This window comes from Raphanus sativus, chromosome 9 (genome assembly GCF_000801105.2).
Source record: "Raphanus sativus cultivar WK10039 chromosome 9, ASM80110v3, whole genome shotgun sequence".
Taxonomy (NCBI): Eukaryota; Viridiplantae; Streptophyta; class Magnoliopsida; order Brassicales; family Brassicaceae; genus Raphanus; species Raphanus sativus.
The window spans coordinates 21,364,553-21,494,281 of NC_079519.1; the positions used below are offsets into that span (position 1 = coordinate 21,364,553).

The following is a 129,729-nucleotide window of genomic DNA, read 5'->3' on the forward strand; positions in this document are numbered from 1 at the left end:
ATTAATATATTTTCACATCAAAAAACTATTTTTTTACTCAAACTAGAAGTGGTATAGAAATTTACACCAGAATATAACAACTAACAAAATCCAAACTATGATAAAAAATAACTTATACTAACTAAACTACCTGATGTCCGGTTCTGCTCTCTTGGTATGTAAAAAATCTTGAGGTCTGGAAATCTTTGTTGAAACGATGTTACCTCTCCTAGCTCCGTGAAGAAACTCAGCCATGCTTTCGGATCCTCAATCATTGACATAATATATTTGCAGTCTATACCAAAATTCTGGTAAGTCGTGTGTTGAATCATGTTCTCCATAGACCAAGTTAACACTTCCAATTTCTAGTGCAAAAAAAGACATATTATTTTCTTAGTTTCTCAACCCTAAGCGTTTTTCATTCCCAGATCCATCCAGCCATATCCAACCATATTCACTATTTTGTGATTCTGCATTCCACGATCCATCTACCAAACAAATATTCTGTAAACTTAAAACTTTGTATTCCTTGTTTGAGTTTTTTCTAAAAAAAATTTTGCGTCAAACCATGCATGGCATCCAGTTTGTACGGTTCCTAATCAAGTCAAGTGGATCACATGAGATTCATTTAAATAGTTTGTCATTGTTGGAACTATTTTTTAGCAATGTATTCATATGTTAAAAATAGAGTTAGTGTGAATGAGAAATGGAGGTTTAATGTGTGTGATTTGAGAAACTTGTATAGAGTTACAGATATACACATTAGATATTTGGATTTAAGTTTTGATTTGTTAGTTGGACTTCATGTTCATTAAATTAATCTTATAAACCAAATATATGTGATCTTTTATATTGATAAAATATAAAAAAGAAATCCATTTAAAGTATATTATTTTGTTTGAATGAGTCAAATAATAATAATTATACTCTTTATTTTCTTGGTCAAAATGTGAAATGAATTCACATAATAATGACAAGAAATAAAGTCTCCATTAGTGCACCATGGAGGTTTCATTTTTATGTTGAAAATGAAACTTGTGCTTCTCATTATTTTTCTATATAAATGGCTTGTTAGCATGATAGAAAGAAATACACATTAATAGCAAAAGAAAAAACCACATTCTCCCATATTGAAAAGTTATGTTAGTATTTTTTATTTCTTGTGTGTGAGAGTACAACACAAAATTAGTTTCGCCAGGCTTCTGATAGAGTGACGCAAATTCAGAAGATTGTTTGCAGTTGTATCCTGGGACTCATTACGTTATCGAACCGTCGCACTACGGGACATATTTTGAGTTAAGAAAAGAGATAATATCTCGCCTCTGCAGTTGTATCATCCTTTTCTTACTCTTTGGTATAGTTTTATCATTTTTATTCTTTACAATATTTAGTTATCCGTAGTTTATAAAATACGGTTCTATCAGACTTAACTCAAAATATTCGTTTATTGCTTTGTACTAACCGGACTGATTATTGTAAAAAGTATTTTTTTATAAGAACATGTTGACTGATCTTTGGGAAAAGATGCCGGAGTCAGATCTATAGGATTATTTCAAAATAAGCTTTCTAGTAAATTTTTGTTTGTATTATTATACTAACAAAACTGATTATTTTGTGAAGTTTTTTTGTCATGAAAACAGGAATTGGAGATTTCATGGTGATAAAGAATCTGTTCATTCCATCAGATTATTTTGTTGATGGTTTCTATGGGGATTAAAATCATTAATTGATGGATCCAGTGGTTACAATCATTTTTTAATATTAGTCAAAAATGTGACTAGAATAAAACGTTTTTAGTCATAGTTCATGTTAATGCTTTGACTTAGTTAACGATAATTATGTGCTTTAATTATCAAGAATGTGATTAACGTTTTGATTTTGTGATTTCAGATTTTTCTGGAACAGCTTAATTTAATTATTAAGTGCTTGATCATGAGAAAAAAAAATGATTAAGAAGTTTCAAAAATATGGTGAAACCATATTTATAAGCAGCATTTTGATCTCTTGAGATCAAGTTGTATGGATGGAAATGAATTTTGTGAGTCGACGCCTCAAATTAAGTTTGGGAGAGGTCTGCCACATATAAATCATTTGCCATAAGAAATAAAATGTTTGTTGATATTGATCAAAACATTTGTATTTCGTCAATGCTTAAATGCACCTTTTAAAAAAGTTGACCATGCAAAACCAATGAGAATTTTCATATCAATATGACTGAAACTGACATGTGTATTGTAGTTTCTAAAGTCAATATATTTGAGAATAACCATAAAATGGTGGTTTTGATGGTACAAACAATATCATATAATGATATGTATATTTGCTAAATGCAAAATATGTTTTTTTTGGAAAAATTCAAAGAAAGTTGGATTTATAAATCAACTTGAAAGAACTATGAAAATAGTTGTATCTAAAATGTGATTTCTGAGAATGAAATACATTTTAAAGAAAATTATAATAATTTTCGAAATTGTTTTATTATTCATTTAAATCTAAAAGAGTTTGTAGATTAATTTTCTAAACTCTTAAGAGATGTTAAATGTAAATATGCATGGTTTTGAGATATCTCAAGAAATGTGGGGGAAGCTTTGCTTACCATATAAAGTCATTGGAAAGATGTCAAATGAACTTAGTGATAGTTATCAAACTATGATTTTTTAAAAAATAAAAAAAACTAGTGTCATACACTGAGTTTTGTGTATAATGGTTAATTGTATCTTGAGGAAAAAAAAATATGACAAAAATCATTAAACAATTGATCTCGACTAATCTCAATTGATTATGTTCAATGTGATGACAACCTAGGATCCTGTTATTAAAGGTGTGTCATGAGATCAAATTGTAATATCATCAAGAGGAATGGGTTTAGCCTATGAACTAAGATGAAGTTTGGCGGTAACTCTACTTATCAGATTGGAGATCCCAAGAAATAGGTTCAAGGAGACAACTAAGTCAAATTAAATCTGCCCAAAGCACTGTAAGACTTTGGTCTATACCCAGTTCCTATGATGATTAAACAGTGCTACATGTAAAGAATAGAGGATAAGCATTTGCTTTTAATGATTTGTGCCAATTGTTTTGAGATATGAATGGAGTAGTACATGATACTCCTCTAAAAAAAACTAATGGCAAATCACCTTGTGAGTGTGAAATGGGGCCGTTTCTAGGAGAATAAAATGGCTATATTCTCTAAAGTTCACTCATGATTACCAGGAATGTTCACGGCCAAAATGAACACAATAGAGAAATTGGTTTTGTGAGATAATGAAACTGTGTTTTGGCTATTGTCTAGGTTTACACCAAAGCCCGGGAGGTTCAAGACATCATGGTCACCTCCTGGCAGAGTAAATCCGATAGCTATTAACAATGACTGGTTCAAGGCTGAAAAATTGCTACCAACTCATCATGCAGTGAATTTCTCGTTTGTACTCTCAAAAGTCCTTAGTTGAGTCTTGTTGAGTCTTGTCGAGTCTTGTCTAGGAAGTCAAGTCTGTCGAGTCGTCTAGTGTCTAGAAGCATTTCTATTCATGTGGGGGATTGTTGGAACTATTTTTTTAGCAATGTATTCATATGCTAAAAATAGAGTTAGTGTGAATGAGAAATGGAGGTCTAATGTGTGTGATTTGAGAAACTTGTATAAAGTTACAAATATACACATTAGATATTTGGATTTGGGTTTTGATTTGTTAGTTGGACTTCATGTTCATTAACTTAATCTTATAAACCAAATATATGTGATCTTTTATATTGATAAAATATAAAAAAGAAATCCATTTAAAGTATATTATTTTGTTTGAATGAGTCAAATAATAATAATTATACTATTTAATTTTTTGGTCAAAATGTGAAATGAATTCACATAATAATGACAAGAAATAAAGACTCCATTAGTGCACCATGGGAGGTTTCATTTTATGTTGAAAAATGAAACTTGTGCTTCTCATTATTTTTCTATATAAATGGCTTGTTAGCATGATAGAAAAAAATACACATTAATAGCAAAAGAAAAAACCACATTCTCCCATATTGAAAAGTTATGTTAGTATTTTTTATTTCTTGTGTGTGAGAGTACAACACAAAATTAGTTTCGCCAGGCTTCTGATAGAGTGACGCAAATTCAGAAGATTGTTTGCAGTTGTATCCTGGGACTCATTACGTTATCGAACCGTCGCACTACGGGACATATTTTGAGTTAAGGAAAGAGATAATATCTCGCCTCTGCAGTTGTATCATCCTTTTCTTACTTTTTGGTATAGTTTTATCATTTTTATTCTTTACAATATTCAGTAATCCGTAGTTTATAAAATACGGTTCTATCAGTCTCTTTTGGTCTTTGAGTTAAGGAAAGAGATAATATCTCGCCTCTGCAGTTGTATCATCCTTTTCTTAATCTTTGGTATATTTTTATCAATTTTATTCTTTACAATATTCAGTAATCCGTAGTTTATAAAATACGGTTCTATCAGTCATTACAATTTTTCCATAGATAACAAATAATCCATGGATAAGGGTTTTTATCTAGCTTTGGATTTTTCAATGTTGTTCTTCTGCCATAAAAATAGTCCAAATTTTTATACACATTCGTTGTTGTAAAAATACACGTACAAAATGGTGTTGAGGTGAGGGCCCAAGTTTGCAAAGAAGGGGAACATTCGAAAATGGCATTGTTGACTGATTCATCGGATCTTCCACATCTAGAACAATGGTTGTTACAACACATATGGCATCGTATCAAGTTCCATGTAACTACTACATAACCAGATACTATCTGCCATATAAAATGACGTATTTTCGGTGGAACATTGATTTTCCAGATAAAAGCTTTTAACTTAGTGATACTAGGCTCTGAAACCAAAATCTCATGTTCTCGATAAAGAATATTCTTATTCATTGTTATCCAATATCTGAATTTAACCATGTACATCTCATTCTTCGTATAACTCCTAAAACAAGGACACATATATAATTATTTTATAACATAGATATAAAATCAAAATTCAAAAAATAATACTCGATACCACATTTAATGTTTTTACCCAAAAAATCAAATACACGTTTTAAAAGCGCTGGTTAACATCTAATTTCATTTAATTGAAATACTTTTTTTCATTTAGAGCTCAAAAAACATTTGGTTGATACACCTCTATTTCTGAATAAGTGTTATTTTTACATTTTTCACAGAGATTAAAAAAGTGACAAAAATATATGTAAGTTGTTATTAATTACAATTATCTGATCAATATTAATTGAGATAAATAAAATTATTTATAAAATCAATGCAGTTTGCAATTTAATTTTAACTGAAAGTATGTATAGTTTGCATTGAAATTGTAAAGTGATACTTTTTGTATAACAAAAAAACAATTACCTCATATAGGTGAGAAGAGAAAACAAAAAGAAAGGCTCAACCTTAAGAAGACATATGAGCTAATCTAACTTGTTTCCCTTACGATCAGATGATGTAACCAAGCTGGCCCTCCCAAAGCTAGGTAAGATTGAAACCTACCATAACGGAGAACACTCTTTGATATCTCGTGAGCTACCATGTTGGAGTGTGCAGATTCTGTTTCAAAGGCAACAGAGTGGAAAGACCCACACAGAGCGGTGATCTCTTGAAGGAGAATCCGGTAGCGAGGCCAGCCAAGGGGTTTCATTACAGCCTCCATAACTTCATGACAATCAGAACTGCAAACGATTTCCTGATATCCTAGATCCCGCAAGCTTTTCAGTACCCAGATGAAACATCGCAGCTCAGACGTTAGCCTATTCGGTGAGAAAGTGATGGCGTCTCTTGCATGATGTAAAACGTTGCCTTGTTGATCACGCACCAGATAAGCAACTCCACTGTGCAATGAGGCATTCCTCCAATTCGAGTGAAAGTTACATTTGACGAAACCTGCCATAGGAGGTTCCCATTTCTTCGAGACTGCACTGATTCCTTGTATACCAACGACCTCTTCCTCCTTACCGTTCACCTCTTCCCATAAACGCGCTTCTTCCAAAGCCTGTTGAACCTGATTCACCAAAGATTCCTGAGAGTCCGCATAAATCAAACTATTCCGGTTTTTCCATATGGTCCAAAGAATCCAAGGAATAGCCACTCGCGGAGACTTCGGTATTGTAGTGTCTGACATAAGCTGAAGAAGCATAGAGAGACCTTCAGTCACTGATACCGAACTCATTGGTGGCAGCTGCAGAAAATTTGCAAGATTCCAGATCTCTTATGCCATTGCGCAATGAAAGAGAATATGCTCAATAGATTCTGGTGCCACCTTACATATCTTGTATCGTACGTCAACGTTTAAACCTCTTGTATTCAAATTCTCTGCGACCGCCAAGGCACCAGAAGCCGCTCTCCACAGGAAGTTTCGAATCTTAGGAGTTGTTGCAACTTTCCAGATCTTTCTTTTGAGCTCAAAATTTCCAGGCCGTGATACTGCAGAATGTACTTCCTCTGTTTCTTTTGCTAGAGATGCCAACTTATAACCACTCTTAACCGTGTAAGAACCATTATCAGAGAAAGCCCATATATCCTTATCAGCGATGTTGCCAACCTGAAGCTGGCGGATACGAGCCACCTCATTTTCTGGAAATAGAGTTTGTAGTTTCTCCACGTTCCATTGATGATTATCATCCAGAAGTGACTCCACTCGTAGGTTAACATCAATCTCTCTTTGTTTATTGACAGGTCTCCGAGGACAGTCATCCATGATCCAGCTCTGTGACCAAACATATGTCGATCTCCCATTCCCAATGGATCTTATCAGCCCTTTCTTAAGCAACTCACTACCAAAAAGCAAGCTTCTCCAAGCATAAGAGGGACGGTAACCTTTACCACACTCCATGAATTCTGATGAAGCAAAGTACCTTCATTTATAGATACGAGCAAGGAGGCTAGTAGGATCGTTCAAAACCCGCCATGCTTGTTTAGCTAAAAAGCCTGGTTGAAATCCTCAATGTCTCGAAACCCCATACCTCAATTCTCCTTAGAGACACAATTTCTTCCAAGAAATCCAATGTATCTTTCTCTTTTCATCATTCTCATCCCACCAGAAACTGGCCATGGCACTAATGATCTTCTGACACAGATGTTTTGTCAATCTAAAACAGGACATGGCATAAATGGGAAGAGCCATCGCTATAGACTTAAACAAAACCTCTTTCCCGCCAAAAGAAAGCTTCTTTGCGAACCACCCTTTGAGTCGTTTACTCATCTTGTCGCCAATGAAAGCTAGTAGTTGGAGTTTATATCCACTAAAACACTCAGGGAGGCCCAAATATTTGCCATCTCCACCTTCCTTCTCAATATTAAGAAACTCTGCCAAGATACGTCGCATAACAGGATCGATTCCGGCCCCAAAAGTTACTGCTGACTTCTGAAAGTTGATCATCTGTCCAGAAGAATCTCCATACAGTTTCAGACGCCGTAAAAATTCAGAGTATTCTGCGAGGGAAGCCCGGCACAAGAAGAAGCTGTCATCTGCGAATAGTAAGTGTTGAACCGATGGACACTTAGGCGCAAGTTTCATACCCGAAATCAGACCTTCCTGTTCAGCTTGATTCATTGTATGCACTAGAGCTTCAGCACACAAAATAAAGAGAAAAGGGCTAAGAGGATCTCCTTACCTAATCTCTCTTTCAGGTGTGAATTTTCCATAGGATTGGCCATTAAGCAACACTGAATAGGAGACAGATCGTACACACCTCATGATCCACGAGACCCACTGCTGATGAAAGCCTAACTTCAAAAATAGAGCTTCTAGGAAATCCCACTCAACTCTGTCATACGCCTTTGACATGTCTGTTTTAATGGCAATAAAATCAGACTTGCAAACAGGATTAGTGCGCAGACCATGGACAATTTCATGTGCAATAAGCAGGTTATCAGATATCAAACGTCCTGCAACAAAGGCCCCTTGAGTAGGAGAGACAATGTGTGGTAAGACAACCTTCAAGCGATCACAAAGTACCTTCGAGACCACTTTGTAGACGACCGAGCATAGACTGATAGGCCGAAGATCCTTCATCTGGTTAGGGTTCTCAACCTTAGGTAACAAACAAATTTCAGTGTAGTTCCAATCTGCAGGTAGCTCCCCAGTGTCGAAAAATCTCTTGACTTCTTATGTAACCTGAGGCCCGACAATGTTCCAAAAGTTTTGGAAAAACTGACCCGTCATCCCATCAACACCGGGGGTACTATCGCTTTTGATACCCTTAACTGCTCTGCGTATTTCTGCATCAGTGATAGGTCTGATCAAATCCCTATTCATACGCTATGTGACTCTAGGTGCCATCCCATTGAGTAGTTCAGTCAGCGCAGCAGAACCTGAGGAGTGGAACATATTCTTGAAATAGTCTACTGCGATTCCACCCATTTCATCTTCAGAGAAATGTTCCACTCCATTATCATCAAAGAGAGAGTGTATCTTATTCTTCATTCTTCTCGTCTCAACCCAACCATGAAAAACTTTGGTGTTTTTGTCACCAACTTTGAGCCAAGTATTCTTGCTCTTCTGCTTCCAGTAAGACTCTTCTTCATCATAAGCTTTCTCAAGTTCTACTCGGAGAGAAGGAAGAATGGCTAAATCAGGGAACCGCTTGCTCTCTTCTTCTTCGAGCTTTCTTCTCAATCTCTGGATATTTTTACTAGAGTTCACATTTGCATGACGTTTCCATCTACATAGCTCTTGTCTGCAGGAGTTGATTTTTTCTGAGACAGAGCCTGATCCTGTGAAACTCTCCCATCCTCTACGTACCACTTTCGTGATTTCTGGTTTCTTGCACCATCGTTTATCAAACATGAAACGCCCCGTTCTTCTCTGTCCCATGTTAGCAAGACTAGCTAAATCAGGGAACCGCTTGCTCTCTTCTTCTTCGAGCTTTCTTCTCAATCTCTGGATGTTTTTACTAGAGTTCACATTTGCATGACGTTTCCACCTACATAGCTCTTGTCTGCAGGAGTTGATTTTTTCTGAGACAGAGCCTGATCCTGTGAAACTCTCCCATCCTCTACGTACCACTTTCGTGATTTCTGGTTTCTTGCACCATCGTTTATCAAACATGAAACGCCCCGTTCTTCTCTGTCCCATGTTAGCAAGACTGGTAAAAATAGGACGATGATCTGAACCAGTCTTTTCTAGGTAAACTGAGTGTGATTGTGGAAAGATTCTAAACCACTCAGCATTACCAAATGCTCTATCCAAACGGCACTGTATCCAAACCTTCTCTTTCATCCCGTTTTCTATAATTTCTCTCACACCTCCCCATGAAAGACGGTTTCCAGAACTTGGTATTTTCTTCAGTCTGCAGTCCCGAGCCATCGCTCTGAAATCAAAGAAAGAACTCTCCTGCCTTGGCGGTCCTCCCTCCTTTTCAGAGTTATTCATGAGCTCGTTGAAATCACCAACAAGGAACCATCCCCCATTTATGTTTAATGCTATGTATTTGGATATTTCTATCAATTAAGTTAAAAAAAAGTTAGAATGACACTTATTATGAAGCAGATGAAATATTTCTCTTTGAGTTGATTCAAAATTTAACATAGCCAAAAGTTTACAAAATTTGAGTTCCAATAACTTGTTATTTTGCACAAGACATGTGTCATAATTGCATGCTGATGTGATTATCATGAATATTTTATAATTGCACTTTCATATTTAGTACGACGTCTGGAAAAGTTCTTTAGTTTTGACTTAAATAAAAAATACTTTTCATTGTTAAATGCTGATTTTTTAAAGCTTTTAGTCAAAAAAAATCTTTTCTTTTTCATATGGTTTTTATTTTCATCGGTTAAAAAAACACAATAATAAGAAACTCCGGTTTAACCACACGGGTGTGATCGGGTAGTCGAGACTATTCGTAAAGATTTTAAGGATCACATGTTCGAATGTCTCCCAACTCAGGTTACCCATTTTTGTGGCTACGCGACAGGGTATTTAATTTCTTTTTTTGAGCAACTGGATCTGATTAGCGCCGATGGTCAGAATCGCGAAAATTAATCAATTGGATCACGGCCCACTGAATATTTCGGGTTAACAAAAAGAAAAAAGAAACTCTGGCTTTTTTGGTGACATGACGACAAAGGAATGGACTTTTCTCTTTTTTTTCGTCACGAGAATGGACTTTTCTCTATCATGACGTGAATGACTTGTGGAAATTTTCAACGGCTGTGATTGGTTAGTATACTGGTCAACAAAAGCAGAATAAGAGGTTGAGCTAAGCTTGGGTCTTTGGGTGCTCGAGTCGGATCTTGTCGGATTCAGGTCTTTCGGATCTTAGATATCTAGATCTAATTAGGTAATTAAAATTTCTCTGTTTAGATTTAGTTCGGATCATCTCAGATTTGAATCGGTTCGGATCTTACATAGTTAGACTCAATATGTCGGATCCAACCTAAAAAAATACCCTAAAACACAAAAAACCTGAAATAATTAAATATCCATAAATATCCAAAATTTTACTTTAAATGTGTCCCGAAAACATAAAAAAACCACTCAAACTTTTATTAATTATCCGAATTATATTTTTGAAAATCTAAAACATTACCCGAAACCCAAAACCTTACTTGAAAGCTCAAATCTGAATACAAAATATATACAACACTGAGATATATCTTATATATATTAAAACTTTAAGATATTTTGAATATTCCATAGGATTTCGGATTCGGAGCGGAACGGGTCCGAAACCCACTGATTATTTATAATAAGACCCATTACAGTAAAAAATGGTTCAATTCCTACCTATACCAAGATTTTTTGTGTCGATTTCGGATCGGATCTTCGGATCTAGGTAAAATACCTAGACCTACTATATATATGAACCAACCATATTATATAGTAAACTTTTCGTTAGTTTCGTGGAGTGGAAATATTATCGCTAGAAAAAAACAAAACATGTGATAGTTAAAAATGTTTACTCCAAATGTGGTGGGTCCACAGTAAAAAGATCTACTTTAATTTACCACCAATATTTATTACATATTACATGAAACTTCAACTCGGTTTTTACCACCAATCAAAGCTAACGTCTGCTAGAAACTTCAACATGGAAAATCATGATATTTATTAGAGAAATTCTTGGGTTCACCCCTAGAGTGAACCTTTATGTTCACCCAACCAATAGGATTTCGTTATTTCATATTCAGTATCTTTTAGAAAAGGAAACAAAATATTGTCAAGTTTTATTATATTTTTAAAATAAAAATAAAAATAAATAATTAACAATAATAATTGCAAACAAAAACACGTTTAAAATTATATTTTTAATACCGTCAACCAACACTAAACCCTAAATCCTAAATCCTAAACCCTTGGGTAAACCCTAAACCCTTGGTAAATCCAAAACACTTTGATAAATTCTAAATCCTAGAGTTTAGGATTTATCCAAGGGTTTATGGTTTACCCAAGGGTTTAGGGTTTAGTATTTAGGGTTTAGGGTTTAGTATTTACGGTTTAGTGTTTTGCCGATTGTGTTAAAAGTATATTTTTTAAAAAATCAGAAGATTTAGGATTTATCCAACGGTTTACAATGGGTTTAGGGTTTATGATTTAGGGTTTATGGTTTAGTGTTTTGTTGACGGTATTTTAAATATAAAATCTTTTTTGCTACTATTATTATTTTCTATTTATTTTTTATTTTAAAAATATAATAAAACTTGACAATATTTTGTTTCCTTTTTTAAAAGATACTGAATATGAAATAACGAAATCCTATTGGTTGGGTGAACCTAAAGATTCACTCTAGGGGTGAACCCAAGTATTTCTCTATTTATTACATATTTACTCGCTTGTCTTGTTATTCTAATAATGTGAATATGAATAAATGAATAATAGATAATTTAATACAAGTTGTTACTTTAGACCTATTATGCTTATGAAGTATGATGGTTCCTAAATAAAATTGGACAAAATATCCGTAAATTTTGATTCGATTCATTATTCGTTTTAATTCGAACAAAAAATTCAGGATATTAGTAACTCTCTGAAATAAACCAAATACTAATATGTAATATTCATATAAAACAAGTAAATCATAAATACTAATATTTTTAGCAACTAATATCCGATCCAATTCGTAACCACCTAATTGTTTACCTAGCATCATTTTCTGAGTTATTAGTTGTAGAGTGTAAGACATAGAAAAGCAGAAGTGGATCGATTTGCTAATAAAATCGATTCTTGTGAGAATGTCTGAAGGATTCAAAACTGGCCTCCAATTATCTATTTGATTCGCTTGTCTTGAGGCGTATATATTGGATCGGTTTCCTCGGTTAGGTCTAAAAAAGCATGTATGTGTGAGTATAGTTTCCTTTTCTCTTCCCGTCAGCATCTATAAATGAGAAAATAAAAGATTGAGCTGATTTCCTGAGTAATAAAGGGGTAGAAAATTTTCCTATGGCCTCAGTATTTTACTACAATGGAATGATCACACAAAGATGGAAATGAAGGATAGAAAAACTTCATATGATCTCACTATTTACTTACACTTTTCGGAGCATAAAAGAGAAAGAAAAAAGAAAAGAAATGGATTCAATGAAGTGAGATAAGAAAAAAGAAATGAACCAGAGTAAGGTTATCTTTGTGATCAAAAACCTGAATGGGTAAGAGGGTCAATGTGTCTTTTGATTGATACTTCCAAGATGAAACTGCACAAAAGACTCTTAAATGAGGTCAGTGATGGTCAGTTTGGATGTCTCTTGTGAGCTATGGACTAGAATGCTTTGGATTTTAAGTTTAAGTCCATTACATGGAAGTACTTTTAAAGGTAGATACCATTTGATGTGGCTTATAACAGGTAATGGTGAAAGTAATGATTTTAAAGAGTAAGTGAGTTCCTCCGTTTTCAAACCTCTTCCATATATTTAGACTCTGTTTTGCTTGAATACAAGCAAATGATAAGTTTAAGAGAGTTGATATATCATAGTTTTATGGGTTTTGACCATGATATAAGTCACATATTTAGAGTGTTTATTATATATATTTTTATTTCTTTTTAGTGTCAAGTCCAGGTATGTTTTGGAGTACTTTAGAGATTTTAGAACTATTTGAAACTTAAAGAGAAATGATGTTGAAAATACCAAGTTGAACCGATGTATGTTGACCGACACTCTCGCTGATGTCGGCTGACACCATCTTTACATGTTAAACCGACGCGAGTTTAATGACGTTTCAAGAAATTACAGTTTGACTCAAAGTATCTAAATCGTGTTTTAGACCTTTATTATGTTTTTATAGCCATTTTAGGCTAAGTTTTATTTGAGATTTTGAATGATAGATCAGAAATCCTTCTAAGGTTGATTTGAAACTCATGTTTTATTACTTTAACAATATAATTATGCAGACCTCATGATCCTTTAACATACTTAAGAATGAGAAATTATTTGAAATACCATTACTTAGATACCACTTCTTAATACTATTTTCAAAGAAAATATCAAAAAAATTGAGTTAAGAATGTAGTAATAATTGTTTATGGTTTAATATTTAGGGGTGATTTTAGGTTTATAAATGTTTTATAAATCATTGTAAACATTTATGAACTACGTAGGAGGTTAGTTTAGTCTTTTTCATCTCAAACTCAAAGTATTAATGAAAATAGTTATTTTATAAAGGTTAATTTATAAAATTTTATAAAAATTTATAAAATTTATGGTAAAATTATAATTTCCACAAAATTATTTGGAAACTTCAGAGTAGTTTTAAAGTTTTTGGTCGTTCTTTTTTAGAAAAAGAGTTTTTGGTCGTTTTTATACTTTGATTTTTGGATATTCAATTATTTTCAATATCTTGAATACTTTTGACTTATTCTTAGGTTCATCCCCTAGGATGAACCTTTAGGTTCACCAACCAATAGGATTCAAGTATTTTTTATTTAATATATTTTAAAAAAGGAAACAAATCTTGTTAAATTATATTATGTTTTTAAAATAAATAGCTAAAAATAAATAAAAATAGTAGTAATTGAAAAAATATATATTTTTTTAAATTTTTAAAGCTATGATTCATCCAACGGTTTAAAATTTATCCAAGGGTTCCGGGTTTCCCAAAGATTTAGGGTTTAGTATTTGGGGGTTTAGGGTTTAGTATTTGGGGTTTAGGGTTTAGTATTTTGGGTTTAGAGTTTTTATTAAAATTGTTTTTTGCAACTACAACTGTTTTATTTATTTTTAACTATTTATTTGAAAATATAATATAATTTAACAATATTTTGTTTCTTTTTTCAAAATATATTAAATATGAAATACTTAAATCCTATTGGTTGGTGAACCTAAAGGTTCACCCTAGGGGATGAACCCAAGAATAACTCAATACTTTTTAGATAGCCTGGGAAGTTTTTACTGGATTTCTGAACAGTTTAATCATGAATATTTTAAAGTTTTTTTGAATTGCTAAGTACTTTTGGATTATGTGGTGTAACCCGATTCAGACTTAACCAAACCCATTTAAAACAAAAAAAAAGAAACTTGTATGAAACTTATAGTATAAACATAATACTAAAAATCTAAAACTGTCCAACTTGAATCTGAACGGTGTTCAAATTCACATATCTAATTTATATTGTACACGTATTCATAAGGGAAATTTGTTTTTTTAGGCCAAAAAGGATAACTTTGTCCTAAAAGACTAATCTCGTATACTTTAGGTCCTATTAGGTTAATTTTTTTCAAAAAGGCAAAACTGCCCCTAATTTTAATTAAAAACTAAAAATTACAATTTAAAAAATATTGTTAAATATTAAAATATAATTTTTAACTGAAGTAATTAAAAATATAAAAAATCTCAAAAAATCATAAACTTCGATTTTTTATTTTTATTTTTAATTTAAAAATTGATTTTATAACTTTTATTTTTTTTAATTTACAAATTGATTTTATAAATTACGATTTTCTATTTTTCTAAAAGAAAATTGATTTTCTATTTTTTATAAATCTATTTTCTATTTTTTATAAATTGATTTTTCTATTTTATTTATAAATAAATTTTTATTTAAAAACAGACTTTATATTCTAAAAATATTTCTATTTTTATAAATTTATTTTTATTAAAATAATTTTTATATTTAAAAATGATTTAATTAAAAAATTTAAGGAAACTAAATATTTTCAAATATTCACTTTTCATATTTTTGGAACTGATTATCCTTATCCATAGAGTGTAGATTACAGTAAAAATGTTTGAAATCGATTTCTACTATTTTAGATTTATAGTAATATGTAGATTCAGATTTTTACAAGTTTTAGATTTATAATAATGTGTAGATTCCGATTTCTACAGATTTTAGAACGATATGTTAAGCGCTGAATGTGTTTACCAAATATTTTTAGATTACTATTATTTAAGTAGATATATAGGTAGATTCAATGAAAAAATAGATTATATGTTTACTACATAGAATGTCAATTTTATTTTTTTAGAACAAAATATGAAATTATGATTTAAATATTTTTAGAACTGAAAAATATTAATACATAAATATAGGTATTTCATCAGTATTTGGTATTTTTGAATTTTTTTGTTTGTAAAACTATTTAATTTGATTTAGTTTAAAATATATTAAACGGTATTAGAAAAAAAAATGGTACAAAAAAAATTAACCTAATAGAACATAGTTATCATTTTTTTGGTCTAAAAAACAATTTTCTCCTATTTATAAGCCGAGAAATACTAACTAAAGAATATCTTCGGATTTTACAAAGAAAAGAAAAAAATTTCATAAAACAAATAAGAGAATCTAATTTTTATAATCTAATTTTTATAGACTAATATTAATAAGGGAAAATTAGATTTTTAGGACACTTTGAACTAGGATTTGTCACACTAGGATTTTTACACGATGTTTTCTCAAATTAGGATTTTAATTCTTGTAAATACTATAATGCCCTTAAAATCTCATTTTTGTAATTGAATTATAATTATAAATAATAATTTTCGTAATAAATTTATTATTTAAAACATTTAAGAAGTAAAAAAAAATTACAAAAGGGAGAACAAAAGAGATCCCATTTACCGGGTAAAAAGGAACGACACCCTAATTATTTTTTACTGTCTTCTCCGCCGAGCTTGCTCCCATGGCGATCTATGAAATTTCTGTTTTCATCTTCTTCTTTATCTTCTGAGATTATTGTCTCCATCTTTGTTTGATGTCTTTTTTAACCTCTTTGATTTTGTATTGTGTCATGTGAAGATGGTTTATAGCCTCTTCGATTTTATTTTGTATTTGATTTGATAGGTTATTTTCTTTTGTTCTTGATTAGATCATTTGCTAATGGTGGCCATTAAATCGGAGTCACCAAATTTATTCACGTTTTTTAAGTTTTGAAAGCTTGAAATTGGAAGATACATGCTAAATCTACAAATTAAAACCATACCCAGCAAGAAAAACGCAAAATAATGGACTAAATCAATCAAAGAAAACATAGTGGCTCTGTAAAAATGTCTTTGTAACCCTAAAAACTGTTGAGGAAGATGATGACTTATTTACGGTTATACCATTAATGAAAATAAACACTAAAAAGAGCAAAACGCGTTACTTGGGTATCGAACCTGACAACCGGGCAATGGAAGTTTCCATATTTTCACGATTTGCCTAGAATACGCATATTACCTACCCAGAACACCGTATAATAGGTGTGAACTGTATTCTACCTTCTGGCGTCATATAAAGTAAAAGGTATAACAGGTTATGACACATAATGTAACGGAGCTCTGTGACTGAGTTGTGGTTATATCTTGTTTTCTAGCTGAAGGTACACCAAAGACATTTTTCTTGATTATAACGTAACTGATTCTATCTTTGCTAGAATATAGAAGAAATGTTATATTACGGTATATAGCCTGGATATATCAGTGTTTTAAATTTAGAATCCGAATTATAAACTAAGTAGACTGCCAGAATGAGTATTCTAACTGTAGCTAGAAGATAAAATAAAATATGATTCGAATTTTTTAAAAAAAAAATTTAAACTCATATATTGTCATACTTATGTTTCCTACAGTTTTAATACTTTTTAAATTTTTAAAATTTTACTTATTATTTTCTCATAAAACAAGGGTAAAATATGTCCAAATTGTCAAAAGTATGAAAAGTCTTATTGTGACAAACAAAAGTTTAAAGTGTCTCATTTTTCTAATTCTCCCTATTAATAATCCAATACACGAGCTATCAACAGTAAGAAACTGCAGGTAGCATATCCAAATTAATATTTTGGGTGTGAATTGTTAAAATTTTATTTCAAAGTTTATCTATAAATTGTTAACAGCAAAATTTTGCCATATTTGCTTTCGCCTAGATTTTAAATTCCATATTTTTTTCCAAGTCTTACAAATAACTAAAATAACTTGTTTTTACAGAAATAGAAAAACAAAAAATTTCACTATTTTTTCTTTTCGGTTAACAAGCGCATAATATACGTATTACTTATTTTTGACTTGACAAGCTTATTGCTTTAACTAAAACACAAACTAAAATACAGGTTTTTAGCCAATTTATACCCATAGCTGGCGCTAAGATTTATGTGATTAGAAGGGATAAACTGACCAACTTTAAAAGAATAATAAAATCTGTTATGATTCGTGTAGAACCGAACCTGGTAGAGGATTAGTAAACTTCTTAAAGTTCAATTACTAAACTATATACATTTGTGACCAAGCACTTAGAAGCGTGGACTTTTTTTTCATCTTTTGCTTAACCCAAAACCCGGCTTTGCTTGACTCCTTGCATCCATTTCTCACGTTATGTGAACGGTTTGCGCGGAAAAAGGTCCAAACCTTAGCTACTTACATAGAAGCTTTTACTTCACTACATTTAAACTTGAAAGCATTTACTAAAAAAATAATAATAACATGCTTGGTCACACAGAAAAACACAACAATACTTTTTTGAATCTGTAGGGCCCTATTCGTCTCGCGAACTGGATGCGGCATCCAAACACACACGCGGGCCGATGTTCGCAGTGGCGAATGTAAGATTTTTTTAATATGGGGAAAAATCATGTATAAATACAAACTTAAGACTAATATATAAAGTTTGATAGGGAAAAATAATTAAATTTTGGGTTGAGTTACAAAGAATTTAGAATTTTTGTGGGGGCAAGTGCCACCTCCTTAACACAAATAGGTTCGCCACTGGATGTTCGTTTGGGCGAAATAGGAGGTTAAGTTGGATGCGGCATCCGGATGTATTTTTAAAACTCATCCGGATTTTACGGGATTTATGGATGCGATTTTTGAAAGCTTCCAAATACAGTAAACTCATCCAAAAGTACTAGAAGTTGGTAATACCCTTCATTTATTTTAAAAATTACAAAGTTTTGCTATTGGTTTCTAAACCTAATATGCCGTCACCTCTCAAATCTGATCTACTCCTCACGCTCTCTTCAACCTCCGATCTCTGCAACCTCCGATCTCTGCAACCATGAATCTCGTACTCCTGATCCCATAACCCTAGTCTTCTCTCTCTCGCAGCCCTCTCTCTCTCGCAGTCTCTCTCTCTCACGCAGTCTCTCTCTCTCTCACGCAGTCTCTCCCTCTCACGCTCTATTGGTAAGTTTTTCACATTGTAATGGGTAACTTACATATACCCTTTTGGAAGAAATCTCATTTGTTTTATTTTTCATAAAAGATGAAGCTTTGAGTGGTCTTCTCCAAACGCATCTCATCTCCATAGCATCTCGGCTCCCTTCTCGTAAGCTTCATCTTCACGGTAACTCATTTAGTCTTGTGATTTGTGTGTTGAGTTTTCTCTTGTGATTTCTAATGCCTCTTGTTTGTTGGTTTGTTGAGCAAAGTAGTCTCACTGCTTTGTTCTCTTATCTGTTGATGTGTCTTATCTGTTGCCGTGACTTGTACATTTTCTTAAGAGTCTTCCTTTAACCGTAGCACTTAATTAGAGCTGAAGTTTGATAGCTACTGGTTACAGTTCATGTGAGTACATTTTCGTCTTTGACATCCAATGTGAGCTCTTTTTGCTTCTTTGCTGGAGATAGATGTTTAGCTTTTAGCATTTGATCACTCCTCTGTGTGTGTGTGTTTTGAAAGTGAAAATAGATGAGGCTTTGTCTGTATACTACATAAGACTTGCTACTGATCTTAAGTCCTAGCTTCCTTTCTCTGTTTAATCTCAAAGTGGTGCATACCCAACACCATTTTTCTCTTGGTTGCTTCTTGACAGAGAACTCGTTTTTATGTAGTTCTTGCATCTGTTTCTGAACATCTGTGATGTTTTTTTTATTCTTCTATTCTGGTTATTAACTTTCCGACTTAACATGTGCAGGTGCCTTTGAAGATCCTGATATTATTCATCTGGTCTCAGAAGCTTCGTCTCTCACTCTATCGTAAGAGCTTTGCTTTCTATATTTGCTTCATTCGTTTATGTGTAATGTTAACTATATTAGCTCAAAACGAGTGTAGATTGTGTTTGTTCGATAATGTTTTTTAAAAAGGACAACACTTTGTGGCTTTGTTCGTTTGTATCTGATGCTAGACTTTGGATAACTTACTTTCTACTTTAGGTTTGACTCTGCTTGGTTGATGTGAACTAGTGTACTTTGTGATGTATAAAGATGAACATGTAACTTGAGTTGTATGTATAAAGATGAACCTGTAACTCTGCTTGGCTCATGTAACGAAGGTAGCATAGGGAGATTATTTTATAGCTTAAGTTACAGATTATTTTATAGCTTAAGTCGTGAATGATTATTTTTGCTGGCTCTCTTCTCAATCTCACATTCTCCAGCTCTATCTCTTCTCTGACGCCTTTCCAGATCTCTCTCTCAAACTTCAATGGCATTTGTCCCTGGAAATGATGTAAGTCATTCTCAACACACTATTTTGGTGTTTCTGTGTTGCATTTAGTTAGCATTTAGTTGAGTTTAGTCTTTATGCATTGAATTTAGTTAGCTTGACTTAGATGGTCTTCTTGTGCTGTTCATAGACTGTATTGTGGAGTGATGAACAAACACGGTTTGTGCTTCAACTAAGAATTGAAGAAGAACTGAAAGGCAATATGAGAAATAAGGTTCTCAATGAAACTGCAAGAAAGACAATTGCAAATAAGTTTTGTGATACATATGGGGTGAGGCATGCATGGATAAAGTTTAGGAACAAGTTTAATTCTTGCAAGAAGCAATACGGAGCTATGAAGAGGTTGAGTCAGAATAGAATTGGACTTGGATATCATCCAGATGGGTCAATAGACATGAGTGATGATTGGTGGGAGCAGCGTTGTAAGGTAAAAACTTTAGAATCTGTTAGCTAAACACTTTAGGTTTACGCTAAGTAGAAACATGAGTGATGGTTGTTATTTTATTCTAGGAATGGCCTGGAGCTAGGAAGTACAAAGAAAAACCAGTGGCAAACACATATCTAATGGAGCATATTTTTAGTGGGGTTCATGTAAGTGGAGCAGAAGGATGGAGTGCTCAGCAAGATGGAAATGAGTTAGACAATATGGAGGTCGAGAATGATGATGCTGCATCTGAAGCAGGGACAACCAATCCTCCAGCAATGCAAACCAATCCTGAACCAGATGCTCCCTCATCCTCCAATGGTCCACGAGGCTCCAATGCTCCCCGAGCCTCTACTGTCCCAAAGCCTTCTCGGAAAAGGAGTTCAGAACAAGCAGCATAGGTTATGAGAAGTAGTCTTCAATCACGTGATGAGATACTCTCTCACAAGAACCACCTAATAGAAAGCCATCCAGATTTGAGTTGCAGTCAGCTTAAGGCTATGAGACTCTTGCATTCACTGTCTAGTATCAAAATCTGGTCTCCATTGTACAGAGCTGCCACGAAACATCTCAAGGAAGCTGCTACAAATCGACAGAAATTCCTCAGCTATGAAGATGACGAGAACAAAGGTTGTATATAGATGACAGATGATGTATCAAGTACGTTATACTAAATGGGTTGCATCAAATACGTTGAATCAAATTGTTATGAATGTTATTTCTGATCGTGGATTTCAGCACATGAATTTATATAATCTTTTAGGATATGGGATGCAGTTATATATATATATATATATATCTAAATTTACATTCAGTAACTTTAATATCGTCTCTAATGATAAGATATCTCTTTGTCTGTTGACGTAGCCAAGTTGATGAATTATATTCAACATTTTTGTCATTGTTATATATATATATATATATCTATCGTCTTTAATGATAAGATATTTTTTGGTCTGTTGACGTAGCCAAGTTGATGAACTATATTCAACATTTTTGTCATTGTTATATCACTTTATTTATCTATTTTTATATTTGTTTCTTTTCACATCTGTTACAATAAACATGTATCAGATCCAAAGTTAGTGGTCCCTGGATTGAGAGGAAAATTGTTAAGATAAATAAGCAATCCAAATCTCAATCGAATATTAAACCAAAGAAAGTACATATATAGTCTGACTCCACTTAATATAAGGCTTTTTTCTAAGAAATACACCCAAGAATACATCCATTAGGTGTTAGGTCCAAAACGTACAATATCTTACTAAACAAAGGGTTGGACATCTGGTGATAGATATCTGCTCTAGTTGAGGACATGATCCCCAGAACGGGCATCTAGTCTGTCTTATTGATTTTCGACAAATTTTCTCATTCTTTTTGACAAAGTGTTGGCGAATAATGGGGTCACAGATAATTTACCTACCCCTCGCTTCCAACGATGTGTGATCATTCCCTTCTAAGTTAGAAAAATGGAGGTCATAAGTAATTTACCTACCCCTCTGCATCTTCCAGAAAATCATCTTAACCTTTTATACATATGGATGCCGAAGAGAGAGAGAGAGAGAGAGAGAGAGAGAGAGAGAGAGAGAGAGAAGAGAGAGAGAGAGAGAGAGAGAGAGAGAGAGAGAGAGAGAGAGAGAGAGAGAGAGAGAGAGAGAGAGAGAGAGAGAGAGAGAGAGAGAAGGGAACCAGAAACATACAGATTTTTACCTTCAAGACTTGCAGGAGGAACCCGATCCATTATATACCAAGCCCCAAAACAAGTGAGTATAGTAGATTAAGGTTAGAGGTCAGCTTTGGTTTCTCCAGCCATTCTCAGCAGATGTGGATGTGAGCATTACGTGATACACTGCGGTGTTTCCATCTAATACATTCTGCAATCAATAAATCTAAATGGTACTATAGAGTGATTAGAGTAGCGAACAAATTGTATTTGATCATAATCCTCTTTTTGACTCAATAAAAGTTTTTTAGAATATTATTCATAAGACTCAAAAATAAATTAAATATCAGTAAACCCCCCAGACTTAATCAACACTGTCCCTAGTGTTTATTCAGTCGAATTTGGTGAGAAAAATATATCATAAGGAAAAAATTAACAAGGAAAACCGGTATACCTGATTTTGATATGAGTGTCTATCAACATAGTTAAGTGGCGATCAATACTCTTGATACTCTGTCGATTGATGCTAGCTAACCATCATCGATTGATGCTAGCTAATCATCGTCGATTCTTGTGCAAACTTGCCTTTCTAGGGTCTTTTTCCTAACCTGAAATAAATAAAATACAAAAAGTCAGTATTAAAATAAACATAAAACCAATATTTTTTTTGATGAACAGTATTTCTGCTACAGTAACTTTGCTATATTAATCGCAGTTACAATACATCCGATTTTGGCTACAGTGTCGGTCAGTGGTGCTGCTACAGTGTCGATCGGTGTTCATGCTACAGTGTCGGTCGGCGCTGCTGCTATAGTGTTGTCTGCACTGTTCATCTTTTTTTGACCTAAAATAAGTAAAACCGAAAAATCAGTAAAATACGAAAATATAAATCTAAAGTAAAAAATTATTTAATAGTGGGTTGTTGTCTCCCACTCAGCGCTTATTTTTGGTCATTAGCTTGATTTCTGGAGATCTGATTCAGTTCGAATGAGAATGAAAACTTGCTTCAAAACATGTCTATATGTTTTCTTTCTGAAGTTTCATCACTTTTTTTGTGAAAGGCTCTATAGACTCTTTTGCTTTGTCTAGCATCTCAGTAATAAAGAGTGCTCCAAGCTTTGCAAATGGCTGTAAGAAGCATCTGCTGTGCACTCTAGATTCCTCAATGATAACTGAGGAATGTCCTTGGTTCTTTTCCTCTTCTTTCCCCAAGACTTGTCTGATCGCGTGGTGGTGTCTCCATCAAAAAGATTTTGACACACTTCAAACTCTTTATGCTGTGATACGCGTCTAGTGTCAATCGATGCCGGTTTGTTGATGTCGTTCAACAGTGCTTTTGTGAGGTCCTTCTTGAAACTGGAAGGTGTTTATGGTACATCTATTATTTTTTTGGGTGGATTCAAATCAATGTAGAGATATTTTGATGTGCTTTGAATCTTGATGTTACATCTAAGTGATGGCTAACGCGCCAAGTTCATTGACCAATTCGATTGTATCAAGTGTGTTGCATCAAGTTGTTATAGATGTTACATCTGATTGCGGATTTAAATCCATAAGTTTATATAGTTTATGGTTTTAGGATGCGGATGCTACTATGTACATTTTGTATTTTATATAACCCTAAATTTGCACTCTGTGAGCTTAATATTGCCCATGTAACTTAGTAGGTGACTATATTAAACATATACTCTCTCTGTATCACTATAAGTGATGTTTAAGGTTTTAGCACATAGATTAAGAAAATACTAACTTTTATAAAATTTACATTGGTTATATACAAATATCATTAAATGAGAATAGTTCAACCAATAAGAAAAAGACATCATTTTGTAATTGGTCACAAAATTCAAATGCTATTAAATTCTACATAGAATAGTGAGAACATCAATTATTTTGGAACAAAAAAAAATTCTTTAAACACCACTTAATGTGATACAGAGGGTTATTACAACATTTTAGTCTTTTGTTTCCATATATGTTATCATATCTACTAAAATAGAACTACAGTTTTTATTTACCATAAAAAATTATAATAAGTCAATTTCATCAATTCATCTATTTGATTACTTATATTAATCTATTATATATATATAATATTTCTTAAAAAAATCTTAATTATTACTAAGGATAGTAATAATAAATTAATTTTAACTGCAATTTGCTTTTAGTTATAGGTTATAATAAAATATGTTGAAAAAATCTAAAAACATTAAGTAAAAATTATGAATATTTTTTAAATTGATGCATTGATTAATTAGTTTAAATAAAAAATTATTATAAAACAAATTAGTAAAATTATATGCTATTTTATACATTTTATATTTATAATCTATATTATATTAAAATATAAGTAATATATAAATTAAATATGAAAGTTATATTAAATTCTTAAATTAACATTTTCTAAAAAATTACTTTTATTAGATAAGTAAATAAAATATCATATATTTTAAACTTTTTGCATTTACATTAAAGAAAAGAGGAAGTTATACTTCCGTTTTTTATTTTAGTATTTGAAAACCTAGTAACACGCAACTTTAGATGGTCCCAACAAAGAAAAAGAAGGAAAAAACAATAAATAAAGCACTAGAAACTCTGCGTCCATTCAATGCTCAATATATTATCCATTCTGACATCTCATTATACTATTTTCTGATAAATTTAATAAATATCAAATAAAACTTAAATAATGTAAGCTCAATTACAAAAACTATTTATGAAATTAAATATTGAGAAGTACCTTCAAATAGCCATGTGCAAAAAAAAAACGGAACCAAAAACCATAACCGAAATCGAACCGGAATACCCAAAACCGAAATTGGACCGAAAGTCTCAAATATCCGAATGGTTCCTATAATTCTATATCCGAAATAACTGAACTAGAATCAGAACTGAATCAAGAACCGAACATATATCCGAATATCTAAAAAAACAAGTTTAAACTTTATAAGGTAAAATGTTATCAACCCCACTCGAATCTGAGTTAGATAAGAAGAGTGAAAACATTGTTACCACCATACCACATTATTTTTACCTACACTCTTATATTAATATTATAAATATATATGGTATTTCTATATTAATATACAATAAACACTTATCAAATTAACACTTTAGTAACTCAGTTCTGGTTGGAATGACGAATGTATAAGTGTGTAACCACTAGACACATATTAAACGGATATATATGTATATATATGTATTTGATTCACATATTAAACGGATACCCGGAACCGATCTAAAACCAAACCAAAACTAAATCAAAATCTCATAAGTACCACTTATTGGGTATAAAAATGATTTACCCGATATATCGGAAACTAAATAGTTCTTACCCGGAACCGAACTGAATACCTGAATGCCCAAAAATACTTCTTTTTTGTCCAAAAATACTTTCAAATAACATCAAATCAAGAACCGAACATATATCCGAATATCTAAAAAAACAAGTTTAAACTTTATAAGGTAAAATGTCATCAACCCCACTCGAATCTGAGTTAGATAAGAAGAGTGAAAACATTGCACCATACCACATTATTTTTACCTACACTCTTATATTAATATTATAAATATATATGGTATTTCTATATTAATATACAATAAACACTTATCAAATTAACACTTTAGTAACTCAGTTCTGGTTGGAATGACGAATGTATAAGTGTGTAACCACTAGACACTTAGATTAACATCTTAACTAAAATATTCTGTATATGTATATATATATGTATTTGATTCACATATTAAACGGATACCCGGAACCGATCTAAAATCAAACCAAAACTAAATCAAAATCTCATAAGTACCACTTATTGGGTATAAAAATGATTTATCCGATATATCGGAAACTAAAAAGTTCTTACCCGGAACCGAACTGAATACCTGAATGCCCAAAAATACTTCTTTTTTTGTCCAAAAATACTTTCAAATAACATCAAATCAAATTTTTATTTTAAAATATCACTCAAAAAATAAAATCATCAAAATAAAATTTATTCAAAGATAACATATACATTTATTTGAGTTTATGGTTAGTCGTTAGATTTTAGAGTTTAATACTTAAGAGGTGGGCCGGGATTACAGTTAAATTTAGGATATGTAATCATTTAGTGTTTTTATTGATTAATAAATGCTATTTTGAGGATTTTCTTCTTGCTTATTTGAGTTACTTATTTAGGTTTTGAAATATTCATCCAAGTTTTTTAGCAAAAAAAAAAAAATATTCATCCAAGTTATATTCAGAACTGTGTTTATTCGACTTTGGTTGGCTTTTTAAAATTTGTAAATGTTTAGAAAAATACTCCTGTTCGGGTTCAACCCAAAGTACTGCGATACAATATCGGTTTGGTATTTTTCACAAATCGGATCAAATTTAGATTTGGATTCTTTTGAAAAACGTCTATACCTATAGATTTACCAACCAATGAAAATTAGTTATTTTATATACAGATTTTTTCAAAAAAGGAAATAAAATATTTAAAATTTGATTTTAAATTAAAATACAAAAAATAAATAAAAATAGTAATATCTGTAAAAAAATAATATTTTTTTAATATTGTTAAAACTGTTCGTACTAAACTCTAAACCTTAAACCATAAACCCTAAATCCTAAACACTAAACTTTAAACATTTGGGTAAATCCTAAATCCTTGGATAAAAAAATATTCCAAGAGTTCAAGGTTTACCAAGAGTTTAGGGTTTAGTGTTTAGGGTTTAATATGAAAAATTTCAATAATGTTAAAAAATAAATTTTGACAGCTACTATTATTTTTTATTTATTTTTTATCATTTTATTTAAAAAATAAATTCTAAATATTTTATTTCCTTCTTTGAAAATTTCTCTACATGAAATAATCAATTTTCATTCGTTGGTGAACCTAGAATTTCTCCAAAATATATTACTTCATGTTGAATTATTCATTAGAAATAAAGAATATTTGAAAACTCTGGACTAACTTGGGTATCGTTGCCAATTACGACCCACAAATAAGCAATATTCATCCTATAAATATAGCCTATTTCTTGGCAATGACAATAAGAAATTAAAGAAGAAAAACTACAACCAGAATGAGAAAATTGTGTGCTATTATTCTCTTCTCTTGCTTTCTTCTCCTTCTAACTTTTATAGACGTTGAAGCAGATTGTGAAGGCAGCTTTTTCGCCGATAACAGCACTTACAGCAAAAACCTTAACTCTCTTTTCTTTTCTCTTGCAAGTAACGTCATCTCTAATGACGGCTTCTACAACACTTCAACCGGAGAAGGCATCAACAAAGTTTACGGTCTTGCCCTTTGTGGGAGAGGCTACGAGAAGCAAGCTTGTGTAAACTGCCTGGGGCAAGCGATTCAAGAATCACAAGAAACGTGTCCAAATCGAATGAAATCTTTCAGATGGACGACGAAAGACAATGACAATGCTTCATGCCTTGTACGGTATGCTAATCACTCTGTTTTCGCGAGACTCGAGCTTTTCCCACCTCATATGTCACCAAATCCTTTACGCATAGAGGAACCTAAGAGTCTTAAGATTTTTAGACCAGAATGGGAAGCACTGGCTAACCTGACAATCCAGTCTGCTACTTCAGCTCCTGAGAATTCCTCACTTGTGCTTAAGTTTTATAGCGTCATAAGAGCAGAGTTCACAGAGTTTGCAGATGTTTACATGATGATGCAGTGCACTCCTGACATTTTATCTATTGAGTGTAATAAATGTCTTACGAAGTGTGTGTTGAACTTTCAATACAACAATTGGGGACGTCAGGGCGGTGGATGTCGGCTTCCCAGCTGTTATTTCCGGTGGGATACTTATCCTATTGTTGGTTCTTCTGAGAATATGACAAGAGTGTCTGTGATTAGTCATGGTTCTACTCCTCCTCAAGAAGATACTGAGTTAAAACTTGGATATGAAGAGAAAGGTAAATTATATGTTTTTTATGGTAAATAAAATATTTCGTCAGTGATTAATAAATTTGTGGTTTTTATTATTATTATTGTTGTCTTGTTTTTGCAGGAAAAACTATTAGGAATGGAACTATTGCAATAATTGTGGTTCCAACGGTTATTAATATCTTTGTGTTTGTTGTTCTTTTCATAATCTTTGATCAGAGGAGAAAGTCATATAACAAAAACATTAACGGTATAAGTTGTTTGTTTGTTGGTTCAGTGAAGCTTAAATTTTGTAGAATAAAGGTTTGATATTTTGTGTTGGTATGTTTCAGAATCAGAATACTGTGATTCTGATGGACAATCTATGTTGCGGTTTGGTCTTGCCATAATACTCTCTGCAACCAATGACTTTTCGCCTAAAAATAAGCTTGGTCAGGGTGGATTTGGAACTGTATACAAGGTAAAAATATTCAGAAATTAAATAGTTTTGTCAAATCTTGATAATTATATGGGTCAATAACTTTATTGCGTGGATGACTGGTTACAGGGGATTTTACAAAACGGGCAAGAAATAGCTGTGAAGAGATTACTAAGTGATCCAGGACAAGGATGTACAGAGTTTAAGAATGAGGTCTCGATCTTGACAAAACTCCAACATAAGAACTTGGTTAAGCTTCTTGGGTTCTGTAATGAAGAAGACGAAGAGATTCTTGTCTACGAGCTTGTGCCCAATTCTAGTCTTGACCATTTTATCTTTGGTGAGTCTGAGACTTTACATATTGGTATAATACATCTGGAACTTTTAAGCAGAAAAGAGTATTTTCTTTAAAATCTACAGATGAAGAGAAGCGTTCGCTTCTTACATGGGAGGTGAGGTTCAAGATTATCGAAGGCGTTGCTCGAGGTCTTCTTTATCTCCATGAGGATTCTCAGTTGAAGATTATTCACCGAGACTTGAAGGCGAGCAATATCCTTTTAGATGCAGACATGAACCCTAAAGTTGCAGACTTTGGGACTGCGAGGTTGTTTGACACTGATGAGACTTGCGCTGAAACAAGACGCATAGCTGGAACCCGGTAAGAAAAAAAAAATGTAACCTGTACATTATCTTTTTTTAACATAATCTTTCAGAATTAACCTGTACATTATCTTTTTTTAACATAGTCTTTCAGAATTAACTGGATCATAAATTCATCAATTAACGTATGCAGTGGATATATGGCTCCGGAATACCTGAATCACGGGCAAATCTCAGCAAAATCTGACGTTTTCAGCTATGGTGTTATGCTTCTAGAGATGATTAGTGGTCAAAGAAACAATAGCTTCGAAGAAGGACTTGCAGCATTTGTAAGCTTCAGTTTACATATCTCTCTAAGTTCATTTCTTTTACTTATATATAGACACCTAAAGAAAGTAAGACGTTAACATATTTTACTTGTTCAGGCATGGAAGAGCTGGGTTGAAGGAAAGCCCGAGACTGTAATTGATCCTTTACTGATGGAGAATCCAAGAATCGAAATCATAAAGTTGATCCAGATTGGTTTATTGTGCGTTCAGGAGATTGCAGCAAAGCGACCAACCATGAGCTCTGTAATAGTTTGGCTTGGCAGTGAGACTGTCACTATCCCTTTACCTAGTTTTCCTGCTTTCGCTAGGAACCATTCTCAATCTGAAAACAGTAAAATGTCACTGAGCAATAACGTCTCCACGGAATTGAGTTATAAATAAGTAGATCATTAGGTTTATATGCAACTACGTTATTACAAAGACCCAATAAACCGTTTCTTTGGTAAAGCTGATCCCAATATATAAAAGGGATTGAGAACATGTTTATTGATAGCAACCTTGTTTTGCATAAGTGGGGCATCATCAATTTTTAACTATTAAAGTTTAGAGAAGCAACTTTAATAAGGAACACTTAATTAAAGATGTTTATTGGTAGTTGGTTTAATAAAAAAAGAGAGAAAGAATGAAAAGAAGTAAAAGAAGAGAAGAGACAATGAATCTCTGACATGTGGCACTAATTCGCTATGTCATTGTTGTTTTGTCGACATAAGATAAACCTTGGTTTTTAGTATTATTTTGTTACATGTTTTTTTTCCTAGTCCAACAATGGGCCCATTTTCAATCTAAAACTTGAAACATGTAAAGACACTTTTTTTTTTGACATAAGACACATTCTTCTAGAGATACACTTTTTTCCTTTTTTCCCCATGTGTTTTGACATCACTATCCTTTACGTTTGGTTAAGAGGAAGAAGGTACACATCCTTCTTTTCTTATTTTAAGTTCTTATTATTAGTCATTTTATCAAATGTTTTTATTTGCTTTTCCTTAAAATTTAATATATATATATAAAATAAATATAATTTCACAGCAGATTGTAAATTTCTTTTTTTCTACATTTTAAGATCCACTTTCATATATATATTTTATATATTTTAAAAAATTATATAAAATGTGTGGACATGGAAAATGTGGATAGAAAGATGTGTTCATGTTTTACACTTAAACGTGAAAAATGCACATTTGAGTCTTACACTTATCAGTAGACAAGTGTTCACACTTGAGTCTGAGAAATCGGAGTAATTCAACAAGTGGAATGATGGAGATCTCATGACAAAACTTGTTCACATTCTCAAAACCGAAAGAAAACATATTAATGCACAAAAAAAATTGTGGATATGGATGATTTGTTTGTGGACAAGTTAAATGTGGACATATATTATAAAGAAAAATGTAGACTCATGAATAACGACATGTGGACTCGTGAGTAATTCAAAATGTGGAATCAGATTTAACATTCATAACAAACTAACCACTAGAAATTAATAAACAACATGAATAATTCAACAAGTGGAATAATTGAATAACTTGTAAAGCGTCTGTAATATTCCATAGAGTTTTTGTTCTCCTTCAAACAAGATTAGTTCCACCAATTCATATATAGACAAAATCAGTTCCAGAAAAAAAATAACAGATTCGTTATATTTATACATAACAGAAGAAAGATTAAATCTTTAAAATGAAAGATGATTTTTTCCCAGATTTGGTTTCTTATCTGATGAACTAACTTTTTTGAAATCTAAACTGAATTTTCAGACAAATCTGTGAAATTGGGAATAGAAAGTTAAAGTAGAGCACGGATTGGACTTTCTGGATTTTTTCTTCGCCATTGTTCTTCGTAGATTTCGCTTTTGATTCTCGAGGTATGGAGAAAACAGAAATAAGGGTTTTGAAATTTTGAGAGTGAGTTACCTAAAAAGACACTTTTATCTTTTTTACTACACTAATAGACACTATAAACAATAGAGCTCAAAATAAGGAGAGAGAAGAGAGAGAAGAGAGAGAAGCTCCGTCATTTTCATCGCGTCCGGCCGACGGCGTGGGCTTCCACAGCCACCGTCGGTCCTGATTTCTTTTCTTTTCCGTTACTTTCCTGCTTGTCTAGTTCCGTCGGCTCAGTTTTCGTTTTGTCTCTTGGCGTCCGTCGTCGCACCGCCCTCTCGGTGGACGGTCGGCTTTAGTGCGCCGTTGTTGCTCCTTTTCCGGCTAAGGAGAACAAGCGGTTTTAGGTGGAGGCTTCTTATGCTCCGGTTATTTTCACGATTTCGTGGGTTTCGGTTCTGTTATGGAGGAGATCTCGCGGCGGCGATGGATGCTCTCCTGCGTTGAAGCAGTTCTAAATTTGATGGGTTCGCGTCGATGCGGTTTGAGATCTCGGGTGAACCCCGATGAAGCTCTCCAGTGGATTTAATCTGGTTTGGCTCCGAGGTTTTGCGACGGCGGGTTAGTCTCGGTCGTGGCCTCCGGAGACGACATGTAGCGGCGACGCTCGTCGGGTTGAAGGGATCAAGTGACACGTGCGTCCGGGCGGGTGCGGAGCGCGACACGTGGTTTGAGTCCCCGATGTGTCGGTGGAGTGATTTTTTGTGATTTGGGCTGTGGCCCATTCCTTTGCTTTGTAACGCAGGCCCATTCCTTTGTGATTTGGGTTTTTGTCTGTAAGTCTGTTTGGTTAGTGGGCTTCGGCCTTGTACCTTTTAGGCCTTGGGCCATTTATATAATTTCAATTTGGGAAAAAAAAAAATAGACACTTTCTGCTTTACACACACAATTCATGAAACCGATGCACTTTGTTGACAATTATGCCCTTTTGCTGAGTTTAGTTGATCGTGTGTAGTTGGGAAAAATAAAAACTAGTCGCCTTTTTCTTGTTAGTTTAGTTGACTTTTCTTCTTCTTAGTTTAGAGAAACATAAATATAATAACTTCTCTTCTTGATTATTGAGACAATCCAAACCAACGGACAATCATAATAGTCTCGAACGTGATCTAATTACTAACCACTACAGCCTTCATTGCAGTATCCATAGCCTCCATCATATCCATAACTACCACAACCTCCACTCCAGTATCCACAACCATCTCAACCGCCACCTCCGTATCAACGTCCGTGTCCAGTGTCCACTACCTATGTATCTACTACCTCTATATCCATCACCACCACCTCCATATCCATAACCACCACCACATTCACTTTGGTATTCCCCACTCTCACGTCTTCCACCTCCTTCCATGTCCACCGTATCCACCACCACCTCTTTCTATCGAATAACCACCTCCACCCTCACTGTATCCACCACTTTCATATCCACCACTTCCTATCCATAACCACCACAGCCTCTACTTTAATATCCACCATTTTGATATCCACCACTTTCTATCCATAACCACTACAGCCTCTACTTTAATATCCACCACTTTCATATCCACAACCTCCACCACGGCCTCCAAGGCATCTCTTCTCTATCGTACACCAGAGCTGCTTTCGCTTCACCCGCGAAAAGATGTTGATATACGACAAGCATAATAAGAACAGAGAGACGATTATTAAGGGAACCCATATCTTAATCAGCGTGTGTTTCTCAATAGCGCCGTTCTGATCCGGTTCGTGGTTTACGAAGGAAACGATCGACACTGCTTTTAAATGTTACGCTCGTGAAGGTCGGTTTCGATTATTCTTGGATCTGACTTCAACGAGTTCCTTTCCTATTGCCCCATGGTTGGACCTGAAGTTATGAGATCAATCAAATTGATTTTATGTTATGAAGTTTGGTTCTTTATTTCTGGGTTCTTCTGTATGTGCAGCTCTGAGTCCATGGAAATCAATTGGTAAGTGGGAGCGATGAACTTTATTTTGTGTGAGAAACCAGAGGAGAAGAAAAAGGTAGAGGAAGCAGAAAAATGGAAGATCCAGTTTCTCCAGTATTGGAGTTAGGAAAGGAAGCTTTACGGTTTGGATTAAAAATGAAACATCAAGTTTCTCCAGTATTTTATCTCTCTTTCGTACAGAAAAAATGATAAAGAATACAATGACAAAAAGAAAGAAAGACAACGAGTATTAATTTAGTTAAAGGACAAAAAAGACAATACACACACCGAAAGTGCCTCTCCAGCATAATGTGTTCTTTTGTGAAATTAGAAACTGATAAAGTTTCTCCCAATATAATTTTTTCAAAGAGTTGATTTCTCTATGGAACACTTTTTTCTCTTTTTTGACACATTAAGACACAATACGCTGGAGACACACTTTTACACTGTACGAAACCATTTTTTGACATATATACCCTTTGTTCAGCGACATGAGAGAAAGTAGTATCACTGATTTTTTTTTGTTTAGTTACGTGTCTAAAAAATCATTTTGTCATCTAGTTAGAAAGAAGTAACTTGCTCGTTTTACTAAAGTAGACTACATGAGAGAATCTCAATTTACAGCCGTTAGATGTAGAGCATAAAGCCTAATCTTAAGGTTAAAAAAAATATTATTATTCTTTCTCTTATTTCACTTATGTTTTCATTTACTTATATCTAAAATTTTAAAATATATAAAACAAATATAATTAATACAATAAAATGTATATAAGATTTTCTATCTTTTGACATCCATTTTGTATATATATATATATAAACATTTATATAGAAAATGTGTGGATATGGACATTAAAAAATGTTGTGGATGAAAATATACTATATATATAAAAATGAAATTTTTATTTTAACGTCCATATCCATATACATTTTTTATATTTTAACATTTGATTAAATATTGTAAATTAAAATGTATTAGTTATGTATTTCGTGGACATGGACATCAAGAATGTGGATAAAAATTTGTCAGCCAACAAAAAAAATATGGATGCGAGAATTATGTACGAATGAATTGTATAGAACCTCCAAACCTAGTTGACGCAAAGACTTTGAAATGCAAGACTATCATAATTTTTTGTACTGGAAAAAATATGGATGAAGCGTGGACATAAAACACATGGATAATACATTAATTTTGTTTTTGTAATCTTGAGGAACACAAAATTGCATAGAGCTGGGCTGGAATGTGTAATTGTAAAGATTGGGATTAATTCAAAGAGCAATCTGCAAATTTGGAAAGATTTGAGGCAACAACAAAGACTTACATAAATACAAGGATTCAATGCGAAAATTCATGATATTTGATTGCAGACGCAATTGAGCTTTTGTAGATGACGACCCTAAGACTGAACCACCGGAGATTCGCGGAGATGATGGTAGAGATTTGCGGAGATGATGGACGAGATTTCGGGGAGATGAGCTGAGTACGGCAAGGAGGCAAATTGGAGGACATATCTCATGGTGGAGGCTGAGCACGGCGAGGAGCTCGAACCACCATAGCTGAGCACGCCGAGGAGCTTGAACCACCATAAATTTCATCAAGCTCACCACGACAATGTTGAGCTTGGAATCCAACTACCGCATCTTTACTAAGCTCGAACAACTGCAGCTTCACGAGATAAGATGAGTACGGCGAGGAGCTCAAACCACCGCTCCTTCTCTTCACCGGAGCAGTCATATCAAAGTGAAAACTTTCTCTTATTGCCTCGTTGACGTGATTCAAGGAAATCGTCGAGTGTTGATATCAACTCGTTACTAGAGACGCGACGGCTCTGCTTCGCAGTAGTGGATTCAGTGCCGGTGGTCGACAAGTCTTGATCCGGCTCCGTGGTCGCCGTCAACTCGTTGTCAAGACCGAAAAGTAAAAAAAAATGAACTCATATTGGGCTCCGTCAAATTCAAATTTGTTGTCTGAAACTATTCTATCACAGGGTAGTGTCATATAGGTGTTCATCTGTAACCACCTACAGCTCAATTTCTTTGCAACCAAAAGAAAATAGATATAATGTGTTCTTGACCACAGCGTCATCGTCAGTTTCATTCACAACTCTGTTAGCCTGAAGAGAACCGCCTGGTGTTTGAGTTGGACAGATTCATGTTCCATTCATCTAGAATTTGAAGCAAACTCTGGTGATCTCTATGGAAGGTTTATATACTCTTATGAACTATTTTTTGTGGTGAAAATCGTTTGAAGAAAGGAGATTTGGTGCACCTTCAGCTTAAAGAGTAGGCACCTCCAAACTCATTTAACAATTGATTTTCATCTTTATTCCCTTCTAAGTTTTAACAAGCTTTCGATGAACATTTACAGTGCCTCTGTCCTGAATGCTTACCTGCTGGATCAGGCTGCCAATGAGTTTTATTACCAGCCTACAAACTCCAACCGTTCGGTTAGTCACACAACAGTCAACACAAAACGTATAGAAGGTACCTTTTTACTCACTTTGTAACTCATGGTTATCCTGCACTATTTCTCACTTAATAGTTTGTAAAGTATATAACTTTAGATTCGACTTCTTCAGGCCAGTCCTTAATTCGGTATCCATCCTGGTCTGCATTCCTTGCTCATTTTAATTTATAGTTGGGAACTCTATATGACTCGAAAATATGTTTTAGGTCGGCTCAAAACCAAGATGTTGATGTTATGGTCAATGCGTCTGAGGTGAAAAAGGCCGGAACGCTAACCATTCGTGAGATATTTGCCTTCTTGAAATAGGAACCCATACATACTAAGTACATATAATACTTACTATTTCCTAATTATAGACAGCCTTCTTAACTGCATAGCCACCATTAATAATGTTGTGTGGTACTCTAGCTGCTTGATGTGCCCAAAATGTGGGAACGTGAATGCAAAAGAATATGGTGTACGTATATCTCCAACTTGAGGAGTAAGAACCATACTAATCCTAACAGTATATATCAGATTGCATTATAGATGTGGTGTTGTGTACCTTAATAATTTCTTATTAAACAGTGGCGAGAGAGCCTGTATTTATCTGTGGTGCAAAATTGCCGCCAGTGCTCTTGCTCACCACTCTAAATATAAAGACACTAGGAGGTGTGTTGTTTACTTGAAGCTACCAACTTTGTTTGCTTCCATGATATTTTTCATCTAAAGCATGGAGGAGTGTATAAACTTGAGTTCGTTCGAAAAGCTTATGTTGTTATCTCAGATCCGATCATTGCAAGGCATGTCCTCGGAGAAAACACTTTCATATGACAAGGTAATGTGGTTTTCAATTGATAGAGAAATCATTTTGTTTTTGTTTTTTAGGTACTATCAGTTAACTTCCTTTGTGTTTCTCTAGGGAGTTCTTGCTGAGATCCTCCAGCCGATTATGGGAAAAGGGTTGATGCCAGTAGACATAGATGCCTGGAAGTTAAGAAGAAGAGGTAAAGTAGGTTTGTAATGTCTGTGTTTTAGATATTGCAGTGCTTATGGAATTAATGATTGGTTTCATTTTAATCTGTGTTGCAGCTTAATCTCATGATTCCCTACTATCTCAAGCGGAGGGGACACAATCAAGTTGGATCTTGAAGAAGAATTCTAGAGTCTCCTCACACTATAGGGCTTACTCCGCTTACAGTGTTCAACTACGATTTTTTTTTTGTCACAAGAAGTCCCATGTCATTAAGGTTTTTGATTTTTGAATATGCTCTTCACCAAGTTTATATAGTAAGCTGATTCATTCTTCAGTATTTCTGTTACATCATTGCGGTTTATAAAACTCTTTTTTTGAGGCAGAGCATCCGTCTACTTTCTACTTCTTGTATTATAATTTGAAGTTTTCTCTAGCCAGATGGATCGTTCTGAGGCAATGGTGAAGTTCCAAAGCTATCTGAAGATTATAAGTAATTGCCTTGGTGCTCGGTCCCCATTTTTTTATTTCCTGTAGCAGGGAATAGATGTTGAGAAACTTCAGCAAATGACTATTCTAAGCTCAAACTTGAAGTAAACTAATTTATTTCCATTTTTTACACTTAGGAATACAATCTGCTACTTGATATCATCGGTGTTTGCGATTTTAGACGAGAATCCCTACCTCTCATTAAACCCTTTTATTAATGAGTCATCAACTATTCATCAAAAGGCTTACAGAAAGAGCATGCAGCACTTTTCCTTTTTTAAGTTTCTCATCTAATACTATTATTGTTGTCATTCTCCCTCCAGAGTTGCTGGCCTAAGTGTATTGTTCACATGTTTCTTTTGATAAGACTGAAAAGTTTGCAGAAATTACTTAAAATTTACTTCTTACCAAGGCAAATGGACAAGGATGTGATCGTGACCATAAATGTGGGTACTTATCTTAAGCTATAGAGGTGAAGTGAGTAGTGGTTTATTAAAATGCTAGACTTGATTAATTGAGTAGCATCAAAGTTACTTTTTCTTGCAGACTGCATACTAATAACGTTTTAACTATTATTTTCAACTACTACCAAAATAAAACTTGGAAGGAACGAGAAAGATTGTATACACTCTAATCTAATAACGTTTTAACTATTATCCTTAATCCTTATTTATGCTCAACTCTTTTTACAGTAACACAATTATAAAAAAATATGTGTACTTTTTTCTTAATTTATGTTTTCTTATTTCGGTTCCATGAAGAATTTAGAGGAAAATAGTAAAATCCATTTGTCAATAATTTGATCAAAAATTCAACATAACTATCTGGTATAAAATATGAGAAACAAAGAATCCACGATAATTTTTTTTCCTTCAACATAATCACCAATTGAAACCATAAATTGTATCAAACAGTCAACCACCATTTTTATTATTTAGTTTTCTTAGCTAAAAATGAATATTATCTCCTTAATATTCTCTGTTTCATGGCTTCCCTTCTTGAATGGTGTTCTCAGTACGGAGGCTGCACGCAAGGGTATGTCTCAGCTTTTACTTGCATGCAACTTCTTCAGATCTCTTAATCCCATTCAGCTCCAAAATCACATATTAATCCAGTCACCGAAATTATTATGACAAAGAATCATTAAAACTGCCAATCATGCATAAAAAAAAAGATTAAGGTCTTTTAGAAAAGGCCGAGATTATATATTTAAGAGTCATTTTTGGTTTATATGATTTAAATTAAATATCAATTTTTGGTAATGGTTTGTTTAAAAAGTTTTTTCTTTAGTTTGGATCAATCTTTGATTCAATTTTATTTGTATTATGAAACGGCTCAGTTTGGTATTAGAACTCAATGATTCTAAACTAAAAAAAAAAAAATTAAACTAGTTGTAAATTTTACAATTGTTTTATACAAAACAAAAAAATAACAAAATATATTTAAATTATAACCAGGTTTTATTAGTTTTTACTCATCTTAATTATTATTCTATATATAGTTTTAAATTTGTTAGATGCAAGACAATGAATAATTAAATAGAAACAAAATTTAAAATTTCTACAAATTTAATAGTTTAAAGTCTATTGTAATATATATACACAGGTTATGTTCATAAATTTAAAATTTTTTAAGTTAAATAAAAATTATACAAGTACCCCGTGAGTAGCCCGGGAAAATCCCTAGTTTAAGTAATAGCTAGATTTGATCCGTGTTTGAAAATATTATATAGTATTAAGTATTATTTTGGAATTTTGATCAGTATTAAGCAGTCTCTCGCCTCCTTATTTTTTGCATTTTCATGAGCCGAGTTTTTCCAAAAATATCATTCCAAACCCGCCACAACCACTGAACATTGATGTGGAAGTCCATGAACCATCCACCATGCATATATATCCAGGCGTATGAATTGAATTTTCTCACTACTATGCTCTTGTGGAATGGAGGTGCCATCGCCTTCGCATTAAACAAGGCATGACACTTACTTTTCGCATATCGGACTAACTCCAAAGGATCTCAGACAATCCACCTAAAAAGTTTATGATTTTGAGTTTTCCAGATATACCAGATTATCCAGGGATAAAGATATTTGTCTAATTCTGGTTCAACAATGCTATTCTTCCTCCACAAGAAGTAATCTATATTGGCATAAATGCTTGGTAACATAAAAGGATTAGGACTAGATGGTATTGTTGATAAGGACCATACTTGCAGAGCTGGAGGACATTCAAATATGGCGTGAGTAACGATTTCTTATGCTTCCCCACATCTTAGGCAATAAATGTCGCATTTCATATTACGGCGAGTCAGATTCCTCGTTACAGCCACATGTCATGTTATCAGTTGCCACATAAGATGACATATCTTCTGAGTTGCTTTTTAATTTCGAAGCAAAGGTTTGTATTTTTGTTATATTGAACTCCAATACTTCCATCTCTTCTTCAGTCCTCGATAAGTTTCGAGTTACCCAGTACCTAGATTTAACGGTATACTTACCATTCTTAGTGTAGTTCCAGCATAATGTATTACAGCGATGAGTTAAGTTTATAGCCAAACTCCTTATGAAAGGTATATCGGCAGAGGCAACATAATTCTCTAGTAATCCAACATCCCATTCCTTCGATTTTTGATTAATAAGATCGCTAACTCTCATGTTCGGGTGCCATATTGGGGAAGAAAGACGATTCATCCTAGCTGGTATGGTAGAGATCCAAGGATCCTCCCACACCTTAACCTTATATCCAGAGTGTATATTCTGTCTGATTTCTAATAACAATAGTTTTCGTGCCGCTGAAAAGCTGGTCCATACATAGGATGGACTGCTTACCGAGATTGTTCGTAAAGGCGAACTCACCACTAACAAATCTGGATATTGAACTAGTCTCCATAGTCCATAGTTGTTTTGCTAATAAAACCAGACTGAACTCGTGGATCATACATGAGCCAATCTTGCCCTCCTCTCTTGGTAAGCATATATTTTTCTTATTTTGTCCTGTGAATCCCTTTCTTTGGTGGGTTTGAATTCCATCAAAATTGTGTAATAGCACTTACAAAGTTTCCACATATATCCAGCGGGAGCAAGAAACTAGATAAAATATAATGTCGGAAGAACTAACAAGATAGATTTAATCAAAAATTTCTTTTTTTTTCAAAATTCATCTATCCGTCCATCCATTTATTCTATTCATTGATTTTTTCTTGAGATATGCAAAGAGTTTGTATTTGGATCCGCTAATATCTTTATCATATTCTTACCATTCCAAACCCGTGAAACATTTTAAATTTCAGACCCGTAGAAGAGATTATCCTTCTTAATTTCCAACTCAAACTGATGAATCACATATGAACTCATGAAGTTATAGCTATTTAAAAAACGGATAAAGATAAATCATAACATATATTACCATTTTGTATGAGAAAATGATTTTCCAGCTCGCTAACTTCCGTGTAGCTTTCATTGTTTTGCTATTCTGTGAATTCCGTGTTAGAGCATGCAATATGGTCGGATACCTTGTATATAGGAAATGATATGTAGGTTACTGAATGATAGTTGAATATTGGTTTAAACAAACTAATATTAATTGTATAAAACGAATATAAGAAATAGAAATTAGGTAACATCTTAAAGAATTTGCTTGATCAAAAGTCAAATTGGATCCTATTAGTTGTCGACCTTGATTCTTATGTTTTAACAAGAAAACTAGACACGATAATTCGCGTTTTACGTGGAGTAAGTTTTTTTAAAATATGTTGTATTTAAATATTATAAATAATACATATTTTGTTATGAATTACTTGTTTTCACATTTGATTAGGGATGATATTCGGGTAACATTTGGTTCGATTTGACTTTGTTTGGTTAGGATTTTTCGGATTCGGTTCGGTTCAAATTTTTGCGGGTTGAGTTTGGATTCGGATAACCAATTTAATTATTATTTTAAGATTAAAGTACAATGTAAGCCCAAAATACTTAAACTTAATATAAAAATTAGTTTAGTTTAAATATTTGATAGGAAATCAATAGATATTTTAAGTATTTTTGGTATTTTGAGTATCGTTTAGCTATTTTAAACATGTTCTTTTAAATTTTTTTATATATTTCTAATATTTTTCACAACTTAAGAACATCTTATATATTTTGTATATTCCTTTGGATATTAAATTTAATATATTTTAATATATAAATCTGGTTCGAATATATTCGGATATCCAAAATATTTTGGTTTGAATCGGATTCGGTTCTGGTTCTATACCAAAATTTTGAACTCAGATATCTAACAAATTTTGGTTAAAGTTCAGTACGATTTTTTGGATTAAATTTTGTTTGGTTTTTTGGATTCAGATTTTTGCTCAACCCTATATTTTTTATTGTAACAAAATTTTAAACGAAGTTGATGATGGTTCATATTTATTTTGGGTATGCAACAATTTAAACCAAAACACATTCTATTATATACGTTACCCATTTGGTTAATAATTAAAAATTGTTGTAGGCTCATTTAAGGAAAACGATGGACTGAACTAAAAAATTACCATTTCAGATTGTATAAATCTACAATTCCAAATTATTCTGTGTCGGTATTGTTGGTATTGTGATGAAGAGAAAGAGGGTTAGGGTTAAGAAAATATTTTTTTTGTATGTATCGCTCTTGTAAGATTTTCGAAAAATATTATTAATAAAATCTTGCACTTGCTAGAGTAATAAACTGTTTCACAATTAATATAATATTGGACTAGAGTAATCACATAAATCAAAGCAACACTCTTGTTTATTTACAATATTTTTATGGTAAAATAAATCAAAATAATTATGTTATTTATTTATATGCTATATAATTTAATTTCAATGATATTGATATATATATATATTTCTATATAAATATTTATTTTAATATAATATTATATATATATATAATATTAAATTAGAATTCATATTCATACGATTATACTATCATTTGCATCTTGTTATAATAGAACAAAATTAAGCAGTGATCACAAAATTTTCAAAGTGAAATTTTTAACGTTTTTTAGTAATTTATAGTCATTTAAAAAAAATTCAAAATATAACATATAAGAAAAAATATAAATTTTTTATTATATGGTTCATGTGATTGTTTAATTCTATTTAATAATATAAAACTAAACAAAAATAAGGTAGGATATAAAAATTGTTATCAAATATGTATGATTCATAATTCTTAATTGTCATATATGTTAATCATATTAAGAAATTCCGTAGTTTTTATTTAAGTAAATAATGGAGAATATTTTTTTTACACTAATCTATTCTATTAATTCTTCAACATGCACAATTGATATAAAGTTATGTCCAATTTAAAAAAAAATTACATTAAAATATAACTGAAAATATAACTACATAAAGTAAACTATAATTGCATCTAAAATATAACTTCTCCACGATTCCATAAGTATAACCACTAAATGTCTACTCCACGTTCCTAATTTAAAGGAATACCAATATAACAAAAAAATGTCGACTACTATATTACGTCCAAGAACTAAAATGTATTAATATTCGTGTGTTGACAAAACAAAACACACATGTACATATACGTATATAAATAACATTGGTGTATTTAATTTAGCTAAATTGTTAATTAATTTCTTGATTCAAGTCTAAGTAAGGATATTATTTATTTAATAGATGTTCGTTCCAATTAAAACACAAAATAATAGGTTAGATTTGTATATATTTTTATGTTTAATATTTAGAAAATATTTAATTTTAATTTCTATATTTTTATTTTCATTTGACATATAAAATATCAAACATAGTTTATATTATTTAAATTTTTTTTTTAACAAATTAAGATTTATGATATCTAACAAAATATTAAGATTTAAAAATTCAAAAATATTTATTTATGTAATGTGAATAATAAAATTAAACTTCAAATCTAAAGTAAACAAAAAAATAAAATACTATTAACAGATTGTCGATAACAAAACTCAAAAATCTAACTTTTTATCAAAAGTTATGCAAAACAGATTTGAAAAACATAATTAAAACTAAAAAGGGTAAAATTTATCTATTGATTCAACAAGTAGTTTAACCGGTAACCGGTTTCCGTGTTTTAGTTATTTTTGCGGGTTTTATTGGGTTTTTAAATATCAAGACTTAAAATTCATAAAATTTATATGTGTTATGCGAATAACAAAATTAAAATTCAAATTCAAAGAAAATCAAAAGCAAAACATTATTAATAAATTTTCGATAACAAAACTGAAAAACCTAACTTCTTTATTAAAAATTATACAAAATTGAATTACAAATATAACTAAAAACTTAAAAAAGTAAAAGTTATCTATTGGTTCAACCAGTGTTTTAACCGGTTCTGGATTTTAGTAATTTTTGCGGGTTTTATTGAGTTTTTAAATATATTTTTTTTACAAATATCGATTTCAACGATTCATGGATTCATTCTCACATTAGTTAACCAAAGAAGAGTATAGCTACGTCTCCCAATGCCTAGAAAACTTTATAGAGCAATGAATATCATATCTAAAAAGTAACATAGCCTAAAAATGTATGAAAACGGAAAATATAAGTCAAAATTCGCTAAGCACTAGTTCTGATGGAAGAACCAAACAACAATTGAATCAACCATTTTTTTTTTCTTTTTCTCAATTTTGACCGGTGGTGATCGACTTATCCATGGTTGGTCGATCGATCAATCACTTGAATAATATATCAATCATCAGTGTTCAGGAAACTTTTGTCTCTTTCTTTGTTTAGTTAACCATTCAACTATTTACGAAATGTCTGTCTGATTGAACGATCCGAGTTTGTACCGATTGATCAAGCTATTAGAATACCCAATTTCATTTTGTTTTACTCCGATCGTTGTTATTAAAGCATTTTCAACCTAACTGCATAATTTACTATATAATTTACTCTATTTTGCAATGGATTATCTAGTTGGGTTAGAAATACTTTTATTTTCAAAACCTCCATCAAAACGCGGTTTGACTTGAAAAGACCCAAAAGCATTAAAATGTCATAAATCATTTGAAACCAAAGTTGAAAATGTTTTTAGAAAAACAATACATCAATAGCCATACATTTTTCCTATTTTTATATAGTTGATTTGACGTCTGGTTATAAAACCTGTAGTTTGGCTTTAAATAAAAGATATTGATTTGTAAAATGAAGAGACTTTTCTATCATCATATCGTTTTCATCAGTAAAATACAAGAAACCCTGACTTTCCCTTTTTTTTGGTCAACGAAACCTTACTTTTTACGTTAACTTAACATACCGACAAAGGAATGGACTTCTCTTTAACATAACGGAAACAAGACAGTAAACTTCAGCGCGGCAATTTACGACGTTGTTTCCGATTTTTAATATATCACTCGAAATATTTTATTATAAAATTTTAGAAAATATTTATTTTAATTTATATATATATATATATGTATTATGAGTAGCGCTTGGCGAATTTTGACTTATATTTTCCGTTTTGATTGTTTTCTTTTTTGGTCAAACCGTTTTGATTGTTTTTTGTGAGTTTTTTCTAATGGAAATGGCTGTTAAAGCGTTATGTCAAGGTATAAACACATTTTCCTAGATGTAAGTTATGGTTGAAGCACGATATAGCTAAGTGTTCGGATTGCCGTTTCTTTTACTATTTGCAAACTGTTTTACGAATTGATCGGTCAGATCTGCAAACGAGTATCGATTTATTGGATACATTGATGTACCATTACAGGACGGGTCTGTGGTCAGCATTGATCCAAAACCATTGCACACGATTATGTACAATATCTGTTCGGAAAGAACAAAACTTATTTTCATTGTCTAGGATAAACTTTTAAATTTACTTCGCCTTCTAGAACCAATCAAAATTTTATGTAAATTATTAAAAAAAAAATTAAACTAAAAAAATTAGTAGAAGAAAAAAAATGATGCTAATTTTAACGACGTTAAAGGCAGCAGTTAAACTCTAAACTATAAATCTTAAATTCTAGACATAAACTCTAGATCCTAAACTCAAACTATATACCATAAATCCAAACACTAGACTCTAAATCCAAACCGTAAACCCTAAATCCAATCCATATATTCTAAACCCAAATCATAGATCCTAAAGTCAAACCATATACCCTAATCCCAAATACTAGATTTTAAACCCAAATCGTAAACCCTAAATCCAAACCATATACCCTAAATCCAAATCTTAGATCATAAATCTAAATCCTATACCCTAAATCCAAATTCTATACCCTAAATACAAACCAAAAAACCTAAACTTAAACTTAAACTCTATAGCGCCTAAGTTTAGGGTTTGAGTTTATGATTTACGGATTGGTTTTAAGGTTTAGAATTTGTGTTTAGGGTTTATGGTTTAAGATTTGAGTTTAGGGTATACGGTTTGGGTTTATGGTTTAGGATTTGAGTTTAGTGTATATGATTTAGAGTTTGGGTTTAAGTTTTAGAGTTTAGGGTTTATGATTTAAGAATTAAGGGAAGCGAGACTTTAGACGTTGATGATGGAGTTCGATAGGTTGAAGATGGATGATAACGATACAGTTGATGACTTCGCAGGGAAGATATCGGGCATATCATCCAAAGCAGCCTGGTTGGGAGAAAAAAATATAAAAATTCAAGATGTTCAAGAAGTTCTTCAAGGTTCTTCCAAGACACAGGTACATCCAGATTGTAGCTTCGCTTGAGCAACTCCTAGACCTCAACTCGACGGGGTTTGAGGACATATTTGGAAGGCTTAAGGCATACAAAGAACGTGTAGATGAAGAAACTCAGAAAGAAGATCAAGGGAACCTTATGTTTTCGAATAATGACCAGCAGAGTCATAGGAGCTATGAGAGTTTCTATGGGAGGTGTAGGACGGAATGGTAGAGGCAGAGGTCGTGGTAGGTCATACAGAAAAACCATGTGTCACACACCGAAGACAAAAACTCGAAGAAAGATCGTTCAAAGGAGATATGTTGGAGATGTGACAAGCTGGGTCACTATGCAACTGTCTGTCCTGAGAAGTCAGTGAGGAATCAAGAAACCAACCTAAACGAGACATAAGAGGCCGATGCACTCTATTTTCACGAGGTGGTGTTTTTAAATGACGATAAGGTGATTCCGAAGAATCTTGATATCAACAAAGGCAGTGCAAGATTTTGGTATCTGGATAATGGAGCGAGTAATCACATGACGGGAAACAAGGAGTTATTTTCGAGTTTGAATCAAAAAGCCGAAGGTTAAGTGAATTTTGGTGATGGATCATGTGTAGATATTGTTGGAAAGGGTGTGATTAATTTTGTGTGCAAGACTGGCGAGAAGAAGGCACTCAAAGACATTTATTACATACCCAACCTGAAGCACAACATATTGAGTCTTGGTAAGCAACAGAAACGGGATGTGAGGTTAACATGAAAAATGTCTACTTAACGCTCACAGATTCGTGTGGAAGGTTGCTAGTACGTATTACAAAATCTCCAAACCGTCTCTATAAGGCCCTTTTGGAGCTTAGATTCCTAGAGTGCTTACATATCAGAGATGAAGATGCTACATGGAGGTGGCATGTTCGACTAAGACATATAAGTTATGAAGTGAAGAACAACATAGTAAGGAATGAGATGGTCGTAGGAATGCCGAGTGTGACGCATGTCTCACATGGAAGCAAATCATAGACTCATTACAGACTAAGACCATGGTTCATATATCAAATCCATTGGAATTATTGCATGGGGATTTGTGTGGATGAATCACACCACCAACTCCAGCGAATAATTGTGAGACATTTTATCGGTTCAAAAGATTTAACACCGATAGAGGAGAATTTACCTCAATTAAGTTCAATCTAAGTTGCACTAATAGAGGAGGAGAGTTTGCCTCAGATGAATTAATATATACATGAGTTAATATATAGACAATATAATTTATTTTAATGATGATGTATGAATTATTGTCATATTAAAAAAATCAAAAATATAAATCAATATGAAATGTAATATATGAATTTAATTGCTTCAGATTTGGTGGATTTACTCAGTGCAGTCAAACGTCCTACAAATTGGCCTAGATTTTGTATCCTACTTAGCCGGATAGAAGGTCTCTGTTCTCAGTTCACTTCAGTTGCTTTTGAGACAGAATATGTTTCTTCAAACTAAGTCGCAAGAGAGATTGGTAAGAGTGTCTTACGAGATGGTCGTTTCCAGTCATACTTAGCCATGGGAGGGCCAGCTTGGCTTCATCATTTGATCAAGAAGGAAGCTGCTTCTGTTCGCTCGTAGATCTTTATTTTAGGTTGAGCGTTTTGATCCTTCTTTGTTGTACCACACTCTGTTTCTTATTTTTTGATTCAAATCAATGCAGACGTTTAAAAAAAATGTAATATATGAATTATTATCATATTTAAAATGTTTATTAAAAATATAAATTAACATTAAATATAATTGTTTATATCATATTAAGTTATAAGCCATGTCATCAGTTTTATTAGCCATGTCATATTATTTTGTGAAAATGATTATAGAAATAACTTGAGGCAAAATCATTTCTCAAATAATGTATTGAGATAGATAAATACCTGCCGTCAAAAATAAAAATAAAAATAAAGAATATCTTAAAATTACGGAAGTGTTTCAAAGAGAGAAAAAGAAAAAAAAAAAAAAGACTTCAGGCATCGTTGTCAATTACGACCCATAGAATAAGCAATATTCATCCTACACATATAGCCTATTTCTTGGCAATGACAACATGAAATTAACGAAGAAAAACTACAACCAGAATGAGAAAATTGTGTGCTATTATTCTCTTCTCTTGCTTTATTCTCCTTCTAACTTTTATACACGTTGAAGCAGATTGTGAAGGCAGCTTATTCGCCGATAACAGCACTTACAGCAAAAACCTCAACTCTCTTTTCTCTTCTCTTGCAAGTAACGTCATCTCTAATGACGGCTTCTACAACACTTCAACCGGAGAAGGCATCAACAAAGTTTACGGTCTTGCCCTTTGTGGGAGAGGCTACGAGAAGCAAGCTTGTGTGAACTGCCTGGAGCAAGCGATTCAAGAATCGCAAGAAATGTGTCCAAATCGAATGAAATTCTTCAATTGGACCACGAGAGACAGTGACAATGCTTCTTGCCTTGTAAGGTATGCTAATCACTCTGTTTTTGCGAAACTCGAGCTTTTCCCACGTACTTTGTCAGAGAATCCTTTAATTATAGAGGAACCTAAGAGCCTTACGCTTTTTCGACGAGAATGGGAAGCACTGACTAACCTAACAATGCAGTCTGCTACTTCAGCTCCTGAAAATTCATCAGCTGTGCTTAAGTTCTATAGCGTCGTAAGAGCAGAGTTCACAGAATTTCCAAATGTTTACATGATGATGCAATGCACTCCTGACATTTTATCTAGTGAATGCAACAAATGTCTTAGCCTGTGTGTGTTGAACTTTCAAAACAATAATTGGGGAGCTCAGGGAGGTGCGGGTAGGCTTCCAAGCTGTTATTTTCGGTTGGAATTTTATCCATTTGTTGGATCTTCAGAGAATATGACAAGAGTTTCTATGATTAATCGAGCTTCTACTCTTCCTCAAGAAGATACAAAGTTAAAACCTGGATATGACAAGAAAGGTAAATTATCTTGTTAGTCAAAAAATCTTCTTTGGTTGGTTGCAAAATTGATGGATTAATATTTTCTTTTTGCAGGAAAAAAGATTCGGAATGGAACTATCGTGATAATTGTGGTTCCTACGGTTATAAGTCTCTTTGTATTTGTTGGTCTCATCATCATCTTTGGTCAGAGGAGAAAGTTCTACATCAAAGGTAAGTTCTTTGCTTGTTGCTTCAGTGAAGTTTAATTGTTTTAAATATTTGTTATATTATGTTGACATGTTTTCAGAATGCTCTGATTCTGAGGAGCAATCTATGTTGCGGTATGGTATGCGCATGATACTCTCTGCAACCAATGACTTTTCGCCTGAAAATAAACTTGGTCGAGGTGGATTTGGAACTGTCTACAAGGTTATAACTTATAACATTTAGAAACTAATAAGTAAATAAGTCTTGTCAAATAGGGGTCAATAATTTTATTGCGATATGACTGGTTTCAGGGGATTTTACCGAACGGGCAAGAGATAGCTGTGAAACGATTAGTAAGTGGTTCAGGACAAGGAAGTACAGAGTTCAAAAATGAGGTTTCGCTCTTGAGAAGACTCGAACATAAGAACTTGGTTAAGCTTCTTGGATTCTGCAGTGAAGGAAATGAAAAGATTCTTGTTTACGAGCTAGTGCCGAATTCTAGTCTTGATCATTTTATCTTTGGTGAGTTCTTATGAGACGCTGCAATTTGGTTACAATACATTTATTTACGTGCTAGACGCCGAATTCTACTTTTTATTTTTAGCAAGAGAGTGTTTTCTTTGAAATCGTAGATGAAGAGAAGCGTGCGCTTCTTACATGGGAGGTGAGGCGCAAAATTATAGAAGGCATCGCTAGAGGTCTACTTTATCTCCATGAAGATTCTCAGCTGAAGATTATTCACCGTGACTTGAAGGCAAGCAACATCCTTTTAGATGCAGAGCTGAACCCTAAAATTGCAGACTTTGGGACTGCGAGGATGTTTGACACTGATGAGACTCGAGCTGAAACAAGACGAATTGCTGGAACTCGGTAAGAATAAATCAATCAATCAACCTTGAAGAAACCTATAAATGTTCAATATATGGCTCCTGAATACCTGAAACATGGGAAAATTTCAGCTAAATCTGACGTTTTCAGCTTTGGTGTTATGCTTCTAGAGATGATAAGTGGTAAACGAAACAATAGCTTCGTAGGAGAAGGACTTGCAGCTTTTGTAAGCTTGACATATCTTGGTTCACTTCTTTTACTTCTAACATACGTACAGAAAGTAAGAACATGTCTTTACTGGTTCAGGCATGGAAGAGATGGGTTGAAGGAAAGCCTGACATTGTAATTGATCCTTTACTGATGAAAACCCCAAGAAACGAGATCATCAAGTTGGTCCAGATTGGTTTATTGTGCGCCCAAGAGAATGCAGCAAAGAGACCAACCATGAGCTCTGTTATACTATGGCTTGGCAGTGAAACTGTCACCATCCCTTTACCTAGGGCTCCTGCTTTCACTGGGAATCAATCCCAATCTGATAATAGTGAAATTTCAATGAGTAATAACATCTTCACGGAGTTGAGTTGCCGTTGAGTTATAAATAAGTTGATCATTAGGTGTCCTGCAACTGTGTTGCTACAAAGATCCAATAAACTTATTGTTTTCGTAAGATGATACTAGAGCTTGACTACCATAGTCGTGCAGGTTTGGTTTTGGTCTTTTATAAATTGTTTAGTGATATTTTTAAACACATAGATTATTTAAATATTTTTAGATTCATACAAATTTATCCAGATACGGAAAAATTCAAATTGAACATTGTTTGAAAATTTTAATACCCGAACATAGTTTAATTTTAAAATCTCAAAATCCGATACTCCTAAAATTGATCTGTAACATATTCTTAAATGTCTATGTCTAACTGATTATGTAAACAAATAAAATAATTTTGTTAACCAGTTTGAATTTTTATCAATAATAGAGCAATACTGAAGTAGTTTGGAAGAGTTTCTTTTACGTAATAAACACTTAAATGAACATGTTAGAAATTGTCGAAAATAAAATGAAAATCTGTAAAAATCTACTTAAAATTATGTAAATATTATTTTGTACTTTGATTTTAATAGAATAGATCGGCCATGATCGGTTTTTGCATCCACACGTTGCATATGGATGCAAATGCTCTCTGGATGTAAAAACACTTTAAAATATGATTTTAGATGCTGCATCTGTATGTATAATCTCCAGCATCTAGAAATTCCAGATATCTAGGATGCGAAAATATATGTATTATGCCGCTGCTGGTCAGTAGTACTAAATTCAGTTCTCAACACTTTTCCGTGGATTTGACGTATCTAGGTTACAAAGCAAGGAGCTAAAAGCCCTAAAACTTTGTTATCGTATTCTATGTGATTGTGAATCAATCCTTCAGACGACTTCTTCGTATATATAGAAGATAGAGTCGGTTACTCTTTTCTTACCAATGTTTTAATATAAATTTAAGTTTAGTTAAACATAAAATTAAAATAACTAAACATTTTGATTAATTTAGCATTATATATATTTAAGAAATTATATTTTTAAATTATAATTTTAGATAGATTTTCATTTGTTTCTTTAAAAATGATATGAAATTTTTATAATTATAAAAAATAAAATTTAATAGAATTTCTAAATTTAAGATTTATAGATATAAATAGGAAACAAATGGTGTTATGATTAAAAGTTATATATTTTAAAAGAAAGTGTATAAAAATTTGAAAATCTTGTTTTAAAAATTGTATGATTATATAAATAAACTAAATGATATTTCAAAATTTATAAAATATATTATACTTATTATATTATTTAATATCATATTCAAATATATTTATTTACGATGGTTATGAGTTATTTCCATAGTTTAACAAGTTTACAAAAAAAATTGAAATCAACATTAAATATAATTGTAATATAATATTTTGCTATTAGTCATATTACCAATTCTAATATGCTATGTCATTTTTAAGGAAAGTGGTTATAAAATGATATGTGTCAAATCACTTCTTAAATAATGTTTAAAAATTGATATCAAATAATGTCTAAGAATTGACAATTATGAGGGGCAAATCCAAAAAATAATCTAACATGGGCACAATATAATAGGGTATGTTCCTTGAGAATTGATCTCCAAGGACTCCTCAACGAAGGAGACTTGGTTCATCAATCTACAAAGCATATAGGTAAATTTGATGGAACCAAGATGTATAAAGTTCTTCACTGTGATGGCCTATTGTTATGCGTCGATAAAAACTGCAACAACATTGTGGTGTGGAACCCGTATCTGAGTCAAACCAGATGTATTCCAACGAGAAGTGGTTTCGGATTATATGACCGTAACCACAAAATCTTAAGGGTTTTGCGTGACAAATTTATATGTTTCGCATTGTAATATTGTATGATTTGAAGTATAACTCACGGAGGGTTCTTGATATCGAACCATACTTTAATCTAGATATTTGGGAAAGTGGAGTGTCTTTGAAGGAAACACCTACTTTGTTGCTCAACATAACGCAGTAGACGTTTTACTCTGTTTTGATTTTTTTTTTTGAATTATACAGAGATATCCTGGCTCCACATAAGTGGTCCAGACTAGTCACGTGTTGCCACATGTCGGTCCTCTGTCTCTGGCGATGCCGAAATGTTAATTCTCCCGTGGTTGGGATTCGAACCTAGACGGCGGAACTCACAGCTGTGAACCCTTTACCAACTGAGCTAGAAGGCCCGGTTTACTCTGTTTTGATTTAACGACAGAGAGATTTCGTCCGCTTCTGCAGTTTCCAAAAGAAGCAGAATACGTGGTTCTATCTTGTGTTAGAGATGAGAAGCTCGCTATATTATATCAATTTGAGAAGACAATGGAGATTTGGATCACAACTAAGATTGAGCACGATGATGTATCTTGGAGCATGTTTTCGAAAGTGGAGACGACACCGCTCAATGGTTTTCCCGATGACTTTAGTAATGACTCTGACACTGAGAGCTTCTTCATTGACGAGGAGAAGAAAGTCGTTGTGGTTTCTGGTGTATGCGAAAGATGAACCAACCAAGGACGAAACATGTTACTCTCAAACGTCTCACATCATTGGACAAGATTGATACCTAAAATCTACAGCATGTCCAAAGTATAGAGTTGAAGAAGCACTTGTGTTCTCTTATGTTCCAAGTTTAGTGCAAGTAGGAATCAACCAATGGAGCAAGAGGAAACACAAAGATCGCTTTTATCAAAGGAAAAGAAAGAAAACATAAGGGGGCAAGTTTATGTGTATTATTTTAGTTCTTTTATGTTGTTTCTATTGATTTCCATGTCGTTTTAAGCAGAACTACTGATGGTCTAGCATTTTGCTATTTATCATCTACATTCAGAATAATAAAAAATCAAACTTTCATATCCCCTTGTGTGGCTAGCCAAATCATACATGCTTCATAGCCTCTGTTCTCATTCGATCGTAGAGAAAGAATTCGATTCCTCACTTGCCTGTCGAGTTTTCTGTTCTCATTGCGTTGAAGCTAGGTAGAAGCTTGTCTGAACTAAGAGATCTCCCGAACAAATCTAAAATCTCTCAGGTTAAGCTTTTCTAGGTTTTATTAGAGATAATTTCCATTGATTTGTATAGACCAATTCATTTATTTATGTCAATAAATTTATCTTCTCTATTAAAATCACTTCCATTTAAATTAATAAACAAAATTTCATTCACCGTTTAAAATGCCTAAAAATCATTCACCTTTTAAAAGTATTAAAATTTGTAAATTATGCAGTAATTTTTACAAAAAAGTAAAATTATTGATATATGTTAAATTTTTATATTTAGAACTATATATTATTTATTTTTAAAATGATAATAATATATTATCTAAAAATGATTATATACAAAATATAGATAAAACTTGAAATCTAGTTTCACTTTTACAAAAGATAATCTAAACCGATTGGTATTGAAATTTCACACCCAAAAAAACGAACAGAAGATTTGAAGTTTAAAACCATTATTCATTATTACGGTTAAAAATATACACACTATATATTTAATTTGATCTAATTTAATGAAAAAGAAAAATTATTTACTTAGATTAGGAACCAAATCGAACCGAGCTGAAATTAATCGGTCACAAATATTACCCAACTGAACCGAATTCTCTGAATAAACATGTTCATAATATCTTACTCTATCCAACACAACACCGTAGTTTTGTCTTGAATCCGGATGAGGTTAACTTGTGTCCCAAGAAAATTGTACAACATGAAACTCTCAGGAGATAGATCAACTGGACGATTCACCGAGGATGTAAGACCGTAATCGATACCTCGTCCACTGAAAACTTAGAATCTTTAGACTTATTCATGTATCTTTCTGAAGGTCTCACCAAGAGAGGAAGAGTGACGAAAGCAGCTTCAGTAGGGTTAGGAATTGCAAAGGTACCGTCTCTTGCAAGCCAAACTATTACAGAGTTCATGGTTGGTCTCTTTGCTGCGTTCTCTTGAACACACAACAAACCTATCTGAATCAACTTTACGATCTCGTTAATCGGATGCTCGCTTAAGTAAGGGTCGATTATACTCGCAGGCTCTCCTTCGACCCATCTCTTCCATGCCTGAATCAAAAGAAAATATTCTTCTTACACGTTTGTTTACAGAAGGTGTAAAGATAAATAAGAAACAAAATGTGTTTTCTTACAAAAGCTGGAAGTCCCTCTGCTTCGAAGTTCTTGTTTCTTTCACCACTTATCATCTCCAAAAGCATAACACCGAAGCTGTAAACATCAGATTTTGCTGAGAATTGTCCGTGTTTTACGTACTCTGGAGCCATATATCCACTGCAAGAACCAAACTCACATTATTGGTGATACTAATTTCAAGAATCTGTAAACTTTTATGCAAAACAAAAACAGAGGATCTATGTCTAGTCTAAGAGATTCTGTTAAAAAAAACAGAGCATCCCTGTCTGAAACAGAGCATCCAATTCTAAAACATAGCATGTAAGTCTGAAACAGAACACACTTACTAGGTTCCAACTACTCTGCTTGTCTCCCCTCGAGTTTCGTCCATGTTAAACAACCTGGCCATCCCAAAGTCTGCAACTTTAGGGTTCATCTCAGCGTCTAAGAGAATGTTACTCGCCTTTAAGTCTCGATGAATAATCCTCAATTGAGAATCTTCATGGAGATAAAGAAGCCCTCTTGCAACTCCTTCTATGATTCTACACCTCACATCCCAAGTAAGTAGCCAACGTTTGTCTTCATCTAAAGATTTACAAACAGAAAAAGAGATTTATTTTCCTCTAGTCTGATAAAAGTTTTGAAATGAAAATACATTACAATTGGTCGTCCGAATGCTTACCGAATATAAAGTGATCAAGACTTGAATTAGGGACATGCTCATAAACAAGAATCTCTTCATCTCCTTCATTGCAAAAGCCAAGAAGCTTAACTAGATTCCTATGTTGGAGTCTTGTTAAGAGTAAAACCTCATTCTTAAACTCTAAGTCTCCTTGTCCTGACCCTCCAGCTAATCTCTTTACAGCTATCTCTTGTCCACTCGGTAAAATCCCCTGAAACCAGTATGAGATCATCTTGAATCCATATAAAGATTCGTAAATATTTATAAGTTCTTATGAAAGTTCTTACCTTGTAGACAGATCCAAATCCACCTTGTCCAAGTTTATTTTCCTCTGAGAACTCATCGGTTGCGATTAAGATCATGCCGAGATCAAATCTTAACATAGATTGACCGTCCGAATCAGAGTTTTCTGTACATACATAAACACATCTTTCCTTCATTACAGAACTCCAAAACATCTACTCAAAAGCAATTAAAGTAAACTCACTGTTGATACCAGCATAAATCCTCCTCCGCATCTGGCGATAAGCAATCACAAAAGCAACAAACACGAAGATGTTAATGACTGTAGGAACGACAGCAACCACAATGCTCCACGGTTGAATACTTCTTCCTGAAAAGTCCCCAAGCAGTTAAGTTTTTTGCAAGTTAATTCAGCATAAAAATAATTATTTTAGTTTTTCCTCTATTTTTTTAATACTTTAACATTTTAGAGAATTTTTTTTTCCAAATTAGATAGATGACGTTTTTAAATTTTTATATTATATAACTTTTTATTATGTAATTTGTTTATCATTGATGGAATTGTGGAATGATGTAATATAAATAACTAATGATATTTTATAAAAGTTCTTATTCTTGGAGTACCTTGCTTGGTCTGGGCATCTTCTTGAAAAGGTTGAGGAGGTCGAGGAGGCGCGGAAACTCTTATTAGATTTTCAAATGCTCCTACGAAAGAGTATAAGTCCCATCTGAAATAGCAACTAGGAACTGCAATCGTGCTCCCAACTCTTCCCCAGTACTCTTCTAGATTATACCTAACAATCTCTCCCAAACAATATCTACAGTCACCTGAAGATAAATCAGGTGTGCATTGCATCAACATATAAACCTCAGGGAAGTCAGTAAACTCTGCACTTGAGACTCCATAGTACTTCAATGCTGAAGACTCATCAGCCGTGGATGCAACCTTGATTGTTCGATTCGCCATGTCACTAAACTCTTCGGTGAAACGGGTCAGATTTGTAGAGGGAAGACTCGAGTGAGGAATATTTTGGAGTGGCTCAAGCTTTAGTTTTCCATACGTAGATAGATTTGAGTAACGTACCAGACAAGAAACGTTTGCATCGTTTTCAGCATCCCAGTGATACGCTTCAGCTTTGCCTTGGCACTGTGTTAACAGGTTCCTACTTACTCTGTCGACGCAGCGACGACAATACTGATCCTCGTAGTGTTTTCGACAGAGAGCGAGAGCGTAGACTCCGCCTAGCGAAGCGTTGTAGAAACCGCGTTTTGTAATAACGTTTGAGGCAAGAGAAGGCAAGAGGGTGTTTAGATTGTCGCCAAAGGTTGTGTTTGGAGAAAAGGTTTCGTCGCCGCAGAGGAAGTAAGTGTGAACGCCATTGATGGTCAAGAGAAAGACGAGGAGAAAATTAAGATTATGAATGAGAACTGACTTTTCCATCTGTGTAAACAATTCACGTTTGATTATTAGTGCACTTAGGTTGTCTTTAAATAATAAGAGGTGTTGATTTGTAAATTTTCTTTGAAATTAAACAAGAGTAGATGAAGGAATAGACGTTTCTACTGTCATATCGTTTTCAGCAGTGAAAAAAACTTTAGAAATATTGACTTTCTGTATAGTGACGTAAGGAGCAAGGAAGATACTTTTCTCCATTGTGAACAGAGATAGTCAAGGGCCGACGTGATTCAGTGATTCATATATGGTCAAATGATGAGTAAGATGGAACTCAAATCAAAAGACCATAACATGGTTCCCGAAACGGATTCATTAGAAATCTTTCAATTGCAATTGCTTGTAAGACTGGAAGCATACAATGAAGCTGAAAAATAAATGGTATGAAAGGAATATAATATTTTGAATATTTTTCACGAGAAAACTAATATTCCTCTATTTCAATTTAATTTCCATTAAATAATAGAATTTTTGTTTCAAAACAAGCGTCTTTTTAGTTTTAGAAATTGCAACGCAAAATTTACTGATAATATTTTTCTGTCTATTTTTCTATTGGTTAAAATATAGTTAGATATATTAGTTATATTGGTAGTAATGTTTTTATTTTGAAAATATGCAAAACTAAATATTTTTTAAATATGTGTCCATAAAGCTAAAACGACAATTAAAATTTAAGGAAAATGATAAATAGATGATGAGGTCAGAATGTTAGGTATTGTTATTGTCATTAACTGAATGAATACTTTCAAAATTAATAATATTGACTAGTTTCCAGATATTTTCTTTCGGTCAAACTATTTTCCGATATTTATTGGGTTTGACCGGTTATTATCATATAAACAGCAAAATAAAAATACTCCATCCGTTTCATAATAGATGATGTTTTAGAAGGATAGTTTTGTTTCAAATTAGATGAAGTTTTGAGATTTTAAGGTTACTTTAACTTTATTGGAAACTGTTCAACCAATTAGATTTCACAGTCTTTTTTATTATTGGCTAATTGATTTTGAATTATATCTTTAAAATATCTTTTTATTAAAGAAATATAATTTTCTTAATCTTTGTGCATTAAGGTAAAACATCAAGTATTATGAAACAGAGGGAGTATAACAAAATAACAATATAACAAAATACATAATAACAAAACTAACTGAATAAATTTTCTATTGAAAATGAATTTTGGAAAACTATAGTCGTGTTTTACCTTTTTTAGATGTATAAAGTGAAAATGAGACGAATATCATTAATATTTTGTACTCGTGTAACCCTTTTGTAATTTGAATATCTATAATCGGATGTAGTCAGTTCAATGTCTATGTCGATTCTTTTTTTTTTGAATATGTTATATATTTCCACATTATTTATATATTTTATAACAATTAAGTTAAATGAGTTTCAAAAAAGAAAAAGTTAGAGGTCAGCATTTTTAACTATCTTAAATCATAGGAGTCTAATATAAACCGACTGGTATTGAAATTTCACATAAAAGTAACTAACAATCCAAATTAAACACACATTATTGTTGATAAAAAGTTACACAAGATAAATCTAATTCAATGTAACTTATATAGGGAAGATAGTTAATACTATTAAAACAGGAATATCTATTGTTATAGGTGTGATCCTGTAAGATTTGTATTGTGAAAGCTTGACTTTATTGATGTTTACAGCTCTCTATTTATACAAGGAATGATCCTAAGATAAAGCCAAGACAAGCTTATCTAAACTTATAATTATCTACAAGATAAATACAAAGATAAACACAAAGTTATCTTGATCAAGGCTATCGTAGATAATGATATGTCATTATCCTAATATCCCCCCTCAAGACGGAGCACGTGTAGTGAGACCGATCTTGGTGAAGAGGAGTTGAAACCTGTTCCTTGTAAGTGGTTTAGTCAGTCCATCAGCCAACTGATCCTTCGAAGAAACATGGGAGACACGCAGAGTGCCCTTCTGAACTTGCTCACGAATGAAATGAAAGTCAAGAGCAAGATGCTTCATGCGTGAGTGAAAAACAGGGTTAGCACTAAGATAGGTAGCACCAACATTGTCACAATAGATTGTAGGAGTTGAAGGAACTGGAATGTGAAGCTCTCGAAGAAGAGAGTAAAGCCACCGAACCTCCGCAGCAGCAGCAGATACTGCCCTGTATTCCGCCTCGGTGGAAGACCGAGCAACCCCTGTTTGTTTCCTTGCAGACCACGATATGGGATGCTGACCAAAGAACACAACATATGCACCTGTTGACGTGTAATCATCCTTGTTCCCAGCCCAGTCTGCATCCGAATAGGCATGGAGAGATAGCGAGCTGTTACGAGAGAGAAAAATACCAGACGTATACGTTCCAGCCAAGTAACGAAGCACCCTCTTAGCCGCTAGCCAGTGGATGTCTGACGGTTTATGCATAAACTGAGACAGTTTATTGACTGCAAGAGCAATGTCAGGACGTGTGAGGAGAAGATACTGAAGGCTTCCAACGACATTTCTGTACTCTGAAGGGTTGTCCAAGGCAGTGCCATCACGAATAGAAAGAGAAGTGGATGCACACATAGGAGTTGCAACTGGTTTAGCATGTGTCATGTTGGTGCGATGAAGAAGATCCACTATATACTTGCGTTGTGACAGATGAATACCCTGAGACGTGCGCATGACCTCAATGCCTAGAAAGTAGCTCAAGTCATCAAGATCTTTGAGAGAGAATCGGCGAGACAGAGTGCTGATGATATCACGAATCTTGGAGAGAGAGTTGCCCGTTACGATAATATCGTCCACGTAGATAAGGATGAATATGACAACTCCACGCTCAAGCAGGAAGAACAAAGAAGCATCGGCAAATGAGTAACGAAAACCAAGACTGAGAAGAAACGTCTTCAACTCTGTATACCAGGCGCGCGGTGCTTGTTTCAAGCCATAGAGCGCCTTATTGAGTTTACACACGTGATTGGGCTTGTCCTTGTCAACGAACCCTGCAGGTTGCACCATATAAACAGCTTCATTGAGTGTACCTTGGAGGAATGCATTATTGACATCAAGTTGCTTCAAAGGCCAGTCAAATCTCGCTGCTAGACCAAGGATTACTCGTATAGAGGGTGACTTGATAACAGGACTAAAGGTCTCGTGGTAGTCAATTCCTGGGCGTTGGTGATATCCCTTGCCGACCAAGCGCGATTTGAGAGAGTGCTCAGTCCCATCTGCATTGAACTTGGTCCTGAAGAGCCACCTGTTGCCAATGAGATTTGTAGCTTCTTCTGCAGGAACCAGATCCCAAGTGTTGTTAGCCACCTGAGCATTGAACTCTGCAGTTGCTGATTTGCGCCATCGTTCATCAGCCAGTGCCTGTGTGATCGTGTGTGGTTCAATAGTCGGAGCAAGTAAGGAGGTGAGGCCATACTTAGGGTTCGGCTTGACAATGTTGTTGCGTGATCTCGTGGTCATAGGGTGTTGAGATGGTGTTGCTGTTGTAGCAGGCGGTGCCACAAATGATGTTGCAGGCTCTGCTTCAGTTGCCGTTGTTGTTGATGCAGTCTCTGTTTCAGTTGCAGGTGGTGTTGTTGCAGGTGTTGCCAGCGTAGAGGCAGGTTCTGTTCCTGGTGAAGAGTCCTCCTCCAAGAGCACCGATTGCTGACCCGTAAGGTGAATAGGCTCTACCGTAGGGACCCACGCAGTCTCATTTGTTGTTTGAGGAGAAGAACCATTGGCACTTAAAGAAACATAAGGAAATTTATTTTCAACAAAACTCACATGTCGTGAGACAAAGACTCGAGAAGTGGAGGGATCTAAACAAAAATAAGCACTTTGGGTGAGAGAGTAACCGAGAAAGACACAGGGGGTGGAACGAGGTTCAAGTTTGTTGGATGTGTACGGTCGCAGCCACGGATAACAGAGGCACCCAAAGATCTTCAGCTTCGAGTAGTTAGGAGAGTTGCCAAATAATTTTCTGTAAGGAGTGTCCATCGAGAGAACTTTTGTTGGCATCCTATTGATTAGGTATACTGCTGTAGCAAGGCCATAGGTCCAGTATTCAGTCGGAATGGAAGCATGAGTAAGAAGAGAGAGGCCTGTTTCAACAATGTGACGATGTCGCCTCTCAGAGAGACCATTGTGCTCCGGTGTATGAGGTGGTGTTGTGAGGTGTGATATGCCGTGCTGCGCAAGGAAAGACCGGAGTGCTATGTATTCACCGCCGTTGTCACTGTAGAGTGTGGTTATCTTGGTCTGAAACTGTGTCTCAACAAGTGCTTTAAATGTGATGAATGTGGCTGCGACCTGGGATTTTAGTTTCAGGGGAAAGAACCACATATATCTGGTGTAGTGATCTACCAAAAGTAAATAGTATTTGTAGCCATCAAACGAATGAACAGGCGAGGACCAAACATCTGAGAACACTATTTGTAAAGGACGAGAGGAAGTAATAGAGGTTTCATGGAATGGCAACTTATGACTCTTATTAATGGAACAAGAATTGCAATGAAAAGAATTAGAAACACGACAAGAAAAACCAGGAGAAAAACTAGAAGAGATATGCTGTAAAATCGGAAAAGCCGGGTGTCCTAGTCTGTGATGCCAGTCTAAGGACGATGAAGATACAGCAGAGAAAGCATGAGGAGTGCGTGAGTCATTGGTAGGCCATTCATAGAGATTGCCATTAGCTGGCGCGGTCAGAACCGGTGTTCCCGTTGGAAGATCCTTCACCTGAAACATGTTTGGAAAGAATTCCACAGAGGCATTGTTAGTTTTGCAGAAACGATTAACAGAGATCAGGTTCTTTTGCATAGCAGGAGCATAAAGAACATTGTTAAGATCAAAGTTTTTAGTTTGAGTTGGGAGAGAGAGTGAACCGGTGTGTGTGATGGGAAGATTGGTTCCATTCCCAATCACGATACCATCTGATCCTGTGTACGGCACATGAGAAGCCATATTGTTGAGGTCAGTTGTAATGTGATGAGAGGCTGCACTGTCCATGAGCCAAGCGTCTGGATGTTGATTGGTCATGTAGGTTGCATTGGCATGTGGTCGCCACTGAGGTTGTTGAGTGTTTTGCTGCGACTGATTGGTTGCTATCACTCGGAAAGAGGGACACCTTTGAGCACTGTGACCTTGAGTTCCACACGCCTGACACCGTCCAAGGTAGGGGCGCGGTGGTGGTCTTGGAGAGTTGTTACCTTGTCGTGGAGCAAAGGGCGGACGCCAGTTACTGTTGTTCCGATTGTTGTTGTAGTTGTTGTTAGTGTTGGCGTTGGCTCTTGTGGTGTTGTTGGCTGTGACTGGAAAAGATGGAGTTGCAGGTTGTTCACATACAATCATAGCTTCACGGTTGATTAGTTTCTCTGTGAGCTCAGAGAACGAGATCAAGTGTTCTCTTCCATTGATAGCATCTACTTCAGCTTTGTATTCTTCAGGGAGGCCCGCTAGAACCTGTTCTACCAGATCCTCCGGATCAATTGGTTTTCCCAGGAGAGCAAGTTCATCTGCTTTGGTCTTGATCAGACGCAGGTACTCACTGATTGTTTTTGTACCTTTAGTGCAACTCTTGACTTGAAATTTCAACTGTTTGATGTGGCCACGTGTTGGTGTACCAAAGATGAGGTTGAGTGTGCTCCAAACTTCGTGAGTTGTTGTGGCGCTCGCGACGAGTGGTTGAATGGGAAGAGATATAGCTCCTATGATGGCGCTATATAATAGTCTGTCCTGGCGTCTCCATGGTTGGTACGCCGGATTTGGTTCAGCAAGACCGTTGTTGATGATGACTGCTTCTGGGGTAGACTCAGTCTTCTCTAGGAAGCTGTGTAGTTCATGGCCCTCTAGGAGTGCTTGTATTTGTCTACTCCACATGAGGTAATTTGTGTTTGTTAATCGGGTAACATTAGACATGTTGACGGCGAGCAGTGAATTCGCCGGGTTTGCAGGATCATAGACTGCGGTGCGTACAGCAGTGGCAGTTGTGAGAGAGCTGTTGTTTTCAGCCATTGTTGATGTGTTTGTGTTTTGCGTAAAAGAGAGATTAAACAAGTTGGATCGAGAAAAGCTCTGATACCATGTAAGATTTGTATTGTGAAAGCTTGACTTTATTGATGTTTACAGCTCTCTATTTATACAAGGAATGATCCTAAGATAAAGCCAAGACAAGCTTATCTAAACTTATAATTATCTACAAGATAAATACAAAGATAAACACAAAGTTATCTTGATCAAGGCTATCGTAGATAATGATATGTCATTATCCTAATAGATCCAACTATTTTAATACAATTAATAAAATATCTTATAAAAGAAATATAATTCAAAAAAACACAAATATGATTAAAACACAAATATAAAAATTAATTGTATAAAAAAATATAAAACAAAAAACAACTACTTATGTTCAAAAAAGAGTGATACTAACTATTTAGACTAATAACCGAACTACACCTAACTGAAATAAATTGGTGACAAAATATTACCAAAACTGAACAGAACTTTCATATGTCTTTTTTTTTTGGTAAAATTTTTCATATATCTTAAGCTATCCTAACACGTTATTTATGTCTTGAATGCTGATGAGGTTAATTCGTCTCCATGAAACTATGGTCCGACCGGTGACCATTCCGGAAACAAGAGGAACAAATAGAAAATGAATTTTAAGGAATAAAATAACAGGTACGAAAAGAAACGGTTATTCCTTTTCAAATTTAACAAAGAATACTCTTGTTCTTTATTTTTCTATAAAAAAAAGAATAAGAAGGAATGAGAAATATTTTCTTTGTGAATGGTAATATTTTTTTAAGAATTTTAAGAAATGTATTATTTCTCGTCGTTCCTTTGTCACCATCTCAAGATATAGGTTAAAGTGGAAGATTCACCGAAGATACAACACACTAACCGAAACCTCGTCCACTGAAAACTTAGAATCTTTGTCTTCAAACTTATTCATGGATCTTTTCACTGAGAGAAGAGTGACGAAAGCAGCTTCTGTAGGTTTAGGAATTGTCAAATTACTGTCTCTTGCAAGCCGAACTATTACAGACTTCATGGTTGGTCTCTTTGCTGCATTCTCTTGAACACACAACAAACCAATCTGAATCAAATTTATGATCTCGTTGATCGGATGTGTCTTTTTTTGAAAATTGGCTTTGAAATTAAAGAGCAAAAGAAACATGTTTACAAGTCCATTAGGGACTTAAGTACAAAAACCCATAGTGAAACTAACACATTAGAATTTTTCCAAACCCAAAGCCCAATTCATCAAGAAAGAAAGACGACGAGAAGCTTCGATCTCTCATCAGTAAAGGAGGAGAGAAGCAGCGATGAAACCAGAGGAAGAGATAGAGCTTCATGCAAGGCGAATCCATGTCTGCATCATGCTTGAGCAGAGCTTTGGATTCGATTCCCTGAAGCTCTGAATCCTATTCCTGATTTGAAGATCAACAGACCGAAAGAGGAGATCATTCGATCGGAAGGTGTTGGAGTGCAGACTGGTGTTTCTCTCATTCCATATCCAGTAAATCGTTGATTGCCAAGCTAGGAGGGAGAGAAATCGATGAGGCCTTGAACTGCAGTGAGCAGGTAAAGCGATCATCTGCTGGATCGAGTCAGGCCAGGTGTGTGTGGGATTGAGAGAGCAAAGGCGGGTGATATTCATCCACAGGTTGTAGGCGAAATCGCACTCAAAGTAGAGATGATTGCGAGACTCCGGTGACCTGTTGCAAAGTAAGCAAGGCGCATGGACATGAAGACCCCATCGAAAAAGACGATCCCTATTTGGGCATCTGTCCAGAACGACTAGCCACGTACGGAAGTTGTGTCTTGGTATCCCATAAGAAGTCCACACCACGTTCGCCCAATCAACTTCATCGTGTTGTTCTCGGAGGTAATGGTAGACCTCACCTGTGGAGTATCGGTTTGAGATCTTTCCTTTTATTTCCCATTCAAAGTAGTCTGGTTCTTCAGTGAGATTAACTGTATTCAGGTGTGCTTGCAGTTGTAGCTGAGGATCGGAGTGAGCAGGAGGGAGACGCCACGAGCCATTCTTATATAGAGAAGCCACCGTTGCTTGTCGTGGAATGCCAAGCCTGGATGAGCTTGCATCCAACAGAGTTTCAATACTGCCAAGAGGTGACCAGTTATCGAACCAGAACCTTGCCGATAGTTCATTTTCAAGCCGTAGTTTTACCAGTGGAAAGACAACATCTTTTAGTTTGAGGATCTTGTTCGTGAGCCACGAGAAAGAAGCTTTTGGCTTAGTAGTCCAGTAATTATGAATCGACCCCTTGAGCACTTCCTCAATAATTTGAGCCACCCACAACGAACCTAACCTAAAGAAGAGGAGCCACACTAGCTTCAGACAGCATGCTCTGTTCCATGTCTGAAGGTCTTTCACACCGAGTCCGCCTTGCTGTGTAGTAGGTATCACCGTTTCCCAAAATACTCTCGCCGTGTTATGGCTTTCAATATCACCCTTCCAAAGAAAAATACTGGAGAGAGAATTTATTCGAGTAATACACGCCTTGGGAGGGATGAAAGCCGAGCACCAGAAGATAGTAATGTCTGCTATTACCGTTTTTATCAGTAGAAAAGTTTTGTGTATTTTTTTTTGGTCGAGCTATTTCATTAAACCCAAGTTGACAAAGGTGTACAAATGGTTTTGTTTCTGAAGCCATATCTTTAATATTTACAACAAATCAAACCCATTAGTCGATAAGGATAAGGATCGTAATGGGTAGTTAGACCAAAACTAAAATAATTTAGATGCAGTTATCTAGAAAGTAGTTACTTAATATATCTGGATGATTATGCATTTATAAAATAAATTGGATTGAACTAATATCAATTGGACATATTTCTAATTTAATAGTATTTGATATTATCAAGGACATCAGTACTGAAGGCATATCAATGACACCAACACCAGTACGTTAACACCAACATATAACACACTGATCACACAAACTCCAACTAACAATCAGTTCCGTTACAAATATCGTCAACATCACACTCCATAAAATACACCACGTCACACCGTGTAACATCAACCGACACCACAAACACAATGAAATCTGTCTCTTTATTATTTTAAGGTCTTCTTTTGTCGTAAGCCACATATTTTTTTATATATCAAACCAGAACTTGTTCTCTAGATTTCCAAATACGCTCTAAGCAAAAATGAAAAATACAATGACATACTTCCTCTTTCAAACAAAATCCTTTTCGATTAATGGAAAGTGTTAATTTGTCAACTATCCCACACACATCACAATAGAGAAACTCCAACATAGCTCCAGCTTCTTCAGCAACACGCATATACACCCTAAAGAAACTACATCTTCAAACTAACTTCATAAGCCTGCATCGTAGTCGTTTAGTAATTATACCTCACATGTACGTTATACATCAAACTGAAACCTATTAAGAATTCCTCCTAAGTACTGTATACATTCAAGTCCATGCATAAAAACATGAACGTTCTCTTTACGGTGGACAAAGAAAAAGATGGCGGAAGACCATATCTTATTCATTTTCTTATGTTATTCAACAAAATTGATAAAGCGAAAGTGTTCACTGATTTATGGAAATTTGCATGTGTTTCTTTCTAAATTGACTTAAAACCAATACTTTAAATCTGCACTCTTCCTCGAAATTTCGTGTGGGCATTTTTTTCCATCTTTGTAAATCAACCAATACACATTTTCTCAGTCTTTGGAAGTCAAGCAATACACATTTTCTCATCTCACCATTATAAGAATAACAAAGGTCTAAAATTGATTCCTTCTTAACAATAAAGAAGAAGTACAAGAAAAACAAAAGTTATCTTACATTAAAAATGGTGAAATGTTCTTCTTTGATTACCGCTCTCACTTCTTTTCTTCTTCTTGTCCTTCAAGACCTCGAAAAAGTTCACGCCCTCGGGTGTTATGGAAGCCTCTTAAACGGTAACAGAACCTACTTTCAGAATCGTTACAGTCTCTTCTCTACCCTTGCTTCAAAGGTCGTCGCCAACGGTGGATTCTACAACGCCTCACTCGGCAAGAATCCCAACAGAGTTCACGCTCTTGTCCTCTGCGCAAGAGGCTACGAGCAACAAGCTTGTATCAGTTGTGTCGAAAAAGTGACTCAGGAGATACAATCCGGTTGCTCAAACCAAATGAATTCGTTCAATTGGGACAATGACGATGGAGACCATGTTTCTTGTCTTGTACGTTCCTCAAACCAGTCAACTTTCAAGAACTTCCAGCTTGTACCTGCTGTCATATACCCAAGTCCACTTAGTATCGAGCCGTCCAAGGACTTGACCCTTTTCAGTAAACAGTGGGAAGCAATGGTTAATCGGACAGTCCAGGCTGCCATGGAAGCTGAAACTTCCTCAATACTTAAGTACTATAGTGCTGTAGAAGCCGAGTTCACGGAGTTTCCAAGTGTATACATGCTGATGCAATGCACACCCGACATAACTTCTCAAGAGTGCAAGATATGTTTGGAAAAAAGCGGGACATATTTTAAAAAACAGTTTTGGGGACGACAAGGAGGCGAGGTTAGTCGTCCGAGCTGTGTTTTCAGATGGGATCTATATGCTTTCCATGGTGCTTTTGATAATATAACAAGAGTTCCTTTACTTCCTGGAGGTCAGACTCAGAGTCAGGCTCATCCACCTTCAAAGGAAAGTTCTATAAAAGACAAGAAAGGTAAAACAAATGAGACAGAGCATTTCACAATCTGTAAAACTATCAGATTGGGACAAAAGAAACTGGTTATAATTTGCAGGAAGGAGCATTGGGAATGGTGGAATCGTCTCGATAGTTGTTCCTGCTTTGGTTAACATGTTAGTGTTTGTTGGCCTCATCAAACTCTATGCTCGGAGGAGACAATTCAACAACATAATCAATGGCAATGGTATGTACCATGTTTGTTGCATCAATCAATCTTACCATGTAGAGGGTAAGAGGCTCAAACAAAAACAATATTAGTATCATAATCTAATTTATCTGAAATTTTTATTTTAATCTTGAAAATCAGTTGAAAATATTAGACACAAAGTGTCCCACATCATATATATAAGGTAGATGAGCCACTCCACTAATGTTCTAAAGAGCTTTTCAAAAGCTTTTCTTTGAGAACTCTTATCATATTCTTTTTTTTTTAATGAAAACTATTATATTCCCTTTCTTCACTTGTTAGTTTGATTTTGTTCGGTGAGAACACTTCATGAAACTCCCCAATGCAAACGCCCTAAAACTTGTTTCGTTTTTAGTTGGTACTGCAGAGTACTCTGATGGTCAACTTATGTTACGGTTTGATCTTGGAATGATCTTAATGGCAACCAATGGCTTCTCGTCAGAGAATACGCTTGGCCAAGGTGGATTTGGTACGGTCTATAAGGTAGTAATAACTCTTTGCTTTCCTAATTATGAGTTCTCTATCAAATCTTGGTCTTAGATAAATCTTGAGAAATGGTTTCAGGGGACATTACCAAATGGCCAAGAGATAGCTGTGAAGAGATTAACAAAAGGTTCAGGGCAAGGAGATATGGAGTTTAAGAATGAGGTTTCGCTCTTGACAAGACTCCAACATAAGAACTTGGTTAAGCTTCTTGGGTTCTGTAATGAAGGGGACGAAGAGGTTCTTGTCTATGAGTTTGTCCCCAACTCAAGTCTTGATCACTTTATCTTTGGTGAGCTTTAAAAAGACAGCCGCCATTCTGGATAGTTATAGAAAAATCGAGCAAACAATATGTCTTTGAACTCCGCAGATGAAGAGAAGCGTTCGTTTCTTACATGGGAGGTGAGGTGCAAAATTATAGAAGGCATTGCTAGAGGCCTTCTTTATCTCCATGAAGATTCTCAGCTGAAGATTATTCATAGAGACTTGAAGGCAAGCAACATACTTTTAGATGCTGAGATGAATCCCAAGGTTGCAGACTTTGGGACAGCTAGATTGTTCCACACTGACGAGACTCGAGCGGAAACAAGACGAATAGCTGGTACACGGTAAGAACATATTAATTAACCTTGAAAATTAAAAAAAAATATGCTCACAGTTAATTAACGCTATAAGTTGAATATATGTAGTGGATATATGGCTCCCGAATACGTTAATCATGGGCAAATCTCAGCTAAATCTGATGTATATAGCTTTGGTGTTATGCTTCTAGAGATGGTAAGTGGTAAAAGAAACAAGAGCTTTGAAGGAGAAGGAGTTGCAGCTTTTGTAAGTTTCTACACATACCAGTCTTTTTGGTTTGTATATTCTAACATATGTAGAGAAAGTAAGAACATATATTTTCGCTTGTGTCGTTTAGGCATGGAAGAGATGGGTTGAAGGAAGGCCTGAAATTATAATTGATCCTTTCTTGGTAGAGAATCCGAGTAACGAGATCATTAAGTTGATCAAGATTGGTTTGTTGTGTGTTCAAGAGAATGCAACAAAGAGACCAACCATGAGCTTAGTAATAGTTTGGCTTGGCAGTGAGAGTCCTATTACTATTCCATTACCTACGGTTTCTGCTTTCACAAGTAATCAATCCCAATCTGAAGATGGTATGATGTCAATGAGCAATGCCTTCACGGAGTTGAGTTTTCGTTGAGTTTAACATTTATTAATCAATATGTTGGTTGTAGGGTAATACCAACTATTCTTAATGTATTGAATTGAAAAAGAGAGCAGTAGTTAATGTATTGAATTGAAAAAGAGAGTAGTAATAAGAGAGTAGTAAAAAGGGACTAAAAAGTAGTAGATATACAATTGTTAAATTTGAGATTGGTCGGCTTAAATAAGAACAACAAAATTAGATTGTGGGTTATTTGAAAGGCATTTTTATTGATCAGATGAGAAAGATTACAATATATTTGAAAGGCGTTTGGATGAATTGTGACAAGTATATTTGTCATTCACTCGGCGAAGATTACACGTAAAACCTATTTGATAGTTTTCAAATATGTAAAAATGTACGTAAAACTTTTAAAATGTATACATTTATGTGTAGATTTTGTATAGAAATCATGATATAACTCTACAAATTATTTGTTAGTATTTTTTATTAAAATTGCATCTTAATTACTATTACCATAAAAAGTTCTATATTTTTTTGGGACAACAAAATCTCTTCGCACGGCTCTGAACTTAGTTACAACTAAATTTTTACAGTCATATTCGAACCAATCATCACCACAGCATATCATTTTGTACTTGATATATATCATTTTGTATTTGATATCTCAAAAAAATTCTACACCCATCCAATGTCTCAATATACTAACTACTTTCTATATGAAAAAAGGCACCAATTGATCAAACTCTTAAATCATTTGAAGCAAAAATATATATAAAGAAATAGTCCGCACTCAGCTGCAGCAGTGAAATTAGGTATGGTCTTCCATGAAGGTCTCACATCAGGCTGTTTCCTTTTTGATGCATGAACCTATCTATCACATTAAATAATACATTCTTTTCCCAAAGCCTTAGCCAAACTGCTGAACTTTGGTTAATCAACTCCGATGTACCCTCCAAAGACAATTTCCTACAATTTCAATATTTATATAAATGTTTTTAGGCTATTTCGTTAATGTGATTCTAGCGAAAAGAAGACAAACTAGAAAATATGTTACTTCATATTTAATAAAAAGAACATATAAAAAAGTCTGTAAGCAAATTAAAGCATCTAAATTTTGTTTATCTATCTAACTCCACAAAACAAAATATGCATGTCTTCAACTAACATGATAACTTTTTATTATCAGTAGAGGTTTGGAACTAATTGATTGAACCTGTCGTTGTTGTGGGGAGCCAAAAATATTTCTAAAGCCACAAAGTTCAACAAATTTTTTTTTTTGTGAAACCCATAGCTTAGTTTCCTAAATTCTACATTAAAAAAAAAACTGAAAACACAGTCTCAACCAGTCAGATCCTAAATTCATATTTTCATCCAAATCTGGAACTAGTTTTTTGAAATTCTAGTATTAAAATATCATTACACTACTATAGGCCACAAATGAAACATTATTGGGAACCTATTAAAAGTTTATCTATAAAATATTTAGCAAAAAAAAAAAAAAAAAAAAAAAAAAAAAAAAAGTTTATCTATAAAATGGTTTCGCAAAAATAACTGCATCATGTCATGTTACATTAATAGATCCAGTACGGTATAATAAAATAAACCAGTTGTAGTGACTAGTGAGACGCGAGACCATAACCACGTATCTTCTGTAAAGACAAGAGCCCATGGTTTTAATTTTTAAATTTATCATTATTCATTATAAATAATGACTACTTGAGAACTTTGGACCAACTTGTACATCGTTGCCAATTACGACCCATAAACTAGACAAATATTTATCCTATAAATATAGTCTATTTCCTGGCAGTGACAACATGAATTAAAGCAAAAAATTGAACCAAAATGAGAAAAGTATGTGATGTAATTCTTTTCTCTTGCTTTCTTCTCCTTGTAACTTCTGTAGGCGTTGAAGCAGCTTGTGATGGCAGTTTATTCGCCGTTAACAGCACTTACAGCGAAAACCTTAACTCTCTTTTCTCTTCTCTTGCAAGTAACGTCACCGCTAACGGCGGCTTCTACAACACTTCAACCGGAGAAGGCTCCAACAAAGTTTACGGTCTTGCCCTTTGTGGACGAGGCTACCCGAAGCAAGCTTGTGTAAACTGCGTGGAGCAAGCGATTCAAGAATCACAACAAAGATGTCCAAATCGAATGAAATCTTTCAGGTGGACCACTAGAGACAGTGACAATGCTTCTTGTCTCGTACGGTACGCTAATCACTCTGTTTCTGCGAAACTCGAGCTTTTCCCACCTACTTTGTCAGATAATCCGTTAATTATAGAGGAACCTAAGAGCCTTAAGCTTTTTCGACGAGAATGGGAAGCACTGACTAACCTAACAATGCAGTCTGCTACTTCAGCTCCTGAAAATTCATCAGTTGTGCTTAAGTTCTATAGCGTCGTAAGAGCAGAGTTCACAGAATTTCCAAATGTTTACATGATGATGCAATGCACTCCTGACATTTTATCTAGTGAATGCAACAAATGTCTTAGCCAGTGTGTGTTGAACTTTCAAAACAATAACTGGGGAAGTCAGGGCGGTGCAGGACGGCTTCCCAGCTGTTATTTCCGGTGGGATCTTTATCCTATCTGTGGATCTTCTGAGAATATGACAAGAGTTTCTATGGTTAGTCGTGCTTCAACTCTTCCTCAAGGAGATACTGTCTTACAACCTGGAAATGTCAAGAAAGGTAAATGTGTTAGCTTATCATGTTAATCACATAATCAGCATTTGTTGGTTGCAATAGGGTCATGCATAATATCCGTACCCAAAATTCAAACCTGAATCCGATCAAAAGTTATGAATCGAACCCGATCCGAACTATAAAAGTACCTGATGGGATCATGTAATACCATAATTTGGATATCTGATATTATACCAGAATGCTCTCATTTGAGAACACTAAAAACCACAATAAGAACATGCTCCAATATGTGTCAACTCCCTATTGATCTATTTTTTGCTATGTTTATAATTTAATTATTGTATTAAATTACTTATTCATGTTGAGAACTTATTTGCTAGAGTTTTTGTCAATGCGGATACTCTTACAAATTAGGTTGCAGTTTAATTTATTTTTTTGTGGTTTTGGTTCGGGTTTTGAATATTCACTTAAATTTGTAAGCAAAGTAAAAAGTCTTAGTATAAATTTTAAAATCCTAAATAAAATAATATACAATATATAAATTTGAATAATGTATATCACATATCTAAAATTAACATGAAATTGGTCAGGTTTATATATTGGATGAAAATTAGTATGTACATTGAATTTTTTATGTTTTGGGTATTTTAAATATTTTCATTTTATATAAATCTTATTTTGAGTATTTTTAAATATTTTTGAAGTATCAAATTTAAAGATAATTAATATATTTAAATATATAATTTTGATTAGAATATTTATGCGTACCCAAAACATTTTTATTCGGGTATATAATTTTTCAGATGTCAAAATTTTGGATCTAATTCAGATATTTATTAGTTTTAGTTCGGGTTTAGTATAACTTTATGGATCAGATTCGGTTAAGTTTTTTGGGTTGTGGTATTTTACCCTGCCTTAATCTAACTAATGATGATGCACTTAGTAAATATCTCGAGTAGCTGGAATGGATACCTGAAGTCGAACTGAATCTGAGATGATATGAACCTAACAGGTGTAAGTTGATATTCATTTTTTGGCAGGAAAAGGGATTCGGAATGGAACTATCGCGATAATTGTGGTTCCTACGGTTATTAACCTCTTTGTATTTGTTGGTCTTTTCATCATCTTTGATCAGAGGAGAAAGGCCTATAACAAAAACATCAACGGTAAACTGTTTTGTTTCCTGCAGTGAAGATTAGTTTTTTTTTTATAGAATAAAGGTTTGATATATATTTTGTGTTGGTATGTTTCAGAATGCTTTGATTCAGATGGACAATCAAAGTTGCGGTTTAGTATTGGCATGATACTCTCTGCAACCAATGACTTTTCACCTGAAAATAAGCTTGGTCAAGGTGGATTTGGTACTGTCTACAAGGTAAAAAAAAAAAGCCATTCATAAACGAATAATTCTTGTCAAATAATTTAACTGCGAGATGACTTTGTTTCAGGGGATTTTACCAAACGGGCAAGAGATAGCGGTGAAGAGATTAGTAAGTGGTTCAGGACAAGGAGATACAGAGTTTAAGAATGAGGTCTCGCTCTTGACAAGACTCCAACATAAGAACTTGGTTAAGCTTCTTGGGTTCTGTCATGAAGGAGATGAAGAGATTCTTGTTTACGAGCTTGTGCCCAATTCTAGTCTTGATCATTATATCTTTGGTGAGTCTTCTTGAGACGCTGCATTTTGATTTACAATACATCTGGAACTTCTTAGAAAAGAGAGAGTGCTTTTATTTAAACTATGCAGATGAAGAGAAGCGTTCGCTTCTTACATGGGAGGTGAGGTTCAAGATTATAGAAGGTGTTGCGCGAGGTATTCTTTATCTCCATGAAGATTCTCAGCTGAAGATTATTCACCGAGACTTGAAGGCAAGCAACATCCTTTTAGATGCAGAGATGAACCCTAAAGTTGCAGATTTCGGGACAGCAAGGTTGTTCGAAGAAGATGAAACTCGAGCTGAAACAAGACGGATAGCTGGAACACGGTAAGAACCATATCAATCAACCTCGAAGAAAACTATAAATGTTCCCTATTTAACATAACCTTTCATATATTAATGGGTCATATACATTCATCAATTGATGTATGCAGTGGATATATGGCTCCAGAATACTTGAATCACGGGCAAATCTCCGCTAAATCCGACGTTTTCAGCTTTGGTGTTATGCTTCTAGAGATGATTAGTGGTCAAAGAAACAATAGCTTCGAAGGAGAAGGACTTGCAGCGTTTGTAAGCAATTCCTCACATGTCTTGGTTCATTTCTTTTACTTATAACACACGTAAAGAAAGTAAGAACATGTCTTTACTGGTACAGACGTGGAAGAGATGGGTTGAAGGAAAGCCTGAGATTGTAATTGATCCTTTACTGATGAGAAATCCGAGAGACGAAATCATCAGGTTGATCCAGATTGGTTTATTGTGCGTCCAAGAGAATGCGGCAAAGAGACCAACCATGAGCTCTGTAGTAGTTTGGCTTGGCAGTGAGACTATCATCATTCCTTTACCTAGGGCTCCTGCTTTCATTAGGGATCAATCCCAATCTGAAAATAGTAAAATGTCAATGAACAATGACATCTTCACAGACTTGAGTTGTCGTTGACGTTATAAATAAGTTTTTTTCTAATAAAATAAATTATATTAATTTCAACCTCCTAAAAGGAAACCGGAAACAAAACCGAGCATCGGAAAATCTTAATAAACCTGAAAACTTTAAAAAATCTTATTTTTGAGAAACTATACTTATATTTTCCTCCTATAGTGAAATTATAAATATAACTAAACTTATATTTTATAATTTGTGGACTCTACCAAAACTAACGAAAATTTCAAAAATGGCATTTATTAAAAATCATCTTTTCTAAAATGTATTAAATTATAATTTTTAACACGATAGATAGATGAGGATGTGCGTTTAAATCTATAGTAATAAAAGTAACTTTTTGAGTTTCCATGGAGCGTCTACATCAGCGAAAAAGTTTTTTCCAAAAGATGTCACGTGACATTATTATTAAAAAAATAAATAATTTATTAAGTAAATATACAATGTAAGAAATATAAATAATAAGTAAATATACAAAGAAATAAAAATATTAAATTAAACATATATCAGAATATTATCATTTGATATAAAGACAAAAATAAATAAGAATAAGTAAATATATAATATAAGAAAAATAAAATAAGTAAATATAAAATTAAGAAAATAAAAACTAAATTAAATATGTATATAATATTATTTGATTAAATATGTGTATAATATTATATGTGTATAATGTTAATAATTTGATTAAATATTAGTTTTAACCAAAATAACTATTTTGGACAAAATAATTACATATCTAAATATATTATCAATTTGATGAGTATTTTAAAATGTTAAGCTTATTTTAAATTAAAATTATATTAATATTCCTTGTACATGTTTTGTTATTCTTCTTATAGATCATGTTTTTGGTAGTTATGATAATAAGTAAAATGTAGACTTTAGTATAAAACATGATTTACATTTTTCGTTCTTATATATTTTTTCTTGAATACATCGATAATTTATTTTTCTATGTGCAAGTTGAATACATACCAACTTTAGAGGTTCAAGTACTTCAAACTACAATTATAATACAAAATTCAAATTAAATATGTAACTAAAATACTTAAACTTACAAGTATATATTTTAATATATTATATATTTTTTATAAGTATTGATGCTTGGTATATCTAGATCTTATTTTATATAGTCTATCCTTTGTTTTTTTTTTCTGTTGAATACTTGAAATGTTAATAGAAGATGTGAATTTTTTTACTTCTATTAATGGTTTTTTGCGCTATGCACGGAATAATAGTTTTTTATGAAAAATTTGTCAACATTATTTATAACATTAATATTTATATTGTAAATCAGTTGTGTAGTTGTTTATTGTAGATAAGCTCTCGTTCTTTTTTTTTTTTGGTCAATAGTACTCAGCTTACAAATATGGTAGTCTTGAAGGTGGAAGACTATGTTATGCGCAATGAGTTTTACCTTTGTAGTTGAGCTATGTTGACAATTTACTTGTGTTTTTTTTTCTATTTGGTTCCCTTTTGTTCACTAAATATTTTATTCTTTAAATGTTTAATTATGATTTAATATATTAGTTTTAGATTGTCTTGCTCAAAGTATACATATATAGTACTCTTGAAAAAGACTGCAATATAACGAATAAATTGTGTAGAAGGGCTTTAAAAGTTATGGATAAATTGTTTTGGTTGTATATGTACTTATTTTAATAATTAAGTAATGAATCATAGAGTAATAATGCCATGTTTTTTATGTTTGTTTTGTATTCTGATATGGACATTTCATAATTATTTATTTACTATAATTTTTTTAAAGAGACATTTAATTTAGTTTTCACTTCTTAATTGTATATTTATTCGGACAGAGCGTTTCTTCGGAACGACTTAAGACCGACTACCACTTGATCTTATTAGATGGGCATCGACAAAAAAAATTCTATATTTTTTTTTTTTATATTATATATTTATTTATTTTAATTTTCTTGTTTTTATATCAAATGATAATACTATGATAGATGTTTAATATAATATTTCTATTTCTTATAATGTAAGCTTGTTTTTATTTTATTACAGATTTACTTATAAAAATATTGAAAATAATAAATGATTTCTCAGTTTTATTCAAAACTTTAGTGGCATAACCCTAAATGGTAGCAAAAAGAAAGTTGTATCAAGATTACCCCAAAAATATTTATTACTCCGTAAATATTAAATCGACTATTTTATTCTAGATTTCTACTTGTGAATGAAAGTTGACTTTAAACACTAACTTTTTGTGTGTGGCATGCAGATAATTGTGAAAGAGAAAGGAATCTTCACGAACGTGACTTCTCCAACGGCTAAGGCAAAGTTGAGACTCTTGTTCGAAGTGGCTCCTCTTGGTTCGAACAATAGTTAAAAATATGATAGGTTTTTGTAATGTTATTCCTTGATTGGTAGAGCATTAGCATTAGCAATATGCTCTACATTATCCAATCAACATTTGTTACAAAAGCATTTAGAAAAGCATTTACTAAATGCTAATGCTCTCTAGCAAATGCTCTCATATGAAGCTTTTGGAAGAGCATTTGCATTTACAATTTATATATTTATTAAATAAATATAATTTGTTCATTTATTTGATTTAGTAATATTATAAAATAATTTTTATATCCAGAAAATGAAGTTTCATTTCTAAAATAAATTTACAATATAAATATTTTTTTAAAAGAGTATTTCGCATTTAAAATATAATATAATATATATATAATTATATTATATTTTAAATGCGAAATATATTTTTTTAAATAGATATTTTAATTATAAATTTTATTTTTTAAACAAAATTTTCGATATAAACATAATTTTTGAAATTAGTAAATAAAATAAATTAATTATATCTCTTTTATATATTAATATATATCCAAAAATAAATTTATATTTTTTATTTTATTTAATAATATTAAAAATTATTTTATAACCAAAGATAAATTTATATTTTTAAAAAATTAAATTTATTTTAAAAATAATAATATTTCACATTTAAAATTTAATTTAATTTATGTTATTAATTAAGATTCATTATTTTTAATAACAAATATTATATATATATATATATAATTAAATAAATAAATATATATATATATATATATATATTATTTAATATATATTATTTTAAAATAAATATATTATATACTAACTTTTATAAAAAGATTAAAATTGTATACTGCTACTGCTGTACCAATTATCTTATTAAAAGTTTTAATGAGAGCATACAGCTTCTGCAGCATACTGCTTTTACAGCATACTGCTACTGCTACTGCTTCTTCATCTGCTGTACCAATCGAGGCCTAAGCAACAAAATTATATTAACAAAAAAGTAGAGAAACAAATAGATATCTATAATCGTAAGTTCATAACTATCCATTTATAATATAAAAAGATATTTTGTTTCTATACATTTTAGGATGCTTAAAACAATGACAACAAATATATATAGACACATGGGTTAGTTTACAAATAAGTTTCGAAAGTGGAGAAAATCCTTTACAAATTAAACCCATTACAAACCCAAAAGATAAAGATGATAAGGATGAAGCAAACCCAAATATTTAGTTGGTTTATTTTAAGTGATTATAAATATTTAGGAAAAATAAGGATCATATCAAATGTGTACTCTTGTTTTAATAGATTAGATGATTTCAGGGGCTTCACCAAAGGTGGCAGAAATATAGGTGAAGTTACTAACAAATGTTTTGCCAATGAGAGATACAGAGAATAAGAACGAGGTCTCAATGAATGATAAGAATAGATTCTTTTCTACAATAAAATAAGATTTCACCCAAATAATGGATGAAAAATCACATAGTAACATTTTACATTATATTCTTCCTTTTTCCTATTGGAACGCATATTGTTCATTTTTATTTTTCTCATCCCATTATATGGAACAAGAATTACATAAATATAGGAAACTTAAAAAGGATAGAAACCGAAGTCCCCTCTTAGTACTTGAGTCCAAGAGTGAGTCCAAGGGACAATTTCTCTTCACCTTTCAAAAGTCCTGTCGAGTTTAAACGAACATCTGCACCATCGCCAGTAGCAACCACACCGTCGTGAGCATGTTCGACCTTACCATAAACCAATCAATTTTTTTTTCTGATCAGAACCAATCATATAGACGACCAGAATTATAAACAACCATGTTCTAATAATGTTTTTTTTTTTCAAAAAGAGAAAAAAAACAAATTCAGTCGCAAGTTTTTATTGTCACATAGAATATCTTGTTTTATATAATAGTCTATCCAAATCAACTAAAAACATCGAAAAGGGTACTTAATCGGAAAATAATATCGAAAACTGTTAGATATCATTATAATAATTTTAGCAATGAGGGTAAGGTATGCTAACTTCTTTTTGGAGGGGGGAAGGGGATTATGGTCTTCTCTATGTGATGCGATATAAAACATCTATTTAGATGATCTTCATGGAATCTTACATATTAATAATCACTCACGATTATTATTATAATAATATTATCTAGACATTATTTACAAAATAATTTTTACACATGTCATTTTTAGAATTACTTTCACTAAATATATATGACGTGTTATACATTATACTAGACATGATGACATATTTTATCGCTAAATATGTTATTGATAATTACATTTGATGTTTATTTTTATTTTAGGTAAATCTTTTAGAATATATAAGTAAACTATACGTCCTAATTAAGGTAAATCTATGACATAAAATAATATAATAATAGAAATATAATAATATTTTACAAAATTTTGAAATCTTATTCATTTTTATCTTTTATTATTATTAAATTTTATTACTACAAATTTTTCAATTTATTTTACAAATTTTTAAAATATAAGTTTTAATCGTAATATTATTAGATTTTTATATATCTACAAATTTTTAGAAATAACGTTTAGTTTTGATAATTATACAACATTTACATCATTTTTTATTAATTTTATACAAGTAGATTTAATATATTTTAAAATCATAGATAAAAATCTGTCTAAAAATATAATTTTAAATATATAAATATCTATCCTTAAATATAATTTATTATTTTTATTTATCTTAATTTTATGTTCAATTCAATAAAAATGTATATTAAAATATTGGTAAAAATACCAAAATCTAAATACAATAAATTTTATTTTAAATATAATTTAAATTAAGAAGTTTTATTGCTACCCATGGTGCATGAAAACACATATTTTAATACACAAGAAAAGAAAGATCTGTTACAAAAAAAAAAAAAAGAAAGATCACTCATGAAGATTGAAATAGAGACTTGCAAGTTACCTCCATAGTTTTGTTACTTGGTTTCAGAAATTCGATTGTTTTTTCTGTATTATAGCTTAGCCTACATGAAATTCAAAACAAAGGTTATCATTAAATAAAATAACGTATATAATAAAAATTAGATGAATTTAGAGAAATTACTTAAAATATTATAAATTGTCTATATTTTTTTGAAAATAAGTTCAGATTAAACATAACATTTGAGATTTATATATTATAAGTATTTTCGAGTATTACAATTTTTTTCATAATGAATCTTTAATATAATTTGGTTTATAAAAATGTTTAAAGGTGGACGGTTTTAATGGTAAGTTATTAAATTTGCCTAAAAATAAAGTATTAGTAAAGCTACCATATAATCAATAAAAAATTTAGGTGCTGATAACTTATAAAATTCAAATTATAGTTAATACAGAGTTTGAAATTATTATTTTTCTAAGAAGTTCCTCAAATAAATTATATATAGTAGATGGAGATTAATTATCGCATGAACCTTGATTGATTTTGCATAAAATTGGTAGCGTCTCGAAGGCGTTCATAGATTTGAAGGTGTTGTTGAAATTCCCGCCACCTCATTTCTCGTCTCATTCTCCTTTCTGCTATAGAATCGAACACATGCAATTTATAATAAGACTACCACAAAATATTATATGGTTTGTTCAATTTTCCATTCAAATTTGATTTTTAAAAATCGCATGCGTAATTTTACCAAGCAAAATCAATATGATATATTATAAAGGAAATCAAATATATTATCTATTGATTTAAATATCTTTCCATGATTCTGATTTCAATTTTTGATCATATTAAACATTTTGAAACATTTATAAAATAATCAAATACCATTTACGTTTTTGAATTACAACATAAATCCGGCTAATTTCATATCAATACAAAAAATGCCGATCCTGAGTGGAAGGCATATAAACATGTGCTTCCAGCCCTGTTTATAATATTTAAAATTTTGTCCGTTCATTTCAAAAGATTATATGTCACTCAGTTGGCTAATGCCTTAAAAGTTAAAACTGATACCATATTAGAACTTTTTTTACCATTATTATTTTTTGAAGTGAACTTTTATTACCATTTTTGTTCATTTAAGGTACAAACATGCCTATAAAGCTTTAAATTAAAGTGCTGGTAATGTTTATTTACCTTGTACTGTCTCTCTCCGCTTCTTGTTCCTATACATCTATTGAGATCAACAGATTTGTTTGATTTAGTAATATAAACACCAGCATAGACAAATATTAATGATCACACACTGAAATTTTTTTTTTTTGGTGCAGATGTTAAAACACACACTGAAAATTTGCATATATAGTGATACTTATAGACATGGTTTGTGTGTGTATATAATGACCTGGAGATGGCTTTTCACATGCGATAGTGTAAGATATTTCACACCCATTGCCTGCACAATCTTCTTAGGAGTTGCTTCTGCAATTTTAATAATATAATAAATATTTTATACAGTCAAACAATAAATATATAATATATATAATTTTTATCAATTATTATATTTATAACTTTGAAAAAATTGAAAAGTATCAAAATAAATAAAATAAATAATATTGATTTTGATACATATTTTTAGTAGAGAAACTGTAATTATTGTTCGAAAAAAACAAAAACAAAATATCGTTTACTTCTTTCTCCACCGAGTCTTTTAACAACATAAACAAAATGGTGGTGGAGGTCAGTGGCCCATCGCATGCGTGGCATCTTTGACTTAGTGTAAAATCTAACATTCGGTTTTTCCATCGCTTATGTTTTCCGATGAAACTTGTAATCTGATTTTTCAGTAATGTGCCAACTCATATTTTTATTCAAATATTTATAGAATTTTTTTCTAGAAGATGTAATTCCCAAAATAAATAACTAGGAAGAAAATATTTATTGCAGATAAATATTGTTTGTTTGTTTCTTGTTTAACTATACCTCTTAAAAAGAAATTGAAAATTGAAATTTTAGAAAAAAATAAAATTTGACTCTAATTTTTTCTCATGGTAATAATATGTATCATAAAGTTATAAATATCAATTAATACTACTAAATTTTGTTTAAGATAAGAAAATAAATTTATATATTTTTTTATATAAATAAGTCAAAATTAACCAAGAATTGATGTATAGGATATGTATAACTTAATAGTTTTTACAAATGTATTAACCAAATTCTGACCGGCATATTAAAAATTATTGACAACAGGAACAACAAAAATTAAGACATAAAGACTCAAATAGTCAAGTTATAACTTATTATCATTATTTTTAACCAAGTGATATAAATAACTTGAACCTTGTCCAAAACCAATACCATGAATATATACACTATACAGATATTGTTTCCTCCAATCAATTTTTTGCTGATCACAAAAAAGTTCAATACTGGAGATATCACACTGCAGAAATTTAATCATTCCAAATAATTAAAGTAAAAATCCCTAGATTTCCTTATGTGTTAGATATTGTAATTTATTCTTATTATATTTTCTAGGTTATTTTATAAATTTAAATTTAAAATATTTAATATTACAAATTTCATAAGATATTACCAACTTTAGAATTGGATTTTTTATATTTATAAATTATAAAGAAAAAAAAAAATTCTGTTAAGTAATATAAATTAACAATTTTAAATACTAAACTCTAAACACAAACTTTACAATTTTAATCTTTTCATAATCTAACCTCAAATCGTTAATTTATACTAAAATATTAACCTTTTCAAAAATTAATCTTTTCAAAATTTAATCTCAAAGCTTAATTTTATACTCCAAACAATATATGTACTCCAAACCATTTAACATAAAATTCAGATCCTATTCTCCAAACTCTGAATGTTTATTTAAATATATTTTTACTAATGATAAAACCGTAATATATAGTTAAAATATCTACATGTAAAATTCATTTTTGTAATAAATTCATTCTTATATTAAATTTATAAAACTAACAAAATGTTAACTTAACTTATATCTAAAAAAGCACATGTTGGCAAAAAAAAAACAAATTAACTCATCTTTTTATAATATTAATAAGATATTATCAAATATTTGTGTAGACAGGGGTGAAGTCCAAACCAACTCATTGGCACCAACTCATTGGCTGCAAGTGAACCTACTATCTTTTCAGTTTTGTTCTGTAAGGTAAAATAGTAGAAAATATTAGATAAGATAGGAAATTCTCTTTATCATGCTGATTTAATTTATACACTTGATGCACCCAGTAAATTTTATGTCTAGATTCTCCGCTGTGTGTAGATGATAACTATCATATGTTTCTTTAAAATATTTTTTATCTAATATAAATATTAGTAAAATACTCACCTAGAATCATGGAATATTTATATATAAAAGTAAATAAGATAAAATCAAATATTTGTATAGGCGAAATATTGTAATTATCATGTTTTTAAAACTTTTTATTATTAAACATATAAACAAAATATTTATAAAAAATATTGATTAAGCCTAAAATTATGAAGAAGATGACAAATAAACAAATTCACTTCTCAAATAATAATATAGATTAGGGGATAAGAAACATACAAATAATCATTAAAATATAATATAATATAAATAAAAGCATATTTATATAAAATGTTCTAGTTTGTTTGAAACTCAGATAAAATCTAATCATAATAATTAAGCTAAATCAAAAGAAACAATATTAAAAAAATAGTTGTAATAATCTTTTTCAAAGCCGATGAAACTATATATCAAAATAATAACTTCAAAATGTAAACTATTCTTTAGAAATATATTATAATTTAAAATTATTACTTTTGCGCATATGCCGTAAGAAACTAAATTATTACTTTTGCGCATATGCCGTAAGAAACTCCAAGATATTGTTAATTGTTTTGTGTGATGGTTTATTTTGTTAATATATTCTATTTTCTTCCAACATGTGAATAAAAAGAAAATATTTTTTTTTAACAAAAGAAATAAACTCTCCTGGTTTGCCAAAATTGACTACAAATGAGCGATGCTATATATTCGTCCACTTAGGAAAAGCCATGTCATCAAGTTTGACCAGAATCTTCGCGCAGCCTAAAACAACAACACGTCCAGGTTCAACGAACCTGGTTTCACCTGGTTCTTCATCTTTCTTATATATAAAGGCCACGCTTTCTGTCAAAGCATCTGGAAAAAGAAGAACAAATCAAATCTATCCAAATCTGTGTGTTTCAATTCGAAATGGCGGCAACAGTTTCTTCTGGGATCACAAGCTCTGCTTTCTCTCGTTCTGTGATCTCTTCAGCGCCCAAAGGTGAAACTTGTTTCGATATCTCTATGAAATTTTCAGACTTTTGGCCGAAATCAGAGAAATTGTTTGATGCGTTTTAGTTATTTACTTCAAATTCGATTCCTTTATGTACGAATTTACAAAATCTAATTTAAGCTTTTTTTAAAAAAATCTTCTTAACAGTATCCCAAATCGGTTCGTTGAAGTCATCAGACCGTGTTATTGTCACTCCAATGTCTCTGAATCTATCTGGGAAGCGATCATCCATAAAACCCTTAAACGCTGAGCCAAAGAGGAACGACTCTATGGTCCATCTTGCAACAACAATGGTAATAGAAGAAGTAATAGAAGAAGTAGTAGAGACAGAGGATTTTGTAGAGCTTGCAAAGAAGCTAGAGAATGCTTCTCCTCTTGAGATTATGGATAAAGCCCTCCAGACGTTCGGCAACGATATCGCCATCGCATTTAGGTATAATATATTACATTGATTCATGAATACGAATATGTTTGGTTCATTAGACTGATTGATTTGCCTTCTTGTGTCTTGCAGTGGTGCAGAAGATGTTGCTCTGATTGAGTACGCTCATTTAACCGGGAGACCATACAGAGTGTTTAGTTTGGATACAGGGAGGTTAAACCCTGAGACCTATCGGTTTTTCGATGCGGTGGAGAAACACTATGGGATAAGGATTGAGTATATGTTTCCGGACTCTGCTGAGGTTCAAGGTTTGGTTAGGAGCAAGGGTTTGTTCTCGTTCTACGAAGATGGTCATCAGGAGTGTTGCCGTGTAAGAAAGGTGAGACCTTTGAGGCGAGCGCTCAAGGGTTTAAGAGCTTGGATCACTGGTCAGAGGAAAGATCAGTCTCCTGGGACGAGGTCTGAGATTCCTGTTGTTCAGGTTGATCCGGTTTTCGAAGGATTGGATGGTGGAGCTGGTAGTTTGGTGAAGTGGAACCCGGTGGCTAATGTTGAAGGGGGCGATGTGTGGAGTTTCTTGAGGACTATGGATGTTCCGGTTAACACACTGCATGCGGCGGGGTATGTTTCCATCGGCTGTGAGCCGTGCACGAGAGCGGTTTTGCCCGGTCAGCACGAGAGAGAAGGGAGATGGTGGTGGGAAGATGCTAAGGCTAAGGAGTGTGGACTTCACAAAGGGAACATCAAGGAGGATGCTAAGGGTAATGATGTAAATGGAGAGTTAAAGACCGTTGTTGAGGATATCTTTAAGAGTGAGAATCTTGTGGCTTTGAGCAGGCAAGGGATTGAGAATTTGATGAAGTTGGAGAACCGTGTAGAGCCGTGGATCGTTGTGCTTTATGCTTCTTGGTGTCCCTTTTGTCAAGCTATGGAAGCATCGTATGATGAGTTGGCTGATAAACTGGCAGGAAGTGGGATTAAGGTTGCCAAGTTCAGAGCCGATGGTGACCAGAAGGAGTTTGCTAAGCAAGAGTTGCAGCTCGGCAGCTTCCCGACGATACTAGTCTTCCCCAAGAACTCTTCAAGACCTATCAAGTATCCTTCTGAGAAGAGCGACGTTGATTCTTTGACTTCGTTCTTGAATCTTGTCCGGTAAAGAAACCTCAAAACCAGTCGACACTTCTATGAGAATGGAGATATCAAACAAGAACCATTTCATCTCGTTCCAGATTGCTAGAACAGATGAAAGCTTTGTGTCCAGAGAGTGATGATTATGATTTACAGCTTCAGGTCAACATAGTTAGAGCGATAAGCTCTTCGAGAAAGCTTGAGTTTCTGAAGTTTTGTAGTGTTTAAAAGCAGTGAAAGTGGTGTTTTTCATGTAAATTTTGTGGTTCTTAGTGAAATAAAACTCAACGATTCTTCCTTGCTTGCATTCATCATACCAAACATATTTTAGAATTGATGTTTTAGGAAGATTTACCTCAATCCTGAGATATTACATAATCAGAAGAACAGAGTAAATTTTGTAGCTACTAGTGAAATCAAATTCTTGTTTCTTCACAATCATATCAAACACAAAGACGTTACCTCAAAGTTGAGATTTTCAAATAGAACAAAGCAAGTAATTGATGATTCTCCATGTAAATATCGTGGCTAATAGATAGTGTAAATCAAGCTCTTGTTTCTTCACATACATTACCACACTACAAAGATGTTACCTGAAAGTTGAGTCTTTTTCTTAAGAATCAAAGCCAGAGTAAACACCACTCTCTCTCAACTGCCTCTTCTCTTCTTCAACGTAGTTCTTCCCTCTACTCGCTTGCCCCAAATCTCTCTTCTTCTTCTCCTTCTGCGAAAAAGAAAGACTCTTCCTATCACTCCGCAGCTGCGCATTCGCAATGGTCTCCCCACCTGAAACCGCAGCTCTAGTAGCTTCTCGTTCTCGAAAACTCTCTTTCACTTCCTCTCCTCTTGCTTTATCCTTCCCCGTAGCCCATGACCAATCCTCTTTCTCCTCCACAGGAGGAGGCAAATCTGGAAGACCAACTGCTTTGTAACCGTGCTGTTGCAGAGATTCATAGTCAAAAGCTTTCTTCTCTTTCTTCCCAAACCTCGCTGCATATAAACAACCACACAAAGTTACATAACAGATCTCACAATGTTAAAACAGACAAAAAAACACCCTTTTGTTTTCTACCTATAGTCTTCTTGCTCTTTCTCTTCTTCTTCTTCCCAGTCTCAGTAGTATCAGCGTTAGAGTCAGAAGATGATGACTCCTCAGATGAGTCTTCATCTTCTTCATCATCATCATCACCCCATCTCATCGTACATTTCTTCATGGTACAAAATGCTACAACTCTGACAAAGAATCAAATCTTTATTTAGTTCCAATTTTAACAGACAAGCTTAGTTTCTTACAAGACAAGCTTGAAAGATGTATGGTTGGTCACATTTCAAAATACATATAAAGGTCGAATCTTTGTAATCTATTTGAGAACCCCAGTAAAATGAAAGAGAGAGAGAGCTTTAAACCCTGAATTGAATTGGAGGTCCGTTAAAGATGCCAAATCTATTTAGAGTATAGTCTGTACCTTGTCTGGGCAGTCCAAGTTGGAAGGTGGACGATTCGCGGCGGAGACCACGACGGCGAATCGAGAGAGGCGGAAATGATTTAGGGACTTGGGAAAAGAAGCACGAGATAAATAGAAAATTTTGAAGTGGCCCAAAATGTTTAGTTTTGTTACCATTTAGTCCTAATTTATTAGGTTCAAAATATTCGACCGGCTTTGGAATTAGATTCAGGCGCGTAAGAACAGTGCCTTGGAAAATAAATAGATAGGAGCTAGGTGATCATCTCACTGTCAGTTACTTGTACCCGGTACACTAACACCACCTTCAGCAATTGTTGGATTCATACATTTGTAGGGTGATATTCAGTTTAGGAAGGCAAATTTGTTTGTATCACGAATGAGTATGGCCATATCATTTGAAATCAAATGTACTTGACCAACGGTACTAAACCAGATTTAGCACACAGGTGAACATATTAAGAGTTTGATCGGTAGAGCATTTTCATAAACATTATGCTCATTATTATTCAATCAACATTTATCACAAAAAATATTTATCACAAAAGCATTTATAAAATGGTAATGTTCTCCAAATGCTCTTTACTCCATGCTTACATAGGGAGCTTTTGGTAGAGTAATTGTAATTAGAATATATAAAATTTTTAAAATAATTATATATAATTAATTTTTTTTATTTATTAATATAAAAAATATGTTCATAATCAAAAAAAAATTATATTTTAAAAATAAAAGTTGTGATTAAATATTTTAAAAAGAACAATATTTCACATTTAAAATATAATATAATTTATATAAATACACATATCATTCATTTATAAAAAAACATAAAATAATATATATTATATATTATAAAATAAAAATATCTTATCATTTAGAAATAAATAAATTATATGTCATATATTAGTTTTTATGATAATATTATCTATGAAACATTTACTGCTTTACCAATAAATAAATTAATGATAATTTATCTATAATTATATATAATTTATTTATTTTATTTAATAATATCAAAAATTATTTTTATATCCAAAAATAATATTTTAAAATAAATTTTACATTTATTTTTTCAAATAATAATATTTCACATTTAAAAATTTATTTAATTTATATAACTAAATAAGATTCATTATTTTAATAAAAAATATTATTAATATATATTATATATATTAAAATAAATAAATATATTATATACTAATTTTTATGATTATCTAAAAAATTATATTGATATTGCTTTATCAATCATCTTATTAAGAATTTTAATAAGAGCATTTAGCTTGTGCATCATAATGCTTCTACAACATATTGTTACTGTTTTTTCATCAGCTGTACCAATCGAGGTCTACGTCGTTGTAGAAGCAATTCATGTCACAAATATTAGAAAGCTATAACGAGAGTAATGAATTAATTATGATATATCTAAGGTTTTGGGTTTCAATACAATAATAAACTAGCTGGTTTAGAAGAATATAGTGTGATATTTGGATATTAGATTCCAAGTCTTTCCATTACGAGGGGAAACAATATTGTTGAAATCTACCAAATCAACAGTGTTAGCCCCTGTTCGAAACACGCTAGGCGTAAGTTGGGCGGTCGGTTAACGCCTAGCGAGTTAACGAGAAATCGGGAATTAATCGGGGAGTACGCGGAACCTAGTTTTAAGTATTTTTCTAGTTTTCAGCTACAAATATATATTATAAACATGTTTACGAGAAAATGAAGATACAAAGTGGTCTGGTGGTTTCTAAAAGGTAATTAATAATTATAATAGGGTCGTCAAGTCTTCGAGCCTGCTTTATTCCTTTTTTTTTGCTCTTTATTTCTTTTTCATTAATGGCAGATGATAAATGAATATTTACAATGTAGGACTATATTCTTTAATTTCACTCATGAAAACTAGGACAAGTTCATGGCCACAACGAACATAATAGAAAACTAAATTTTACGAAAAAACGAAGCTGAGCTATAGTTGTTGTCTAGGTCTACATAAAACTCTGGTTGGTTCAAGACATCATTTTCACCTTTTGGTAAAATAAACTCGATATAAATTAACTATGAGTGGTTTAAAGTTTAAAACAACCACCAGCTCAAACACATTGAATTTTCTGCAAACGCTCTTGATAAGTATGTATGTCAACTCAGGATTAGTATAAGTATAGTAACTTGAGTCTATGAAGTCTGCCTATGTTAGAGTCATTGATATACATGTTGAGGATCGTTGGAACTCTATTTTTATTGGAAAACATGAATACACTGGCTTTTTCGACTTTTGTTGTGGTTTTTCCAGCCAAACCGGTGGTCATCGTGGCCGAATTAATAGCTTGTTGCAAATCTTGCAATGAGCACTACAATCTAGTATATTCAGACATCAAAGACAACTTTAAATTGAATGAGAAATGAAGTGATGCAGATGGTATGCTGATGTGAACAAATATATGAAAAGTTTGTTAAATGTTAAAGTCAACAAAATCCCACACTAGGGAGCTAATACAGTTTTTGTATTCCTGAGAGAGGATAGCTCACCCCTTCACACATATCATGGCTCAAAGGTTTAGAGATGAGAGAGGATGGCTCACCCCCTATGCATGCTGCTGCTGTTGAACTTGGACCACATGCCCAATAAAATTCCTTTGGACCAAACTACTTTCAGTTTTTGGTCCATTTACAAGTTAAAATATTACATTCCATTTCTAAACGACGTGTAGCTCGCCGGAACAACACACATTTCATCTGTTCGCTAAAGATATATTTAAGAGATAAGAGAGAAAATTTTGAGAGAAGTTTTGTAACGCCAACTTCCCAAGGTTTTTGTGTGAATTATGATCTCCGCTAATGTGCACACTTGCAGAAACTGGTACAAGAGATGGCTACCCTCCTTCGCTTTAATAGTTACTGACTTCTTATCATTCAATATATTTTATTATGTTATTGTTTTAGATGTAAAAAATTGAAATAAATAATAGTACGTAAAAATAATTGACATTTTTCTAAATTAGTTTTTTAAAATTTTTGTCACAAAAGAAACATTCAAGAAGAAAAATGAACAAAAAAATGTTTCATTGAAAGAAAAAGACCCTTTAACGGTTTTATCTCTTGCTTTATAGATATATAAAAAAATCAACAAGAACTTTTTTATATAAGTTCAAATTCGAACTCTTTATACTTTTTCGATTTTTTCAGTTTTTTCTTTTTGAAATTCGAAAATACATTTTGAAACTATTTTCAAATTTTTTATTTTAAAATTTTAATATTTATTTTTGATTTTTTAGAATTTAAATTTTAACCTCAAAAACTCGAATCCCTTATCAAAATTTTATGATTGGTTAACCCTAAGGTAAAAAGCTACCTAACCCTTGGGATTATTTTGTGAAAATAAGCTAAAAAGACTATCTTATAGAATTTCTCAAAATATTTTGTATACAAAATGATTATTCTGCTCAACATGCTGATTTAGTGAAGTTGTTAAAAAGGTGACTCTTAGAAGGACCAAGCCCTAACTTTATATATAACTAAGAGACGGCGGCGACTTGAAGAATGACGACAATGTCAAATCTTCCAGAGGAATTGGTAAGGGAGATACTCTCTAGAGTTCCATTGACATCTCTGAGACAATTGCGATGTACTTGTAGAACGTGGAACGCTTTATCGAAAACTCAGGTTTTTGGTAAAAAAGAAGCAAGGAATCGGTTTCTAGGGTTCACGGTGATGAATAATAGGCTTTGTTCCTTGAGACTTGAACTCCAAGGACTCCTCAACGAAGGAGAATTGGTTCATCAATCTACAAAGCAAATAGGTAAATTTGATGGAACCAAGATGTATAAAGTTCGTCACTGTGATGGCCTATTGTTATGCGTCCATAAAAACTGCAACAACATCGTGGTGTGGAACCCGTATCTGAGTCAAACCAGATGTATTCCAACGAGATGTGATTTCGGATTAAATGACGTGTTTGGTTTCGGGTACGCCAACAAGAACCGTAACCACAAAATCTTAAGGGTTTTGCGTGGCAGATTTATACGTTTGGCATTGTATGATTTGAAGTCTGATTCATGGAGGGTTCTTGATATCGAACCATACATCAATCTAGATATTTGGGAAAGTGGAGTGTCTTTGAAGGGAAACACCTATTTTGTTGCTCAACAGTACGCAGTAGACGTTTTATACTGTTTCGATTTTACGACAGAGAGATTTCGTCCGCCTCTGCAGTTTCCGAAGGAAGCAGAATACGTGGTTCTATCTTGTGTTAGAGATGAGAAGCTTGCTGTGTTATATCAACTTGAGAAGACAATGGAGATTTGGATCACAACTAAGATTGAGCACGATGATGTATCTTGGAGCATGTTTTTGAAAGTGGAGACAACACCGCTCAATGGTTTTCCTGATGACTTTAGTAATGACACTGACGCTGAGACCTTCTTCATTGACGAGGAGAAGAAAGTCGCTGTGGTTTCTGATGTATGGGAAGATGAACCAACCAAGGACGAGACATGTTACTCTCAAACGGCTCACATCATTGGACAAGATGGATATCTAAAATCTACAACATGTCCAAAGTATAGAGTTGAAGAAGCACTTGTGTTCTCTTCTTATGTTCCAAGTTTAGTTCAAGTAGGAATCAACCAACGGAGCAAGAGGAAACACAAAGATTGCTTGTAACAAAAGAAAAGAAAAGAAAGAAAATGAGAGCTTCTTCATTGACGAGGAGAAGAAAGGCCATGTGGTTTATTATATTGTTTTCGAAGACAAACCTATCAAGGGCTAGTCTTGTTGCTATCAAACCGCTCACGTCAATGGAGAAGAAGATGGTCACCTGAAATATGTGAGTATCGTAGAATCCCTAGGGCGTGTACTTGATGAACCACTTGTGTTCTCTACCAACGGCGAAACAGAAAACACAAAGATTGCTTTTTTTCACACAGGATGCCACCAGTCTCACTATTTTATACATAATCTTTCTATTTCCAATTTTTTGTCCGTTTGTTTGTTTGTTAACATACCTTTCATTAATAACTTTAGCCACCGATTACAATAAAAAACTTACCCAAAAAAGATTACGGTTTAGAAACTAAAAATGCCCAATCACTTCTACAAAGAAACATAAACATGTTAAAAAAGAGAGCCATGTTCCCATTAAGGAAACAGTCGGAGGAGAGGTAGAAGAGGAAGCTAGAGTTTTTGAAAGAGGATCAAAGCCGTAATCGCAGAGTGCCTTTGATATTTATTATATTTCTCTCCAAGCATCGAGCACATTCATTCTTTTGCATTGATATTGTTCCTTTTATAAACGAAAAAAGAAAATCCAAAATGCTCGCAGAGAAACACTTCTTCCTTGGTAAGTTGAAAAGCCAACTATGATTTTTTTTAACCGGGGGTGTCGGCGGGTAAAGACCCAACCGACTAATCTTTCGGAGGTTTGACCATCAGTGCTAACCAGATCCGGTTGCACGCGAGGAAAATTAGATATCCTTGTCGTCTAGCCACAAGGATGGATAATCTCGGAGAGAGGTTTCGAGGAAAAAATGCTTATTTCAACATGAACTTTAGTGCTTATTCTTTTACGAACTATATAGTAGTTCGTATTCTACACTGAACTAAACAAATTTTTTAAAACACTATATGAATTTTATGTGTAGTGTTTATTACTTCACGAACTTTATAGTAATGCATATTTCACATTGAACTAAACGAATATTCAAAAATACTGCATACACTCTCAAAATCGTGCTCATATATATTGACTATCAAAAATAATAGTCATCCTTTAATTTATCAAAACAACGTCATTTTTGAAAGATTTTGTAAAATTAAAAAATAACAAAACGACGGATAATTTCATAGAATTTATCCAAAATAAAATCTTTTGATAAATTAAAGTATGACTAACACTTTGACAGTCAATACATATAAGTATGATTTTGAGAGTCTATATTTTATTTTAAAATTTTTAATTTTACAGAGTTTATTCAAAATGACGTCATTTTAATAAATTAACGGATGACTAATACCTTTAACGGTCAATATATAAATAAGCACGATTTTGAAAGACTATGTAATACTTTGTAGGGATAAATGTTTGGCCATAGAAAGTTTTTTGGATTCTCAACGGTTATTAAAAAATATAATAATAAAATTGTTAATGATATTAAATAAAAAAGAAAAAGAGAATATGAAAAGGAGGTGTTGTTTGCAACTTTGAAGAATGAAGAAAATGTCGAATCTTCCAGAGGAATTGGTAAGGGAGAACTCTCTAGAGTTCCATTAACATCTCTGAGAGCATTGTGATGTACTTGTAGAACGTATAACACTTTATCGAAAACTAAGGTTTTGGTAAAAAAGCAGCAAGGAATCAGTTTCTAGGGTTTACAGTTGTCAATGAAAGGATTTTTTCCTTGAGACTTGGCTCCGAGGAATCCATAACAAAGGAGACCTGGTTCACCAATCTACAAAGCCAGTAACCTCGTGGTGTGGGACCCTTATATAGGACAAATCAGATGTATTCCAAGGAGAACTGATTTCGGATTAAATAACTTATTTGGTTTCGGATGCCACAAGAACAACCGTTGATGGAAACACTTATTTGTTGCTCAACATAACAGAGCAGACATTTTACTCTGCTTCGATGCTGCAGAAAACGTGGTTTTATCTTGTGTTAGAGAAGATATAAGCTCGCTGTATTATATAAACTTGAGAAGACAATGGAGATTTGGATCACGACTAAGATTGAGCACAATGTGGTATCCTGGAGCAAGTTTTTGGAAGGGGAGATGACAAGACTCAGCGGTTTTCCAGTCTACCCTTATCATGAATCATGGGATAGCTTCTCCATTGGCGAGGAAAAGAAATTCGCTGTGGTTGTATTCAACGACAATCCAATCAAGGGCGATTCATGTTTCTATCAACCGGCTCACATCTTTGGACAAGATGGATACCTTAAATTTGTGAGTGTCAGAGAAGCTCTGGAGTGCGGACTCGATGAACTATTTGTGATCTCTTCTTATATGTTCCAAGTTTAGTGCAACTAGGAATCAACCAATGTAGCAAGAGGCAGAACCGGCTCTAAAATTTTGGGGACTGTAGACGAGTCAATAGGAAATTCAATAATTTGGAGGCTGAAATTTTTTTAAACAAATTTGGAGGTTTATATCTATGTGATTTTTTCAAAAAATTTGAAAATTTGAGGTGAATATTTCATCAGGTTTGGTTCAGGACCAGCCGTTTGGCTCGACCAGCCCTTGCAAGAAGAAACACGAAAAATTGCTTTTATCAAAAGAAAATTAAAGAAAGAAACTATCAATTTAGTTACTTATGTAGTTTCTATTGATTTCTTGTCTTGAACAAAACTATTGATGGTCTTGTGTTTGGTCTTGTGATTTGAATGTTTTTAAACTCTTTTGTATTATTCCTCTCTAGAGTTGAATACAGAAGTTTTTGGCTTCCCTTCAAATGGTTTGGTAAAAAATAGTTACACTTGATGAACTGAGAATATCTCCCGATAGGACTCCAATTCTATTTTAGAGATAGCACATCAGCAATTTACATCGCAACCAATCATGTAGTCCATGAGATTGCCACTTTATTCGTCAACATATCATGTTTGAATTAAAGATCAAGTGGCAGCATACTAATAATTTTTGTATGAAATCAATTTGAACACTTAAAATCCAAGAAAAATAAAATCCAACATGAACCAACATAACGTGGGAACTCATCTTAGTGGACTGTTGTTGGTTGAACATTGGTAAGATAGGTTTTCAGATGACTCTCTCACATTATAGATCTTGTATAATAAAACATAAGTTATAATTTCTTTCATGTCTGATTTTTTTTTAATTTGGATCATCCTTTAGAAAGTTGTTTCAATTAATTTATGTATAAATATTTAAATTGATTTAATTAATATAAAACAAACAAATCAGATAAATATTCTTATATTTATTCTGAAATTATATCTCAATAAAATCTTTTCATATCTTTTTATTTATAACATAAATATATAATCCATTTTCATTGAAATAAACCTTTTAAATATTTAAGTAATTTAATGTTTATTTCAAATAAATGTATATTAATTTTCACTTAATTTTTTAAATATTTATTTAATATCATGTTTAGTGTAAAATTAAATTTATATTTCATTTTAGCTAAACAAACTTTTAAAATATCTAATTAATTTTATAAATTAATATCACAGTTTTGTAAATTGATATCACTGTTTTGTATTAAACTGTGATAATAATTTAATATAATAATTTTCGATAAACAATTATCTTTAACCAATAAGATTTTTCTTTTTTAGAATTTTGTTTTAAAATTTAAAACAAATAAATTAAATTATTGCATGTGAAAAGTTGTTATGTTTTAAAATATTATTTTATATTAAATAATTAGTAATATGATAAATAGTACAATTTGTTATGTATAAAATAATTATAGTATGTAAAAATAAAATAACCACCCTCAAAATCTAGTATATTAAATAATCAAATCGATCGATGTGTAGCTCACATTTGGTTATAAGAATTAAATTGTTTTGCATCTTATATTTGTGAAAAGAAATACGGTATATTTTTCTAATCAAAAGCAAACATGTATTTTTATAATAGTTCTATTTATTATATTAAAAGGATATGATTTGTGTTAATCCATTTGTCAATCATATGGTGATGATTAAGAAGAAAGTATATAACATAGATTAGGAGAGGATAGAAAGCAATAGTAGAACTAGACTCGAGTTAAATAGAGTCCAGATACCAATGCTGAAGATATAGATGCTTAAAACGAAACAATGTAATTAGACGGTTAAATCAAATCAAACTGATCCATAGATAATAAAGAGAGCTCAGAACATAAATCCCAGAAAGTAAAAAAGACATTATTGAAGTCGACGAAACAGAGCAAACGCTAGAGAGGGAAAGGAATGTACAATCATCATCATGATCAAGATCAAACTGTCAAAAGCAGAGCTGATTAGCATGCAGATCCAAATGTGTTCTCTCCACTGTAAGTCATGTAGAGAAACCCATCTTCGTCTTTGTGTTCTTCATAGGTTGCAGACATCAACGCCGCTATTCACAAGAAACAAGAAAAGAGAAAACAAATCATGACACGATTCATAGAAGATGGAATATTCAGAAAGTTTAATTATATTTTTTTTTAAATTACCAGTTGGAGGTAACGTGTTCTTGACAAAGACAAAGATTGCTTTCTCGGCTCCAAGCTTGATTCTTTTCCTCACAACGTATACGAATTGCCCAACGGTTAGATCAGCTGGTACAAGATACCTAAGAGAGAGAGAAAAAACAAGATGAGATAAACTCATCTCAACACCATGGAACAAGCTTGAGAATCATTAGGTATCTATGTATATAATAAAAACTCACTTCTTCTTGTCAATGTCAGGAACATCACTCTGTTCAGCTTTCTCCACAATCACCTGTAATTCAGTTTCTGATTAGAACAAAAAAAAAAAGATCATCCGGTAAAAACATAGAATAGTTAAAAGAAAACATACGGGAACTCTGTCTTGGTACTTCTCTCTGATACGACTAGATTCAGCCATTCTTACCTCTGTTTTAAGAAACAAAACAAAACCATAAAGATTAATTCAATCACATAAACATCCTTAAGATTCGGTAACAGCAACGATCAACGATCGAATCAGACAACCATGTGCAAAAGTTAAATCAGACCCAACAAAGTCTTTAAATCAGAGTCATAACAATAAACGATTTCGAAGTGGTATCGATAAAAGTATATAAGAGAAGAGAACAACGGAACTAACCAAGAGGATTAGAGAGCTTGAAGGAGTTCTTAGCCATGGCGATTCGATCAGTACCTGCGATCATATAAAAAAACAAATCTTTTAACTTTTCAAGCAAAATCGGGACAAAACCCAGAACCCTAAAACGGAAATTGATCGAACAGAGGCGAGAGATCAATACGAACCTTAAAGAGGAAGAAAGCGATGATCGTTTAGGAGGGTTTGATTGAAAGAAGGAAAATAACAAAGTATTAAAAAGAAGGGAAGAGAATAATATGTATATATATATAAAGGAATTCGATTAATGATGGATTTTTAGGGTTTTAAACCTTTTAATGACGGTTTCCTACACGGCACAGAAACTTGTCAATTGGTGTTTACTTATGATTTTTTTTTTTTTTATTTAAAGATATTAATTAATTGCCTTCCAAGGATATTGCGACGCTTGTCTTACGTCAAGACAACCCATACGACGTCAGTTTGTTGTTTTTATGGGTACTAGATCTTTTTTCCGCGCTACGCGCGGATAATATATTTAAATTTTCTACATTTATCACTTTTATTTCTATTTTCATTTTAAATTATATTTGATTAATTTTTAAATTTGATTTTTTCGTGTTACCAGTTTGAAAAAATTATTTGAGTACAATTCATTGGTATTAATGGATGATTTAGTTATATAATTTTCATCAATATACCATGGAATTTATACTATTGTCAAATATGTTTGTATTATATGTAACACAATTAACTAATAAAATATGAAGAATGGAGTGAGAGGTTTTTGAGTTATGTAAACAATATAATTATATATAGAATTTAAATTGTCTTAGTTTAAAAGATCAGAATCTCATCTCGAATAAATTCACGAAAAGAAAAAGTTTTCCAATAACCTACTCAAAAATATGTAAGCCCCTTTCCAAAACAAATACTTGATAATATTTTTTACGTGTAATAGTTGGAAACTAATACTTGAATATTGATCTATAATATTATTTTAATATGACTAATGGTAAAATATTAATTATAATAAACAAATTTTGAATTTTAATATTACATGAGTTAGAAGTCTGTAAAATCTAAAATATAATTTTATTAACACAGTATATTTTTATTCATTTATTATTGTTTTGTTATATCGATTTAGTTTTATTTGTATTTTATTTTGTTAATAACTTAGTTTCTTTTTAAGTAATTCTAAAATTACCAAAAATATAATATATTTAAAATATTTATTCAAATATATCTAAATATGGTGTTTCATTTTTATATATGTTTGCGTTGAGCATATTTGTATTTTGTATATCTAATAACACCTTGTTGTGTGCCATTTTTGGGTTTTAAAAAATGTGTTTGTCATTTCATTTTTATTGCTACGAACATGATTTTTTATTGATCAATGATAATACAATTTTAACATTATGTATTATATTTTATCGTATATTTTTTATTTAATTTTTCCAATCTTCATGCTATCATTTGTTTTAGAATAAATTTTAATTAGGTAATAGGTTTAAAGATGTAAATAAAATTGTATGTTGTAAATTTAGAATTTTTAGAGTAACTGGGCACTACTAACTAAGGAACAAATACTTAAGGAGTGTAATATATTCCAATGCTCCTTTCGTTTCGTGTCTTCCTTTTGGAAACTTCTGCTTATGAGATTTCCCCAGTGTACACGCCTCACAAAACCCGAGACTTCCTATCTCCTCTTTCTTCATGCACTCTCTCCTAGCAAGTGTCTCCATAGACCTCACATTCATGTGTGCTAGTCTTCTGTGCCATCGCCTAGTGTAGTTGACTGCTTCCTTTGCTGCATTTGCTTCTTCAACATTAAACAAAAAGGTGTGTAAAAGAAAACATAAATTGCGCCTCATCAGCTATTTATATTAATGGTCTTAAGTGTATGTTTATTTCTGTAAATTGTATATTATAATATTTTTAGTTAATAGTTGATGCAAAATGACAGTTTGTGAGATCTTATAAATAAGACACGCAGCCATTGACTGGAGCTGAAACTTTCTTCATTGATTCAATTATCTTTTGGAACTTCTTCAACTCCTCTTCACTAAGCTCAGGATCCTTCACCGTTTCTTCTGGTGACGTAGTTAAAAAGTAAAACATATCATGATTTTGTAAAAATATTGCAGAAACTAACCCAAACTCAATCATGACCTCAAATATGTTTATTAATATAACTTCATAAAAGATACCTTATTAAGCTGAACTCGTTACCAGGCTCATACTTAAAGCTTATCATCTTTGATAACTCTTATGATGCCCAACCTGTATTCAATACAGCTATTGAGTGTATCTTTAGCAAAAAAGGAGAAAGAAGAGGAGAAGTGGAAAGGAAATTAGAGCATGTAATTCTTACTTGTACACTTGCCACTGCAAAGAGGGACAAAGTCTCATCCGTTGATATTTTGGTGTTCCAGTTTCAGAGCTACCTAAAGAGGAAAAGAATAATCATTTTAAGAATGAGGCATATCATTTTGCAACTCGCTCAACTGGAGCCAGATAGACTACATGTTATTAGGTTGACAGCTTGCATTACCAGTTTTCAGATATGTGAGGCCTTATGTTCTAAGACTCCAACATATTAGCCTAAACAACAGCTCCTCCCTGTCCCGTAGACATAAGAAACCCCCAAAAGTTTCCTAGAACGTTACAATTCCAATAACCAATAAATGAGATATGAAAGCAAAAGTCTATCACTTAAGGTTTTATTAGTAGAACAAAGTCAGAGGTGGAAAAATTACATGATTAGTAAGATTAAGCTGCGGTGAATAGTTGAGCAAAGTCCACACTCGTTTGTGACTCCATTGAAGGAGTAGTGACGTCAAGCATACATGTTGCAGGATTGTACCGGCCTTGATCTTTGGAACCCCTTCAACAACCTGCAGAATAATGCTTTAGGTTTGATTACTCCAAAGTCTCCAATGGATATAACTAATGATCACAGCCAATACATAAATAAACCATTTAAAAGAGAAAAAAGACACCAAACCGAAGCAAAAAGAAAAACACTCAACCGAAACAAATTAAACCTAGATCTAAATCCAAACATCGTCTTGTCATCGGCTGCACCAAGCGTTGTCTTCTGCTTTAGGAAAAAACAGGTTATTGTACCATCACCACCGCGCCGTGCCTCCTCCGTGTTAAAGCTCACGACCACCAACTCTGCTCACGACAATGCTTCACGTACCACAAAACAAACAAATCAGAGTGAGAGAGACATATTGACCGGAAAAGTTCATGGAAAATAGAGGCTAAGAACTTCCCCTTTATTCATCTCTTACGATCTGAACCATGGAAGCCTCGTCCAGGAGAACAACTGTGACACAAAATAATCAATGAAGAAGAAAGACAGAGCTGAATCGAAACCATAAATAGAAAACTGATTGATCGAAGTTAAGTGGAGTATTGATTGTGTAGAATTGGATCAGTCGCTATGGTTTCAAGCGGGGAAGACGAAGTGGTAAAGGGGAAGATCGTCGGGTGCCTTTCTGTTTTTTTTTTTTTCGGCAAATGAATAATGAATGACGTGGATGATTTCTTAAATCCTATTGGTCAAATTTCCTATCCTACGTGGATAGCTTAAGAGAGCTTTTTCTCGACAATCCCATTCGGCGCTTAGGGTTACGCAAGGAAAGTGATGTGAGCGATACCTTGGGCTCACGGGCTGGCAGCGTAACCACGATTTCGAAGCCCAGAGACATAGCTTGGTTCAAGCCCATCAGAGGCAAATAAGTTGTGACATGGATGTATGCTTAGCTCCCATTGGTTGGAATTAAAAGAGTGATGTGGACACTCTATCTATGAAGCTTATTTAGGTTTTAGTATAGTATTGATTGTGGGCTTTTTATGGGCCATTATATATTCACGATTTTCTGACTTTGTGACTATTGACTCAGCAAAAACTAGGCACGTCTGATTTATTAGAATTTGATTCAATGTGGCTGATCGGCATTATTTCTGGTCAAAGTTGATTTTTATTTATTTTAAATAAATGTTAGTTTATAACAAAATCGATGCCTATCAAAACTAAAGCAGATAACTATTTTCTTCTTGGGATTGAGTGTGTACGTATTGGTCCTGAATTTGATTCTCGCTATCAATTAAATTATCATTATTTGGTATTTTTGGATTTGGTCTTCAGATAAACTGATTAATATAGTTAGATATAACAGACGGTTAATTTACACTCTGATATTAGTCGGAAAATATTCGAACTCGAATCATACAGTGTATTACGCTTTCAAGCTAATACACTTTGTATTACTAAGTATGTTTCTTTTGGAGTCAACCACAATAGCTGATAAAGTATATAAAAAAATTAAGCATTTTCCCGACATGTTATTTTCATTTCTACAAAACAAAAGATAGATTCAACATTCTACTGTAAGGAAAAGTCAGTAACTCAAACCAATATTGATAAGAAGTCAAGAAAGTCTCTAACCTAAGCATCATCATTAAGGACCAGAAGTTCACAAGAAAGAAAAAAGACTGAAAATATAATTTTTTGTTTGAACTCAAGATGTTGAAATATATGCCACGATACTTATACCATATAGACTGAAAAGCATTTTGTGAATTAAAGATCAAAATTTTCTCATAATATTGGAGACCGGAAGCTCATGCTTCTTCAGCTTCCATCAAAGGTCAGGGCATGTTAATTGGTTCGTCTCATAGCAAAAGATAGCATATTACTTTTGACCAACTTGATATATTCAGGATGCTAGGTTTGCACATACACTTCTGTAAATTTACAGACCAGCCTCTAAAATTCTTATGCCTTTTTCGGTACCAAAGACGATCTGAGCTTTACATAAACAGTATATATATTTAGGGGGTTTTAGATATATTTTTGGCTTAAATTTCATATGAATTCGAATTTTTCAGCTTGTGTTCACCAGCTGCCAAGTTTGCAGAGGAGTATTAAAACACAATGTAATGCGGTAAAGAAGAAACTCAATGCAATGTCTAGAAACCTAAAGAAATGTCAACAAACTCAAGAGTTTAAGGTATTCTTTGTATCTAGTTTCCTATGAATGTAGTTGTTATGTGATTGAGCCTTCTTCTTCTAAACCCTATTATTAGATCAATCGAATACATATTATTTTGGTGAACAAGTAACAAGAATTTTTCTCTTGTATTATTGTTTCTAAGTAATATCCTTATTAATTATTTGAGCATGAATGAGATTGCCTTTGATTAGAACTAGGAATTTGAATTATTTCTGCGGCTTCCGCCTCATTTGACCCGCCGTGGGGTGGCTGCGGGTCGAGTGACTAGGAAAATTTGGTTTGAGGATGCGGTTGCAGGTTGTGTGTTTTTTATGCAAGAAAGATATGGATCAGCTAAATTTCGACTGCATGTATATGTCAACCCGCAATTTTTTAACAGTTTTCATAAAAATATATAAAATATTATAAATAATTATATAATTTTAGTTATAAATATATTATTTAAATATTAAATATAATAATATAATATTATAATTATTTTTAATATAATTGATATTTACCACATGTTTGGCGGAACAAGTGCGGATATAATACTTTTTGTTTACGGATCATGTAGATCAGATTTTTGAATCATAAAAATGATTTGACATGTCGCGGGGTGGAGCGGAACAGCTCAGGGCGGATTGACTCGCAAACTCAGCCCTATCTAATATATACTACTGTTTTTTTCTCTACACCAAAAAGTTCAATTTTGAGCTTTATTGGAAATATTTTTATTTTATTTTATTATTCTAAGGTATCACAAGTCTATAGAGAAACTCAAACTAATTCCAAAAAGAGGTATAACTAGTGGATAGGCTCTCATTTTGGGAGCATTTATAGCTTAAGACTTTTTTATGTTAAAATTAAGTTATAACGTTTTTTGAGGGGGCTGCAGACTCTAACAATGCAAGCTTTAGGTAATGAATTTGAAAAAAAAATATTAATGGTTTATGTATTTTAATCAGGCAAAAAAAGAATGAAAAAAATATGTACCTTACAAAATCGAGTAGAAAAAAATATTAGTGGTTTATGTATTTTAATCAGGCAGAAAAGAATGAAAAAGAATAATCAAAAGAATATGTATCTTACAAAATCGAGTAGAAAAAAAATTAGTATTGTGAAAAACTATGAAAAATCTACAACATTTGCCGATCAGGTTTATTACGATGATTAAAATATAGGTTTGTTTTTGATTTTGGAAGCTAACAAATTCATAATCACGATTTCTACATAGAAAATCACATGTTCAAGCCCTTTGTACAAAGTGATCGTTACATGCATTTAAGATATATTCAATCCGTTTTATAATAAGCATCATTTAGACACATTTCACGCAGATTAGAAAAACACTAATGTATTCTCATTAAACGTATAAATATTTAAATAAAAATAAAATATATAATTATCTATTGGTTAGTTTAAAAAAAAGATTATGTATAAAAATTATATTAGAAATGTAAAATAACACTTATTCTGAAACAGAAAATGCTAAAATAATAGTTATTAAAAATATAAAAAAATGGTTGAAACCTAGATACAAAGCGTGTTTTATAGCACATATCAAAGGTCTACAACTCAATGATCAGCTAGAGACAATCTGTAGTCAGTCACACTTAGGGGTGGACACGGAGCGGATATCCGGAATTTTAAGGATATCCGTGATCTGATCCGTGCCTTACGAATATTCGATTTTTCGATCCGATCCGATTCGATCCGTAACTCTTCGGATATCCGGAACATCGGATATCCGCGAATATCCAATTTTTTCCGGATATCCGATTCGATCCGTAAAAAATAATAAAAAATTAAAAAAATAAATAAAAATAAAAGAAAAAGAAGAAAATCTGAAATAAAATAATAATAATTCATTACTTTTTTATAAAAAAATTACATACTTTCAAAATTTTTAATAACTAAATAATTAATTTAGTGAATAAAACATTATAAAACTTATATAAAGATATAAAAGTATGTATATTATATAATTTTATAAACATGTATACATATATATGTATATAACGGATCGGATCGGATATCCGTTTCTAAAAATATTAGTATTTGTGATTTGCTTCGTCTTTTACGGATATTGGATTTTAGTATTTGCTTCGATTCGTTAAGTTACGGATATTTGGATTTTTCGGACCAAATCGGAACGAATAACGAATCGAATCAAAATTTACGGATATTTTGCCCACCCCTAGTCACACTAATGCTTCTACTTGATATTCGGTCTTGGCGAGCTTTGCCCTTGGAGGAAAATTGCCATTATACCTTCTATAGTGATATGAACCACTTTCAAATTAGTTGATTCATAGATAACGAGTTGTAGAGTATATGTTTTCAAAGGGTTTTCCTTATTAAAAGCTTTTTTATTCCTCATTTTCTAAATAAATCAAATAACTAAATTTAGAAAATATTCACGACTATATCTAGATATGATGGAATGGCACAAATAGCCCAAGTCTAAGAAGAGTGCTGGGAACTGGAATGTGATTAGTGGATTCATCTTCAGCTCAATTTTCTACTATAAAACAAAATCTTTAGTACTTTCAAAAATATATAATAAAGGCATTTTTTACTTCCAACTGTATTTGATGTTTCTCATTACATTATTATTCATCTCACTGTTCATCTATGGTACGTGTCCATCGCTTTTTGTTATTTTATACAAATCATTCACCGCTATTATTTAAATCTATTACTTTAGTTTCCAATGAAACAAAAAGTATTCTGAAGACGTCACAAGAAATCATGCATTCAATCCTTAAAAGTATACCTTATAAAACATACTATTTTGTATGTACTAATTTAAATTTTAGATTTGATTGTTTTAGTTGTAAACGTTTTCATAATCATAAACTTGAACGCAATACTTTTAGGTTTTTGCATGAAATCGACAGTCCATTTAACCGGTCTTGGACCTGAATTTGTGTCTAATGAGTAATAATTTCATCTATCAACCATCAAAAGCATCAATTATCAAAGAACTTGTCCATTCTATATATGCTTTTATCGATGACAGCCCTTTTATCCAAACAATCCAAATGTAAATTAAGATATATCTTCAATATATAACATTATAGCAAAAGACAAAAACTTTCACCAAAAATGGTGAAGATCTCAAAGAGGTTCCAACTAAAGGTTCTAAAGGACATGATTCTCTAGCTATGCTCTAATTTTAGATAATAAAAAACTTCAAAGAGAAACCCAAAATAAACAACAGAAGAAAATTAAAGGGGCCCTGCATGGAGATGACAAGTCATCATCACCACTATGATACTTATCTACTCTAAATAACACACTGAAACACAATAATAATTAAACAACAAAAGAGCCTCTTGGTTTAGTGATCCCCACATGATGATGACGACAATGACATTGATAATGATGATGATGTGGATGCCTTGTAGTTGAGAGTTTTCATGGTGATAATGTTAACAAGAGATGGAATTCATGATCGATGCACATGGATGATGATGATGAGATATTATATTTTACTTACTCCAAGAATCCAGTTTTTGTCAAAACAGCATTTCTCATTTTGCTTAGATCTCTTCCTTTGAGTGTTCTCCCAACTCCTTCGCACATGGAAAAAGATGAGATCTGTGTTTTTGCTAGCTTTCTTGCAACCCATTCATGTGGAGGAACCATGCAACCATCATCATCATCATCATCTTCATCACGAGAATGCAAATTATGACTACTACTCTCCTTGCTCCTTGCGTTACCATAAACCTTGGACCAATCAGGAACATTCATAGGTGCAGATGACTGTTTTGCCTCTGAGACCTCCTTGTTTCTATGAATGTTCCATGGTGAAGATGTACAAGAAGTAGAAGAAGATGGGGAAGAAAAATGACTTTTGGGTACTTTTATTTCATGACCTGGAGTTTTTACTTCTCTCAAAACTGACCACACATCTTCCTCCTGAAACTCATCTTCCCCTTCTAGCCTCACTGCAGGAGCCTTTCTGCTACTAGATTGGCTTCTTTTTGCTCGTGAATCCATAGATGGATAAAAGGGAGAGACTGATATAGATTAAATCACCAAATAATACACAAGTAGAGCCAAGAAAAAAAATCTTCTTCAACTACTAATGCAAATTTTCTTGCTTTTTTAACCGTTTTGAAAGTTAAAAAAAGAGATCGGCACAAAGAACACTAAACCATCTCTCTTCCCTGGCAAATGGAAAAGAAAGACTAGTCATGTATATGTAGAAAGCTTCAAAGCGTACAAGACCCTCCCGACGAGACAGAGGATTCAGAAAACTCCAAAGGTAGTAATAATTTTGTACTAGTATAGTCTTTAATGCTTCTTAAATAAATTAAAGAAGCGCAAAAAAAAAATTAAATATAGTTATAGATTGCACTACAACATATAGCCTTTGGTACTATTTTCTACTGAGACCTGCCAAAATCATTGACAGAGTCTGATTCATACAATATGACAAAACAATTGTACTATAGGAAAAGACTTGCTTTTATGTCAAAATATTTACTTTTAAATTTTCTTTTTCCGGTAAAATTTGAATGATTTATTACAAGAAAAAAAAGTCTCTAAATGTTATCCCAAAATAAGAGGACGAAATTAAACCCAAAAGTGACTTTAATGATGTTACCTGATTAGAGTTTTACTGACCAACTTATCCAAAAGAAAGAAGAGTGAGAGAGAGATGACTTCCTGCATTTAATTCAATAGAGTTTCTATTTAATAACTAGATTTTAGTTTTATTCGCTGTATAAAAACTATTGGAGGACTCTAGTCTCTTATGTAATACACAAAAAAATACTACAAACTTTGGGAAAATGAGCATTTAATTCCCCAAGTATTTGCAATCGGTAATTTTAATACCAAACTATGGCTCGCGCGATTTAATGCCCCAACTAACTATTGACCTGGCCAATTAAAAACTACGAAAGTCAACAGTTAAGTATAATCCTTTGTCGTTAGTTTAATATAATCCTCGTTAAGTTCAAAATCAAAAATTTCCAAATTGAAAACCCTAACTCCGAGAGAGAAAACGATTCCGACGACTCTATAGACGATTTCCGACGAGATTTTGGTGAAGCCATTCACCGGAAGACGGGAAAGGTGGAGGGATAAGATTCTGACTCGACGGGGAGCTTCGAATCCCATAATTCCTGATGTTTCTAATGATGTAGAAGTTTCCGACATTCCCGAAGTGCCAAGAGTTCCTGAATCTCAACCTGCTACTGAAAGGTAAATTCGATAGGACTTGTTTTTATATTTCATTGATTGTTCTTATTGATATATGTTTTCTGTTGTACTTAGGACACAAGACGAAAAAAGTTCTAGGTTTAATGAAGAGGGTTCTGGTGTTGGTCGGGAAGTAATAGAAAAGGGTTCTGGTTTTGTTTGGGAAGGAACAAGAGAGGATTCTGGTGTTGTTCGGGAAGGAACAGAAAAGGGTTCTGGTATTATCCGGGAAGGAACAGAAAAGTGTTCTGGTGTTGTTCGGGAAGGAACAGAAAACCTAGAGGAAGAAACAGTGGAAGTGGTGGCTGAAGAAGAAAATGTGGAACCAGACAATGAAGAAGAAACTATGGAGTTTGCTAATAATTCTTCTGTTGAGGGATATGATTGTGTTGTTGAAGATATGGCTGGATATAGAGAGTTTGAGCCGGTGCTGCAATTAAATGATGGTGAATATGTTGATGTACCAATTCGTGTAGACGATCTTTATAGAGAGGCTGCCTATGAAGATGTAGATGGAGACTATGTGGATGGTGATGTGGCTAATGATGATAGTGGAGATGATATTTGGAATGACGATCTTATTCCGGATCCATTATTAGATGATGATCGTCAGGATGAAGAAGAAGAAGGAAGGGAATTCAACTATGGCGATGATGAGATTTTAGTTCTAGGGAAGACATTTAATAACGCTGATGAGTTTAAGTTTGATGTTCTTAAGTATTCATTGAAGACGCAATACGACATACAGTTTTATAAATCATCAGCGGACATACTTGGAACTCTCTGCACACAACATGAAAAATAACAATGTCGTTGGAGATTATATTGTTCTTTCGAGAGAGGCAGGAACAAGCTTATGGTGAAAGTGTATTTGAATACACATATTTGTGTGAGGTCAGGTTATACAAAGCTGCTGAAGAGTGGAACCATAGCACAACAATTTGAGGAGAGACTTCGAATCAATCCTAAAATCAAGTGTAAGGAGATAGTTGATGAGATAAAGAGAGAGTACAATATGATTGTGTCTGAGGAACAATACACATAAAAGGTCTTACATGTTCATCCATATTTTCTTACTACCAAACACATAAATTGTATTACATTTTCATACTTATTCTTCTTATCAAACACAAGTGAACTTTCACCTTGGTCAAACATCTTCTCAAAGAAGACAATAATGGCCACAACACACAAGTCACCAAAAAGCACAATGGTTTTTCTTTTGAATTTTTTCATCTCGTTTTTGCATCCTTGGATATCTTCTTTCAAGTTCTCGATCTGAAGCTTTTGGTCCTTTATTAAAAACATCCCTTCAACCTTCAGCTCATTCACTTCTTCATATGTTCCATCCTCAACCCACTTGAACAAGTGACCATCCTGAAATACACATATGAAGATAAAGATGAAGAAAGTTATCAATCGCTCACACATGAGAATAAGTTTATCTTACCTCTCGGGAATAAGTACATCGGAAATAAGGACGTCATGGATTAGCTATGGACTTTGATGTAAAGATCTTACCCGGACTTCCACAACACACATTTTTTTGGATATCATGTCTCTCCATAAACGATTCCACAACTATATGAATCGCTCATGCATTTTGGACCTAAATCCTCCTACACACATAGCCACCAACAGTAAAGTTGAAATCTATCTTATACAAACACCTTTTAGTCTCATCATTCACTCGATTCTTCAAAATAGTGTCAAGAACATATGACTTATAGATTCTGATCCAGAAGAAATTTGAGCTGTTTCAAGACAAAGTTTCTTGTTCTTCTCAAAGTTCTTCATCACGTCGCCGGATTTTCTCTCTTATCTCGCCAGAAATCACCTCTAATGTTGCTGGAATCGCCTTCTCTCAACATTAAGGTTCCACATTTGCAGATGTCGAGTTATGTCATAAGCAAGAGAAATTAAACTAACGACAAACGTTTAAGAGTTAACTGTTGACTATCGTACTCTTTAATTGGCCTGGTCAACAATTAGTTGGGGCATTAAATCGCGAGAGCAATAGTTCGGTATTAAAATTGCTGATTGCAAATACTTGGGGAATTAAATGCCCATTTTCCCTACAAACTTTTGGGTTAAAATGAACAATTTTGGTGTGGTTAAAAAAATAAAAGTTTTGGTTGCGTTGGGTCGTAAGATTAAGAAGTTTTACATTTAAAAAACTCAAAAAGCTAGAAATAGCATGTTCATGTGACATGTGATGAGAAAAACGTCATAAATCATCCCTCTTCCTTCCTTTGTTTTTGTTATTACATCAGTCGTGCGGTTTTGTTTTCTTACAGAAGCGTTAGAGAACCGTCATCAAGAAAACCTACGTCATAATATTTTTCAAGTTTCAATAAAGGTCAATGACTCAAGGTAAAAGAGTTTTCAGTAAAGGTTGATGAGATAGTCATGTAAAGTTGCCTAATCTTCGAAATCTCTATGCGTGTCTCATGCTTTTTATTTTAACCGAATTGAAGACAAACTTGAGTTACAATATATTCACAAATTTCATGGATTATTTTCATTTAGGAAGTGTTGGTATAGACATATGAACTTAGAAGAATGTCCTTTTAAAGTATTAAATGAATTCGTGAGATATTATATATGCATTTTATGAAGTATGCTAATAAGAGTCCATCTCAATTCTCAAACAACTGTGTAATATAGTTAGAGACTTAGAATTAACCCTTTGCCCAAAAAGTGTAGAAAACATGAAAAATACAATTGAAGTCAAGTAATTTTTTTGGTAAGAAATTGGGAGAGAACTCCTAAATTTTATTTCAGAACAAACTTTAAGCTTACAAATGAGCTAGTCGTGGCCTTATAGGTCCAACAACATCCTCTTGCAACAAAACAGCAACCTCAGGCGGTGCCTCATCTAATCTACGAAAACCAAACGGAAGAGAAAATGCAAGGTGAGCAAACCCGTCAGCTAAGCGGTTTGCTTCCCTATACACAAATAAATACATATAAAAACATTTTCTTATATTCTCATATTTCTGATATACCTCATGAGATGATTGTTTGTTGAACTGATGTCTTGCATAATTGCATTGTTTCACCCATTCCTTTTCATGCATTTTCATCATGTAGGTTAGATTCTAGTCATGTTTAGGTTGCATTTTGCATACATGAGTCCTTATCAGTTATTGGAGCATCTTATGGAGCTTTTGGAGACATTGGGATGCATTTGGAGCTCAAAAGATATGAAAAGGAGGTTGATTGGTCGAGAAGAGCCTGGAGCGACCTGCAGAGGTCGCTGTGAGACCTTGCTCCAGCTGGAGCGACCTTGACGACCAAAGCTAGAGCGAGCACTCCAAGTCGCTCGGCTTTACACGGCTCGAAGACGAAGAAAATGCTCCGGAGCGACCCCTCGCAGCGACCATCCGAGGTCGCTCCCAAGGCCAGAGCGACGTGTTGGAGCGACCTGCGGAGGTCGCTGCGTGTTTCCTATTTTCGATTTCTTTTTAATTCAAGGACCTATTTGCAATTACTTATGTCGTTTTGGCACTCTGAAAAACCTATGTTTAAGACTGATTGTAGCCACTTTTGGGCAGTTTATCTGTTGTGGAAGAGAAAAACACAAAATACTCTTGGAAAGTTCATCTTTTGGATTCATTGTTCTCTTGTTATTGATTTCTTATTGATTTCCTGTGTTCATCTACATGTTTAATCTGAAATCCAGTATGGGTTTAAGGTTTAACATGAAGATTAGTGAGTAGTTCTCTTTTGAATTCATGGGTTAGGGAGACTAGGGTGATTAGGTTAGATCAAAGATGTTTTTAGTGTAGATCAATCTCAAGCCTTGCTAGTAGAGTGTTCTTACAGCCTCTTTCGTTCTGATCATTCGAAAGTTGTTCTCTAGACATTTCCCACCCAAAAGGTGTTTGTTGAAATGTCCGAGACAACTCTGCTAGGCTCTTAATGCATCTTGCCAAAGACATTTGTTGTTAAGAGGGTTAGGATAGCTAATAAACCTGTTCTTATTGATTGCTTTCATATCATTCAGCCAAAGAGATTTGATGTTGAGATGTGTTAGCAAATGAGCATTCATCTAGATATAGAGCTTGCTTAGGATCGTGTTTAGGCTTAAGGTCATTTGTTTGATTCATCATTTGTCATCTTTGTCTGATACTTGATCACCCGAAATCATATTCCCATGCCCATGAGTTCTCTTTTATCATATTTAAGAAAGTCATTCATCTACTGCGTTTTAGTTCTATCTTGTCATCATAGTTAGTTATTTGTTTCTGAAATCATTTTAAATCATTGGTTGCATTTAGATTAAGTAAGTGCTTGCATTCTTAGTGCTTGAAATCCTTCAGAACTGGTTCGACATATTACTTCCATTTTACTATCATTTGACTTAGATGCCTCAAAATCCTATCCTAGAAATTGAGGTCTTTGATGTGTGGGGTATTGACTTCATGGGACCATTTCCTTCATCATATGGGATCAAGTACATTCTTGTGGCTGTTGACTATGTCTCAAAATGGGTGGAAGCTATTGCTAGTCCCACCAATGATGCTAGAGTGGTGACCAACATGTTCAAGAGTATTATCTTTCCAAGGTTTGGAGTTCCAAGAGTTGTGATCAGTGATGGGGGTTCTCACTTCATTAACAAGCTGCTCGAAGGACTTCTAAGGAAGAATGGTGTGAAGCATAAGGTAGCAACCCCTTACCATCCTCAGACAAGTGGTCAAGTTGAGGTCTCAAACAGAGAGATCAAATCCATTCTGGAGAAGATTGTGGGGATCACGAGGAAAGATTGGTCTAATAAGCTTGATGATGCACTTTGGGCCTATAGGACAGCTTACAAGACACCTTTAGGTACCACACCTTTCAACCTTGTCTATGGGAAAGCCTGTCATCTACCTGTGGAGCTTGAGTACAAGGCATTATGGGCAGTGAAGTTGCTGAACTTCGACATCAAAAGTGCTAAGGAGAAAAGACTTTTCCAGCTACATGAGCTCGATGAGATAAGGATGGATGCTTTTGAGAATTCAAGGATCTACAAAGAAAAGACCAAAGCTTTCCATGACAAGAACATTCTGAAAAGAGAGTTCCGAGAGGGAGACCATGTCCTTCTCTTCAACTCTAGGCTGAAGTTGTTTCCAGGAAAGCTCAAGTCAAGGTGGTCCGGTCCATTCAAAGTCAAAGAAATCAGACCTTATGGAGCAATAGTTCTATGGAGCGCTGATGGAAGTTACTTCACAGTGACTGGGCAGAGGGTTAAGCTCTACAAGGCGGATGCACCAGAGGAAGATGGAGTTTCAACTCCACTTTCTGATCCTACCCCAGCCTAATCCAAAGGAGGCAAAGTCAAGCTAGCGACTCAAAACAAGCTCACTTGGGAGGAAGTCCCATGTATATCCTTTGTAAATATTGCATTAGTACTTTCATTTTCTTTTTCTTTCATCTTATTGCATTAAAAAAAAAAGGGAAGTGAAGTTCTATGCAGGTTTTGGGTCGACTTGGTGTGAGCCAAAAAGGAGCATCGTCGGAGCGACCACACCGGAGCGAGGTCGAGCAGTCGCTCCAGCTGGGAGCGACATTATCAGAGCGACGAGCCTAGGTCGCTCCAGCTGGGAGCGACCCTCATGAAGAAACGTGGAGCGACTACTCCAAGTCGCTCGGCTCACACGCGACGGAGAGAAGAAAAAATGGCCTGGAGCGACCCCTCACAGCGACCACTCCAAGTCGCTCCAGGTCCGGTTCAGGTAAGTGATTTCTAATTCTAACCCCGGTTCGATTCGATTAAACCGGTTTTATTCACTTAAATCGAACCGGTCGACCCTCTCCCCTACCCAAAACCCTCGATCTCACCCCCTCCACTCTCCTCTCATCTCACAAACTCTCAAACTCTCTCAAACTCTCTCATCACCAAAACCTCCATAACTTTCTCAAATCTTCACCAAATCAACTGATTCTTGTTTCTAAACCCTCACTTTCGCCCCAGTAGCCCCATTCTCATAATCTACTCGCCATTTACATTCATCCAGAGCAAGGTATGAACTTTCTAAACTCAATTTCGTAGGTCCATGAACCCTAGAAATTGAAATTCGAATTTTGGTCCTTTTTTTGCTTGATTATGATAAAATGGGCTAGGGAAAGTATGTATATCAAGTTGATTTGTTGATTTCATGGTGGAATTGAGATTAATTTGAACTTTGCCAAATTAGGGTTCATGGATTTGGAGATTTCGAAATTGAACTGAAGTGATGGTGTTTGTGTTTGAGTTTGGTGTGTTGTGATGTGTATAGACTTGTTTCAAGCAATTTTCTCATCCTAGAGCTTCGATTGAGAGAAGTTGTACTATCTTGTATTTCTTTTCTTATCTTTTTGGATGAGAATTGTGATTTTTCTTGCTTGTGGCTTGGTGAATTGGTGCTTAACTTATCTAAATGGTTGAATTGAGTTAACTTGATCTTAAATTGGAGTTCATTTGTTGAGTTGACTTGCTTTTCCATATTCATTTTGCCAAGCCTTTGTCCCTTTCCACTTCCTTTGCTTACTCCTTTTCAAGCTTTGAATTTTTCAGGTACCAATGGGTAAGAAAACAAGGGCACAGTTGACAGCTGAGAAGGAGGCAAGAGATGCGGAAGATTGGGCACAAAGAGGAAAGTCTCTAGAAGCTGAAACCGCTGCAACAGGGACTGAGAGGACTACTAGGCAACGAACTCAGGCTGCAAGGAGGTCCACTGAGCAAGTGCAGAGAACAGAAACGACTTCACCTGCGAGGAAGTCCACTGAGCAAGTGAAGAAAACAGAACCGACTTCAGCTGCAAGGAAGTCGACTGAACAAGGGAAGAGAGCAGGAAAGAGTATTGCAACTCCCACTGATGAGGAGAGTGAGGAAGGTGAAGAGGAGTCAGAAGAGGAGCCTGCACCTGCGAAGAAGGCAAAGATGACAAAAGGAAAAGGTGTTGCTGTTGAAAGGGACAGGGGAAAGACTCCAACTCCGGAAGAGCTGTATGATCACCTGATGAATGGGATGGGCTGGCAGGCAACGAGGTTTGCTGACCTTGAGCTACTGAAGGCACTAGAGATCGATTCAGATATGGCGGAACTGTTGGGGCATTTGAAAATGCCAAAGCTTCTCACCATGGCTTATCCCACCTACAAGGAGCTCACTTCCCAGTTCTTGTCCACTTTGGAAGTCACCTACCACGACTCTAGACATGTACGGCAGGGATGGGGGAAAATCAAGTTCAAGATCGATGGAAGGGTCTACTACATGAACTTCAGAGACATTGGGACAGTCATGGGTTTCCAAGATGCAGAGGAGACCACTCTTCCAAGGTGCGACGGCCTCCCGAAGAAGCTGTGGGAGTTGATTACTGGAATCAACCACAGGACCGGCGCTGACAAGAACTCTCGCATCCGATACCCTACAGTGCGCTACCTCCACCGACTGCTTGTACACCTCTTCTACCCACGGAAACAGCATGGTAACGTCCCAGAGGAAGATCTCCGCCTTATCTGCCCTGCTATCAGTCCCTACACTACTCCGGGACAGCTACCACTCCCCAGCACAGACATCTACGCCAAATTTGGGATGGTAGGATTCTTTGTGAGTCGTCTTGAGCACTACAGAGACTGGGCTTGGACCACAGGGGACAAAGAACCCAAGATAGGGATTGGAGGGATGATCACACCTCTCCTACAGGCTCAGTACATCAACTTAGGAAAGGGTGGAGTTGGTCCAAAGCTCATTGATGGAGCCTACTTGAAGATAGCCACCTACTTCAGTGGGATGTACCAGGGCAGTTACGTCTACCACTATCGCTTGGCAGGAAGGAAAGCTGAGGTACTCCTCCCAAACATGGACCTGACGAGCTTGATCGTCCCTGGAGTCATCAGCTTTGACCTTTCCCCGACAGACTTCTTTGGGGAACACAGGACTCTCGATCCCGTTGTTGAACTAGGTCGACCTTGGCAACCAAGGGAGTCGAGAGAGACTGAGCCAGAGAGACCTGCTAAGGCGGCTTCTCCACCCGTCTATGGTCAACCACGCTACTCCTTCCCACCCTACAACGGGGTTCTTCCACATGGTGCTCTTCGTGATGCTCATGAGCACATAGGCCGGCTGCAGCGATGGAACAAGGCTCAGGACAGGACAATTGAGAAGTTAAAGACCAAGTGCAAGGCGCTTAGCCAGACGGTGAAGCAGCAGGCCAAGTTCACATCCAAGATCTTGAGGAAGATGGCTGATGTGCTGACGAGGGGAGGTATAGCAGGATGTAGCAGAGCAGACTTCGAATTCCCGGACGCTCCACAGCCCCGGCGTCCACCTCACCCTGCTACCCTCACCTTCCCCCTCACTGAGAGACAGGAGCAGCGCCTAGACAGGAACCCTCCCATCCAACCCTCATCCTCAGGAAACAAATCTCCATCCTTGGCATCTTCAGATGACGACATAGAGGTTGAGGAGGTTCAGAGTCAGCACTGGTACGGAGACTACAGTTCAGCTGGAGGCTACTACACCTACTTCCCACCAGATGATGGCGCTGGCCCATCTGACTCCACTCACCACCCATAGAAGGTAACCCGCACTTCTCTCCTTGTAAATACCAGTTTTTCTTGCATTTAGATTTCTTTTGGGTATCTCTCTCGACTTAACAACACAGGGACTGTGTGAATTAAGTTTGGGGGAGGTACTGTGAGGGGTAAAACTCACACCTAGATTTTAGATCAGGTTTTATATTTAGGAAAGGTTTGGGAAAGATTATCGCGGGCTGAATCCCGTAAGAACTTGTTGAATGAACTTCGATTTGTATTGATATAATAGAAATGGGATGGTTACAAAAGATGATCTTTGATGAATACAAAGATTACAAGAAGAAAAAGAATAAAGACTCGATCGGAGCGAGAGTTAAGAAGATGAAGAAGAAAGGCGGCAAGAATAAAGACTCCGGTCCTCACTTTCCTTCCCTCTTGAAGGGTCAGGACGTTGTCAATCTTGCCGTTCAAGCTCACGGCAAGAGCAATCTAGTTAGAGCTTGTGCTGAAAACGAGAACCCCGAGACCGCTCCGGAGGGTTGGTTCTGCGTTCATGAAAAATATATCTCCAAGTGCCACCTTAGATTTCCTCTTCCCACCCTTTTGCTGGATCTCTTAGATCATTACCAGCTAGCTCTTCCTCAACTTTGCCCGTCGGTCATCCGAGTGATCAACGGGTTCATCACTAGAGCCAAGGAGGAAGGAGTTATCGTTGGGCTGTCCGAGTTAATGAGTCTCTTCTCGATAAAGGAGAGCACTTCCAAGGATGGCGGGAGCGGTACCTACTATCTCCCCTGTCGCCCAGGGCTAGGCGTTTTCAAGTTCTCGGCCAGTGATGATGACTGGCGCAAGAAGTATTTTTATGTTAAGATTGACCCTTCGACGGTTCCTGTAGGCCGTGACCTCAGGAACTCATGGTCTGATATTTCCGGTTAGGATTTTAGGGATATGCTCACATGTTTATCTTTGTTTGTCATATTATGCTAATTGTCTCTTGACTCCTTTTGCAGAAATCAAAGATCCTGTCAAGTTATCTAGCAAACTCACTAGAGCTCTCTACAGGAAGCTACAGCACAGTCCTAACACTTGGGGGGCTTACACCACTTCAAGAGTCGGATCAGCTAGGTTTCCTGAACGATATCAGGCGTCCTTCCCTGATTCAGTGACGGTTGCTGGTTTAGAAGGTAACCTTTTATTCTTAATTCATGATTTTTACTATCCGAATTTGTCTCATGCGATTAATGAATCTTTTTCATGTCTTAGTTTCTGAAGGTGATTCCGTTCTCGAAGTTTCCTCCGGAGCAAGTACTTCCTCGAAGACTCATTCACAGAAGATGCCAATTCAACCTTCCTTCCGTTCCAGGGGTAGATCGACCAAGGCTGCCAGCTCCTCTAGAGGGAGTGACAAGAACCAGGGAGGATCCTTTCTTGACTCTGTGAAGGAGGTTCTTGACGAAGGAGGCTCTGCTCCTGCTAAAGGTGTTAGCTCTTCGGAGCCTAAGGTTCAGGAAGTTGGTCTTTCCTCCGAGGTCCCGATGACTGAGGCTGATCCTCAAATAGTGAGGGATCCTCCGGAGCTTGAGCCCCCGAGGAACAAGAGGTCCCGAACCGACCAGGTTGACAGACCTTCGAGGTCTTCCTCCTCCTCCTCTAGAGGAGGAACCGTTGGCTGGAACTTTGCTCATTCGAAGCCTGGATCGGTTTTGGACGATCCGTGGGGTTTAGCTACTTTGATGAGGCACATGAAGAGTCCCGGGTGTTCCCTCCCCTCGATCTCCAATCTCACGCACAAGGATGAGTACGTCGATATTGCTCATCACATGGGTCAGGTATGGAGTTTATTTCATCTTTCAGCTTTTTCTTTGGAAGATTTCGCTAAATCGTTTTCCGTTTTCTGCAGCTGGCTGGTGCTATCAACAGAGCTCAGTTCAAGTTTGAGGACGCTGTACACAATGCCCCTAGTGCTGAGGAACTAGCCCAGGTCACTGAGTTGGTCAAGGCCAACAAGGCTGAGCTCAATCAGACTCGGGCTCTGATCTCGGATCTCCAAGCCGAGGTGAAGAGGCTTGGCTCTAAATGTGATGCTCAGCAAGGGACGATCGAGAGCCAGCTGATTGACCTCCAGGTGAAAAATAGGAAGATTGAGGAGTTGGATGCTGCTCGGAAGATAGCCGAGTATCAAGTCAAGGAGTTGATTGCCACATCTCAAAGCAGCCAGAAGAACAAGGAAGCTGAGGTCAGGCTAGCCGTCCGGAGAGGAAAGAAGGAGGTAGCCGAAGCCTACAACAAAATTCTGGTTATCGTCAAGGAGAAGTTCTCCAAGAAGAAGGACGAAGTCGACCTCCTGGTTCATGCTCAAGAGATTCAAGCCAACACCGAGCTCCTGAAAGACATACTGGATGGCGAGATTAAGAGTACTCAAGACGAGTATGATAACTTGGTGGCAATAATGCCGGAAGCTGTTGCGGCATACGAGAAGGCTCAGGTCTCGGACTTCTCGATCGGCAAGCTCCCTCTTCCCCAACTCTCTGAGAGCTCAGGTACTTTTGAGGTTAATATGTTTAATCTCTCCTTTTCTGGAGAGTTCGGTTCTAATTTGGGATTGGTGGGTTCTTACTCAGCCCCAGTCGAAACCGCCTCTGGAGGTAGTGACAAGGAGATGGAGGAAGAGGTCCCTGAGGAGGAAGATCCAGCTGGTAAGGGAGCTGAGAAGAACTCGGATGACAAGGAAGTTTAAGAGCTGAGGCTCTTTCATGTTTTCTAGGATTTCTGCCCGATGGGCTTTGTTTTCATTTGTTTCTAAAACTTATGGGCTGAGGAGGTCTTTAAACCTTTATCTGTTCGTACTTTGAATCTTTGTTAGCCTGGGGAGGCTTTTAAACCCTTGTTTAATTTCAAACTTGGTTTTCGTTTCATTTTGAGTTTTTGGCTTTAGTCGTGAAATATGACAACTTTGATCATAATCGAATCTTACGATAAGTCTGGAGGACTTTGGTCGTTTTTAGTTCTTTAAGAGGAATTCTTGGAGTATCGGGATTAGCTTAGAGTTTTTAGGAACCTAAGTTTAATCTGGACACCTTAGGTGGGGGTTCTTGGAAACCTGAACTTGTTTGTGGGATTTTAAGACCCGTTGAAGTTTGCTTAGGATTTTAAGCCTTTGTGATTTGATGAGGATTTTAAGACCTCGAAGATTTGATAAGGATTTTAAGACCTTGGAGAATTGACAAGGATTTTAAGACCTTGGAGATTTGGTAAGGATTTTAAGACCTTAGGTCCAGGTTCGTCGAGACCTGATATTGTCTGAAGGATTTTAAGACCTTAGGTTCAGGTTCGTCGAGACCTGATATTGCTTTGAAAGATTTTAAGACCTTAGGTTCAGGTTCGTCGAGACCTGATATTGCTTTGAAGGATTTTAAGACCTTTAGGATTGTTAAGGATTTTAAGACCTTAGGTTCAGGTTTGCAGGGACCTGTTTTGTTAAAGAATTGAGATAACGAGAATAATTTCTTTATTGATAATTGGATACATGGTATCATAGTAATCATACAATTGATGTATTACGACGATCATACACTTGCTGCGCGGGCTATGTGATTTTAATCAGACATATGCCCCCTTTGATTGTAGTGAACGAAGTGTTTGAAATGAGGTTGGGGCTGCACTCATGACGGAGTTGCCTACGTAAACAGTCAAGGGATCAAGCCTAACGTAGTTCAGGAGACTTTAGGTACCTAATGGTAATATCTCTTAAGATTCGTGGCGTTCCACGATCTGATTTCAGGTACCCCGGTTCGCACCTTTCGGAGCTTGTAAACGCCAGGTCGTACTACATGGATGATCTGATAAGGACCTTCCCAGTTAGTTCCTAACTTCCCAGCATTTGGTTCTTTGGTTCCTTCGAAAACTTTCCTAAGTACTAGGTCACCTACAGCGAACTGCCGGAGCCTGACTTTGGAATTGTACTGTCGTGCCATTGCTTGCTGATAGTTCTGAATGCGAATCAAAGCTCGGTCCCGTCTTTCCTCGATTAGATCGAGGCTGTCGGTTAGGAGCTGATCATTAGCTGCGGGATTGGACGTACAGAGTTCCCGGCGGAGGCTACCAGCAATGGTTTCAGCTGGAACGACAGCTTCCATCCCATATGCTAAGGAGAAAGGAGTTTCTTCTGTAGCTTTTCGTGGGGTGGTCCGACATGCCCAAAGTACTTCAAGTAACTTCTCTGACCAGAGTTCCTTCTGGGTTCCGAGGCGTTTCTTGAGGTTTGCTAATACTGATTTATTAGCAGCCTCCGCCTGTCTGTTACCTTGAGGTCGGCGAGGTGATGAGAAGGTTAGGCGAATATTCCACTTGTCACAAAATATTTTGAAATCGTGGGATATGAATTGTCCTCCATTGTCAGTTACGATTTCGTATGGGACGCCGTGTCTACACACGATATCTTTCCATACAAATTGCTTGACCTCGACCCTGGTTACCTGCTGGAAAGCTTCAGCCTCTATCCATTTCGTGAAGTAGTCCGTTAAGACTAAGAGGAAGCGTAGCTTCTTCTTTCCACTTCCTGATGGTACTAGTGGTCCCACGATATCCATGGACCATCTCATAAATGGGTAAGGGGCGGATATGTTAGACAGCTTTTCCGCAGGTTGGTGTATAATCGGTGCATGCCTCTGGCATTTGTCGCATGAAGAGGAATAGGCCTCACAATCTGCAATAATGGTAGGCCAGAAATATCCTTGTCTTTTGATTCTGATGGCTAGAGCTCTTCCTCCAGAGTGGTTCCCGCAGGAACCGTCGTGCATTTCCTTCATGAGTCTCATAGCAACGAGGCCATGGACGCATTTTAGGTAAGGTCCGGAAATGCTTCGTTTGAGGAGGACGGATTTAGTTACGCAATATCTCGCGCTTAATGCTTTGAGCTTTCGAGCCTCCCATTTATTGGGTGGAGTCTTTCCCTCCAGGATGTATTGCGTGATTGGAATTCTCCAATCCTCTCTTCCTACAACTTTGTTATGAAGAGACGAGGGAGGTTCCTGTTCGGGACCTGGTGTCGTGGTGCCCCCGGAGGTATTGGTAGGATTGGGCTCCAGGGAGTCTGAATTCCGAGGAATACCTCCAGATGAACTTTGGAGAGCTGTACGGCTTCTGGTTTTAACTCTGCAGATGATTGGGTCTGAGTTGGTGCCCCCGGGGGTATTCTTGAGATCAGGCTCTAGGGAGTCTGAATTTCGAGGAATATCTTCCATCATTTGGATTGTGTTCCCGGAGGTGTGCTTTTTAGAGCTGCATATTCTGGTTTTTGGAAACCAAAATGTTGTGACAACCTGGGTAGCTACCGTTTCAGGGCAGGTACCCTCGAGTTGCGCTGTTAGTTTGCTCTCTTTCTCAGCTTTAGTAGCTATGTCGATGCTTGGTTTCTCGATTCCTTCTACGGGTATAATCCGTTTTACGAGGGGGTCTGACGTGGAGGCTAAAGCAGCCAACGCATCTACTGAGGAGTTCTCTCCTCGTGGGATTCTCGTTAGCTCGAATTTGTCGAACTGCCTAGTGAGGTTCTGGACGACTTCGAGATATGCCCCCATTCTTTCGTCCCTCGTTTCATACTCTCCGTGAAACTGGCTAGCTACTAGCTGCGAATCACTATAAGCGTTTAGCTCTCGGATTCCGAGGCTTAGGGCGAGCTTCAACCCTGCGATTAGTGCTTCATATTCAGCTTCGTTGTTTGAGGCGCTGAATCCGAGCCTATATGACTGCTCAATGGTTTCTCCTGCTGAAGAAGTTAGCCTTAGACCGATACCGGAGCCCTGTTTTGATGAGGCTCCGTCGACGTATAGGCTCCACTTCGGAGATTCCATTTCGGAGTCTAACTGCTCGGATGTTAGCTCAATGATAAAGTCGGCAAGGACCTGAGCTTTCGCTGCTGCTCGAGGTCTATACTCAATATCATATTCGCTGAGCTCTATGGCCCATTTAGCCAATCGCCCTGACTGGTTGGGGCTGTGCAAGATCATTCGTAATGGTTGTGAGGTCATTACAACGATCGAGTGCGATTGGAAGTAAGGTCGCAATTTTCTGGCAGCTGTTACGACTGCTAGAGCTAGTTTTTCCATTGCAGGGTACCTGGTTTCGGCGTCTATCAAACTTTTACTGGTGTAATAGACAGGTCTTTGTTCGTTTTGTTCCTCTCGTACTAGAACGCCGCTGACTGCAGCAGTTGATACAGCGAGGTATAGGTACAATGGCTCTCCTACTACTGGTTTAGATAGGATCGGAGGTTCGGAGAGATAGGCTTTCAATTGCTTGAAGGCTTCCTCACATTTCTCGTCCCATAAGAACTTCTTATTATTTCTTAGAAGCTTGTAAAATGGGAGACATTTATCGGTGGACTTGGATATGAATCGATTCAATGCCGCGATTCGTCCAGTCAATCTCTGTACCTCTCTGGTCGTCTTAGGTGACGGCATTTCTAGGAAGGTTGCTATCTGCTGCGGGTTGGCTTCAATGCCTCTTTCGGTTACGAGATAGCCTAGGAACTCGCCTGAGGGTACCCCGAAAGTACATTTAGTGGGATTGAGCTTCATATCGTACTTGTTCAGGATATCGAAGCATTCCCTTAAGTGGGAGATATGATCTTCTCCAGCTGAGGATTTGACTAGCATGTCGTCGATATAGACCTCCATGGTTTTTCCAAGTTGTCCAGCAAACATCTTATTTACTAGCCTCTGATAGGTAGCTCCTGCGTTCTTTAATCCGAATGGCATAACCTTATAACAATAGGTTCCTCGTTCGGTTATGAATGCAGTTTTCTCCTGGTCCTCAGGATCCATCATGATTTGGTTGTATCCTGAGAAGGCATCCATGAAGGATAGGAGTCGATGGCCAGCTGTTGCTTCAACCAGGCGGTCGATGTGAGGTAACGGGAAGCTGTCTTTAGGACAAGCTTTGTTTAGGTCTGTGAAGTCTACACAGATTCTCCATTTCCCGTTTTTCTTCTTTACCACTACTGGGTTAGCTAACCAGTCGGGGTAATGTACCTCTCGAATGGACCCAGCTTTCGTAAGTCGGTCAACTTCGTCGTTAACAGCTTGAGCCTTTTCGAGGCCTAGCTTACGACGCTTCTGTTTGATCGGTTTGAAAGTAGGGTCAACTTTTAGCTTATGGGTGGTGACGTTCGGATCTATTCCTTTCATGTCACTGGTGGACCATGCAAAGGTTTTGACATTGCTTTTCAAAAAATCAATGAGCTCCTTTTTGTCTCAGGAGGTAGCTCGGACCCGATGCTCACCTGTCTTTCAGGATCTGAGTCGTCGATGCAAACTTTTTCGGTTAGGTTCCTGGGGGGACCTCGAATATTTTGTTGCATTTCGCGACCCTCCTGGATCTGTAATTGCTATTGGGGGGACTTTTTGAGGATTTCGAATCCTCCCAAATAGCAGATCCTGGATATCTTCTGGCTACCATGTACGGTAGCTATCCCTTCGGGTGTTGGGAATTTTACGCACTGATGGTACGTTGAGGCTACTGCCTTCATTTTGTGAATCCAGGGTCTTCCCAAAATCGCGTGGAACGGGGAAGGTCTATCGATGACTACTAAGTTGGTCATTTTCATTATTCCGCCAGCTATGACTGGGAGCTTGATAGTTCCCAATGAGGTAGCTGTTTCTCCGGAGAAGCCTACGAGGTTAGCTTTTTGGCCAATAATTTCGTAGTCGTCTATTTCCATCCCTTTTAGGGTGTTATAGAAAATGAGGTCGACAGAGCTTCCTGTGTCTATCATGAGCTTAGGAACCTCGTATCCTGCGATGTTCAGGGTGACAATCAACGCATCATCGTGAGGTCTGTCAAGGTTTGAGGTCTCGCTTTCCCAGAAAGAAATCTTAGTATTGGACTCAGGGTTAGGAGGCTTAGGTCCAGTGTTAGACACAGCCTTCCGCACGTGATTCTTAATGGAATTGACGGAGTCTTGACATATGTCTGATCCTCCAAGGATACAGTCCACCCTCGAGTCGGGGCTCGATTGAGGGGACGGTTTGCTCAAGAGAGCTTCGACTTGTAAACTTTTTCCTTGGGGGAATTTCCCAAGAATCATGTCGACTCTTTTCTTGGGAGCTGGAGGTGGCGAATCGGTCTCCTTCTCAGGTGACCTCTCGCGTTTCGGGGAAGTGTCCCTGGAACCTCTTTTCTGATAAGGTGGTGGCTTTTTAAGGTCCACGCCCTTTATTTCTCCAGCTGCGAATTTAGCTGCCAGCTGGCGTTGGAGGTCCCAACATTCCTCGGTTGAGTGTCCTTCGCGATCGTGATAAGAGCAACGTTTGCCTTTATCGAAGCCTTTTGACCAGGGAGTTTTGTTTGCTGCTGCAACAGGTTTCTCTTCCTTGTCTTCCTCGATTGCGTAGGAATGTTCTCCCTGAGTCTGATTATTTCGAGGGTTACCCTTTTTATGAGGTCCCTTAGTCTCAGAGGATTCACCTTTCGAATGATTCTGAGGTTTCTTGTGGAGTTTATCCAGTGCAGCTGTCTCCTCCTCCAAAGTAATATATTTGGTGGCTCTATGAAGAGCGTCATCGATAGTTGGAGGAGTATTGAGTGTTAGCTCTGACCAGAATTTCGATCTATAGAACAGACCTCTCCTAAGGGCCTCGATGGCGACTAGGTCGTTAGGATTCGAGAGCTTAGTTCTTATTGCCCTGAATTTCTCAATGTAGACTCGTAATGAGTCTCCCATTCCTTGACTGACCTTCCAAAGGTCGGCCTCAGAGGCTTGCTTCAGGATATGGGTTGAGTATTGCTTCATGAAGGCGTTAGTTAATTGATCGAAATTGTCTATCGAGGCTGGCTCGAGACCGGAGAACCACTCAAGGGCTGTTCCGACCAAATTTTCGGCGAATGTCCTGCAGTAACCTGCTTCACATTCTTCCTGTGTGAAATGGGCTTTAACGATTGCCAATCGGAAAGCTCTCAAATAGGCTTTCGGGTCGGAGGTCCCATCATACTCAGGAATTCTGATTTTTCGGGTATCTCTTATGTGAGAGCTGGCAATTCTGTCCGTGAATGGAGTTCCACGGGTTTCCTCGATCAAGCTATCGATTTCGGGAGCTGAGCTCGTAGCTTTATGGACTTGAGCTCCCAATTTCTGGAGAGCCGCGTGAGTTCGCTCCATATATCTACGGATAGCTTCAGGTCCTTCAAACGGAAGGACGTTTGGATCGTTCGCAGGTACCCGACGGGCAGGTTCCTGACGGAATCGAGTTGGCTCATCCTCCCATGCGGTTGGTGGGCTAAGTCGCTCACCATTTCTTGGGTTATCGGAATCTATCCTTTGATAACCGTCCCCATTCGGGATCGAGCTTCTGGTTTGATAAACCGAAGCTGACGCTCTGCCCCCAGATGGGAAGGATATTCCTGCTCCGGACCTAGGATCAGGCGGCGGAGGAGGTAAGCGAGTACTCCTGTCAGTAACCTGACCGGGTGTGGAACTAGTTGTCGCTATGTTACTTCCCATAGCACTGGCGTTAGGTGGATTAAACACGGGAGCTGTTCCAGTATGAGGTGTCTGGAAAGCAGATCCGCGTCCTTCCGGGGCAGTGCTATCAGGGGAAAAGTTTAAACGTGCTCGGGGAAATGAGGGATCGGTTAATCGATCATGAAAAATGACCCCCGGAGCTTGACGTTGCGGTGGTTGGGTTGTTGCGTTTAGAGATCTAGTTATCTCTTCGAATCGTTGCTGACGTACAGTCAGCTGATGCATCGTGCGCTCACTTTCCTGAGCTCTGTCTACTAATTGTATCATCATCTGGCGGATCTCAGAGAGCTGAGCCTCCGTTTGATTCGGAATGGCTTGCTGCTGAGGATTCTCGGTGATCGGGAGCCCGGAAGTGTTTCCACCCGATGATCTCGGGTTAGTACCTCCGGTTGTAGTTTGGCTCGTTTGAGCACCAGCCGTAAGCTGTTGGCCAGATCGGTGGTCGCTACGTTGAGGCTCTGTGATTACGAGACTAGAGCCTCCGTCGTTCAGTGAGCCATCGCTCTGAATCGGGAGGTTAAGGTCAGACGGGTTTGTTGTCTGATCGGTAGGGTTCATCCTCAAGTTAGAGTAAGGGATTCGATTGTTTCTTCCCCACAGACGGCGCCAATTGTGAGGGGTAAAACTCACACCTAGATTTTAGATCAGGTTTTATGTTTAGGAAAGGTTTGGGAAAGATTATCGCGGGCTGAATCCCGTAAGAACTTGTTGAATGAACTTCGATTTGTATTGATATAATAGAAATGGGATGGTTACAAAAGATGATCTTTGATGAATACAAAGATTACAAGAGAATTACAATGAGAACGTTTTGATGAATATTGAGTAAAATATCAGTTGGGTCGGATCCCTTTCTTAGTCTTTGACCCTCTCTTTTTATAGCCTTGGACTTCTTTAAGTTGTCTCCAACTGACCTCCGAGATTTTCTCCACTTGAGATGGAATCCGCAACAGCTTCCCCTTGACCGGGTCCTGCGCTTCTTCTTGTTATGACGTGAGCTTCCTCTTCGTCGTGACCTCCTTGGTTAGGATCCTTAGCTTTCAGCCTTCGGCTTCTACTTAGCTCTCTTTAGACTTAGAACTCGTGATGGGCTTATCGCGGCCCATCGTCATCTTTTACTATTGAATGATCAGCTACCGGGCCATATTCGGGCCCAACAGGTACCATGTATTTGATCATGTTTGCTTTCATGTTTAAGAGTCTCATGCATTGCATTTTTATTCATATTCATCAAAAAAAAAAAAAACAAAAGGAAATCATTTAGATTGCATTCACTTGCACCTTTTAGGAGAGTCTAGAGCATATAGGTTGCATTTCACTTGCATTGGGAGCAATGATTTAAAATGCCTTGGAAAGAACACCAATTCGTGTTTGAATTGATAATGCACCTCTTGAAAAGCCTTGTATGTTTCGAGCCTTGAAAACTCTTCCTGAAACTTGTTTATTGCTAGAGCTCAGTCTTTGAATGCCAACTACAATCTTATTTGAACTGAATGAACTTAATGCCTCTTGCTTATGGTCTTTTGTGTGCTGAATCATGGCTATACACATTTGAGATGTCACATCCTCTCTGCCTATCTTTTTGACAATCTCAAATGGTAGACCACTCCCCAAAACCCTACCTCCTTTTAAGCCTTCATTGAATTGATGAGTGAGGCCTTTTTCGGAAAGCCTTACATGTGCATAATGTTGAGAGTATCGGGAACGACAATGCTTGATCTTCATTCTTGCTAGACTAGATACTCTATTGTCTAGCCATAGGATTGGGGGTGAGTGTTGTGAAGTTTGGCTTGGGAAGTTGAAAGTTGAAAGAAAATGATTGAACTCTTGTGCTTAATTGTTTCATTGGGAATTGTTTAAAACCTCTAGCTTGAGTTGTGAAAGTCTTGGCCCCCAAGTAAAAAAAAAAGAGAAAGAAAGAAAAAAAAAATATATAAAAAAAAAGAAATAAAGAAAGGGGGCTAGCAAAGTGTAAATGAGCTAAGAGGTTGTGTTCTTAAAAGTTTAAGATGTGAGTGGGGTTTAACTTTGGGAATAATTGTGTCACTTGTATGTTTGAAAAAGGGTAGAACAGTGGAGATTGAGCATTGTATGCATGAGTTGATCCCTTTCTTAGATATATTATGTGCAATGTCAAGGTTACTTGTTTTGAGAGTGAACCACCTTGAAGATAATAAGTTTTGAACCCCTTGATCACTAAAACAAAAACCCTTCCCTTACCCAAATGACTTGGACCAATTGACCATTTGCAAGAATTCACTTGATGATGTGCTTAATGAACGTGAGAGTTGGCTGATTTGATTGTGTGATTGCTTGACAATGAGTGTAGGGATTTAAAAGAGTAAGGATAGGCCTAGAGAAACTAGAGTGCAATAAGAGAGTGTGCTATTTTGGACTTTGAGTAAAATCTAGTCCTATGTGTGTTTCTTTTGGCTATGAGCTCCCACCATCACATCCTCTTTCTCGATGAGTTCTAGAAAGTTCACTTGTGGACAAGTAAAAGAACAAGTTTGGGGGAGTTGATGTCTTGCATAATTGCATTGTTTCACACATTCCTTTTCATGCATTTTCATCATGTAGGTTAGATTCTAGCCATGTTTAGGTTGCATTTTGCATACATGAGTCCTTATCAGGTATTGGAGCATCTTATGGAGCTTTTGGAGACATTGGGATGCATTTGGAGCTCAAAAGATATGAAAAGGAGGTTGATTGGTCGAGAAGAGCCTGGAGCGACCTGCAGAGGTCGCTGTGAGACCTCGCTCCAGCTGGAGCGACCTTGACGACCAAAGCTAGAGCGACCACTCCAAGTCGCTCGGCTTTACACGGCTCGAAGACGAAGAAAATGCTCCGGAGCGACCCCTCGCAGCGACCATCCGAGGTCGCTCCCAAGGCCAGAGCGACGTGTTGGAGCGACCTGCGGAGGTCGCTGCGTGTTTCCTATTTTCGATTTCTTTTTAATTCAAGGACCTATTTGCAATTACTTATGTCGTTTTGGCACTCTGAAAAACCTAAGTTTAAGACTGATTGTAGCCACTTTTGGGCAGTTTATCTGTTGTGGAAGAGAAAAACACAAAATACTCTTGGAAAGTTCATCTTTTGGATTCATTGTTCTCTTGTTATTGATTTCTTATTGATTTCCTGTGTTCATCTACATGTTTAATCTGAAATCCAGTATGGGTTTAAGGTTTAACATGAAGATTAGTGAGTAGTTCTCTTTTGAATTCATGGGTTAGGGAGACTAGGGTGATTAGGTTAGATCAAAGATGTTTTTAGTGTAGATCAATCTCAAGCCTTGCTAGTAGAGTGTTCTTACAGCCTCTTTCGTTCTGATCATTCGAAAGTTGTTCTCTAGACATTTCCCACCCAAAAGGTGTTTGTTGAAATGTCCGAGACAACTCTGCTAGGCTCTTAATGCATCTTGCCAAAGACATTTGTTGTTAAGAGTGTTAGGATAGCTAATAAACCTGTTCTTATTGATTGCTTTCATATCATTCAGCCAAAGAGATTTGATGTTGAGATGTGTTAGCAAATGAGCATTCATCTAGATATAGAGCTTGCTTAGGATCGTGTTTAGGCTTAAGGTCATTTGTTTGATTCATCATTTGTCATCTTTGTCTGATACTTGATCACCCGAAATCATATTCCCATGCCCATGAGTTCTCTTTTATCATATTTAAGAAAGTCATTCATCTACTGCGTTTTAGTTCTATCTTGTCATCATAGTTAGTTATTTGTTTCTGAATCATTTTAAATCATTGGTTGCATTTAGATTAAGTAAGTGCTTGCATTCTTAGTGCTTGAAATCCCTCAGAACTGGTTCGACATATTACTTCCATTTTACTATCATTTGACTTAGGAGCCTCAAAACTCCTAACATCATGAACTCATATTTTCTTAGGGAGCTTTCTTTCTCTACATGATATTACTTTGATTCTTTGAAATTATGTAATCAATAGAAAGATGATTTAACTTTCTTGTTCTTTTATTATTATCGGAGGATCTTCGGTCAAAGTTCATATCCCTTAAATCCATAATATATACTATTAGTTTTGTCATAAGCAGAGTCGCTAGGATTGTTTATCTCTTAAGATCTTTCATAAGAACAATAAAATATGGGAGTTTCAAAAAAAAAAAAAGAACAATGGAATATGAAACTAAATTGATACTATTGACCTCTTTGAAAGATTAGTCGGATCTCGGCTGCCCTCTTATTAAAAACAACTGAATAGGACTGTTTCAACCAAATGATAACATAAGCAAACTTATTCCTTCAAACATCCTAGCAAAGCTCAAATCAACAAAAATCATCACGAAGTTTTTTCTTAATCATTTATCCAATGAAGGACCAAATAATACAACCGCATTATGTTTGTAATTGCATGATTATATAAGATCATAGGAGTTCTACACGATATACATTATACGACCGAAAAATGATATATATATATATTTAAAAAGAGTCTGCTCATATCGAATCAATCAACCCTGTGCATTGGCTCCAGCAACAATCTCAAGAATCTCATCAGTAATCTTAGCTTGACGTTTTCTATTATAAACCATCGAAAGCGATTTTCTTTAGATCCGATGCATTAAGTGCTTTGAAAAATATCCAAAGCCAAAAAAAAATTAAAGTCAAAAACAAAAATCTTACGGCCTATTTTTCTAAAGCAAAAACAACTGAAGCTACAGCAACAACCAATCAACCCCTAAGTTTAAACTTTAAAGATCAACTACTCTTATCTGTTTACTCAGTGTTTAGCTCTTCTTCCCTGAACCTTTATTGTTTGGTGAACACAGAACACTATGATCAATTGACCGCAAAATTTTGTATTTGTGACTCTTTGCTTGCCCTTCTCATCATGTGTGAAATTCCTCAAGATATATGCCTTCTATCCTGCAAGAGAGTTCATTACAATATT

At 34.8% G+C, this 129,729-nt stretch overlaps 14 protein-coding genes and 3 long non-coding RNA genes across 30 annotated transcripts; 10 read left to right on the top strand and 7 right to left on the bottom strand.

Moving 5' to 3' along the window:
* Window positions 1–5,411: 5,411 nt before the first annotated feature.
* LOC108824956 (uncharacterized) lies at window positions 5,412–6,824 on the bottom strand. The gene is made up of 2 exons (XM_018598314.1): window positions 6,273–6,824; window positions 5,412–6,170 (listed from the first exon to the last, which is right to left on the bottom strand). The coding sequence occupies exons 1-2, from the start codon at window positions 6,822–6,824 to the stop codon at window positions 5,412–5,414; spliced, it is 1,311 nt and encodes a 436-aa protein (XP_018453816.1).
* A 12,936-nt stretch (window positions 6,825–19,760) lies between these two features.
* Window positions 19,761–20,606, top strand: LOC108824955 (uncharacterized). Its single transcript, XM_018598313.1, has 3 exons — window positions 19,761–19,784; window positions 19,912–20,208; window positions 20,292–20,606. The coding sequence occupies exons 1-3, from the start codon at window positions 19,761–19,763 to the stop codon at window positions 20,604–20,606; spliced, it is 636 nt and encodes a 211-aa protein (XP_018453815.1).
* A 6,250-nt stretch (window positions 20,607–26,856) lies between these two features.
* LOC108827346 (putative cysteine-rich receptor-like protein kinase 39) lies at window positions 26,857–30,057 on the top strand. The gene is made up of 7 exons (XM_018600723.2): window positions 26,857–27,782; window positions 27,878–28,003; window positions 28,086–28,213; window positions 28,301–28,511; window positions 28,592–28,829; window positions 28,965–29,100; window positions 29,197–30,057. Exons 1-7 carry the CDS (start codon window positions 26,936–26,938, stop codon window positions 29,479–29,481), a joined length of 1,971 nt encoding a protein of 656 aa, XP_018456225.1. The 5' UTR covers window positions 26,857–26,935; the 3' UTR covers window positions 29,482–30,057.
* A 4,051-nt stretch (window positions 30,058–34,108) lies between these two features.
* Window positions 34,109–36,709, top strand: LOC108824348 (uncharacterized). Of its 6 annotated transcripts, none has more exons than XR_001945207.2 (6): window positions 34,109–35,188; window positions 35,274–35,695; window positions 35,781–35,853; window positions 35,940–36,189; window positions 36,274–36,358; window positions 36,444–36,709. It is a non-coding gene; the product is annotated as an uncharacterized LOC108824348 (long non-coding RNA). The 6 variants fall into 6 exon arrangements; XR_001945209.2 differs by having other exon boundaries at window positions 35,274–35,652; XR_001945204.2 differs by having other exon boundaries at window positions 34,109–34,823; window positions 34,894–35,188; window positions 35,274–36,189.
* A 10,845-nt stretch (window positions 36,710–47,554) lies between these two features.
* Window positions 47,555–50,187, top strand: LOC108827027 (putative cysteine-rich receptor-like protein kinase 39). Its single transcript, XM_018600373.2, has 7 exons — window positions 47,555–48,426; window positions 48,502–48,618; window positions 48,695–48,816; window positions 48,906–49,116; window positions 49,227–49,464; window positions 49,593–49,648; window positions 49,729–50,187. Exons 1-6 carry the CDS (start codon window positions 47,580–47,582, stop codon window positions 49,606–49,608), a joined length of 1,551 nt encoding a protein of 516 aa, XP_018455875.1. The 5' UTR covers window positions 47,555–47,579; the 3' UTR covers window positions 49,609–49,648; window positions 49,729–50,187.
* A 3,350-nt stretch (window positions 50,188–53,537) lies between these two features.
* On the bottom strand, window positions 53,538–56,517 carry LOC108827162 (cysteine-rich receptor-like protein kinase 36). Of its 2 annotated transcripts, none has more exons than XM_018600511.2 (7): window positions 55,667–56,517; window positions 55,296–55,412; window positions 55,087–55,208; window positions 54,800–55,010; window positions 54,465–54,702; window positions 54,138–54,276; window positions 53,538–54,054 (listed from the first exon to the last, which is right to left on the bottom strand). In XM_018600511.2, the coding sequence occupies exons 1-7, from the start codon at window positions 56,481–56,483 to the stop codon at window positions 53,737–53,739; spliced, it is 1,962 nt and encodes a 653-aa protein (XP_018456013.2). In that variant the 5' UTR covers window positions 56,484–56,517; the 3' UTR covers window positions 53,538–53,736. The 2 variants fall into 2 exon arrangements, with proteins under 2 accessions (XP_018456013.2, XP_018456012.2); XM_018600510.2 differs by having other exon boundaries at window positions 55,287–55,412.
* Window positions 56,518–63,708: 7,191 nt separating this feature from the next.
* On the top strand, window positions 63,709–65,167 carry LOC130499748 (uncharacterized). Its single transcript, XR_008938620.1, has 2 exons — window positions 63,709–64,347; window positions 64,459–65,167. It is a non-coding gene; the product is annotated as an uncharacterized LOC130499748 (long non-coding RNA).
* A 1,108-nt stretch (window positions 65,168–66,275) lies between these two features.
* Window positions 66,276–69,179, top strand: LOC108826149 (putative cysteine-rich receptor-like protein kinase 39). The gene is made up of 7 exons (XM_018599528.2): window positions 66,276–67,156; window positions 67,236–67,364; window positions 67,723–67,850; window positions 67,932–68,142; window positions 68,221–68,458; window positions 68,540–68,678; window positions 68,770–69,179. Exons 1-7 carry the CDS (start codon window positions 66,298–66,300, stop codon window positions 69,052–69,054), a joined length of 1,989 nt encoding a protein of 662 aa, XP_018455030.1. The 5' UTR covers window positions 66,276–66,297; the 3' UTR covers window positions 69,055–69,179.
* A 1,653-nt stretch (window positions 69,180–70,832) lies between these two features.
* On the top strand, window positions 70,833–74,317 carry LOC108827089 (putative cysteine-rich receptor-like protein kinase 39). Of its 2 annotated transcripts, XM_018600434.2 has the most exons (7): window positions 70,833–71,713; window positions 72,709–72,834; window positions 72,922–73,043; window positions 73,117–73,327; window positions 73,416–73,653; window positions 73,761–73,899; window positions 73,985–74,317. In XM_018600434.2, the coding sequence occupies exons 1-7, from the start codon at window positions 70,867–70,869 to the stop codon at window positions 74,267–74,269; spliced, it is 1,968 nt and encodes a 655-aa protein (XP_018455936.1). In that variant the 5' UTR covers window positions 70,833–70,866; the 3' UTR covers window positions 74,270–74,317. The 2 variants fall into 2 exon arrangements, with proteins under 2 accessions (XP_018455936.1, XP_056849855.1); XM_056993875.1 differs by lacking the exon at window positions 73,985–74,317 and having other exon boundaries at window positions 73,416–73,661; window positions 73,732–73,843.
* A 3,890-nt stretch (window positions 74,318–78,207) lies between these two features.
* Window positions 78,208–81,298, bottom strand: LOC108827065 (myb family transcription factor RLI1). The gene is made up of 6 exons (XM_018600413.2): window positions 81,184–81,298; window positions 80,898–80,974; window positions 80,690–80,726; window positions 80,028–80,133; window positions 79,535–79,595; window positions 78,208–78,333 (listed from the first exon to the last, which is right to left on the bottom strand). Exons 1-6 carry the CDS (start codon window positions 81,296–81,298, stop codon window positions 78,208–78,210), a joined length of 522 nt encoding a protein of 173 aa, XP_018455915.1.
* A 2,370-nt stretch (window positions 81,299–83,668) lies between these two features.
* On the top strand, window positions 83,669–85,630 carry LOC108824435 (5'-adenylylsulfate reductase 1, chloroplastic). Its single transcript, XM_018597864.2, has 3 exons — window positions 83,669–83,811; window positions 83,971–84,256; window positions 84,338–85,630. The coding sequence occupies exons 1-3, from the start codon at window positions 83,739–83,741 to the stop codon at window positions 85,359–85,361; spliced, it is 1,383 nt and encodes a 460-aa protein (XP_018453366.2). The 5' UTR covers window positions 83,669–83,738; the 3' UTR covers window positions 85,362–85,630.
* Window positions 85,631–85,744: 114 nt separating this feature from the next.
* Window positions 85,745–86,958, bottom strand: LOC108825689 (uncharacterized). Its single transcript, XM_018599022.2, has 3 exons — window positions 86,800–86,958; window positions 86,406–86,566; window positions 85,745–86,323 (listed from the first exon to the last, which is right to left on the bottom strand). The coding sequence occupies exons 2-3, from the start codon at window positions 86,545–86,547 to the stop codon at window positions 85,947–85,949; spliced, it is 519 nt and encodes a 172-aa protein (XP_018454524.2). The 5' UTR covers window positions 86,548–86,566; window positions 86,800–86,958; the 3' UTR covers window positions 85,745–85,946.
* A 3,277-nt stretch (window positions 86,959–90,235) lies between these two features.
* Window positions 90,236–91,769, top strand: LOC108824951 (F-box/kelch-repeat protein At3g13680-like). The gene has a single exon (XM_018598310.2). The coding sequence runs from the start codon at window positions 90,334–90,336 to the stop codon at window positions 91,453–91,455; it is 1,122 nt and encodes a 373-aa protein (XP_018453812.1). The 5' UTR covers window positions 90,236–90,333; the 3' UTR covers window positions 91,456–91,769.
* A 3,834-nt stretch (window positions 91,770–95,603) lies between these two features.
* LOC108825610 (autophagy-related protein 8a) lies at window positions 95,604–96,942 on the bottom strand. Its single transcript, XM_018598934.2, has 6 exons — window positions 96,745–96,942; window positions 96,581–96,634; window positions 96,311–96,366; window positions 96,180–96,232; window positions 95,962–96,080; window positions 95,604–95,864 (listed from the first exon to the last, which is right to left on the bottom strand). The coding sequence occupies exons 2-6, from the start codon at window positions 96,615–96,617 to the stop codon at window positions 95,767–95,769; spliced, it is 363 nt and encodes a 120-aa protein (XP_018454436.1). The 5' UTR covers window positions 96,618–96,634; window positions 96,745–96,942; the 3' UTR covers window positions 95,604–95,766.
* Window positions 96,943–98,077: 1,135 nt separating this feature from the next.
* Window positions 98,078–100,409, bottom strand: LOC108824352 (uncharacterized). 7 transcript variants are annotated; one of them, XR_001945212.2, is made up of 7 exons: window positions 100,231–100,409; window positions 99,595–99,896; window positions 99,322–99,459; window positions 99,117–99,219; window positions 98,937–99,009; window positions 98,773–98,860; window positions 98,406–98,655 (listed from the first exon to the last, which is right to left on the bottom strand). It is a non-coding gene; the product is annotated as an uncharacterized LOC108824352 (long non-coding RNA). The 7 variants fall into 7 exon arrangements; XR_008938523.1 differs by lacking the exons at window positions 98,406–98,655; window positions 100,231–100,409 and adding an exon at window positions 98,078–98,381 and having other exon boundaries at window positions 99,595–100,187; XR_008938520.1 differs by lacking the exons at window positions 98,406–98,655; window positions 100,231–100,409 and adding an exon at window positions 98,078–98,384 and having other exon boundaries at window positions 99,595–100,187.
* A 4,192-nt stretch (window positions 100,410–104,601) lies between these two features.
* On the bottom strand, window positions 104,602–105,864 carry LOC108825776 (protein S40-5). Its single transcript, XM_018599125.2, has one exon. The coding sequence runs from the start codon at window positions 105,577–105,579 to the stop codon at window positions 105,070–105,072; it is 510 nt and encodes a 169-aa protein (XP_018454627.1). The 5' UTR covers window positions 105,580–105,864; the 3' UTR covers window positions 104,602–105,069.
* Window positions 105,865–111,158: 5,294 nt separating this feature from the next.
* Window positions 111,159–112,094, top strand: LOC130500148 (uncharacterized). Its single transcript, XM_056994888.1, has one exon. It carries the CDS (start codon window positions 111,159–111,161, stop codon window positions 112,092–112,094), a length of 936 nt encoding a protein of 311 aa, XP_056850868.1.
* Window positions 112,095–129,729: the final 17,635 nt, after the last annotated feature.

Excerpts from the sequence above, each read along its gene's own strand:
- LOC108824956 (XM_018598314.1), bottom strand. The coding sequence starts at position 6,824 with ATGGAGTGTGGTAAAGGTTACCGTCCCTCTTATGCTTGGAGAAGCTTG. Across the intron at positions 6,171-6,272 it reads CAAGAGGTTTAAACGTTGAC|CTGCCACCAATGAGTTCGGT; the intron begins GTACGATACAAG and ends AATTTTCTGCAG.
- LOC108824955 (XM_018598313.1), top strand. The coding sequence starts at position 19,761 with ATGGCATTTGTCCCTGGAAATGAT. Across the intron at positions 19,785-19,911 it reads CATTTGTCCCTGGAAATGAT|ACTGTATTGTGGAGTGATGA; the intron begins GTAAGTCATTCT and ends TGCTGTTCATAG. Across the intron at positions 20,209-20,291 it reads GGTGGGAGCAGCGTTGTAAG|GAATGGCCTGGAGCTAGGAA; the intron begins GTAAAAACTTTA and ends ATTTTATTCTAG.
- LOC108827346 (XM_018600723.2), top strand. The coding sequence starts at position 26,936 with ATGAGAAAATTGTGTGCTATTATTCTCTTCTCTTGCTTTCTTCTCCTT. Across the intron at positions 27,783-27,877 it reads ACTTGGATATGAAGAGAAAG|GAAAAACTATTAGGAATGGA; the intron begins GTAAATTATATG and ends TTGTTTTTGCAG. Across the intron at positions 29,101-29,196 it reads AAGAAGGACTTGCAGCATTT|GCATGGAAGAGCTGGGTTGA; the intron begins GTAAGCTTCAGT and ends TTACTTGTTCAG.
- LOC108827027 (XM_018600373.2), top strand. The coding sequence starts at position 47,580 with ATGAGAAAATTGTGTGCTATTATTCTCTTCTCTTGCTTTATTCTCCTT. Across the intron at positions 48,817-48,905 it reads GATTTGGAACTGTCTACAAG|GGGATTTTACCGAACGGGCA; the intron begins GTTATAACTTAT and ends GACTGGTTTCAG. Across the intron at positions 49,117-49,226 it reads TCTTGATCATTTTATCTTTG|ATGAAGAGAAGCGTGCGCTT; the intron begins GTGAGTTCTTAT and ends TTGAAATCGTAG.
- LOC108827162 (XM_018600510.2), bottom strand. The coding sequence starts at position 56,483 with ATGGAAAAGTCAGTTCTCATTCATAATCTTAATTTTCTCCTCGTCTTT. Across the intron at positions 55,413-55,666 it reads AGATGCCCAGACCAAGCAAG|GAAGAAGTATTCAACCGTGG; the intron begins GTACTCCAAGAA and ends GGGACTTTTCAG. Across the intron at positions 54,055-54,137 it reads CAGAGGGACTTCCAGCTTTT|GCATGGAAGAGATGGGTCGA; the intron begins GTAAGAAAACAC and ends CTTTTGATTCAG.
- LOC108826149 (XM_018599528.2), top strand. The coding sequence starts at position 66,298 with ATGGTGAAATGTTCTTCTTTGATTACCGCTCTCACTTCTTTTCTTCTT. Across the intron at positions 67,157-67,235 it reads TTCTATAAAAGACAAGAAAG|GAAGGAGCATTGGGAATGGT; the intron begins GTAAAACAAATG and ends TATAATTTGCAG. Across the intron at positions 68,459-68,539 it reads AGACGAATAGCTGGTACACG|TGGATATATGGCTCCCGAAT; the intron begins GTAAGAACATAT and ends GAATATATGTAG.
- LOC108827089 (XM_018600434.2), top strand. The coding sequence starts at position 70,867 with ATGAGAAAAGTATGTGATGTAATTCTTTTCTCTTGCTTTCTTCTCCTT. Across the intron at positions 71,714-72,708 it reads ACCTGGAAATGTCAAGAAAG|GAAAAGGGATTCGGAATGGA; the intron begins GTAAATGTGTTA and ends ATTTTTTGGCAG. Across the intron at positions 73,654-73,760 it reads AGACGGATAGCTGGAACACG|TGGATATATGGCTCCAGAAT; the intron begins GTAAGAACCATA and ends TGATGTATGCAG.
- LOC108827065 (XM_018600413.2), bottom strand. The coding sequence starts at position 81,298 with ATGGAAAAACCGAATGTTAGATTTTACACTAAGTCAAAGATGCCACGC. Across the intron at positions 80,134-80,689 it reads GCGGAGAGAGACAGTACAAG|CAGAAAGGAGAATGAGACGA; the intron begins GTAAATAAACAT and ends TCGATTCTATAG. Across the intron at positions 78,334-79,534 it reads CAAGTAACAAAACTATGGAG|GTCGAACATGCTCACGACGG; the intron begins GTAACTTGCAAG and ends GTTTATGGTAAG.
- LOC108824435 (XM_018597864.2), top strand. The coding sequence starts at position 83,739 with ATGGCGGCAACAGTTTCTTCTGGGATCACAAGCTCTGCTTTCTCTCGT. Across the intron at positions 83,812-83,970 it reads GATCTCTTCAGCGCCCAAAG|TATCCCAAATCGGTTCGTTG; the intron begins GTGAAACTTGTT and ends TCTTCTTAACAG. Across the intron at positions 84,257-84,337 it reads GATATCGCCATCGCATTTAG|TGGTGCAGAAGATGTTGCTC; the intron begins GTATAATATATT and ends TGTGTCTTGCAG.
- LOC108825689 (XM_018599022.2), bottom strand. The coding sequence starts at position 86,547 with ATGAAGAAATGTACGATGAGATGGGGTGATGATGATGATGAAGAAGAT. Across the intron at positions 86,324-86,405 it reads AAAGAGCAAGAAGACTATAG|CGAGGTTTGGGAAGAAAGAG; the intron begins GTAGAAAACAAA and ends GTTTATATGCAG.
- LOC108824951 (XM_018598310.2), top strand. The coding sequence starts at position 90,334 with ATGACGACAATGTCAAATCTTCCAGAGGAATTGGTAAGGGAGATACTC.
- LOC108825610 (XM_018598934.2), bottom strand. The coding sequence starts at position 96,617 with ATGGCTAAGAACTCCTTCAAGCTCTCTAATCCTCTTG. Across the intron at positions 96,367-96,580 it reads CAAGCTCTCTAATCCTCTTG|AGGTAAGAATGGCTGAATCT; the intron begins GTTAGTTCCGTT and ends TTCTTAAAACAG. Across the intron at positions 96,081-96,179 it reads CCTGACATTGACAAGAAGAA|GTATCTTGTACCAGCTGATC; the intron begins GTGAGTTTTTAT and ends TCTCTCTCTTAG.
- LOC108825776 (XM_018599125.2), bottom strand. The coding sequence starts at position 105,579 with ATGGATTCACGAGCAAAAAGAAGCCAATCTAGTAGCAGAAAGGCTCCT.
- LOC130500148 (XM_056994888.1), top strand. The coding sequence starts at position 111,159 with ATGCCTCAAAATCCTATCCTAGAAATTGAGGTCTTTGATGTGTGGGGT.